The 144,179-nt window shown below is 45.0% G+C and overlaps 1 protein-coding gene across 1 annotated transcript; it reads right to left on the bottom strand.

The window, feature by feature from the left end:
* Positions 1-32,334: 32,334 nt before the first annotated feature.
* LOC143774732 (olfactory receptor 2D2-like) lies at positions 32,335-102,967 on the bottom strand. Its single transcript, XM_077262497.1, has 2 exons — positions 102,896-102,967; positions 32,335-33,288 (listed from the first exon to the last, which is right to left on the bottom strand). The coding sequence occupies exons 1-2, from the start codon at positions 102,965-102,967 to the stop codon at positions 32,335-32,337; spliced, it is 1,026 nt and encodes a 341-aa protein (XP_077118612.1).
* Positions 102,968-144,179: the final 41,212 nt, after the last annotated feature.

The following is a 144,179-nucleotide window of genomic DNA, read 5'->3' as shown; positions in this document are numbered from 1 at the left end:
CGTTCTGCCCCAGTGTGTCCAGCGTTCTGCCCCAGTGTGTCCAGCGTTCTGCCCCAGTGTGTCCAGTGTTCTGCCCCATTGTGTCCAGCATACTGCCCCTGTGTCCAGCATTCTGCCCCTGTGTCCAGCTTTCTGCCCCTGTGTCCAGCTTTCTGCCCCTGTGTCCAGTGTTCTGCCCCAGTGTGTCCAGCGTTCTGCCCCAGTGTGTCCAGCGTTCTGCCCTAGTGTGTCCAGCTTTCTGCCCCAGTGTGTCCAGCTTTCTGCCCCAGTGTGTCCAGCTTTCTGCCCCTGTGTCCAGCGTACTGCCCGTGTCCAGCGTTCTGCCCCAGTGTGTCCAGCGTTCTGCCCCAGCATGTCCAGCGTTCTGCCCCAATGTGTCCAGCGTTCTGCCCCAGTGTGTCCAGCATTCTGCCCCAGTGTGTCCAGTGTTCTGCCCCAGTGTGTCCAGCATACTGCCCCTGTGTCCAGCATTCTGCCCCTGTGTCCAGCTTTCTGCCCCTGTGTCCAGCTTTCTGCCCCTGTGTCCAGCGTTCTGCCCCAGTGTGTCCAGCGTTCTGCCCCAGTGTGTCCAGCGTTCTGCCCTAGTGTGTCCAGCTTTCTGCCCCAGTGTGTCCAGCTTTCTGCCCCAGTGTGTCCAGCTTTCTGCCCCTGTGTCCAGCGTACTGCCCGTGTCCAGCGTTCTGCCCCAGTGTGTCCAGCGTTCTGCCCCAGCATGTCCAGCGTTCTGCCCCAATGTGTCCAGCGTTCTGCCCCAGTGTGTCCAGCATTCTGCCCCAGTGTGTCCAGTGTTCTGCCCCAGTTTGTCCAGCATACTGCCCCTGTGTCTAGCATTCTGCCCCTGTGTCCAGCTTTCTGCCCCTGTGTCCAGCTTTCTGCCCCTGTGTCCAGCGTTCTGCCCCAGTGTGTCCAGCGTTCTGCCCCAGTTTGTCCAGCTTTCTGCCCCAGTGTGTCCAGCTTTCTGCCCCAGTGTGTCCAGCTTTCTGCCCCAGTGTTTCCAGCTTTCTGCAACTGTGTCAAGCGTACTGCCCGTGTCCAGCATTCTGCCCCAGTGTGTCCAGCGTTCTGCCCCAGTGTGTCCAGCTTTCTGCCCTGGGCCCCCCGGATCGCCGCTCAAAATAATAAAAAAAAAAAGTTCTGCTTACCTGCCGCGCTCCTGCTCTCTCCACGCAGCTGAAGCGTGCACTCGCAAGCGACTGACAATGACGTCAGACGTCGGCGACATGCACGCTGCGGCTGACATCAGCTGCCAGCCTCAGATTGGCTGGCGGCTGTTAACTATTGATGTGCTGGCACGGGCCCACACGTCAATTGCGTTAAACAGCTGCAGCGCCGGCCGCCGCTAAGGGCCCGGTTCAGCCTGCGGCTGCCGGTAGGGGCCCGGTGAGCAGATGAGACGGGGCCCGATGCGGGCCCCCTCTGCCCACCGGGCCCCATACGCCAGTCACGGCTGTAATGCCCTGATGGCGGCCCTGTCACCACACGCTGACTCTCATCCCCTGAAGATCGAGGTCTAAGAGAAAATAGTAATTTGCAACCCTCCCTGAACATATGGAACTTATCCTTCTTGCCACAGGTGTCAGGGAGTTTCACCGAAGGTTCAGGAGAGTGCAAAGACACATCAGTCACCTCACCAGACGTGCTGATGGAGGGAGTCACCCAGGATATCTTAATAGTCTCAGCCATCTCCCTCTGCACCTGCTTCTGGGAAGTAGCCAAAGCCCTGTATTCCACTAATTACTTCTGCATTATCTTTGTAAGATTATCCACTTGGTCCTCCAGAGTACAGAGCAGATTCATACCAGAGAAAGTAAACAAAAGTGCAAAATCCCATTTTAAATGCTTTGGGTCAGTGATAATGTAACACAACTGCAAGGCAGTTGCACGCAACCTCCACCAGGGAGCGCATGTAAGGGGAAAAAGGTAGCACTCACTGTGTACCACCACAGTGCAATACGAGGAGTGCCACAAGGAGGCGGCAGAGTAGTCAGACAGGCCGGTCAGCAACAAACAGGAAGACAAATTACCCGAGGTCACAGCAATGCATGAGGTCAGAGACAAGCCAGAAATCAGAACCAGACAGGAGGGCAGGATCCAAAACGTGAGACAAAATACGTAGTCGGGGTACGATCCAGAGTCAAAGCCAGACGGGAAATGTAGTAACAGAGATGGAAAGCAGGAGGCAGAGTTCAAAAGCCAAGTCATACACTGTAGGAAACCACCAAACACACAATAAGTCAGGGACAGGGAATGGGTCAGGCACAGGTACGGCTAATCAGAGGCAGAAGGATCATATGGGTCAGCTGCTCAAGCCAGGGACTGGAACTATCAATGACACATGCTACCATGAGTGGCATCAATAAATAGCCACTCATGAACCAAAGAGAGGCATACCCCACCATAACCAGGCAGGGGAAGGAAAAGCAAGAAGCAAACCCCGACCTGGATCATGACAGTGTAATAATGAGTACAAAAAATCCATCTGTTTCCAAAATCCAGAAAAATCCTTTCAACCACATATTTTATATAGAGAATATCATATTCTTGCTAAATATTCCTCTTTTATTAATCATTTCCAGTAGAGATTTTTTCATGTCCTTATTCCTCAGACTGTAGATAATGGGGTTGATCAACGGGGTGAATACAGTATATAGAAGAGATAAAAGTTTACTAAAGTTAAATGTCTCTTCTCCTTTAGGAAACATATAAACACTCAATAGAGTGAAGTAGAAGATGGAGACCACAGTGAGGTGGGAACTACAGGTGGAGAAGGCTTTCTGTCTACTGATTTTGGACTGGAACCGTACGATAGTGACAATTATATGAGTGTAAGATATTATAATCACTGTAAGAGGGATGAAGATGACCGGGAAACACATTATGAAGACCTCCAACTCAATAGCGGAAGTGCTAGAGCAGGCTCTTTCTAGTAAAGGAGTAAGATCGCAAAAAAAATGGTCAATGATATTCGGTCCACAAAACGTCAGCATCGATATTGTTATACAGGACATCATTGCAATAGAAAAACCGAGCACCCAACAGATGGTGGCTAATACCACACAGCGGTCACTTGTCATGATAGAGGTGTAACGGAGGGGATTACAGATGGCCACATATCTGTCATAAGACATCACTGTGAGGAGGAAACATTCAAAACCTTCTGCTGCACAGAAAAAATAAAATTGAGTGATACATCCATGAACAGTAATGGATACTCCATTATTCAGAAGGATGTGAAACATGTTGGGGACAATAACTGTGGTCAATATGATGTCACTGATGGACAGTTGTGAGATGAAGAAGTACATTGGAGTGTGGAGGTTCTTGCTGGTGGACACCAGGATGATGATCATGAGATTCCCACATAATGTTCCACAGTAAACCACCAGGAGAAGACAGAACAAGAAAATAGTTGAACGTTGGCCATTTTGAAATCCTAGGAGGAAAAAATCTGAATTCACAGTCAGATTAATCTCCTGAATAAATAGTAAAACAAAAAATGAAATTAGCTGTAATATCACACAGTGCAAAACCAGGAATACTGTAATGGTGACAGCATGATGCTATTGGTGGGCACAATACATACCGTGTTAGAGTAGAGATGTTATGTATAGAGGTATCCATATTACACAAAGTGTTTTTATTGTGCTAGAATATCTAATCTGATCACATAGATCCTGAGAATTAAGGAGTTGTAGTGTAGTTCATTGCACAGCAAGGATTGAATTACAAGGTTCCTAGTAGGGGTCTCATCTATATCTTACAACTGTCATCCGCTTCAATGGTCACAATCAGAAATAACTCTGGTAAAGCTTGTTAGACACCTTAGATGCCAATGTTCATAGTGATTATTGCATCTGGGTGTTTAGACTGAGTAAGGTGGATAAATCACCACGGTGTCCCACAATATAGAGAAATTGGTACTTCTCAATACATATAACACTGGAGTGACCACTGAATAAGTGGTCAACTCAATGAAGCTCACCAATCATAACTAGTGTTGAGCGATACCGTCCGATGCTTGAAAGTATCGGTATCGGATAGTATCGGCCGATACCCGAAAAGTATCGGATATCGCCGATACCGATACCTGATACCAATACAAGTCAATGGGACACCAAGTATCGGAAGGTATCATGGATGGTTCCCAGGGTCTGAGGGAGAGGAAACTCTCCTTCAGGCCCTGGGATCCATATTAATGTGTAAAATAAAGAATAAAAATAAAAAATATTGATATACTCACCTCTCCGACGGAGCCTGGACCTTACCGATGTAACCGGCAGCCTCCGTTCCTAAGAATGAGCGCGCGAAAGACCTTCGATTACGTCGCGGCTTGTGATTGGTCGCGTGACTGCTCATGTGACCACTCACGCGACCAATCACAAGCCGTGACGTCATCAAAGGTCCTTCAAGCGCTCATTCTTAGGAATGGAGGCTGCCGGTTACATCGGTAAGGTCCAGGGGCCGCCGGAGGGGTGAGTATATCAATATTTTTTATTTTTATTCTTTATTTTACACATTAATATGGATCCCGATACCAATTCCCGATATCACAAAAGTATCGGAACTTGGTATCGGAATTCCGATACTGCAAATATCCGCCGATACCCGATACTTGCGGTATCGGAATGCTCAACACTAATCATAACGTCATTTTAAAATATAACATTTATTTAGAAATATATAAAAGATCCAAATAACCACTTGCAAAATACTTAAACACAAACAATAGCCCCAAATCAGAGGGGAACACCCACCCACAGGCCAACAATTATGAATTAATCAGGCAATCTGTGAAATAAAGCAAATACTGGCAAAGAAAGCTGTATCATGAAATTTAGCCAAGACAGGGACACCCCAATCACGAAGGCACACCTATATAGTACCCATCAGATCTCTATATATAATAAGTGCAAAAACCGCATCCTAATAATAATGAACCGATGAGAATCACTACGAGTGCCACGGAAACGGCATAGTGACAGCCCTGGACGATGTATTAAACAGCCAACACCTTACCAGATGAGTGCCCGTATAGTGGATGTCCCCCTTCGGCGCCCCGACACGCGTTTCGCCCTCTGCTTCTTCCGGGGGCATTACTATAGAGGTGGGGAGGGTTCATTTAAACAAGGTCGTGACCAATGAGAGTGCCGATAGCATGAGGAAGGATTGTAAAACGGAAGTCCAATGAAGGTTCAATGGCGCATGCGTCTGTCACAAACCTCTGTGTGTGAAAGACAATTCCTGACTTACGCCAGAAGGACCGCATGTGGAATGCATGCAAGCCCATAATAGGCGCCGTCGGAAGTGTATGGGGTATGGACAAACGGCGCATGCGCACCACCTCCGTGGAGTACTAATAAAGAAATGAACGCGCCGTCCCAAGTCTGTACAAATCAGACAAATAGCGCATACATACCCATATCAGGAGTTAACATAGAAACTATTATTTCAGAATAGCCGATGGGGGGATTAAATTAAACGAATGAAATAAGAATAGAAAAATAAAAGAGTGCACCAATAATAACACAAGAAGTGCTGCAAAAATGCAGATCAGTGATACCGATGAATAAATAAATAAATAAATAAAACCGGTGCCAGTGATTATTACGCATGAAAGAGTGAAAGGAAAGATGACATGAAGTGCCTAAAATCAAAAATCTTTAATAGAATCCCACTTACTATTGAAACACTAGAACAAAGAACCACCCCATACTAGAAAAACCCTCACTAAACAGGAGAATTATAAAGGCCCCTAACAATTTATATATACATTAGTAAAATTAGGGGTGTCTAAACCAAAACGATGTGTCTATTAAATGAGCAAACAGTTACTACAAAATAACCCCCCACAATAATATATGGCTCATAGAACTAAAGCACAATAAGAATCTATATATTAAACCCCATGTACTTAATAATGAGCACAATAAATCTCACAATGTAAGATGCTAGAAAATAAGTAAAAACAACGCCCCATAGCAGCTATGCATCACATCCAGAATGTAGATACAATGAAAACAATAAAAATCCTTGTATCAAAATTGCATGTTATCTAAAGTCCATACAACAATTATAAGAGCTTCTTGAATACGAGGAAGACTCAAGGTCCCCATTTATATTCCTTGGCTCTTCTCCTTGATGGGATAAGAAAGTCCTCCACAGATATTTGGTCATGATGAAACGACAACCACCAGCACAAATGACTAGACCACGACCCCCTCAAAATAGTGCAAACTAATAAAGAAAAATATAATAATTAGTATAATAAAAAAACAAAACCAATAAGAACAATTAAGTTAAAAGAATAAAAAAACAAACAACCCGACCACCCCCTAAAAGGATAACCCCTTTCTATGTGATTGGGGTGTCCCTGTCTTGGCTAAATTTCATGATACTGCTTTCTTTGCCAGTATTTGTTTTATTTCACAGATTGCCTGATTAATTCATAATTGTTGGCCTGTGGGTGGGTGTTCCCCTCTGATTTGGGGCTATTGTTTGTGTTTAAGTATTTTGCAAGTGGTTATTTGGATCTTTTATATATTTCTAAATAAATGTTATATTTTAAAATGACGTTATGATTGGTGAGCTTCATTGAGTTGACCACTTATTCAGTGGTCACTCCAGTGTTTTATGAGTAAGGTGGATGATGGGGGATTCAGACTACTGTCCTACATCATATCCTGAAAATCAAAATTAACACATGTAGCCCATGAACGGCAGCGCTTCCCAGGACTCACATCCAAAGATGATATTCAGAATTTGTTCTTTATAGATAGAAGATACAACGCATTTTGGATACCGTGTATATCCTTCTTCAGGTATCATAAAAACATAATACAATCCCTGCTAGTAAAAATTCAAACACACATATATGGTGGCAAACCTTTTAACCCAGCCTCATGATGTACAATAACAAATTGTATTGTGGTACCGTGTTAGCCAGAAAAATCGATGTGAATACTTTTCTGCCCAATGATGACAGAAGTATTCTAGGAGTGATACCTTTATTGGCTAACCAGAAAATAATATGTTCGCAGCTTTCAGAGCACAGTGGCTCCTTCTTCAGGCAAGATTACAAATACAGTGGGGCAAAAAAGTATTTAGTCAGTCAGCAATAGTGCACGTTCCACCACTTAAAAAGATGAGAGGTGTCTGTAATTTACATCATAGGTAGACCTCAACTATGGGAGACAAACTGAGAAAAAAAAATCCAGAAAATCACATTGTCTGTTTTTTTAACATTTAATTTGCATATTATGGTGGAAAATAAGTATTTGGTCAGAAACAAACAATCAAGATTTCTGGCTCTCACAGACCTGTAACTTCTTCTTTAAGAGTCTCCTCTTTCCTCCACTCATTACCTGTAGTAATGGCACCTGTTTAAACTTGTTATCAGTATAAAAAGACACCTGTGCACACCCTCAAACAGTCTGACTCCAAACTCCACTATGGTGAAGACCAAAGAGCTGTCAAAGGACACCAGAAACAAAATTGTAGCCCTGCACCAGGCTGGGAAGACTGAATCTGCAATAGCCAACCAGCTTGGAGTGAAGAAATCAACAGTGGGAGCAATAATTAGAAAATGGAAGACATACAAGACCACTGATAATCTCCCTCGATCTGGGGCTCCACGCAAAATCCCACCCCGTGGGGTCAGAATGATCACAAGAACGGTGAGCAAAAATCCCAGAACCACGCGGGGGGACCTAGTGAATGAACTGCAGAGAGCTGGGACCAATGTAACAAGGCCTACCATAAGTAACACACTACGCCAACATGGACTCAGATCCTGCAGTGCCAGACGTGTCCCACTGCTTAAGCCAGTACATGTCCGGGCCCGTCTGAAGTTTGCTAGAGAGCATTTGGATGATCCAGAGGAGTTTTGGGAGAATGTCCTATGGTCTGATGAAACCAAACTGGAACTGTTTGGTAGAAACACAACTTGTCGTGTTTGGAGGAAAAAGAATACTGAGTTGCATCCATCAAACACCATACCTACTGTAAAGCATGGTGGTGGAAACATCATGCTTTGGGGCTGTTTCTCTGCAAAGGGGCCAGGACGACTGATCCGGGTACATGAAAGAATGAATGGGGCCATGTATTGTGAGATTTTGAGTGCAAACCTCCTTCCATCAGCAAGGGCATTGAAGATGAAACGTGGCTGGGTCTTTTAACATGACAATGATCCAAAGCACACCGCCAGGGCAACGAAGGAGTGGCTTCGTAAGAAGCATTTCAAGGTCCTGGAGTGGCCTAGCCAGGCTCCAGATCTCAACCCTATCGAAAACCTTTGGAGGGAGTTGAAAGTCCGTGTTGCCAAGCGAAAAGCCAAAAACATCACTGCTCTAGAGGAGATCTGCATGGAGGAATGGGCCAATATACCAACAACAGTGTGTGGCAACCTTGTGAACACTTACAGAAAACGTTTGACCTCTGTCATTGCCAACAAAGGATAGTTTACAAAGTATTGAGATGAAATTTTGTTTCTGACCAAATACTTATTTTCCAGCATAATATGCAAATAAAATGATAAAAAAACAGACGATGTGATTTTCTGGATTTTTTTTTCTCAGTTTGTCTCCCATAGTTGAGGTCTACCTATGATGTAAATTACAGACGCCTCTCATCTTTTTAAGTGGTGGAACTTGCACTATTGCTGACTGACTAAATACTTTTTTGCCCCTCTGTAGATTAATAAGAAACAAGCACAACATTTAAAGAATACTACAGGAGGACATTTGTTAGAGGGAGGGAGGTCCATAGATAAGCCAAGGTAATCAAATTAGGCATTTTCTTACAAATGGAGAGGCAGTGGGAATAATGTTCTTAGTTATCTGGAGTCCGTCTGGTGGTGTGAATTGTATCCATGAAGTGACTCATAAATCCAGGTGTTAAATTGAGTCCTAGTGTCAACAAATTATGCATCTTCATTAGTTTGTATTCCCAAATTTTTCTTTCCCTGTGGTCCTTAAAATTACCTTTTAGTATTAAGACTTTTAAGTCTGTCATTCTGTGTCCAGGTCCAGAGAAATGTTTTCCCACCGGTGTGTCCATTTCATTCCTGATTGTGTGTCTGTGTAGATTCATCCTAGTTTGTAGTCTTTGCACCCAGCCTCCGGAACTTCATTGGGGTGTGGACCAAGCTCAGGAGCACACCCACTAATTAGTCCAGTCTTTCAATCCACATCCTGATCATCATATCCTGGATATAAATGGACTATAACAAGCACTAGTCAATATACCTTAAATCATATAGAAATAGACACTAGTTATCATTAATATTGCTGCTCTCCCAATCTGTCATTGTTTCTCATTTGTTACTGTGATTCTCTGTTCCTGACATTTGGTTCTCTCTTCCCTGTGGATAAATCTGGTCTTTTTAGCCAAGTAAGAGCTGAATTTACCTCTTTTCTCTGGGAGTCTTCTTACAGACCACTTGGCTAAAGAGCCTAGATTTACAGTGTCTATCGGAAATTTGGGCACCACTGATCCTGCTATGGCTTTACGTGTTCTTATTGGAATGGGTACATTGAAGGCAGTGTTATTACAGTGCTGAGCCTCATTCCACTGCTGCTCTAAGCCAGAATATGAAGAAATGACAGTATGTCCATCAAAACTTTAAAATATGAAGGTCAGTCAACCAGGAAAATTGACAGAACCTTGAAGATACCCTTCAAATCATGAAAACCATCAATCACTATAATGAAACTAGCTTTTATGATGACCACCCAAATAAAGTAATACCAATAATAATCTCTGCTGAAATGGATAAGTGCATGAGATTTATCAGCATCAGAAACCAGAAATTGATAGCACCTCCGATAACAGCCCTCGTAAATGATCCACAGACATCAAGCCACTGATACATGTCAACATCAACTATTTAGAGGAGACTGCAAGAAGCACATCCACCTCCTGGGTCTACATTGTTACTATTTGTTTGATTAATTCTTTATTCTTTTAAATCAGTTCCAAAAAAACATTAAAAACACAAAACAACATGAACAAAACAAATAAAAAAAAGGAAAAAAAAGTGTTGGATTACTCCTCCATTGCCCATTTCACTTACATGGCCACATTTCCCCCCAGCTCCTCCTCCATTTCAGGGTCAAGCTTCTTATTTTTTTATTCTTTGTTATTTTAAGTCATTTCCTATCCACATTTGTTTTCATGGCATTTGTCCTGCTCTTACCCCCATTTTGCTTCCTTTTTCAGCCCCCTAACCCCTACTATGACCATTTTACAGCCATTTTGATCTATAGTTCTGCCGAACCTGATGAACCCGAACACACATGGTTCCGCTCATCTCTAATCAAGACCTGAAAATTGAAGCTAAAAGTTTGTTGCACAAACTAGACGCTGTGCTGCCATTGGTCATGGGTGTCCCAAAAAGCCATAGGAAGCACCTAAAACAAATCAATGTTCACAAAATCACCATCAATCAGCTGAAGAAAGTAGCTCTGCTTGGATCTATGCACATTGTACACTAATACTTTACAACATGCTAGATTTTTGCGAAGAACCCAATGATGGCCAACAGTCACTAGTGATCTGGTAGATGAAATGTACAATAACAACAACAATACTAATACTACTACTACTACTACTACTACTAATAATAATAATAATAATAATAAAGCAATGATTATATCCGAAAAAAACAACTATAACATTTTCTGACAAAGAAGTGTACTTACATCAGATTTCATAATTTTCCAATATATTCAAGCTTCTATTTTTTAGAATGATGCTTTAATCTCCTTTTTGCTTGAAAATCTTCCTGTGAACAAAGTTTTGTTAATCATGAGTAATCAAGCAGACTTGATATATGATAAAGTGATTTTCCTGGTGATCCTCCATGAGACACTCAGACTTAGGTCACAATCACACGGTCAGTATTTGGTTAGCATTTTACATCACTGTTTGTAGCCGAAACTAGGAGTGGGCGATAAATACAGAAGTGGTGACGCGATTCTATTATAGTTTTTCCTCTTCTGATTTTGATTTACAAATATTGATGTAAAACAACTGACCAAATACTGAACGTGAGAATGTGGCCTAAAGTAGTGAAGCCATCTGTCCTGTTCCTGTATCTTCCTTAGAGGGAATATAGAAGCTGCACTGTGTCTAGATTTCTATTCACTTCTACGGGAATTACAAATCAGATTATTGCATAATTCATCTCACTCCAATATTTCTATAGCCACAACCACTTCTAACTAGCCCAAGGATACAAAGGTTCCCACACCAACAATTAATGAGACTGATGTAACCCAACAGCAGAACCATAAATCCTGAGCCGGATCATATAAAGATGGGGACACCGGAAAGTTCTGGAAACATCCAAACATAAGAGGACAAGTAAATACAAAATTAGTATAAAAAACTCCTCTATCTACACAACAGATTGATTATCAACTAATGACATTATGAAAAAAACCCATAAAGATATAATAAATAAGCATGATAAAGGCGTAGGAGCAGAGGAAGACACAAAAAATGCAGAATACAGTCATATGTGCCACCACCGGGTTATAGACCCTCAAATATTATAACATAAGTACGTTGATATTATAGTTTCCAAATAATATTTTATCCCCTGACATACCTTGTGCCATTCATTACTGGTGTGTTGTTACAGGACTTTGGCCCCTCAGTCAGTAGGGCCAGGGTGTGACTGATATATCTGATGTCCTGCAATGATCATGGATCTTTCTACTTTCCGAGGGAACAGAACAATTTCCCCGTCTTTTTCTGTGTAAGACACAGACAAGACAATGTTATTATTCCAACTCCTCTTTATAAAGAAGAGCACAGCCGTACCATAGAGATTTCTGTACACATGGGAAAAATACAGAATTACGCAATTGACCGCTACAAATAAGGAGAAAAATAAGAAAAATGAAAAAGTAAATGATATAACTGGCACCATAACTAAATCAGCAAATGTTGGCACCTGATACAGTCTACAGAGTGAACTTTCATCCACATCAAAATTCTCCAAAAATGGTCAGAAGCAGGAAGTTTCTAAAACCCCAAAAACAGTCGTTTCTAATGGCGAGCAAACTTGTTCGAAAAACGATCACCAAACATAAATTCATCACGAATATGGCACATTCGGATCCGTGATCAGAAACAGAAGCAAAACTTTCTAAAATCGGGAAAATCAGCAATATTTGGTAAAGAGTGCGCTAAAATATTTGCCCTGAAACAAAACTATTTTAAGCAATTTGGCTACGATAATGGTGGTGTATAATGAGTTTTTGGCACATGTTTGATTAGGGGAGGGGGTTTACTGAGCTCAGAGGCGCGGCGTTCTTGCAAACAGTAATTTTTTTTCTAACTTTATATGTACACATTGCGGCTAGCCAATAAGGGTACAGGAAACATCCACAATGTCCTGACACAACGGCTTGTGTCATTGGCTGCTGAAATCACATGTCCTTCTCCATATAAAGAGCTGACATCTTGTTTTAGTGCCGTTTTGTATTACTTATGTAATACAGTAGGAGACATCTCACTTTGAAATTGTTTGGAGCCTGTAGTCAATGTTATACAGGCCTCATCCACAGGCCACAAAAAAATTCTTCTGTTACTAACTAGTAATGAGCAAATAGTAAAATATTTGGATTTGGGAAAATCGTCAAAAATTATTTCTAATATCTGTGTATTCATATTTCAAATTGCTAATGAATATGTTTTCTCTATCTAACTAACAATTTGAGAAGAGACATAAATGCTGACAAGGGACAAGTGAATGCTGTGCTGGGACAATGAGCTGTACGTGATTGCTGACTGTTTTGTCTGTGCAACTGCGGGTTTTGGGCAGGAGGCGTCGGCGCCATCTTCCTGGACAGTAGATTGGAAAGGAAGTAACATAGGGGAAGGGCCAGTGGTTTCACTTTGAGACACTGATTTTGAACTCAGGCATTCTGCCCACCTACTGGGGTGCTGCATATGTCAGCAGTATACGGTGCATGCTAGCAGAGGTGTTATGTTGAATTTCCCTTTATGAATGGATGTGTGGGTAAGATTTTCAAACTAGCAGCATATATATAGAGTATGTTTCGTTACTCATATTATTATTCTGTGGAAGGCTGAAACCTAAAGAAGTGTGTGGAGCATATTAATGCATTGATGTTCCACAATGTCCAAGTGCAGACACAATAATCAACATAATGCTCCCAGATACACGCTTAAAGAGACTGAGAGAAGGGCAAAAAAAATTATAACACTTGCAGCAGGGCATGGCAGCAACTCCCAGGTGAACAAGGAGAGGTCAGACCAAGTGTGCAGCTTTGACAACCAATAGTTAAATGGCGCTGAAGAATCAGGAAGGACACTGGTGTGGTCACTTAAGTTCTCCTTCACCATCTTGGTCAACTTCTCCATCCTCATCATAGTTACACCTACAGATAGCCCTTGCTGATGTAACAGTTTCATGAAAATAGCCCAGTTGGTGGACATTCCCTCTGAGTTGCACCTGGTGAGCGTATCCCTCCCCTGTAATCGTTGTGGGTGAAAAGAGTTGGTACCTCTTTTAATAGCGTTGTTTGAGGGAAATCTTTTCAGCAAGTCTTCGAGAACAGCCCTCTGGTATGCATGCACTAAAAAAAGGCACATCTACCTCTGACATGAGAGAAGGAAATTTCTCCTTGTACCATGGGTCAAGAAAGACACAGGGACAGTATTTCATGGTGGACAAAATGTCATTCACGTGAGGGCATTGGGAAAAGCATCTGGCCATGAACTGTGCCATGTGTGTCAGACAACAAAGGGTGAAATGTTCAGTGTCTTCAACAGCAAGAACACACACGATGCATCGCCTCCTCCTCCTCTTCAGGCCATCCATGTTGGACAGGCATGAAGCTGGGATTGGGAGTCCCCTATATAGCGCATACAAAAAAACTCCTGTTCCTACTCCTCTTCCTGCTCCTCAACATCACCCAATGTGGCCTGAGAATATTGTGTGAGGCTGGGCTGTGTGGTATCAGCCACTGTAAAATCTTGCTCCATAACCACCTGCTCTGCACTCAATGCTTCCTGTCTGAGATTCTGCAGTGAATTTTTAAGTAGACAGAGCAGCAGGATTGTTATGCTGATAATAGCATCTTTAGTGCTCACCTCTTGGTCCTGCACTCAATGTTTGGAAGAACATCCCATATGTCAGTGATCCACCCGCACTCGGCAGTTGTTATGTGTGGAGGCTTTGTGTTACTCTGATGGGCCTTGAGAAGATGGAATTCAGACACTGGCCCAGGGTCCTACTATCTCTGCCCCTGGTGAGTCTTGCCCCATTTTGTGACTAACTTTCGACTAATTTTATTGTTTGATACCTTCTCTGAGGGGTCCCCTTACCATTATAATTACTATTGCACTGGCACTTTACATAATAAAACATTCCATGCACATTTGGTCAGTTGCAATTGTTGGTACCCTGTTTTTTCTGCTTTCATTCTGCTGATGTCTCATACTGTACACCTCTGTTATGTTAGATATATACGCTTTTTACTGAACCATTAATAAAATATGTTTTTTACTAGTTACACTTGAGTGCTCCTTTTGATTTGAATCCTATTACATTATAGGATCCAATTCAAACTTCTTAACTTCTTGTTCTCACCCATAAATCTCTAAACAATGCTTCACCCCCTACATCTCCACCCTCATTTCTGTTTATCGGCCTACAAGCTTGTTACGCTCTGCAAGCGACTTTCGACTAACCTCTGCACTTATCCGTACCTCCTACTCCCGGCTCCAAGACTTCTCCTGGGTTGCACCAATCCTCTGGAATGCTCTACCCCAAGATATTAGGATCATCCACAATTTACAGTTTTAGGCGCTCCCTCAAAACACATCAGTTTAGGGTGGGCTATCATGTTCCCTAATCAACGTGTTTGTGTGTGTGTGTATAGCCCTTTCACTATCTGAGAATAACCCTCCATCAAACTCTGCCGCACCCAATCGAACAACTAATACTGGCTGGTGACTACCTCATGCAGCCTTTATCTATCCCCCACTCCCTCAAGATAGCTGGACAATTATTGTAAATAAGCCCCTGTATTTTGTCTCCTCCCCCACCTCATTGTAGATTGTACGCTCTCACGAGCAGGGTCGTTGTTATGACCCCAATGGCGAGGGTCTCAGAGAAACAAGTAAGTCTGCGACGTACAAAAATCCAGCTCATAGGGCAGTGGTAACTGGGTTGACCATATATCTACTCCTAACGCCAACACTAGCAGTAGCCGGGGAACATGCCTACGTTGGTCGCTAGATGTCTCGCGCCAGCCGGAGGACTAACTACCCCTAGGAGAGGAAAACAAAGACCTCTCTTGCCTCCAGAGAATAGACCCCAAAAGTAGGATAGTAGCCCCCCACAAATAATAACGGTGAGGTAAGAGGAAATGACAAACACAGAGATGAACTAGATTTTAGCAAAGAGAGGCCCACTTTACTAATAGCAGAATGTAGTAAGATAACTTATATGGTCAACAAAAACCCTATCAAAATCCACGCTGGAGATTCAAGAACCCCTGAACCGTCTAAAGGCCCGGGGGGAGAACACCAGCCACCCTAGAGCTTCCAGCAAGGTCAGGAAACAGATTATATACAAGCTGGACAAAAATGCTAACAAAAACAAATAGCAAAAAGCAAGAAAGCAGACTTAGCTTAATCAAGCAGGAACCAGGATCAGAAGACCAGAGCACTACAGATTAGCTCTGATATCAACGTTGCCAGGCATTGAACTGAAGGTCCAGGGAGCTTATATAGCAACACCCCTGACCTAACGACCCAGGTGAGCATACAAGGGATGAATGACATACCCAGAGTAAAATCACTAGTAGCCACTAGAGGGAGCCAAAAGGTAAATTCACAACAGTACCCCCCCCCTTAGTGAGGGGTCACCGAACCCTCACCAAGACCACCAGGGCGATCAGGATGAGCGGCGTGAAAGGCATGAACTAAATTGGCCGCATGCACATCAGAGGCGACCACCCAGGAATTATCCTCCTGACCATAGCCCTTCCACTTGACCAGGTACTGAAGCCTCCGCCTGGAGAGACGAGAATCTAAGATCTTCTCCACCACGTACTCCAACTCGCCCTCAACCAACACCGGAGCAGGAGGCTCAGCAGAAGGAACCACAGGCACAACGTACCGCCGCAACAAGGACCTATGAAATACGTTGTGGATGGCAAACGACACCGGAAGATCCAGGCGAAAGGATACAGGATTAATGATTTCCAATATCTTGTAAGGACCAATGAAGCGAGGCTTAAATTTGGGAGAGGAGACCTTCATAGGAACAAATCGAGAAGACAGCCATACCAAATCCCCAACGCGAAGTCGGGGACCCACACCGCGGCGGCGGTTGGCAAAACGCTGAGCCTTCTCCTGTGACAACTTCAAGTTGTCCACCACATGCCCCCAGATCCGCTGCAACCTATCCACCACAGAATCCACCCCAGGACAGTCAGAAGGCTCCACATGTCCCGAGGAAAAACGAGGATGGAAACCAGAGTTGCAGAAAAATGGCGAAACCAAGGTGGCGGAACTAGCCCGATTATTAAGGGCAAATTCAGCCAACGGCAAGAAGGTCACCCAATCATCCTGATCAGAAGAGACAAAACACCTCAAATAAGCCTCCAGAGTCTGATTAGTTCGCTCCGTTTGTCCGTTAGTCTGGGGATGGAAAGCGGATGAAAATGACAACTCAATGCCCATCCTACCACAAAAGGATCGCCAGAACCTGGAAACAAACTGGGATCCTCTGTCCGACACAATATTCTCAGGAATGCCGTGCAAACGAACCACGTTCTGGAAGAACACAGGAACCAGATCAGAAGAAGAGGGCAGCTTAGGCAAAGGAACCAAATGGACCATCTTGGAGAAACGATCACATATCACCCAGATGACAGACATGCCCTGAGACACCGGAAGATCAGAAATGAAATCCATAGAGATGTGTGTCCAAGGTCTCTTCGGGACAGGCAAGGGCAAGAGCAACCCGCTGGCACGAGAGCAGCAAGGCTTAGCTCGAGCACAAGTACCACAGGACTGTACAAATGACCGCACATCCCTTGACAAGGAAGGCCACCAAAAGGACCTGGCCACCAGATCTCTGGTGCCAAAAATTCCCGGGTGCCCTGCCAACACCGAGGAATGAACCTTGGAAATGACTCTGCTGGTCCATCTAGCAGGCACAAACAATCTGTCAGGTGGACAAGAGTCAGGCCTACCAGCCTGAAATCTCTGCAACACACGTCGCAGATCTGGAGAAATAGCAGACACGATAACTCCTTCCTTAAGAATACCCACAGGTTCAGCGACTCCAGGAGCATCAGGCACAAAGCTCCTAGACGGAGCGTCGGCCTTCACATTCTTAGACCCTGGTAAATACGAGACCACAAAGTCAAAACGGGAGAAAAACAATGACCAGCGGGCCTGTCTAGGATTCAGGCGTTTAGCAGACTCGAGATACATCAGATTTTTGTGATCAGTCAAGACCACCACACGATGCTTAGCACCCTCGAGCCAATGACGCCACTCCTCAAATGCCCACTTCATGGCCAACAACTCCCGATTGCCCACATCATAATTTCGCTCTGCCGGCGAAAACTTCCTAGAGAAAAAGGCACAAGGTCTCATAGTAGAGCAACCAGGGCCTCTCTGTGACAAAACGGCCCCTGCCCCAATCTCCGAAGCATCCACCTCAACCTGAAAAGGAAGTGAGATGTCAGGCTGGCACAAAACAGGCGCCGAAGTAAACCGGCGTTTTAACTCCTGGAAAGCCTCCACGGCAGCAGGAGCCCAGTTAGCTACATCAGAGCCTTTCTTGGTCATATCCGTCAGCGGTTTAACAACGCTAGAGAAATTTGCGATAAAACGACGGTAGAAGTTAGCAAAACCCAAGAACTTCTGAAGACTCTTAACTGACGAGGGTTGAGTCCAATCATGAATAGCTCGGACCTTGACTGGATCCATCTCCACAGCAGAAGGGGAAAAAATGAACCCCAAAAAGGGAACCTTCTGTACACCAAAGAGACACTTTGAGCCTTTTACAAACAAAGAATTTTCACGCAGAATCTCAAAAACCATCCTGACCTGCTCCACATGCGAGTCCCAATCATCAGAAAAAACCAGAATATCATCCAGATAAACAATCAAAAATTTATCCAGATACTTCCGGAAAATGTCATGCATGAAGGACTGAAAAACTGAAGGTGCATTAGAGAGACCGAATGGCATCACCAAGTACTCAAAATGACCTTCGGGCGTATTGAATGCGGTTTTCCATTTTTCCATTCATCGCCCTGCCTAATGCGCACAAGGTTGTACGCACCACGAAGGTCTATCTTGGTGAACCACTTGGCACCTTTAATCCGGGCAAACAAATCTGACAACAGCGGCAAAGGATACTGAAATTTAACAGTGATCTTATTTAAAAGCCGATAGTCAATACAAGGCCTCAAAGATCCGTCCTTTTTGGCCACAAAAAAGAATCCCGCACCAAGAGGGGAAGAAGAAGGACGGATATGCCCCTTCTCAAGAGACTCCTTGATATATGAACGCATCGCGGTATGTTCAGGTACCGACAGATTAAACAGTCTCCCCTTAGGAAACTTACTGCCAGGAATCAAATCTATAGCACAGTCACATTCCCTATGAGGAGGCAGTGCACTGGACTTAGACTCGCTGAAGACATCCTGATAATCAGACAAATACGCCGGAACTTCCGAAGGCGTAGAAGAAGCAGTAGACAAGGGCAGGGAATCTCCATGAATTCCATGGCAGCCCCAACTTGACACTGACATAGCCTTCCAGTCCAAGACTGGATTATGGGTCTGTAACCATGGCAAACCCAAAACAACCAGATCATGCATTTTATGCAGAACAAGAAAACGTATTACCTCCCGATGTTCGGGAGTCATGCACATGGTAACCTGTGTCCAAAACTGCGGTTTATTTTTTGCCAATGGCGTAGAATCAATACCCCTAAGAGGGATAGGATTTTCCAATGGCTCAAGAACAAATCCGCAGCGCTTGGCAAATGACAGATCCATAAGGCTCAGAGCAGCACCCGAGTCCACAAACGCCATGACAGGATACGATGACAGTGAGCAAATCAAAGTTACAGATAGAATAAATTTAGGTTGCAAATTACCAATGGTGACCGGACTAACAACCTTAGTAAGACGTTTAGAGCATGCTGAGATAACATGTGTAGAATCACCACAGTAGTTACACAAGCCATTCTGGCGTCTATGAATTTTCCGCTCATTTCTAGTCAGGATTCTATCACATTGCATTAAATCAGGTGTCTGTTCAGACAACACCATGAGGGAATTAGCGGTTTTGCGCTCCCGCAACCGCCGGTCGATTTGAATAGCCAGGGCCATAGAATCATTCAGACCTGTGGGAATGGGAAAACCCACCATCACATTCTTAATGGCTTCAGAAAGGCCATTTCTAAAATTAGCAGCCAATGCACACTCGTTCCACTGGGTCAGCACGGACCATTTCCGAAATTTTTGGCAATACACTTCAGCCTCGTCCTGGCCCTGAGACATAGCCAGCAAGGCCTTTTCTGCCTGAATCTCAAGATTGGGTTCCTCATAAAGCAAACCGAGCGCCAGAAAAAACGCATCAATGTCAGCCAATGCCGGATCTCCTGGCACCAGCGAGAAGGCCCAATCCTGAGGGTCGCCCCGTAAAAAAGAAATAACAATTTTTACTTGCTGAGCGGAGTCTCCAGATGAACAGGGTTTCAGGGACAAAAACAATTTACAATTATTCCTGAAATTTCTAAATTTAAATCGGTCTCCGGAAAACGGTTCAGGAATCGGTATCTTAGGTTCTGACATAGGACTTCTGATAACATAATCTTGTATGCCCTGCACACGAGCAGCAAGCTGGTCCACACTTGTAATCAAGGTCTGGACATTCATGTCTGCAGCAAACACATGCCACTCAGAGGTAAAGGGGAAAAGAAAAAAAAATGAGAGAGAGAAAAAAAAAACTCAGAACTTTCTTTCTTATAATCCCGCTTCTGCAATGCATTTAACATTTAATTCTGGCCTGGCAAACTGTTATGACCCCAATGGCGAGGGTCTCAGAGAAACAAGTAAGTCTGCGACGTACAAAAATCCAGCTCATAGGGCAGTGGTAACTGGGTTGACCATATATCTACTCCTAACGCCAACACTAGCAGTAGCCGGGGAACATGCCTACATTGGTCGCTAGATGTCTCGCGCCAGCCGGAGGACTAACTACCCCTAGAAGAGGAAAACAAAGACCTCTCTTGCCTCCAGAGAATAGACCCCAAAAGTAGGATAGTAGCCCCCCACAAATAATAACGGTGAGGTAAGAGGAAATGACAAACACAGAGATGAACTAGATTTTAGCAAAGAGAGGCCCACTTTACTAATAGCAGAATGTAGTAAGATAACTTATATGGTCAACAAAAACCCTATCAAAATCCACGCTGGAGATTCAAGAACCCCCGAACCGTCTAACGGCCCGGGGGGAGAACACCAGCCACCCTAGAGCTTCCAGCAAGGTCAGGAAACAGATTATATACAAGCTGGACAAAAATGCAAACAAAAACAAATAGCAAAAAGCAAGAAAGCAGACTTAGCTTAATCAAGCAGGAACCAGGATCAGAAGACCAGAGCACTACAGATTAGCTCTGATATCAACGTTGCCAGGCATTGAACTGAAGGTCCAGGGAGCTTATATAGCAACACCCCTGACCTAACGACCCAGGTGAGCATACAAGGGATGAATGACATACCCAGAGTAAAATCACTAGTAGCCACTAGAGGGAGCCAAAAGGTAAATTCACAACAGGTCGTCTTATTTTGCTTTAATTATTGTATTACTTTAAACGTTGTTAATTGTGACTTGTGTATGAACTGTTAAACTGTAAAGCGCTGCAGAATATGTTGCCTCTATATAAGAAAAGATTTTTATTAGTATTATTAGTATTATTATATCTCTTGCAATCCTATATAACTGAAATTGAATTTTTTTCTCACAAGTACTGGTCATAATTCGCATGAACCCATGAAAACTGTTTAATTCTGTTAGGACTTCTTCAGTAATAATAACAGATAATGATTGGTGACCATGTGTCTGTCCGCTGCCCAAGAATGGTTAGGTTAAGTTCCAATGATGAGCTTTTGGTGAGTTTTTGTACTTGCAGATTTTGTTCAAAATTTCTGGACCAATAAAGTAACATATGACATTTTCTATTATTTTTACCAGGACATTCAATTCAAGCCAAATGAATTTTTGTTAAAAAAAATTATGCAGTAGCCTACAAATTGAAATGTGTGTCACTTTTAGATGACCAAGTACTGTATCCATTCCCTGCCAAGCTCTTCAATGCAATCAGTCTAAGTAACATCAAACTGACCTGCTTAAAAGTGTGTGAATCCTTCAGAATTTTCCATATTTTTTTATAATTTGTACAAAGAAAGAAGAAAATGTGGCACTCACCAGCTTGTGCTGCGATACAAAAGTCCCTTATTTCGCCATAGCATGGACTGAGGATATCATAATAACAGCTGCAGGTATATGCGAGGGTGCAAAGTGACCGAGGACGACGGCCGTTTCGCGTGGACTGTGCTTCAATGGGTGATGGAATTTATAATTTGACCTAAAATTCCATCAGATTTTCATAAGAAGTAGCAGTAGATAAGGAGAACAAAATAAAAAACTGGTAATTGTAAATTGTAATTTTTAATTGATGAAAATAATCTAATATCACATGTCTATCAGTGGAAAAGTATGTGAGTATTTGCTTTCAGTAACTGGTGTGACTTCTATGTGCAACAATAACAGCATTTAAATGTTTTTGGTAATTGTCCACTAGTTGTACACGTAAGCTTGGAAGCTTTTACCATATTCTTCTCCATTATTCCATTATGTTGAACCTCTAAAAGATTAAGGTCAGGAGTTTGACTTGTCTGTTCCAAAATTGTAACTTTATTCTTCTTTAACTCTTCTTTGAAGAATGACTTCTGCGTTTTGTAGTCTTGCTGCATAACCCATGTTCTCTTGAGATTAAGCTCATGAACAGATGTCTTGACATTTTCCTTTAGAATTTGCTAGTAAAATTCAGAATTTATTGTTCTGTCACTGATGACATGCTGGCCTGGCTCACATGCAGCAAAGCAGGCCCAATGTATCAAACTATCGCTGCCATGTTTCAAATTTGGTCCAAGGCTTTTATGTCTTAATGCAGTTTTTCTTTCACCAAACATTATGCTTTTCAGTTAAACTAAAGAGCTCTGTTTTGGTTTCATCCATTTTAAAACCATTGTTCCAATAGCTTTTTGGTTTTTCTACATTATTGAAAGTAAATTGCTGATATGAAGCATAATCATATCATCATCATATCATTCAAGCTCTCAACTGAATTACCATTCATGTCTTTTCACTCCGTTCATTGTCAGCAAGCAACCTGAATGGTACCTAACTCATTCTATCTCCAGAATGACAGACACCACCGCTGCTGCTGCTCTTTCATATGGTGGACTACACTTTTTCATACCCCAAGATCAGACAACAGAGCAGGTGAAGGAGTTGGTCTGCTCCTATCAACCAAATGTACCTTCCATGCTATCCCCCAAGTACCCTCACTTGTCCTCCCTTCCATTGAAGTCCATGCTGTCAGACTCTACATCCCCTTCTCCATGCAAGTGGCGGTGGTGTATCGTCCTCCTGGCCCTTCTCATCAGTTCCTGGATCATTTTGCCACATGGCTTCCACACTTTCTCTCCTGTGAGATCCCCACCCTCATCATGGGTAATTTCAACATCCCCATTGATTTTCCCTTCTCCCCATCAGCTTGTCATCTTTTATCTCTAACATCCTCTATCGGCCTCTCGCAGCATACTAATTCTCCAATGCATGAAGACAGAAACTCCCTTGACTTGGTCTTCTCCCTGATTTGCTCAGTGGACGATTTCACAAACTCCCCTCTCCCGATCTCCGACCACAGCCTTCTTTCATTCTCTATCAAGAACTGCCATCCTGCTCAGGTCTTTCCACACGTATAGAAACATACAGGCCGTTAACACCCAAAAACTTATGAAGAACTTGCAGTCCTCATTGGCCCCTATCTCCTCCACCTCATGTCCTGATTCTGCACTGAAGTACTATAATGAAACACTGCAACGTACCCTGGATGAAATTGCTCCTCCTTCACATAGGACAACTCGGCACAGATGACGACAACTGTGGCACACGCTGCAAACACTTTTCATGCAGCGGTGCTCCAGGTCTGCCGAACGTCTGTGGAGAAAATCTAATCTACCTGAAGATTTCATCCATTATAAGTTCATGCTTAAAACATACAACTCTGCCTTTCACCTCTCCAAACAAACCTATTTTAACACCCTCATCACCTCACTGTCCAATAACCCTAAACGTCTCTTTGACACTTTCCATTCCCTACTCAACCCAAGAGTGCAGGCCCGAACCACGGATCTCCGAGCTGACGATCTGGCCAATCACTACAAAGAAAAAATTGACCACATCGGACAGGAAATTATCTCCCGATCCCCTCATACCATGAACTGTCCTCCCTCCCCCACTGCATCTAGCTCACTCTCTGACTTAGAACCAGTTACAGAAGAAGTAGTAATCAGGCTCCATGCATCTTCTCGCCCCACCACTTGCACCAGTGGCCCCATTCCGTCACATCTCCTCCAGTCCCTTTCCCCTGCTGTCACCTCTCACCTAACAAAAATATTCAACCTCTCTCTCTCTTCCGATATTTTTCCCTCCTCATTTAAGCATGCCATCATATATCCATTACTTAAAGAACCATCCCTCGATCAAAAATGTACCGCTAATTAAAGACCGGTCTCTTTTCTTCCCTTCATCTCTAAACTCCTCGAACGCCTGGTCCACTCCGGTCTCATCTGCTATCTGTCAGATAACTCTCTTCTTGACCCTCTTCAATCTGGTTTCCGCTCTTTACACTCTACTGAAACTGCCCTCACTAAAGTCTCTAATGATCTACTAACAGCTAAATCCAATAGTCACTACTCCATGCTTATTCTCTTGGATCTCTCTGCAGCATTCGATACTGTGGACCATCAGCTCCTCCTCACTATGCTCCGCTCCATCGGCCTCAAGGACACCATTCTTTCCTGGTTCTCCTCCTATCTCTCTGACTGCTCCTTCACTGTATCTTTTGCTAGTTCCTCCTCCTCTCACCTTCCCCTTACTGTTGGGGTTCCTCAAGGATCAGTCCTAGGCCCCCTCCTCTTCTGTTTGTATACCGCCCAATTGGACAAACAATCAGTAGATTTGGTTTCCAGTACCATCTCTATGCTGACGACACCCAATTATACACCTCTTCTCCTGTTATCACACCGACCTTTTTAGAAAACAGCAGTGATTGTCTCACCGCTGTCTCTAGCATCATGTCCTCCCTCTATCTGAAACTTAACCATCAGGTTCCTCGCATCATGTTCTCATACACTTTATGAAGTTAGTAGACCTCTGTGTCTGTACTGCTACATACTTAGGCTGTTAACTGGTTCATGCAGCTTTACATGAACACCCGATCCTTACACTATGGCTGGTCCGAACAACAAAAGCAATTGTTACCATCCACCTCTCGTGTCTCCCCTTTTCCTCATAGTTTGTAAGCTTGCGAGCAGGGTCCTCATCCCTATTGGTATCTATTTTGAACTGATTTTTGTTATGCTGTAATGTCTATTGTCTGTCCAAATCCCCTCTATAATTTGTAAAGCACTGCGGAGTATGTTGGCGCTATATAAATAAAATTATTATTATTATTATTATGGTCTTTGGAGAGCAGTGACTTTCTTTTTGCAATCTCCTGTTGGCTAACCCATGAATATTAATATTAGCTAAGTTGAGAGAGGCCTTTAGTTGCTTAGAAGTTACCTTTGGTTCAATTGTGTTCTTGTGGACTTTTATATCACTTGTTTTTGGAAAAAACTTTATTGGTCAACATCCCTTGGTGAGGTTAATACTAATCTGGAATTTGACATAATCTATCTCAATTGTTTAGGTCCAAACTTTTTAAGAATATTATTGCAACCTTTTCAGCCTGATGATCATGTATAATTCTTCTGAGCTCCTTAGAAATCTGCTTTGTTCATGCTATGAAACACTTCCACAAATTTACTTCCACGCAGGGCCGGCGACAGCAACCGGTGCACCCGGGTGAATTCCGGGGCCCTGAGCAGGCAGGGGGCCCACTCGCCTTCTGGGACACTGGCATGCTATGGAGCCGGCACCTGCGAGTGGACCCCCCGCCTGCTCCGGGCCCCGGCACTTGCGATACTTACCTCTCCCAGTTCCTGCGCTGCATCATCTTCCATCCTCTGACTGTGATGTTCAGGTCAGAGGGCACGATGACGTGACCAGTGCGCGCCCTCTGCCTGTGCAGTCGCAGCACAGAGCAGGAATACGCCGACGGTGAGGAGTCCAGAGCAGAGCAGCGACACGCAACGAGAGGTATTTCATTTTTTTTAATATTTGGAGCAATATATGGGGACCATCAGAAGGGGCCCATATATTGAGTATTATATGGGGCCAATTTAATGAAACCCGACCCGATCCTAGGGTGGGATCGGCCATGTGGTCGGCGATCTTCACGCCAAAGTCGCGTTTTGTATGGTTCAGTGCCATTTTTCAGCCAATGAAGGAGGATGCAGAGTGTGGGCAACGTGATGACATAGGTCTCGGTCCCCACCATCTTAGAGAAGGGCATGACAGTGATTGGCTTGCTTTCTGCGGCGTCACAGGGGCTATAAAGGGGCGTGCACTCTGACCGACATCTTACTTCTGCCGATGTTAGCATAGGGAGAGGTTGCTGCAGATTCATCAGAAGAAGGGATATAGTTAGGGAAGATTAACCCCGAAACTGCTTGTGCTGTTGCAATTGCCACTGTCCAACACCACCTTTGTTTTGCAGGGACAGTGGAGGGTATATTTTTGTGCATCAGCTCTGTAGCTTATAAGGCTCCCTGATAGCTGCATTGCTGTTTGCACGCTGCTGTGCAAACCAACTGCTTTTTTAAAAGCTAAAATCCTGTTGCTCCTTTCTGCACAGTTATCTTGTTTATTTGTCCACACTTTTGTGTGCAGGAGTCCTTTTTATTGCTGCCATATTTGTCCTGAGATCATTATAGGGAGATTGAAATTGTACTACAGTCCTTGTATTTTCTCTTATATCTTCCAGCCACTTGCTGCCACTTACATTGCATTGTTTTATACACTGTGCCTGAGTTTGGATTCAGTCTCCAACAAAAAAGTGAGATTCAAATTCTCACAAAGTGGATATACTTCAGTCCTGTTAGCTGGTCGAATATCAGCCAGCCACTTGCTGCCACTTACATTGTTGTTTTATACACTGGGCCTGAGTTTGGGTTCAGTCTCCCCCCAAAAAGAGGGAGATTCAAATTCTCACAAAGTGGATATATTTCAGTCTTGTTAGTTTGTCGTATATCAGCCAGCCACTTGCTGCCACTCACATTGCATTGTTTTATACACTGGGCCTGAGTTTGGGTTCAGTCCCCCCCTGACAAAAAAGGGAGATTTAAATTCTCAACAAGTTTATACACACCTTCTACCTTGTTTTACACTATCATATAACGGTTGTTATTTTGGTTCGATTTTCCAAAAAATGAGGAAGTCTGGTGGAAGTGGCCGTGGGCATAGGTTGCCAGCTGGTACTGATGGTGGTGGTGGTGGAGGTGCATCTGGTGGTAGTGGGAAAAGCACAATAGCACCTAAGGCTGGAGGTGTTGAGCCAGCGTCATTGTCTGGCTACACAAGGCCTCAAAGGCTCCCTTATCTGGGAGTAGGAAAACAGCTTTTAAAGTCGGAGCAGCAGGAAAAAGTTTTGGCTTTCCTTGCTGACTCAGCCTCTAGCTCTTTCGCCTCCTCTTCAGAAAGTTCCAAATATAAAAGCAGCGAGTCATCAGTGGATGCTCCCGGTCAGGAAGAAGACATTTCCTTGTGTCCTTCACCCAAACCAAAAGTGAAGGATGCATCAGGCGACACTACATGTTACTCCATGGAGCTCTTTACACATACCGTGCCTGGGTTTGAAAGGGAAATTGTTAACTGCCCATTACAAGATGAATCGGACATAGAGTGCACTGATGCACAGCCACAGCTAGATTATTATGCTGTTCCATTGACTCAGATCACTAGATTGCCCTCGCACTGTACTAAGCCAGAATCTGACCCTGATGAGACTATGGTGCCCTGTCCCGAACGCTATAGCACCTTACATGGTGACACAGAGGAAGGTGCACATGACATTGAAGAGGAGGTGATAGATGACCCAGTTGTTGACCCAGATTGGCAGCTATTGGGGAAAGAGGGTGCTGCTGCCAGTAGCTCAGAAGCAGAGGAGGATGATCTGCAGCAGCCATCTACATTGCAACAGCTGTCATCTGGCAGGCCCGTATCAAAAACGTTTGTCAAAAACAAAAACAGTTTTAGGACAGCGTGGCCATCTGGTGAAAGTAGCACAGCGTGCATTGCCTAAAATGGTATTCCATAGCAGGAAAAGTGTAGCGTGGTAATTTTTTAACCAAATCCGAATGATCAGTGCAAAGTTATCTGTAAGAAATGCTCAAAGACCTTTAGCAGAGGGAAGAATCTTCAAAAGTTAAATACAACGTGCATGCTTAGACAGTTAACCAGCATGCACTTGCAAGCCTGGACAAACTACCAAACGTCCCGTACCGTTGGTGCACCTGCTCAGAATGAAGGTAGTCAGCAACGCTACATTGCTTCCCTCACTGTAAGCCCACCGGTTAGGACACCACCAGCAGCAAATGTGGAGGTATCGTCGCAAGGCCAAAGCAGTCAAGGAATCACAAGGTTCTTGGTAGGAAACACTGTATGTAGGCCAACATCAAGAATACCATCACCAACCCTCTCTCAATCCACCATGTCCACCACCCCCACCGCTAGTTCCACCATATGCAGCTCTCCAGTCCATCTCACCCTACAAGAGACTCTCGTTAGGAAAAGAAAGTACTCATCCTCTCATCCGCGTACACAGGGTTTGAACGCCCACATTGCTACACTAATCTCGTTAGAGATGATGTCCTACCGGTTGGTTGAAAGCGAAGCTTTCAAAGACCTGAAGGCCTAACGCAGTACCACTCTATGACCTACCCAGTCATCACTTCTTTGCGAGAAAAGCAATCCCAGCCCTCCACCAGCATGTCAAAGACCGCATTGTCCATGCACTGAGGCAATCAGTCAGTGGAAATGTGCACCTCACAATAGATGCATGGACCAGTAGGCATGGCCAGGGACTTTACGTGTCCATCACGGCGCACTGGGTTAATGTGGTGGATGCAGGGTTCACAGGGGACAGCCATAGTGGGACAGTTCTGCCTAGTCCACAGTCTAGGAACCAGTTGGCTGTAGGCGTTTGCCACCACCCTCCTCCTCCTCCTCCAGAAACGAAAGCTCATCCACAGAGCACAGTCGCATGACCACTCCATCTGCAGCTGACAGTGTTGCACACGAGGTGTCCCATTATCGAACAGCTAGTGGTAAGCGTCAGCAGCCTGTGTTACAAATGAAGTGTTTGGGCGACAACAGACACACCGCGGAAGTACTGGCCAAGCACTTGCAGCAACAAACTCAGTCATGGCTGGGCAGTGTACATCTTGAGGCAGGCAAGGTAGTCGGTGATAACGGAAGGAATTTTATGGCTGCCATAGCCCTTTCAAAACTGAAACACATACCTTGCCTTGCTCACACCTTGAACCTGGTGATGCAGTGCTTCCTAAAAACTTATCCGGTGTTACCAACCCTGCTCCTGAAGGTGTGAATACTTTGCACGCACATCCGCCCGTTGACCGTACACTCCAGCCGTATGCTGAACCATCAGCGATTGCTAAATCTTCCCAAGCACTGCCTAATAATCGACGTTGCAACAAGGTGGAACTCCACACTGCACATGTTTCAGAGGCTGTGCGAACAGAGGCAAGTTGTAAATAATTTGTGGGAGGATACACATACATGGGCAGGCAGTTGGAGAGCAGATATGGAGTTGTCTGGTGTGCAGTGGTCAAAGCTACAAGACCTCTGTCAAGTCCTTCAGTGTTTTGAGGAATGCACACGGCTGGTAAGTGCAGAAGACACCATCATAAGCATGAGCATCCCACTAATGCGTCTGCTGATGCAAAGTTTGACGCACATTAAGGAGCAGGCGTCTGCAGCCGAGGAGGAGGGAAGCCTTGATTACAGTCAGCCATTGTCAGCTCAGGGAACTCTCCTGGACAAGGTAGTGGACGAATAGGAGGAGGAGGAGGATGATGGGGATGAATATATATGGGAGGAGGATGCTTCTCAGGGGGCAGTAGAAACTGTTGGCGTTGCAAGGTCAGGTGCAGGGTTTTTGCAGGACAAAAGTGATGTTGATTTGCAAGAAAGTGCTCCTCAACCCAGCACAAGCAGTGAATTGACACCTGGAACATTGGCCCACATGGCTGAGTATGCCTTGCGTATCCTAAAAAGGGAACCCTGCATTATCAAAATGATGAAAAAGAATCCAGCTCAACGAGGTGGTGAAAAGCAAAGTCTTGGTACTTATCAAAATGATGACCGATGACGATTACTTGCTGGCCTCCTCCTGGATCCACAATATAAAGGAAAATTACAAAATATCATCCTCCATGAGAACCTTCAGCAAATATTGGCTACCAAACAAGCAACTCTTGTAGACTGTTTGGTTCAGGCATTCCCAGCATACAGCGGCGGTGATGGTTCTCACACGAGCCGTAGGGGGCAACATGGCACAGGTGTTAGAGGTGCACAAATCCAAAGTGTTGTTGGACAGAGGGGTTTTATGAACAGGTTTTGGAGTGATTTCGCAATGACCGCTGACACGACAGGTACTGCTGCATCAATTCAAAGTGACAGGAGACAGCATTTGTCCAGTATGGTTAAGAACTACTTTTCCTCCCTTATCGATGTTCTCCCTCACAGGTCATTCCCCTTTGATTACTGGGTATCTAAAATAGACACCTGGCCTGAATTGGCAGAATATGCATTACAGAAGCTCGCTTGCCCTGCTTCTAGTGTGCTATCAGAAAGAGTCTTCAGTGCTGCTGGTTCAATACTGACCGAAAAAAGGACACGTCTGGCTACCCGAAATGTTGATGATCTAACCTTCATTAAAATGAACCAATCATGGATTTCAAATTATTTTGCCCCACCTTACCCTGCTGACACGTAGCTTGCCTGAAAAATGTCTTGCTTTTGGCCTCCTCTTACTGACTTGTCCAATTTCTCCATTTGCAGCTGCTGAATGTCCACCATAGGCCATTTTTATACCTCCAATGTCCACCATTGGCCACTTTTATAACTCCCTAAATGGGCTGACTCCCCCTTACAGGGCCGTGGTCACCACCTGGCACAAGCACCCGTGCGAGTGCCGTTTGCCTGGACACGTGGGTGTGCCCACTCTTGGGTGACAGCACTGGCACAGGGTCCCTCATAGTACAATGAAGTGTCTCTGACGGTGGTGATGCACCACCAACGTCAGACACACCGTCGTAATATGAGGGGCCCTGAGCCAGTACTGCCGCCCACGAGAGAGTGTTCCCCCCAGCTCGAACAGTGCTCTGCCACTTGCAATACTTACCTCTCCCTGCTCCACCACTGTGTAGTCTGTGCTGTTAAATCCTTCCTACAAATTTCTTGAAATGATAAATGATAGTTAAAATATACAGGGGCCCTGGCCTCCATTTAGACCAGTTAATACTTTGCGCCTACTACCACTGTCTGCTACTCAGCAGAGAAGCCCACCTCTGTACCTAGCTATGCCACCTGTTTATATATGAACAATTTTTTGGCAGACATTTTTGCCCACTTTATTATTTGGGCCTACTAACTGTGTGTGCCACACATTACAGTTTTCCTCCACTGAACAGAGCAATGCCGCCTGTTTAGTCCTGTTACCAATTTTGAACTGCATTTAGCCCACTTCATTATTTGGGCCTACTAACTGTGTCTGCCACTCCTTATAGTTGTCCTCCGCTGAACAAAGCAATGCTGCCTGTTTAGCCCTGTTACCAATTTTGAACTGCATTTAGGCTACTTTATTATTTGGGCCTACTAACTGTGTCTGCCACTCCTTACAGTTGTCCTCCGCTGAACAAAGCAATGCCGCCTGTTTAGTCCTGTTACCAATTTTGAACTGCATTTAGGCCACTTTATTATTTTGGCCTACTAACTGTGTCTGCCACTCCTTACAGTTGTCCTCCACTGAACAAAACAATGCCGCCTGTTTAGTCCTGTTACCACATTTGAACTGCACTTAGCCCACTTTATTATTTGGGCCTATATCTGTGTTTCTTCCTCATCCTGCCCATTGCCCAGCTACTGCTAGATAAGTCTGCTGGTACATTGACCCAGACCACTACATTCCCCTTGTACTCTACACAGCCAGAATCTGACCCTGCTGAAAGTCAGGTTCCCCTTCCCGTATACTATACCACCTTACACGGAGACAAAGAGGAAGGTGCAGATAAAACTGCAGGATCCTTCATCAGGTGGGGGGCATACTCGTTGGCGACATCACTGGCACAGGGTTCCTCATAGTATGCAAAAGTGTCTCTGCCAGTGGGAGGCGCCACCCGCTGTCAAACACACTGCCATACTATGAGGGGACCTGTGCCAGTGCCAATGCCAACGAGTGGGCCCCCCTGCTTGCTCAGGATAACAGCACTTGCAAAGCTGATTTACTTACCTCTCCCTGCTCCACCGCCGTGACGTATTCCGTGTTTCCTGGGCCCACGGAAATCTTGAGCCAGCCCTACCCCCCCACAACTTTAGCCAAATGACCCCCATTTTTCAATGCCTAACTATTATTATAAAGTAAATTAAGACTGACAAGCTTCAGTAATAAGAATTAATGTTTTTCGCATTAAAATGGGCACTGTAGTTGTTTTACTGTCCTCCACTCACTGCCGACTTTGATTCCCCATTGACTTGCACTGGGTTTCGTGTTTCATTCAGCCCCCGGCTTTTCACAATAATCGGCCGATTTCAACCGACCTGACTTTTCGCAAAGTCGGGTTTCGCGAAACCCGACTCGATCCTAAAAAAGTAAAAGTTGCTCAACTCTAATTGCTGCTGCTCATCCTGCTCTTTCACTTCATCAGCTGATTCTTGCTTTATATTGCTATATTATAAAAACATAGATATATAAAAAAAACTTTGTAAAAGCACACAGTGTAATTGAGGAGTACAAAAAAAATTGATGTTTCCAAAATCCAGAAAAATACTTTCCAACCACTTATTTTATCTAGAGAATATTATATTGTTGCTACATATTCCATTTTTATTGATCATTTCCTGTAGAGATTTTTTGATGTCCTTATTTCTCAGACTGTAGATAATGGGGTTGATCAATGGGGTGAATACAGTATATAGAAGTGATAGAAGTTTACTAAAGTTTAAGGTCTCTTCTCCTTTAGGAAATAGATAAACACTCAATAGAGTAAAGTAGAAGATGGAGACTACAATGAGGTGGGAGCTACAGGTGGAGAAGGCTTTCTGCCTACTGATATTGGACTGGAACCGTACGATAGTGACAATGATATTAATATAAGATATTATAATCACTGTGAGAGGGATGAAGAGGATTGGGAAACACATTATGAAGACCTCCAACTCAATAGCGTAAGTGCTAGAGCAGGCTCTTTCTAGTAAAGGAGCAAGATCGCAGAAAAAATGGTCAATGATATTTGGTCCACAAAATGTCAGCATCGATATTGTTATACAGTCCATCAGTGTAATAGAAAAACCCAGCACCCAACAGATGGTGACTAATATCACACAGCGGTCACTTGTCATGGTAGAAGTATAACGGAGAGGGTTACAAATGGCCACATATCTGTCGTAGGACATCACCGTGAGGAGGAAACATTCAAAAGCTTCTGCTGCACAGAAAAAATAAAATTGAGTGATACATCCATTAACAGTAATGGATCTCCCATTATTCAGAAGGATGTGAAACATGTTGGGGACAATATCTGTGGTCAACAAGATGTCACTGATGGAGAGGTGTGAGATGAAGAAGTACATTGGAGTGTGGAGGTTCTTGCTAGTGGACACCAGGATAATGATCAGGAGATTACCACATATTGTTCCACAGTAAACCACCAGGAGAAGACAGAACAAGAAAATAGTTGAACGTTGTCCATTTTGAAATCCTAACAGGAAAAATTCATAATTCACAGTCAGATTAATCTCCTGAATAAATAGTAAAAAAAAATGTCATTAGCTATAATATCACACAGTGCAAAACCAGGAATACCGTAATGGTGACAACATTAAACTATTGGTGGACACAATACATGCAGTATTAGGATAGTTATAGTAAGTCATAGTGATTATTGAATCTGGGTGTTTAGACTAAGTAAGGTGGATGATGGGAGATTCAGACTCCTGTACCTACATCATATCCTGGGTATAGATGGACCATAACAAGCACTAGTTAATATACCTTAAATTATATAGAAATAGACACTAATTATGATCAATATTGCATCAAAATAATAACGCTGCTGCTCTCCCAATCTCTCATTTTTTCTCATTTGTTACTGTGATATTCTGTTCCTGATATATGGTTTTCTCTTTCCTGTGGATAAATCTAGTCTGTTTAACCAAGAGCTGACCTTCTCTGGGAGTCTTCTTACAGACCACTTGGCTAAAGGCTAGATTTACGGTGTCTATCGAAAAGTTGGGCAGCAGTGATGATACTATGGCTTTACGTGTTCCTATTGGAATGGGTACATTGAAGGCAGTGTTGAATACATTGATGAGCCCTATTCCACTTCTGCTCTAAGCCAGAATATGGCAAGAACCATTGAGAAATTACAATATGTCCATCATAACTTTAAAATATGAAGGTCAATCAGGAAAATTGATAGAGCCTTGAAGGTTTTCTCAAGTATAGTCAAGAAAACCATCAATCACTATAGTAAAACTAGCTTTTATGACAACCACCCTAATAAAGTAATTCCAATATTAATCTATTCTGAGAAAGATAAGTGCATGGGATTTATCAGCCTCTCACACGACAAATTGATAGCACCTCCGATAACAGTCCTCATAAATGATCCACAGACTTCAAGCAACTGATTCTTGTCAATATCAACTATTTAGAGGAGATGGCGAGAAGCAAGAATTTTTCATTAAAATGTTGCAAAGAAGCCACTGCTGAGGTTCACAAACACAAGAACTGGACATTAGATCAGTGGAAATTGTTACTGTGGTCTGTTGGTTTAAAGTAAGAGCTTTTTGGTGCCAACAGCCATGTCTTTGTAAGATGCAGAAAAGGTGTGTAGATGGTTTCTACCCATGTCATGCCCATGGAGGGGAGATGTAAAGGGATGGTGTAGTAGGGATAGGGTGCATAGCTTTTGACAATATTGGTTGTTTATTACAAACTCAAGGCTTGTTTTACTAGCACGGCTACGACAGCATTCTGCAACAATATGCTATCCCATTTGGTTTGCGCTTAGTGTAACCATCCTGTGTGTTGTAACAGGGAAATGACCCAGAGAAAAAAATTTAGGCTATGTAAGAGCTACATGAACAAGAAGTAGAAGGATGGATTGATGCGATGGATGATGTGGCCTCCACAATGCCTGACCTCAACCCAATTGAGATGGTTACAAGGAAAGAGGATGGGATGGTTGGGACTGAACAATGAAGGGAAATCAGCCAACATTGCTAAGAATCTTTGTGAACTTCTTCAAAAACCTGTTTAAAAGCCATTCTAGATAACAGCATGATGAAACTACTTGGGAGAATGCCAAGGTTCATAAAGATATAAGAGTAAAAGAGGCTGTTTTGAGGCATCTGAGGTTTAGTGTATATTCTAGTTTGTTTCACACAAGTTTCTTCCCTTCTTTCTTATTTACCTTTGTTGTGTCACTGTCTTTAGCCTGAATTTACAATATGCTCATTCAATGAAAATAGGGAAAATCATTACATGAACAATTATGCCCAAACTTTAAGAAAAAAGGGACATAATTCAGGAATAGAAAGGAGCAGGAACAAAAAAGTAAGCAATAAATATGCAAATTTACATCAGGCAAAAAATTACATGCATATGGCAAATAACAGGTCATCTCTAAGGGATAATCGGCAGAGAATAATTTGTCATTAGTTGAGCATACACTCCCTGGAAGTACAGTTCCACCAGGAAAGACTACTTTTACATACGCAGATCATTTGAATTTTGAATGTACAACTTTGCAAAAATTCTTCCCAAAATTTGATTTTCTGTGAATAAACTCATTGTGAATTTCAATACTGAAAAAGGTGTGCCTAACATTTGGAGGTCCATTAGGGCTGCATTGAACCCATTTTGAAATCTTTAATGCAAATAAAACCTTACGATTACGAATGTCCAGGGCTCAGCATATCTGCCTAAGTAAGGACACGGTTAAATAAGACAGATCCTGACTTTTCAGCTGGTGCATCTGTGTTTTGCTGAAGTGCATCAGGTTGTCGGAATGGCAAATAAAATATCTGATCAATCATGTCAAATATATTGCTTTAACTTCCTCAGCTACTTCCATTGAAGCTTGTGCTCCTGTGGCTCATATTGACCAAACAGATAACAATAGTCAGCATAGAGGATTCTAGAGAAGAACAGGTCAGTCCACTAGGGATCGAGCTTAATGTAATATTCAACCAGTTTAAAATTAAATTTGTGGTTTTCAAAAAAAAGGTTGCATTGCATGTTCAGTAGAGTTGAGCGACTTTCATTTTTTTAAGATCGAGTCGGGTTTTGTGAAACCCGATTTTGTCCAGAGTCGAGTCGAGTGCAGTCGGCCGATTATCGCTAAAAGTCGGGGATCGACCGAAACACGAAACCCAATGCAAGTCAATGGGGAAGCATAGTCGGCAGTGAGTGGAGGCCAGGAAAACACCTACAGTGCCCATTTTAATGCCAAAAACATCCATTCTTGTTTCTGAAGCTTGTCAATCTTAATTAACTTTATAATAATAGTTGGGCATAGGGAATTGGGGGTCATTTGGCAAAAGTTGTGGGGGGAGTAGGGCCGGCTCAAGTTTTTCGTGGGCCCAGGAAATGCGAACTACGTCACGGCGGTGTTGCAGGGAAAGGTAAGTATTTCAACGTTGCAAGTGCTGTGATCCTGAGCAAGCAGGGGGGGCCCACTCGTTCGCATTGGCACTGGCACAGGGCCCCTCAAAGTACAGCGATGTGTGTTTGCATGGCGGGGGCGCCTCCCACCAGCAGCGACACTTTTGCGTACTCTGAGGGGCCCTGTGCCAGTGACGTCGCCAACGAGTATGCCCCCCCACCTGATGAAGGAACCTGCACTTTCATCTGCACCTTCCTCTCTGTCCCTGTGTAAGGTGGTATAACATGCGGGAAGGGGAACCTTACTTTCAGCAGGGTCAGATTCTGGCTGTGTAGAGTATAAGGGGAATGTAGTGGTCTAGGTCAATGTACCAGCAGACTCATCTAGCAGTGGCTGGGCAATGGGCAGGATGAGGAGGAAACAGATATAGGGCCAAAGAATAAAGTAGGCTAAATGCAGTTCAAAATTGGTAACAGGACTAAACAGGCGGCATTGCTTTGTTCAGTGGAGTAGCAAACCCAAGAGCAGCAGACACTGTTTCAAGGGCATAACCACACTAGTAGGCCAAATGCAGTTTAATATCTGATAGTATAGGGCGAAAGCCAGAATGTGGAAGCTCAGCTTTGTTCAGTTGAGGACAACACCAGGCAGGGGCAGACAGACACCTTTAGTAGGCCGGAACAGCCAATTTTTTAAAAAAACAGCAGTTAGTAAGAGGCAGAAGGTAGAAGCTCAGCTTTATTCAGTTGAGGACAACACCAGGCAGGGGCAGACATTCACCTTTAGTAGGCCGGAACAGCCAATTGCATTTTTAAAAATGGTAATTTGGAACTGAAGGTTGAAGCTCAGCTTTATTCAGTTGAGGACAACACCAGGCAGGGGCAGACATTCACCTTTAGTAGGCCGGAACAGCCAATTGCATTTTTAAAAATGGTAATTTGGAACAGAAGGTTGAAGCTCAGCTTTATTCAGTTGAGGACAACACCAGGCAGGGGCAGACAGACACCTTTAGTAGGCCGGAACAGCCAATTTTTTAAAAAAACAGCAGTTAGTAAGAGGCAGAAGGTAGAAGCTCAGCTTTATTCAGTTGAGGACAACACCAGGCAGGGGCAGACAGACACCTTTAGTAGGCCGGAACAGCCAATTGCATTTTTAAAAATGGTAATTTGGAACAGAAGGTGGAAGCTCAGCTTTATTCAGTTGAGGACAACACCAGGCAGGGGCAGACAGACACCTTTAGTAGGCCGGAACAGCCAATTGCATTTTTAAAAATGGTAATTTGGAACTGAAGGTTGAAGCTCAGCTTTATTCAGTTGAGGACAACACCAGGCAGGGGCAGACATTCACCTTTAGTAGGCCGGAACAGCCAATTGCATTTTTAAAAATGGTAATTTGGAACAGAAGGTTGAAGCTCAGCTTTATTCAGTTGAGGACAACACCAGGCAGGGGCAGACAGACACCTTTAGTAGGCCGGAACAGCCAATTTTTTAAAAAAACAGCAGTTAGTAAGAGGCAGAAGGTAGAAGCTCAGCTTTATTCAGTTGAGGACAACACCAGGCAGGGGCAGACATTCACCTTTAGTAGGCCGGAACAGCCAATTGCATTTTTAAAAATGGTAATTTGGAACAGAAGGTAGAAGCTCAGCTTTATTCAGTTGAGGACAACACCAGGCAGGGGCAGACATTCACCTTTAGTAGGCCGGAACAGCCAATTGCATTTTTAAAAATGGTAATTTGGAACAGAAGGTTGAAGCTCAGCTTTATTCAGTTGAGGACAACACCAGGCAGGGGCAGACATTCACCTTTAGTAGGCCGGAACAGCCAATTGCATTTTTAAAAATGGTAATTTGGAACAGAAGGTTGAAGCTCAGCTTTATTCAGTTGAGGACAACACCAGGCAGGGGAAGACATTCACCTTTAGTAGGCCGGAACAGCCAATTGCATTTTTAAAAATGGTAATTTGGAACAGAAGGTTGAAGCTCAGCTTTATTAAGTTGAGGACAACACCAGGCAGGGGCAGACAGACACCTTTAGTAGGCCGGAACAGCCAATTGCATTTTTAAAAATGGTAATTTGGAACAGAAGGTTGAAGCTCAGCTTTATTCAGTTGAGGACAACACCAGGCAGGGGCAGACAGACACCTTTAGTAGGCCGGAACAGCCAATTTTTTAAAAAAACAGCAGTTAGTAAGAGGCAGAAGGTAGAAGCTCAGCTTTATTCAGTTGAGGACAACACCAGGCAGGGGCAGACAGACACCTTTAGTAGGCCGGAACAGCCAATTGCATTTTTAAAAATGGTAATTTGGAACAGAAGGTTGAAGCTCAGCTTTATTCAGTTGAGGACAACACCAGGCAGGGGCAGACAGACACCTTTAGTAGGCCGGAACAGCCAATTGCATTTTTAAAAATGGTAATTTGGAACTGAAGGTTGAAGCTCAGCTTTATTCAGTTGAGGACAACACCAGGCAGGGGCAGACATTCACCTTTAGTAGGCCGGAACAGCCAATTGCATTTTTAAAAATGGTAATTTGGAACTGAAGGTTGAAGCTCAGCTTTATTCAGTTGAGGACAACACCAGGCAGGGGCAGACAGACACCTTTAGTAGGCCGGAACAGCCAATTGCATTTTTAAAAATGGTAATTTGGAACAGAAGGTTGAAGCTCAGCTTTATTCAGTTGAGGACAACACCAGGCAGGGGCAGACAGACACCTTTAGTAGGCCGGAACAGCCAATTTTTTAAAAAAACAGCAGTTAGTAAGAGGCAGAAGGTAGAAGCTCAGCTTTATTCAGTTGAGGACAACACCAGGCAGGGGCAGACAGACACCTTTAGTAGGCCGGAACAGCCAATTGCATTTTTAAAAATGGTAATTTGGAACAGAAGGTTGAAGCTCAGCTTTATTCAGTTGAGGACAACACCAGGCAGGGGCAGACAGACACCTTTAGTAGGCCGGAACAGCCAATTGCATTTTTAAAAATGGTAATTTGGAACTGAAGGTTGAAGCTCAGCTTTATTCAGTTGAGGACAACACCAGGCAGGGGCAGACATTCACCTTTAGTAGGCCGGAACAGCCAATTGCATTTTTAAAAATGGTAATTTGGAACAGAAGGTTGAAGCTCAGCTTTATTCAGTTGAGGACAACACCAGGCAGGGGCAGACAGACACCTTTAGTAGGCCGGAACAGCCAATTTTTAAAAAAAACAGCAGTTAGTAAGAGGCAGAAGGTAGAAGCTCAGCTTTATTCAGTTGAGGACAACACCAGGCAGGGGCAGACAGACACCTTTAGTAGGCCGGAACAGCCAATTGCATTTTTAAAAATGGTAATTTGGAACAGAAGGTTGAAGCTCAGCTTTATTCAGTTGAGGACAACACCAGGCAGGGGCAGACAGACACCTTTAGTAGGCCGGAACAGCCAATTGCATTTTTAAAAATGGTAATTTGGAACTGAAGGTTGAAGCTCAGCTTTATTCAGTTGAGGACAACACCAGGCAGGGGCAGACATTCACCTTTAGTAGGCCGGAACAGCCAATTGCATTTTTAAAAATGGTAATTTGGAACAGAAGGTTGAAGCTCAGCTTTATTCAGTTGAGGACAACACCAGGCAGGGGCAGACAGACACCTTTAGTAGGCCGGAACAGCCAATTTTTTAAAAAAACAGCAGTTAGTAAGAGGCAGAAGGTAGAAGCTCAGCTTTATTCAGTTGAGGACAACACCAGGCAGGGGCAGACAGACACCTTTAGTAGGCCGGAACAGCCAATTGCATTTTTAAAAATGGTAATTTGGAACAGAAGGTTGAAGCTCAGCTTTATTCAGTTGAGGACAACACCAGGCAGGGGCAGACAGACACCTTTAGTAGGCCGGAACAGCCAATTGCATTTTTAAAAATGGTAATTTGGAACTGAAGGTAGAAGCTCAGCTTTATTCAGTTGAGGACAACACCAGGCAGGGGCAGACATTCACCTTTAGTAGGCCGGAACAGCCAATTGCATTTTTAAAAATGGTAATTTGGAACAGAAGGTTGAAGCTCAGCTTTATTCAGTTGAGGACAACACCAGGCAGGGGCAGACATTCACCTTTAGTAGGCCGGAACAGCCAATTGCATTTTTAAAAATGGTAATTTGGAACAGAAGGTTGAAGCTCAGCTTTATTCAGTTGAGGACAACACCAGGCAGGGGCAGACAGACACCTTTAGTAGGCCGGAACAGCCAATTTTTTAAAAAAACAGCAGTTAGTAAGAGGCAGAAGGTAGAAGCTCAGCTTTATTCAGTTGAGGACAACACCAGGCAGGGGCAGACAGACACCTTTAGTAGGCCGGAACAGCCAATTGCATTTTTAAAAATGGTAATTTGGAACAGAAGGTTGACGCTCAGCTTTATTCAGTTGAGGACAACACCAGGCAGGGGCAGACAGACACCTTTAGTAGGCCGGAACAGCCAATTGCATTTTTAAAAATGGTTATTTGGAACTGAAGGTTGAAGCTCAGCTTTATTCAGTTGAGGACAACACCAGGCAGGGGCAGACATTCACCTTTAGTAGGCCGGAACAGCCAATTGCATTTTTAAAAATGGTAATTTGGAACTGAAGGTTGAAGCTCAGCTTTATTCAGTTGAGGACAACACCAGGCAGGGGCAGACAGACACCTTTAGTAGGCCGGAACAGCCAATGGCATTTTTAAAAATGGTAATTTGGAACAGAAGGTTGAAGCTCAGCTTTATTCAGTTGAGGACAACACCAGGCAGGGGCAGACAGACACCTTTAGTAGGCCGGAACAGCCAATTTTTTAAAAAAACAGCAGTTAGTAAGAGGCAGAAGGTAGAAGCTCAGCTTTATTCAGTTGAGGACAACACCAGGCAGGGGCAGACAGACACCTTTAGTAGGCCGGAACAGCCAATTGCATTTTTAAAAATGGTAATTTGGAACAGAAGGTTGAAGCTCAGCTTTATTCAGTTGAGGACAACACCAGGCAGGGGCAGACAGACACCTTTAGTAGGCCGGAACAGCCAATTTTTTAAAAAAACAGCAGTTAGTAAGAGGCAGAAGGTAGAAGCTCAGCTTTATTCAGTTGAGGACAACACCAGGCAGGGGCAGACAGACACCTTTAGTAGGCCGGAACAGCCAATTGCATTTTTAAAAATGGTAATTTGGAACTGAAGGTTGAAGCTCAGCTTTATTCAGTTGAGGACAACACCAGGCAGGGGCAGACATTCACCTTTAGTAGGCCGGAACAGCCAATTGCATTTTTAAAAATGGTAATTTGGAACAGAAGGTTGAAGCTCAGCTTTATTCAGTTGAGGACAACACCAGGCAGGGGCAGACATTCACCTTTAGTAGGCCGGAACAGCCAATTGCATTTTTAAAAATGGTAATTTGGAACAGAAGGTTGAAGCTCAGCTTTATTCAGTTGAGGACAACACCAGGCAGGGGCAGACATTCACCTTTAGTAGGCCGGAACAGCCAATTGCATTTTTAAAAATGGTAATTTGGAACAGAAGGTTGAAGCTCAGCTTTATTCAGTTGAGGACAACACCAGGCAGGGGCAGACATTCACCTTTAGTAGGCCGGAACAGCCAATTGCATTTTTAAAAATGGTAATTTGGAACAGAAGGTAGAAGCTCAGCTTTATTCAGTTGAGGACAACACCAGGCAGGGGCAGACATTCACCTTTAGTAGGCCGGAACAGCCAATTGCATTTTTAAAAATGGTAATTTGGAACAGAAGGTTGAAGCTCAGCTTTATTCAGTTGAGAACAACACCAGGCAGGGGCAGACAGACATCTTTAGTAGGCCGGAACAGCCAATTTTATAAAAAAAAAGCAGTTAATAAGAGGCAGAAGGTAGAAGCTCAGCTTTATTCAGTTGCAGCTTCTTGGCAATAATATAAAGAAGACGCGACAGGACAACACTCGGTGGATGCCATATCTGTGTTTTCAATGGAAAAAAACCTTTCAGTTAACTACTTGCAGGAGCAAGTTTTTGTAGCTGGTGGACAATTTTTTTTTAAAAAAGCAGTTAATAAGAGGCAGAAGGTAGAAGCTCAGCTTTATTCAGTTGCAGCTTCTTGGCAATAATATAAAGAAGACGCGACAGGACAACACTCGGTGGATGCCATATCTGTGTTTTCAATGGAAAAAAACCTTTCAGTTAACTACTTGCAGGAGAAAGTTTTTGTAGCTGGTGGCCAATTTTTGTACTGTACCAGTTTTTTGTTGTATGTGTTTTTGTTTTTAATGTTAAAATGTCTGCATTTGATATCTCTCCAGTATTTTCTTTTTTATAAGCAAAATACTGCAGTTTTACATCGGTTACATGGATACACAGGCAGCTTGGTGGTGAGTGGAGGAGTATTTAAAGTAGGGACCGCAGACAGGCTATCAAAGGCCTAAAATAACAAACAATAGGCTCATGGCAGCATTACAGCGTTTACATGGATACACAGGCAGCTTGGTGGTGAGTGGAGGAGTATTTAAAGTAGGGACCGCAGACAGGCTATCAAAGGCCTAAAATAACAAACAATAGGCTTATGGCAGTTTTACAGCGGTTACATGGATACACGGGCAGGCAGCTTGGTGGTCAGTGGAGGAGTATTTAAAGTAGGGACCACAGACAGGCTATCAAAGGCCTAAAATAACAAACAATAGGCTCATGGCAGCTTTACAGCGGTTACATGGATACACGGGCAGGCAGCTGGTGATGAGTGGAGGAGTATTTAAAGTAGGGACCGCAGACAGGCTATCAAAGGCCTAAAATAACAAACAATAGGCTCATGGCAGTTTTACAGCGGTTACATGGATACACGGGCAGGCAGCTGGTGATGAGTGGAGGAGTATTTAAAGTAGGGACCGCAGACAGGCTATCAAAGGCCTAAAATAAAAAACAATAGGCTTATGGCAGTTTTACAGCGGTTACATGGATACACGGGCAGGCAGCTGGTGATGAGTGGAGGAGTATTTAAAGTAGGGACCGCAGACAGGCTATCAAAGGCCTAAAATAACAAACAATAGGCTCATGGCAGCTTTACAGCGGTTACATGGATACACAGGCAGCTTGGTGGTCAGTGGAGGAGTATTTAAAGTAGGGACCGCAGACAGGCTATCAAAGGCCTAAAATAACAAACAATAGGCTCATGGCAGTTTTACAGCGGTTACATGGATACACGGGCAGGCAGCTGGTGATGAGTGGAGGAGTATTTAAAGTAGGGACCGCAGACAGGCTATCAAAGGCCTAAAATAAAAAACAATAGGCTTATGGCAGTTTTACAGCGGTTACATGGATACACGGGCAGGCAGCTGGTGATGAGTGGAGGAGTATTTAAAGTAGGGACCGCAGACAGGCTATCAAAGGCCTAAAATAACAAACAATAGGCTCATGGCAGCTTTACAGCGGTTACATGGATACACAGGCAGCTTGGTGGTCAGTGGAGGAGTATTTAAAGTAGGGACCGCAGACAGGCTATCAAAGGCCTAAAATAACAAACAATAGGCTCATGGCAGCTTTACATCGGTTACATGGATACACAGGCAGCTTGGTGGTCAGTGGAGGAGTATTTAAAGTAGGGACCGCAGACAGGCTATCAAAGGCCTAAAATAACAAACAATAGGCTCATGGCAGTTTTACAGCGGTTACATGGATACACGGGCAGGCAGCTTGGTGGTCAGTGGAGGAGTATTTAAAGTAGGGACCGCAGACAGGCTATCAAAGGCCTAAAATAACAAACAATAGGCTCATGGCAGCTTTACAGCGGTTACATGGATACACGGGCAGGCAGCTGGTGATGAGTGGAGGAGTATTTAAAGTAGGGACCGCAGACAGGCTATCAAAGGCCTAAAATAACAAACAATAGGCTCATGGCAGCTTTACAGCGGTTACATGGATACACGGGCAGGCAGCTGGTGAAGAGTGGAGGAGTATTTAAAGTAGGGACCGCAGACAGGCTATCAAAGGCCTAAAATAACAAACAATAGGCTCATGGCAGCTTTACAGCGATTACATGGATACACGGGCAGGCAGCTGGTGATGAGTGGAGGAGTATTTAAAGTAGGGACCGCAGACAGGCTATCAAAGGCCTAAAATAACAAACAATAGGCTCATGGCAGCTTTACAGCGATTACATGGATACACGGGCAGGCAGCTGGTGATGAGTGGAGGAGTATTTAAAGTAGGGACCGCAGACAGGCTATCAAAGGCCTAAAATAACAAACAATAGGCTCATGGCAGTTTTACATCGGTTACATGGATACACAGGCAGCTTGGTGGTCAGTGGAGGAGTATTTAAAGTAGGGACCGCAGACAGGCTATCAAAGGCCTAAAATAACAAACAATAGGCTCATGGCAGTTTTACATCGGTTACATGGATACACGGGCAGGCAGCTTGGTGGTCAGTGGAGGAGTATTTAAAGTAGGGACCGCAGACAGGCTATCAAAGGCCTAAAATAACAAACAATAGGCTCATGGCAGCTTTACAGCGGTTACATGGATACACAGGCAGCTTGGTGGTGAGTGGAGGAGTAGTGCAAGGAGTGTCTGTCCCAGTACTCCCAAAATATAAATAGATGTTAATGTCTCGCAAAACAACCAAAACAAAAAAAAAGGTGGCATACTTAGGTACAGGGGTGGGCTCATCTGCTGAGTTTCTGACCTAGTAATTTGGCAGTAACTATTTAATGGTGCCAATATAGGACACAGACACAGACTACTTTAAGTTGCATCATAGATGTCTACAAATTTGTATTGTCAGTGCCAGACATTGAATGATGTCAGCGAATAGACTAAAGATTGGTGGAGCTGTGCGACATAATTTTGCACGTGGTAGAGCACATTTTGAGCTGGGGTAGGGGGGAACTCTCTTGAGGCCGGCGGGACCGCCCCAGGGCCCCTCATGTTACAACGGTGTGTCTGACGTTGGGTGCGCACCACCACCGCCAGAGACACTACATTGTACTATGAGGGACCCAGTAGCAATGCCGTCAACCAAAAGCGAGCACACCCACCTCTTCAGACAAACAGCAGTCTCACGGGTGCTTGCGCCAAGTCGCGATACCACGGCCCCGTGTGGGGAGTTTTGCCATTTAGGGAGGTGTAAACATGTCGTATGCTGTACAATCAGCTGCAGCAAATTAGACATTAGAAAAGTAATTCACAGGCAAGAGCTTTTCATAGGAAAGCTAGGTGTCGGCCGGGCAAGGTGGGGCAAAAGATTTCGAAATCCAGTTGTGGTTCATTTTAATGAATGTTAGATCGTCAACATTTTGGGTAGCCAGACGAGTCCTTTTTTCGGTTAATATTGAACCTGCAGCACTGAATACTCTTTCTGATAGGACACTTGCTGCCGGGCAAGCAAGCTCCTGCAATGCATATTCTGCCAATTCTGGCCAGGTGTCTAATTTGGAGGCCCAGTAATCAAATGGGAATGACGGTTGAGGGAGAACATCGATAAGGGATGAAAAATAGTTAGTAACCATACTGGACAAATGTTGTCTCCTGTCACTTTCAATTGATGCAGCAGTACCTGTCCTGTCTGCGGTCATAGCAAAATCACTCCACAACCTGGTCAGAAAACCCCTCTGTCCAACGCCACTTCTGATGTGTGCACCCCTAACACTCCTAGTCTGCTGCCCCCTGGAGCTCGTGTGAGAACGATCACGTGCGCTGTGTGCTGGGAATGCCTGAAGCAAACGGTCAACAAGAGTTGATTGTTTGGTTGCTAATATTAGTTCCAAGTTCTCATGTGGCATAATATTTTGCAATTTGCCTTTATAGCGTGGATCAAGGAGGCAGGCCAACCAGTAATCGTCATCGTTCATCATTTTCGTAATGCGTGTGTCCCTTTTTAGGATACGTAAGGCATAATCCGCCATGTGGGCCAAAGTTCCAGTTGTCAAATCTCCGGTTGTGATTGGTTGAGGGGCAGTTGCAGGCAAATCTACGTCACTTGTGTCCCTCAAAAAACCAGAACCCGGCCGTGACACGCAACCAATTTCCTGTGCCCCCGGGAAAGGTTCGGCATTAAAAATATACTCATCCCCATCATCCTCCTCGTCCTCCACCTCCTCTTCGCCCGCTACCTCGTCCTGTACACTGCCCTGACCAGACAATGGCTGACTGTCATCAAGGCTTTCCTCTTCCTCTGGTGCAGACGCCTGCTCCTTTATGTGCGTCAAACTTTGCATCAGCAGACGCATTAGGGGGATGCTCATGCTTATTACGGCGTTGTCTGCACTAACCAGCCGTGTGCATTCCTCAAAACACTGAAGGACTTGACACATGTCTTGTATCTTAGACCACTGCACACCTGACAACTCCATGTCTGCCATCCTACTGCCTGCTCGTGTATCATCCCACAAATAAATAACAGCACGCCTCTGTTCGCACAGTCTCTGAAGCATGTGCAGTGTTGAGTTCCACCTTGTTGCAACGTCTATGATTAGGCGATGCTGGGGAAGGTTCAAAGACCGCTGATAGGTCTGCATACGGCTGGCGTGTACAGGCGAACGTCGGATATGTGAGCAAAGTGCACGCACTTTGAGGAGCAGGTCGGAGAACCCAGGATAAGTTTTCAATAAGCACTGCACCACCAGGTTTAAGGTGTGAGCCAGGCAAGGAATGTGTTTCAGTTGGGAAAGGGAGATGGCAGCCATGAAATTCCTTCCGTTATCACTCACTACCTTGCCTGCCTCAAGATCTACTGTGCCCAGCCACGACTGCGTTTCTTGTTGCAAGAACTCGGATAAAACTTCCGCGGTGTGTCTGTTGTCGCCCAAACACTTCATAGCCAATACAGCCTGCTGACGCTTGGCAGTAGCTGGCCCATAATGGGACAACTGGTTGCAACAGTGTCATCTGCCGATGGAGTGGTTGGCAGACTGCGTTCTGTGGAAGAGCTGTAGCTTCTGCAGGAGGACGAGGAGGAGGAGGAGGAGGGGGTGCGAACGCCTACAGCCAACTGTTTCCTAGACCGTGGGCTAGGCACAACTGTCCCTAAATTGATGTCGCCTGTGGACCCTGCATCCACCACATTCACCCAGTGTGCCGTGATGGACACATAACGTCCCTGGCCATGCCTACTGGTCCATGCATCTGTAGTCAGGTGCACCTTTGTACTCACAGATTGCCTGAGTGCATGGACGATGCGCTGTTTAACATGCTGGTGCAGGGCTGGGATGGCTTTTCTGGAAAAAAAGTGTCGACTGGGTAGCTCGTATCGTGGTTCAGCGTACTCCATCAGGGCTTTGAAAGATTCGCTTTCAACTAACCGGTAGGGCATCATCTCTAATGAGATTAGTCTAGCTATGTGGGCGTTAAAACCCTGTGTACGCGGATGCGAGGATAAGTACTTCCTTTTTCTAACCAGAGTCTCATGTAGGGTGAGCTGGACTGGAGAGCTGGAGATCGTGGAACTTTCGGGTGTGCCGGTGTACATGGCAGACTGAGAGACGGTTGGAGACGGTATTGTTTCCGCCGGTGCCCTAGATGCAATATTTCCTCCTACAAAACTGGTGGTTCCCTGACCCTGACTGCTTTTGGCTGGCAAAGAAACCTGCACAGATACTGCCGGTGGTGCGGAAAATGGTGGCCTTACAGTGACGGAAGGGATGTTGCGTTGCTGACTAGCTTCATTGGCCGAGGGTGCTACAACCTTAAGGGACGTTTGGTAGTTAGTCCAGGCTTGAAAATGCATGGTGGTTAAGTGTCTATGCATGCAACTAGTATTTAGACTTTTCAGATTCTGACCTCTGCTTAAGCTAGTTGAACATTTTTGACAGATGACTTTGCGCTGATCAGTTGGATGTTGTTTAAAAAAATGCCAGACTGCACTCTTCCTAGACTCGGATCCCTTTTCAGGGATTGCAGACTGAGCTTTAACCGGATGGCCACGCTGTCCTCCAACAGGTTTTGGCTTTGACACGCGTTTTGGGCCAGATACGGGCCCGGCAGATGGAACCTGTTGCGATGTTGATGCCTGCTGCGGCCCCTCCTCCACCTCCGCTTCTGAACTACTGCCGCCTGCACCCTGTTCCCCCAATAGCTGCCAATCGGGGTCAATAACTGGGTCATCTATTACCTCCTCTTCGAGCTCGTGTGCAACTTCGTCTGTGTCACTGTGTCGGTCGGTGGTATAGCGTTCGTGGCGGGGCAACATAGTCTCATCAGGGTCTGATTGTGGATCTGTACCCTGAGAGGGCAATGTGGTGGTCTGAGTCAAAGGAGCAGCATAGTACTCTGGCTGTGGCTGTGCATCAGTGCACTCCATGTCAGAATATACTTGTAATGGGCATGGCCTGTTAAATGTTTCACTTTCTAAGCCAGGGACGGTGTGTGTAAAGAGCTCCATGGAGTGACCCGTTGTGTCGCCTGCTGCATCCTTCTCTCTTGTTGTAGTTTTTGCTGAGGAGGACAAGGAAGCGACTTGTCCCTGACCGTGAACATCCACAAGCGACGCGCTGCTTTTACATTTACCAGTTTCGGAAGAGGAGGCAAAAGAGCTAGAGGCTGAGTCTGCAATGTAAGCCAAAACTTGCTGTTGCTGCTCCGCCTTTAAAAGCGGTTTTCGTACTCCCAGAAAAGAGAGCGTTCGAGGCCTTGTGTAGCCTGACGACGACACTGGCTCCACAGCTCCAGACTTAGGTGGAATATTTTTATCCCCACGACCACCTGATGCTCCACTACCACTACCATCATTACCAGCTGACAATGAACGCCCACGACGACCTCTTGCACCAGACTTCCTCATTGTTTTAAAATCTTAACCAAAGTAACTTTATTTGTTGCTGTCAAACAACTTACACGGTGAGCTATAACTTCAGTATGATTTCAATATCCCTTAACAGGTTGGTGAGAAGACAAGGAAAATCAGGCACAATGTTACACACTCTGTTTTCTGTGGCACAAAATCACAGAGATGACACACACGCAGGACTGTCACTCAAGCACTAATGTCAATATTAATCTCCCACCTAATTTATTTTTTTTTTTTTCTCAGGGAGACTTTAGAAACCAAATAATATTAAAAACAAAACAAAAAAAAAACAAAAAAAAAAAGGCTTTCTATGGCCCACAATTAGAGAGAGAGAGGTGGCACACCCAGGAGTCAAGACTGGCGCACAAGCTGAAAGGGCAATATTACTCTCCCACTGTTTTTTTATGTATTTTTTGTTTTTTAAGGGAGACTTTAGAAACCCAATAATATTTAAAAAAAAAAAAAAAAAAAAAGGCTTTCTATGGCCCACTGAATGAGAGAGAGAGGTGGCACACCCAGGAGTCAAGACTGGCACACAAGCTGAAAGGGCAATATTACTCTCCCACTGTTTTTTTATTTTTATTTTTTTTTCAGGGAGACTTTAGAAACCAAATAATAAGAAAAAAAATAAATAAATAAATAGGCTTTCTATAGCCCACTGAATGAGAGATAGCACACACAGCAGTGGCACACAAGCCCTGACTGAGGCCAATATTTTTCTCCCACTGATTGATGTAGTGTTTTTGTGTTGAGGTAGATTTTAGAACACAAATCAAGGAAAAAAAAAATGCTTTCTATGGCTCACTGAATGAGAGAGGTGGCACACCCAGGAGTCAAGACTGGCACACAAGCTGAAAGGGCAATATTACTCTCCCACTGTTTTTTTATGTATTTTTTGTTTTTTAAGGGAGACTTTAGAAACCCATTAATATTTAAAAAAAAATAAATAGGCTTTCTATGGCCCACTGAATGAGAGAGAGAGGTGGCACACCCAGGAGTCAAGACTGGCTGAAAGGGCAATATTACTCTCCCACTGTTTTTTTATGTTTTTTTTTTTTCAGGGAGACTTTAGAAACCAAATAATATTAAAAAAAACCAAAAAATAAATAGGCTTTCTATGGCCCACTGAATGAGAGAGAGGTGGCACACCCAGGAGTCAAGACTGGCACACAAGCTGAAAGGGCAATATTACTCTCCCTGTTATGGTTACCCCAATGACCATGGGAAACAAAAATACAAAACGGACTAGCTCTCGGGTGATGGAAACTAAGGTCGGCCGTGACCTGAACCTGACCCAACACTTACAGTAGCCGGGGGATGTACCTACGATGCCCTAGACACCACGCGCCAGCCGGAGATCTAACTACCCCTATAAGAGGAATATACAGGCCTGCCTTACCTCCAGTGAGGAACCCCAAAAGATGATAGTAGGCCCCCACAGATATTGACGGTGAGTTCAGAGGAAATGACATACGTAGGATGAACAGCAGATTTAGCACAGTGGGGTCCGCTTACTAGATAGCAGAAGGACAGGAAAGAGTTACTTCACGGTCGACCTAAAAATCACTATTCAAAAACACCATCCAGAAATTACTTTAAACTCCAGTGACAACTCATGCCACTGGAGTAGTAATTTTCTGTCCACAAGAGCTTCCAGCACTGAAGAGTCACATTGCAGATAGCTGGACAAAAATAGCAAAACAAGAAACTAAATTCAACTTAGCTGAACTGGAACTTGAGGCAGGTGAATGCAACAGAATGCTACTAGCACATTGTTGGCCGGCATATGACTAACAGCCAAGCAGCCTTAAATAGGAAACTCCCCTAGAGGGTGGCGACAGGTAATCAGAGATGGAGGAAGGCACATAAGAGACACTACCATAACAGACCACCGGGGGAGCCCACAAACAGAATTCACAACAGTACCCCCCCCCTTAAGGAGGGGGCACCGAACCCTCACCAGAACCACCAGGGCGACCTGGATGAGCACTATGAAATGCACGAACCAAATCGGGAGCATGAACATCGGATGCTGTCACCCAAGAATTATCCTCCTGGCCATAACCTTTCCACTTAACCAGATACTGAAGTTTCCGTCTGGAAACACGGGAGTCCAAGATCTTTTCCACCACATACTCCAATTCACCCTCAACCAACACAGGAGCAGGTGGATCAGCAGAAGGAACAACCGGTACCTCATACCTCCGCAATAATGACCGATGGAAAACATTATGGATATTAAAAGATGCTGGGAGGTCCAAACGAAAGGATACAGGATTAAGAACCTCCAGAATCCTATAAGGGCCGATAAACCGAGGCTTAAACTTAGGAGACGAGACCTTCATAGGAACAAATCGAGAAGACAGCCACACCAGGTCCCCAACACAAAGACGAGGACCAATACGCCGATGACGATTAGTGAACTGTTGAGTCTTCTCCTGGGACAACTTCAGATTGTCCACAACCTGTCCCCAAATCTGATGCATCCTATCAACCACAGCATCCACTCCAGGACAATCCGAAGACTCCAATTGACCGGACGAAAACCGAGGGTGAAACCCTGAATTACAAAAAAATGGAGAAACCAAAGTGGCAGAACTAGCCCGATTGTTAAGGGCAAACTCTGCCAATGGCAAAAAGTCAAGCCAATCATCCTGATCAGCGGACACAAAACACCTCAAGTAAGTCTCCAAGGTCTGATTAGTACGCTCAGTCTGGCCATTAGTCTGAGGATGGAATGCAGACGAAAAAGACAAATCGATACCCATCCTGGCACAGAACGTCCGCCAAAATCTAGACACAAACTGAGTACCCCTGTCAGACACTATATTCTCAGGAATACCATGCAAACGCACCACATTCTGAAAAAATAGAGGAACCAACTCAGAGGAGGAGGGCAATTTGGGTAAAGGTACCAAATGAACCATCTTGGAAAAACGGTCACAAATCACCCAGATGACAGACATCCTACGAGAAACCGGAAGGTCAGAAATAAAGTCCATAGAGATGTGCGTCCAAGGCCTCTTAGGAATAGGCAAGGGCAACAACAACCCACTGGCCCTAGAACAGCAGGGCTTGGCCCGAGCACAAACATCACAAGACTGCACAAACATGCGCACATCTCGAGACAAAGAAGGCCACCAGAAGGACCTAGACACCAAATCCCTGGTGCCAAAAATTCCAGGATGACCTGTCAACGCGGAAGAATGAACCTCCGAGATAACTCTACTGGTCCAATCATCAGGGACAAACAGTCTACCAGGCGGACAGCGATCAGGCCTATCCACCTGAAACTCCTGCAAAGAACGCCGCAGGTCTGGGGAGACAGCTGACAATATCACCCCATCCTTCAGGATGCCGGTAGGTTCGGAATCACCAGGCGAGTCAGGCTCAAAACTCCTAGAGAGGGCATCCGCCTTCACATTCTTGGACCCAGGCAGATATGACACCACAAAGTTAAATCGGGAGAAAAACAACGACCAGCGCGCCTGTCTAGGATTCAGACGCCTGGCCGACTCAAGATAAATTAGATTCTTGTGGTCAGTGAGGACCACCACCTGGTGTCTAGCACCCTCAAGCCAATGACGCCACTCCTCAAACGCCCACTTCATGGCCAGAAGTTCCCGATTTCCCACATCATAATTTCGCTCAGCGGGCGAAAACTTTCGGGAGAAAAACGCACATGGTCTCATTACTGAGCAGTCAGGATCTTTCTGCGACAAAACTGCACCTGCTCCGATCTCCGAAGCATCCACCTCAACCTGGAACGGAAGTAACACATCAGGTTGGCGCAACACAGGAGCGGAAGAAAAGCGGCGCTTAAGCTCTTGAAAGGCCTCCACAGCCGCAGAGGACCAATTAGCAACATCAGCACCCTTTTTGGTCAAATCAGTCAAAGGTTTAGCAATGGCAGAAAAACCCGCTATAAATCGGCGATAGAAATTAGCAAAACCCAAGAACTTTTGCAGACTCTTCAAAGAAGTAGGTTGCATCCAATCACAAATAGCCTGGACCTTGACAGGGTCCATCTCCATAGATGAAGGGGAAAAAATATATCCCAAAAAGGAAATTCTCTGAACTCCAAAACTACACTTTGAGCCCTTTACAAAAAGAGAATTAGCTCGCAAAACCTGAAAAACTCTCCTGACCTGTTGAACGTGAGATTCCCAGTCCTCCGAAAAAACAAGAATATCATCCAAATACACAATCATAAACTTATCCAGATATTCACGGAAAATATCGTGCATAAAGGATTGAAAAACGGAAGGGGCATTTGCAAGACCGAAAGGCATTACCAAATACTCAAAATGGCCTTCAGGCGTATTAAATGCGGTCTTCCACTCATCCCCCTGCTTAATCCGCACCAAATTATACGCACCACGTAGATCGATCTTAGTGAACCACTTCGCCCCCTTTATGCGAGCAAAAAGATCAGTCAGTAAAGGTAACGGGTACTGGTATTTAACTGTAATCTTATTCAAAAGTCGGTAGTCGATACAAGGTCTCAATGAACCATCCTTTTTACCTACAAAGAAAAATCCTGCCCCTAGTGGAGACAACGAGGGGCGAATATGACCCTTTTCCAAGGATTCTCTGATATACTCCCGCATAGCAGTATGTTCAGGTACAGACAAATTAAACAAGCGACCCTTAGGAAACTTACTACCGGGGATCAATTCAATAGCGCAGTCACACTCTCTGTGGGGAGGGAGAGAATCAACTTTAGGCTCTTGAAAGACATCATAAAAATCTGACAGAAATGCTGGGATCTCAGAGGGAGTAGATGAAGAAATAGGAACCAAAGGTGCATCCCCATGAATACCCCGACATCCCCAGCTCAACACAGACATAGATTTCCAGTCCAAGACGGGATTATGAATCTGTAACCATGGTAATCCAAGCACTAAGACATCATGTAGGTTATATAATACAAGGAAACGAATAATCTCCTGATGGTCTGGGGTAAGACGCATAGTCACTTGTGTCCAATATTGTGGTTTATTGCTAGCCAAAGGTGTAGAATCAATACCCTTCAGGGGAATAGAAACTTCCAACGGCTCCAAATCAAACCCACAACGCTTGGCAAAGGACCAATCCATGAGACTCAGAGCGGCGCCAGAATCCACATAAGCATTCACAGTCACAGATGATAAGGTACAAATCAATGTCACGGACAAAAGAAATTTAGACTGCAAGGTACCTGTAGAAAAAGATTTATCAACCTTTTTATCAACCTTATTTATACGTTTAGAGCATGCTGATATAACATGAGCTGGATCTCCACAGTAGAAGCACAATCCATTTTTGCGCCTGTAATTTTGACGTTCGCCTCTAGACAAAACACGATCGCATTGCATATGCTCCAATGCCTTTTCAGAGGTCACCGCCAAATGGTGCACAGGTCTTTGCTCAGAAGACACCGCCATATGGTGCACAGGTTTTTGCTCAGAAGATACCGCCATATGGTGCACAGATTTTTCCTCAGAAGGCCCCGCCATATGGTGCACAGATTTGCGCTCCCGCAAACGCCGATCAATCTGGATAGCCAATTTCATGGCATAATTCAGACCTGTAGGCACAGGGAACCCCACCATGACATCCTTCACGGCATCAGAGAGACCTTCTCTGAAATTAGCTGCTAAAGCGCACTCATTCCATTTAGTAAGCACCGACCATTTACGGAATTTCTGGCAGTATATCTCAGCTTCATCTTGCCCTTGGGAAAGAGCTATCAAGGCTTTCTCAGCCAAAATCTCCAAATTAGGTTCTTCATAAAGCAACCCCAAAGCCTGAAAAAACGCATCTACATTTAACAACGCAGGATCCCCTGGCGATAATGCAAATGCCCAACTTTGTGGGTCGCCGCGCAGTAGAGAGATAACAATTTTAACTTGTTGAGTCTGATCACCAGCAGAGTGAGATCTCAGAGACAAAAACAATTTGCAATTTTCTCTGAAACTCAAAAACCGGGATCTGTCTCCGGTAAAGTATTCAGGCAGAGGAATCTTAGGTTCAGACATTGGAGCACGTATAACAAAATCTTGTAGGTTCTGTACTTTTGTCGCAAGGTTATTCAAACCTGCAACTAAACTCTGTGGATCCATGTTTCAAATGGGTGTAACCCAAGCATTCAGATGTTAAGAGGCGAGGAGAAAAAAAAAAGGCTGAAGACTGCAGTTTAAGCAAGAAATACAAATGATCAAACTAAGGTGCACTTTCAAACACAGAAAAAAAAACCTTTTCTTCTCCTTCCTACTTTAGTGCATATTTTAACACATAGATTTTTTACTGGCCGGCCAAACTGTTATGGTTACCCCAATGACCATGGGAAACAAAAATACAAAACGGACTAGCTCTCGGGTGATGGAAACTAAGGTCGACCGTGACCTGAACCTGACCCAACACTTACAGTAGCCGGGGGATGTACCTACGATGCCCTAGACACCACGCGCCAGCCGGAGATCTAACTACCCCTATAAGAGGAATATACAGGCCTGCCTTACCTCCAGTGAGGAACCCCAAAAGATGATAGTAGGCCCCCACAGATATTGACGGTGAGTTCAGAGGAAATGACATACGTAGGATGAACAGCAGATTTAGCACAGTGAGGTCCGCTTACTAGATAGCAGAAGGACAGGAAAGAGTTACTTCACGGTCGACCTAAAAATCACTATTCAAAAACACCATCCAGAAATTACTTTAAACTCCAGTGACAACTCATGCCACTGGAGTAGTAATTTTCTGTCCACAAGAGCTTCCAGCACTGAAGAGTCACATTGCAGATAGCTGGACAAAAATAGCAAAACAAGAAACTAAATTCAACTTAGCTGAACTGGAACTTGAGGCAGGTGAATGCAACAGAATGCTACTAGCACATTGTTGGCCGGCATATGACTAACAGCCAAGCAGCCTTAAATAGGAAACTCCCCTAGAGGGTGGCGACAGGTAATCAGAGATGGAGGAAGGCACATAAGAGACACTACCATAACAGACCACCGGGGGAGCCCACAAACAGAATTCACAACATCTCCCACTGTTTTTTTATGTATTTTTTGTTTTTTAAGGGAGACTTTAGAAACCCAATAATATTTTTTAAAAAAAATAAATAGGCTTTCTATGGCCCACTGAATGAGAGAGAGAGGTGGCACACCCAGGAGTCAAGACTGGCACACAAGCTGAAAGGGCAATATTACTCTCCCACTGTTTTTTTATGTTTTTTTTTTTTCAGGGAGACTTTAGAAACCAAATAATATTAAAAAAACCAAAAAAATAAATAGGCTTTCTATGGCCCACTGAATGAGAGAGAGGTGGCACACCCAGGAGTCAAGACTGGCACACAAGCTGAAAGGGCAATATTACTCTCCCACTGTTTTTTTATGTTTTTTTTTTTTTTTCAGGGAGACTTTAGAAACCAAATAATATTAAAAAAACCAAAAAAATAAATAGGCTTTCTATGGCCCACTGAATGAGAGAGAGGTGGCACACCCAGGAGTCAAGACTGGCACACAAGCTGAAAGGGCAATATTACTCTCCCACTGTTTTTTTATGTATTTTTTTTTTTAAGGGAGACTTTAGAAACCCAATAATATTTAAAAAAAAAAAAAAAAGGCTTTCTATGGCCCACTGAATGAGAGAGAGAGGTGGCACACCCAGGAGTCAAGACTGGCACACAAGCTGAAAGGGCAATATTACTCTCCCACTGTTTTTTTATGTATTTTTTGTTTTTTAAGGGAGACTTTAGAAACCCAATAATATTTAAAAAAATAAATAAATAGGCTTTCTATGGCCCACTGAATGAGAGAGAGAGGTGGCACACCCAGGAGTCAAGACTGGCACACAAGCTGAAAGGGCAATATTACTCTCCCACTGTTTTTTTTATTTCTTTTTTTTTTTCAAGGAGACTTTAGAAACCAAATAATAAGAAAAAAAAATAAATAAATAAATAGGCTTTCTATAGCCCACTGAATGAGAGATAGCACACACAGCAGTGGCACACAAGCCCTGACTGAGGCCAATATTTTTCTACCACTGATTGATGTAGTGTTTTTGTGTTGAGGTAGAATTTAGAACACAAATCACGGAAAAAATAAATAGGCTTTCTATGGCCCACTCAGTGAGAGATGGCACACACAGGGATGGCACTGTAGCAGAAATGCCAATCTTAATCTCCCACAAAAAAAAAAAAAAAAAAAAAAAAACAGGGACTGTCCTACAATTACTATCTCCCTGCAGTAATCTAAGCCAGGTATGGCAGGCAGCAATAGGAGTGGACTGATGCACAAATTAAATAAAAAGTGTGGACAAACAAAAAAGATAGCTGTGCAGAAAGGAACAAGAGGATATGTGCTTTGAAAAAAGCAGTTGGTTTGCACAGTGGCGTACACACAGCAATACAGCTATCACGGAGCCTTCTAGGGCAGCCCAATGAGCTACAGCGCTGAGGAAAAAAAAAAAAAATAGCTTCCACTGTTCCTGCACACCGAAGGTGGTGTTGGACAGTGGAAATCGCTACAGCACAAGCGGTTTGGTGGTTAGTGGACCCTGCCTAACGCTATCCCTGCTTCTGACGAAGCGGCAGCAACCTCTCCCTAAGCTCAGATCAGCAGCAGTAAGATGGCGGTCGGCGGGAACGCCCCTTTATAGCCCCTGTGACGCCGCAGACAGCAAGCCAATCACTGCAATGCCCTTCTCTAAGATGGTGGGGACCAGGATCTATGTCATCACGCTGCCCACACTCTGCGTTCACCTTCATTGGCTGAGAAATGGCGCTTTTCGCGTCATTGAAACGCGACTTTGGCGCGAAAGTCGAGTACCGCATGGCCGACAAGCACAGGGGTCGGATCGGGTTTCATGAGACGCCGACTTAGCCAAAAGTCGGCGACTTTTGAAAATGATCGACCCGTTTCGCTCAACCCTAATGTTCAGGCCTCCATATAATGACCTGCATAGCTATCACACCTAATGTATTATACCTTATACAATAGGGCTCAGTACTTGGGCTATTTCCTCTAAGGATTTTTTAGCCACATGTCATCTGTGCTTGTTATGGCTAAAGCCAAAACTCTTTCTCTGAAAATGACTTAACCTCCTCGTTATCAATGTCTGTTTTCAAGGTCTTATAAACCGCGGAAACATCATCATTCCTGATTCAGCAGAGCGTTGCGATTTTGTAGGAAATGACCTGAAATTCTTTACCCCACTTCCCTCTATATGAATTCCATCTCAAAGTTTGCTGTTTTAAAAAAATTTACAACTACTATTGCCAGTGCTTCTACTACTACAACAGGTAGAGCCAACAGCAAAGCCTGGTGTCATTTCCTTTGTTGTCCCCATTGACCAATGCCATCTGAATACAATGGCTAACTGTACATTTCTTTCAGTAAATCAACAGGAAGGAGTTATTCTGATGAAGTCTCTTCCTTAGCCTCCAGGGTGGAATGAACTAGGAAACTTAGTGATAGAACAGACACACTTGTCATTAAATGAAAATTCTACTATAAACATAATAAAATAGACTGCAGAGAACTGAATCCAGCTGATGGTGTTGCTGTCAGAGGCTACATCATCCTCTGTGACTGAGACGTGTGATGTGACATATATTTCATGATGGCCAATGCTTCTACTCCATTCATATTTTTGCCAAAGGCAAACTAGGTAAAGCCTGAAGTGCTTATAATTCTACTATCCCATACTGGGATGCTTGTTAAAAGCATTGCCAGCAGTATTCCTGCTTCTGGCTCCTAATTTTTTTTTCTGAGGTATGGCTACATTAGACTTCCATGAATATTGCCAGTGCAACTTTTTGTTTTAACATACATTTTGGATACAGGTGTATTGTTTAAGTTATTTTTAACACTTAGCAAATCTAGGAAAAATATGTAATTAACCATAAATACTTACCAGGGTTCATGTGATAGACAAAATGAGCGTAATTATGGTGTGGTGTGTATATGCCTCCTATGTGACAATTTAAACAGGCGTGACAAAACAGATCTGGACATTTAAATGCTTTTCTTTACTATAATTATTATTTTTGCAAATTTTGCTTAAAGCGGATTAATGTCCCTTGTCCAAAAGGGATGATATAACAATAATTGCTGGGTGGCAGAACAAGCCTATAAATGCAGCAACAGGTCACAGTATAAATTTGAAGCATACAGCTGCCAAATTTAAATATTAAAAAAAGTATTGAAAAAGTTAAATGGGTGTATATTGCTTTATTGATTTATTACCTTTATATTTTTTGCAAAACTTAAAATCTCCTCCAACTACAGTAGGATTTTTGATAGAATGTTTGGCGAAATGCCAAGAAAATAAAAGTAAAATAAATTTAATGTGATTTTATTGGTATAACAAAATGGTAATTGATTTATTAATTTATAGTAAATGAAAAACAAAGTAAAAAAGGCAAATTGGACACAATTTAACGCAAAATTCAAAAAATGAGCCATACAAAATTGTTGGCATCCTCAATTTAACATTTGTTTGCAATGCACACCCTTTTCAATAAATAACTGCAATTAATTGATTCTTATTAGGGATGAGAGGACCTGTGGGTGTTTTGGTCAGTCAAGTTCAACCAAATTGCTTATTATTAATAATAATAATAATAATAATAATTATTAATATTATTATTATTATATTTCTATAGCTCCAACATATTCCACAGCACTTTACATTATAGAGGGGACTTGTACAGACAATAGACATTACAGCATAACAATAATCACAGATCAAAACAGATACCAAAAGGAGTGAGGGCCCTGCTGCTAGCAAGCTTACAAACTATGAGGAAAAGGGGAGACACGAGAGGCGGATGGTAACAATTGCTTTCGTTGTTCGGACCAGCCATAGTGTAAGGCTCGGGTGTTCATGTAAAGCTGCATGAACCAGTTAACAGCCTAAGTATGTAACAGTACAGACACAGAGGGCTATTAACTGCATAAAGTGTATGAGAACATGATGCGAGGAACCTGGTTATGGTTTAAGCTTTTTGAATGGGCCACACAGGGATAATTAGGTTAATGCGTTGAAGCGGTAGGCCAATCTGAACAAATGTGTTTTTAGGGCACGCTAAAAACTGTGGGGATTTGGGATTAATCGTATTAACCTGGGTAGTGCATTCCAAAGAATTAGCGCAGCACGTGAAACATCTTGGAGACGGGAGTGCGAGGTTCTGATTATTGAGGATGATAACCTGAGGTCATTAGCGGAGCAGAGGGCACGGGTAGGGTGGTAGACTGAGACCAGAGAGGAGATGTAGGGTGGTGCTGAGCCATGGAGTGCTTTGTGGATGAGGGTAGTAGTTTTGTACTGGATTCTGGAGTGGATGGGTAGCCAGTGTAATGACTGGCTGCAGCATTCAGGACAGATTGGAGCGGGGAGAGTTTGGTAAGAGGGAGGCCAATTAGTAGAGAGTTACAATAGTCCAGATGAGAATGAATATGAGAAACAGTAAGAGTTTTTGCAGAGTCAAAAGCAAGAAAAGGTTGAATTCTAGATATGTTTTTGAGGTGCAGATAAGAGCGAGCCAGTGATCGGATGTGGGGGGTGAATGAAAGCTCAGAATTAAGTATCACCTCAAGGCAGCGGGCATGTTGCTTTGGAGTAATGGTGGAACCACACATGGAGATAGCAATGTCAGGAAAAGGTAGGTTAGTAGAGGGAGAAAGCACTAGAAGTTCAGCTTTTGACAGGTTCTGTTTTAGATAGAGGGAGGACATGATGTTAGAGTAGTCGGTAAGACAATCACTGGTGTTTTCTAAAAAGGCAGGCATGATGTCAGGAGAAGAAGTGTATAATTGGGTGTCATCAGCATAGAGATGGTACTGGAGACCAAATCTACTGATTGTTGGTCCAATAGGGGCAGTATACAAAGAGAAGAGGAGGGGGCCTAGGACTGATCCTTGAGGAACCCCAACAGTAAGGGGAAGGTGAGAGGAGGAGGAACCAGCAAAAGATACAGTGAAAGAGCGGTTAGAGAGATAGGAGGAGGACCAGGAGAGAATGGTGTCCTTGAGGCCAATGGAGTGTAACATAGTGAGGAGAAGCTGATGATCCACAGTGTCGAATGCTGCGGAGAGATCCAAGAGAATTAGCATGGATTAGTAGTGACCATTAGATTTAGCTGTTAGTAGATCATTAGAGACTTTAGTGAGGGAGTTTCAGTAGAGTATATAGAGCGGAAATCAGATTGAAGAGGGTCGAGGAGAGAGTTACCTGAGAGATAGCAGATAAGACGGGAGTGGAGCAGGCGTTTGAGGAGTTTAGAGATGAAGGGAAGATTAGAGACAGTTGTTCAAAGTTCAAATCAGCATCCAAGCTGGACTCCGAACCCAATAATAGTTGATGGAAACACAAACTTTGTTGCTTTAAAATGGCTGTAAATAAATCATAGTATGGGCGATGGAAGCTGCAAAATGAATTTGAATAAATAAGAAATAATTAAAAAAATGAAAATCATAGAATCATAGAATTTTAAAGGTGGAAGGGACCTCAAAGGTCCTAGTGTCCAAACCCCAACTCAAAGCAGGATTCACTAAACCATCTGAGACAGAAGTCTATCCAGCCTCTGTTTGAAGACTTCCATTGAAGAAGAGCTCATAACCTCTCGTGGCAGCCCATTCCTCGTATGCCATACTTTGCAGTCCACTCACCATCCTGGTAGCTCTTCTCTGAACTTGCTCCAGTTTTTCAATGTCTTTTTTAAAATCTGGTGCCCAAAACTGGACACAGTATTCCAGATGAGACCTCACCAAGGAGGAGTAGATTAGGATTATTATTTTACCTGAACATTTTAGAACTGTGTTGTGACTCATGTGCAGTCTGTGATCTATTAGAATACCCAAGTCTTTTTCAAAAGTGCTACTGCTTAGTTTTATTCCTCCTATTCTGTTGAAATAATTTTAGTTTTTCTTGCCCAGGTATAGAATCTTGCATTTCTCCCTGTTATATACCATTCTATTGGTCGCTGCCCATTGTTCAAGCTTATCTAAGTCCTTCTGAATCCTTCCTGGGTCTTCACTGGTGTTAGCCATGCCTCCCAGCTTTGCATCATCTGCCAATTTGATCAGTTTACCTTCAGTAATGAAGCACCCTGGGCCAGGACATAGCCTTGTGGTACCCCACTTGAAACATTATTCCAATTGGATGTGCAACTGATTTTTACCATTCTTTGATTACGATAATTGTGTTACGGAACTGCAACACAGTACTAGGATAGAAGGGGGAAACCTGACTCTGCACTGAGACTAGGCTGATACCCTATGATGGAGTGGGTGACCCATTCCTTGCGAATAGACCCACCGACGATCCTAGGTTAATCTCAGCGGAGACCTATAGATTGGGGGACGGAGGTCTCTAAAAGATCTAAGGACTGGGTATAAAAAACAGGTCACCTCTTAATAGAAAACTCCAAGAAGGCTGCAGAAACCAACTGAAAACAGAAACTAAGGATAGCAGAACCAGAGGTCCCAGAACTGCTAAAAATCCAACACAGAAAGCTATCAAAGCACCTAGCCAGAACTCTAGCACATTAACACTGTTGTCCAGCAAGGAATGGAAGGCAGGTGCTTGGTAATAAAGGGTGATACAATCACCTAAGACAACCCAGCACCAGGGGAAAAAGACAAGCAGCCAGAAAACCACAAGATGGCAGATGGTCAAAAACAAAACAGATTCTAACACATTGAGCCAGTTATGACTCCACCTAACCATAGTCTTGTCCATTCGATACGTGGTAATTTTTTCAATACAGATAGTACAATTTATTTGGTCAAATGCTTTGCTAAAGTCAAGATTTACTATTTTACCGCATTTCCCTGATCCATCCAATCAGTGATTCCATCATAGAAGGAAATTAGATTAGTCTGATATGACTTGTTTGCTAGAAACTCATGCTGGCTCTTGTTAATTATTGTATTCTTATCCAAGTACGGACACACATGCTGTTTAATCATTTGTTTAAAGATCTTTTCCTGGTATAGAAGTAAGACTCACTGGCCTGTAATTTCCTGGCTCTGTCTTCTCTTCTTTTTTGAAGATAGAGACAACATTTGCCCTTGTCTAAATAATATTGAACCAGGCTGTAGAGGTCAAAATGGATGAGGAGTTGGAGTACATGGAAAAGGCAATACTATTTTTATTTAATTTTGGAGGGTTCTCTGAAAACAGGCAGTGTAATGATCTGCTGGCAATTCTCTCCCTGTATAAAGGCCATGTAATACTCTGCACTTTTTGGGGTAAAACAAATGAGGAGAGCATCAAATAGGGGATATGGCCATGTTCCTGGTGGTGGTGTAGTTGCTACAGGAAGATAGAGGACGAGGTCAATCTGTGTCTGCTTCTCACCCAAACTAAAAACATTCCTTCGGTGCACACAGGAAACAGGATGTTCTGTATAATTTTATAGACCCGAGTACCACTGGATGAATGGTGATGCCAAAACATGTACAGATGTTTTTAGATTGGTAAAACATTGCTTAAAAACAGGCAGTGAATTGTTTTGCCTCACAAGTCAAATTATTTGTGGTATAATGTCTGTAAACTCTTGTTTGCCTCCTCCTCTGCCCAGGAGATGTAGAATGATAAGACCATGCTCTGTGTATGGACAGCCAATACACAGTACACAGATGGGGCAGATTTTTAAGATTATCTTAGCTCAAGAACATTTTTTAAACACAAAAATTGTAGAATTTCTTTTTATTTCAAGATCTATTAATTAAACAATGTGTTGTTTTTGGGAAAACCCCTTTAAGTCAGTTACATTAAATTAAAACATTAATACAATTAAAAACAAACAAAACAAAACCAGTATTGGAGTACTACTCTCTTTGCTCTCCCACCTACACCTCCATGTCCACCTCTTCCTCCTCTTTCTCCTGGGTCTACATTATAATTTGCAATTCAGATAATACTATGTTCTTTTAAGTCAGTTCCATAAAATAAAAAATGAAAACAATTTGAAGAAAACATAATAAAAAAAAAAACAGTGTTGGACAACTCCATCCTTGCCTCTTCCACCTTCACCGCCACATCCACCTCCCGGATCTACATTGTCATTCTTGGTTTGGTTAGTACTATGTCTTTGAAATCAGTTTAATCAAAAAATAAAAAGAAAGAGAAAAAACAAAAACCATGTTGGATCGTTCCTCCTTTGACTCTTTCACTTACATCACCACATTTACTCCCACCTCCATCTTCTCCACTTCTGGGTCAAGCTTCTTATTTTGTATTTATCTTTTGTTCTATGTTATTTTAAGCCATTTCCCTATCCACTTTTGTTTGCAGGGCACTTGTTCAGCTTTTACATCGATATTGCTTCCTTTTTCAGCCCCCTCCTAGTCCTTACTATGACCAATTTACAGCCATTTTAAAGCACCAAACTATTGACTTCTATTGGGTTAGAGTACAAGTTCAGTGTCAAGTTTGAATATCAAACCGAACTTTGAATTACAGTTCAGCCCAACCTGACAAACCCGAACATCCACTGTTCCGCTCATCTCTAATCAAGACATGAAAATTGAGGTTAAAAGTTTATGGCACAAACCAGATGCTGTGCTGCCATTGGTCATGGCTGTCCCCAAAAGCCATAGGAAGTACTTACAACAATTCAGTGTTCGCAAAATCACCATCAATCAACTGAAGAAAGCAGCTCTGCCTGGATCTGCGCACATCCTACACCAGTGTTCCCCATCCCCAACTCCAGTCCTCAAAACCCACCAACAGGTCATGTCTTCACAATTACCTTAGCATTGCCCAGGTGATAATTGCAGCACCTGGACAGGCAATAATTCCATTACTTGTGCAATACTATGGAAATCCTGAAAACATGACCTGTTGGTGGTTCTTAAGGACTGGAGTTGGGGAACACTGGTGTAGGATGTGTGTAGATCCTACACTAATACTTTACAACATTCTGGATTTTTGTGAAGAACCCAATGATGGCCAACAGTCACTAGTGATTTGGCAGAGGAAGTGTACAATAACAACGATACTACTACTACTAATAATATAGCAAAGAATATATCAGTAAAAAAAACTATCATAAAATCATTGCGTTTTCTCACAAAGAAGTGTACTTACATCAGATTTCATCATTTTCCAATATATTCAAGCCTCTATTATTTTGAATCATGCTGTAATCTCCTGTTTGCTTGAAAATATTCCTATGAATAAAGTTTTGTAATCATGAGTAATCAAGGAGACTTGAAATAAGATAAAGTGATTTTCCTGCTGATCCTCCATGAGACAATTAGACATAGGCCACAATCACACGTTCAGTGTTTGGGCAGTATTTGACATCAGTATTTGTAGCCAAAACCAGGAGTGGGCGATAAATACAGAAGTAGTGACGTGCTTCTATTATACATTTCCTCTGATTATCCCACTTCTGATATTGGCTTACAAATACTGATGTAAAATACTGAACGTGTGAATGTGGCCTTAAAGTAGTGCAGCCATCTGTCCTGTTCCTGTATCTTCCTTAGAAGGAATATAGAAGCGGCACTGTTTCTAGATTTCTATTCACTTCTACGGGAATTACAAATCAGATTATTGCATAATTCATCTCACTACAATATTTCTATAGCCACAACCACTTTCCTCTGGATCAACATGTTAGGTTAGGCTATGGGGTGAACTAGATGGACTTAAAGTCTTCCTTCAACCTTAATAACTATGTTACTATGTTACACTTCTAACTAGCCCACTGATACAAAGGTTCTCACACCAACAATTAATGAGACTGATGTAACACAACAGCAGAACCATAAATCCTGAGCCATTTCCTATAATGATGGGACACCTGAAGGAACTGGACATGTCCAAGAATAAGAGGACAAGTAAATACAAAATCTGTATAAAAAAACTCCTCTCTCTATGCAACAGATTAGATATCAACCAATGACATTATGCCTAAATACATAAAGATATAATAAAAAAGCATGATAAAGACAGAGGAGCAGAGGAAGACACAAAAAATGCAGAATACAGTCATATGTGCCTCCATCGGGTTATAAACCATCAAATATTATAACATAAGTAAGTTGATATTATAGTTTCCAAATAATATTTTATCCCCTGACATACCTTGTGCCATTCATTACTGGTGTGTTCTTATAGGACTTTGGGCTCCTCAGTCAGTAGGGCCAGGGTGTGACTGATATATCTGATGTCCTGCAATGATCATGGATCTTTCTACTTTCCGAGGGAACAGAACAATTTCCCCGTCTTTTTCTGTGTAAGATACAGACAAGACAATGTTATTATTCCATCTCCTCTTTATAAAGAAGAGCACAGCCGTACCATAGAGATTTCTGTACACATGGGAAAAATACAGAATTGTAATTGACCTTTACAAATAAGGACAAGAATTAAAAAAAATGAAAAAGTAAATGATATAACTGGCACCATAACTAAATCAGCAAGTGTTGGCACATGATACAGTCTACAGAGTGAACTTTCATCCAAATCAAAATCCCCCCAAAATGTAACCAGGAAGTGTCTTCAGACGAGAGCTGTGCCCCAAAACATTGAAATTGATTAATATAATACTAAGTCGTAACTAGTGATAAGCAAATTTTTCACAAAACGATCGCCAAACAGAAATTCAACTCAAATATGGCACATTTGGCTTCGTGATCGGATACAGGAGCAACATTTTATAAAATCGGTAAAAATCAGTACTATTCGGAAAAAAGTGCGTGTGTTGCAAGAAAAGTATTTTCAGCACTTTGGCTACGATAATGGTGGTGTATCATGAGCGTGGAGCACGTGTTTGATGAGGAGAGGGCGTTTGCAGAGCTCAGAGGTGCGGGGTTCTTGCAAACAGTATTTGTTTTCTAAATTTAGGTGTGCCGATTGTGGTTAGCCAATCAGGGAGCAGAAAACACCCACAATGTCCTGACACAATGGTCAAATTCTGACAAATTCTTCTGAGAGATGCGACTTTTCTCAGGCGACTGCGAGCTACTATTTTTAGGCTTGGGTGGCAATATCCATGGCACCTTACCAGCTTGAAGAGGCTGAAGTTGGTTTCATATTTGTCAGTCTCTTACTCAACAATTTTTTCTTTTCTGTTTTTTATAGGTTTAACAACAAAAAATAATCATCACAATAATAAAACACAATGCAGCGAGGTGCCCTGATGTGAATATGCAGCGCCCCAGATACCTGGTCGTTGCAGTAACATCGCTCCACCGCTAAGGGGAGTGATGGTACGTCTGATGGCACTGAAGGAGTTCATCTGACCAGGTATCACAGACACCAATACACTTCATAGTCTGGCCTCCAGGGGGAGCTAAGGGCACTATGCAGTAGGCCACTCCTCACAATCTGGTAAAACCGGGGGTTGGACCGAAAGTTAGTCAGAAGCTGACTGGGGATCGAATAGGCAACATCCTGTGGCAGGGGGTGTTGCGGGGAGAGACTCAGGGGGGCCCCTGTCAGTGGTGGGATCCTGGCAGAGACCTAGCGAACTAGGAAGAACGTTACAGATCCGCGCCTGCACGACTTTGCGGCGGTATCTCAAGGAAGGACAAGAAGCGAGGTTTATTGTGAAGAGTGAGAAATTAGATCAAAGCAACAAGGAGATAAAGCCAGTAGGAGTCGTGCTGTAAGACCGAGGCAACATCCTACTGAGGCGCGTAGCCGGTGGCCGGAACGCCGAGGAAGTATTGGGCTCCAAGCATTACTTCAAACAGCGGCAGGACAGTTATTTATAGGCGGGCTGTCTCACCTAAATCACCTAAGCAGACATAGGGGGCAACAGTGGGAGAGGGGCGACTCTAGGGTCCCGGAAGAACTCCAGGCCTACCCATCATATGGGTTCATCCTAGCCATATCATCTGGGGGACGGAGAAGAACATCAGAATCAGATGTGAGGGAACATCAGAAACAGACACAACAGTTGTGAGTACTATCCCGTGGTGCTCAGCAGGGAAGGACTACAACACACAGCGCTAGTTGGTAGGCACCGATTTTTCACCTGCAAAGGGAACTCTGGATGTGCCATTGGACCGGCCGGTCTCAGCCAGCTCGGTTAGCAGTGCTCTGGATTGAGGATCCTGAAGCCTTCAGTAAAGAGGTAAAGAGACTGCAACCCTGTGTCCTCGTTATCCATCGCCACCTGCACCACGCACCACCACCTACATATTTCATTAGAAGCCTCCCAGCAAGGTTACACACTGGGGTCTAGCCAACGTGACAACGCCAGAACCGCAGAAGAGAGACCCGGTATCGCGTGCTCCGTGGCCCTGGGTCTGGGGGCGCTCCAAACTTGGCGTCACGAACAGGATCTACTTAAGCCTGAAGAATCAGGTCATGGTTGCCTTGGAACTGTGATGTATTGTGCTTGGACTGTGACTTATTGCAAAGACTGTGTATTGCCACTTGCCGCCAAAAGCTCCCGCCAAAACCGTCGCCATTGCAGCACCACGGGGAGCGCAGAGGAAGAAGAAGGGCGTGCCATGGGAGGAGACTACCGAAGCAGCGCCAAAAGTGGCGACCGCCCCCTCCGACTACTGCTGCGAGATGACGACCTGCCCAGAAGCAGAGGAGAACCACCCCCTGATTTGCAACGGCGGGAACGAGGTGAAGAGGGAGCTCCACCCCGGAGACATGGCGGAGCCAGGTGCATGTGCAGCCATTGATTGCGGGACAATGAAGATGATCAGCAAGTGCCCGAGCGACGGCGAAGTGATCCCGGCCTGTCCCCGTCCACTGGAGACAGCCACGAGTCCACTGCAGCTGGAGGATCCGGACCTCTCGGCGCCGCAGGCGGCGGAGCCGAGCCAGTCCATCCCAAACATGGAGCCAGCCGATGCGAAGCAATGGAGATCGGAGCTGCATCAGGAGACTGCCCTGGAGGAACCGCAGTCCGGGCTGCAGTCGATTCCAGTGTCCTTGTCAATGGAACAGATCGGCACGGGTGGAATCACATCAGACGCAGGTATGGAAAGCGTCCCTGCTCCCCTGACCGATCCAGCTCTCCTGACCGACCCTGCTCCCGTGACCGCTCCCCAGCCCAGCAATAACCGAGTTTTCACCGCTGAGCTAGTGATACTGACCCCAGGCACCATGGAGAAGCTGGTGCCACCGCTACCAACAACGATGGGGGAACCACTAGATGTGAGCTCAGAGGGGGTGACATTCCAACGGGACACCCCGCGGATCGGGCCAGACGGGGCCAGGCAGGAGGGCCTCAGCATTGCTGCGCTCACCTGGGAACAGTATAAACAATGCTTAATTCGACAATGGCAAAACCGAGGGGAGACAGAACCAAATGACCCACCGAGAGTACAGAGATCAAAGACTGAACATAACAGGAAGAACCCGGTCAGGCAGGGGACTGTACTAGCCTTCCACCCGAAGCGGGGTTGGGGCTCTATACAGGAACCGGGACTACCGACTGACATCTTCTTTACCAGCTACTATGTGAAAACTCCATCCCGCAATCGATATGACACACAGCTACCATGTAAAGGGGACCTACACCCGCCACTGAAGCACGCAGGGGTGGTGCGCTCGAGATGTCCGATGGTGTGAGCCGGTGGTAGCACCACCTGCTGTCCCGCTGATGACCAACCCTGATTTGACCAACACCACTACTGTTGCTACGGTGTGTATTTTTGCTGCCACTGAACTTGCAACCACAGCCGATATTCGAATCCAGACACCGGGTGATCTGGCCGTGTCTGGGAGACCAACTAATCATACTGATACCGCATCCGCCGAGGACGGCAGACCACAACCTCCCCGGCCGGCGAGTGTCCGCCACCAATTGATGCAGTGTAACCTTCTATGAGGATAAACCTCAGAACCACGAGAATGTATATAGTTAACTGTCTGTGTTTCCATGTGTTTCTGCTGCTACAGCCCAACTAGGGTTAACTCTTAAAGGGATCCCTTAGTTTACCCGGGATCCCTATCTTTGCCTTCTGTTTTGTTTCCTGTTTATCACTATTGAAAACTTATTGTAAATAGTTTGCACCTTCTTAAAGTTGCCCCCTACTGGTTTTACAACAAAGAGAACTCTTTGCGAAGAAACTGTTCCTGGGAACAGCATTGGAGTTCCTGTTTACACGAATTGGCAGCATGAGTAGCTGCATTACCTCAAAGAGACTTGGCTCCCTCTTAAAGGGAATGTTCGTTAGTTGTATTTAAGATACAATGTTGCCTTGCAAGAGAATGAATAGAAATAATGTTTTACATAGAAAAGTTATATGTAGTTAGTTAGTTGATTATAGGAAATGTTTAATAATGTGTTAGATAATGAGGACAGGAAAGTGAACCTGTAGGGGTTAGTGAGTGAGTCCTCCTAGGAGCCATAGAGAGATGGCTCAGTGATACTGTATTAGGAAAAGAGGCAGTAGGCCTGGGCAGATAGACAGGCGGTCCTGCATGAGACAGTCAGAGAGTAAAAAGAAAATATTGCACTTAGGAAAGAAAGATTAAGAAAAGTTAATTTATATTTTAGAAGTTTTATCATAGGCCTTTAGTGGATCCAGCTTATATGTCCTTAAAGGCAATAATAGATTATTGTTCAGAATTTGCACTCCGTAGAATACCCGGCTGGGTAACAAAAGTTATTTATAGTCTGTTATTTAAAATATTTAACCATGTTTGTAACGTTTAAGAGTCCTCACCTCCCATAAAGGGAAGCACTGTTCTTATTACTTATTACTTGTTATTGCACTTCAAAATTGTTTGTCTTTTTGCTGACATGTATTGCTGTTTTCTTCCCAGTCCGGGAGTACTGGATTTAACCGGGGGGGAGTGCAGCGCCCCAGAGACCTGGTCATTGCAGTAACATCGCTCCACCGCTAAGGGGCAGTGAACGAGTTCATCTGACCAGGTATCACAGACACCAATACACTTCACAGTCAGGCCTCCAGGGGGATCTAGGGACACTATGCAGTAGGCCACTCCTCACAATCTGTTAAAACTGGGGGTTGGACCGAAAGTTAGTCAGAAGCTGACTGGGGATCGAACAGGCAAGATCCTGTGGCAGGAGGTGTTGCTGGGAGAGACTCAGGGGGGTCCCTGTCAGGGGTGGGATCCTGGCAGAGACCTAGCGAACTAGGAAGTACGTTACGGAACCGCGCCTGCACGACTTTGCGGCGGTATCTCAAGGAAGGACAAGAAGCGAGGTTTATTGTGAAGAGTGAGAAATTAGATCAAAGCAACAAGGAGATAAAGCCAGTAGGAGTCGTGCTGTAAGACCGAGGCAACATCCTACTGAGGCGCGTAGCCGGTGGCCGGAACGCCGAGGAAGTATTGGGCTCCAAGCATTACTTCAAACAGCGGCAGGACAGTTATTTATAGGCGGGCTGTCTCACCTAAATCACCTAAGCAGACATAGGGGGCAACAGTGGGAGAGGGGCGACTCTAGGGTCCCGGAAGAACTCCAGGCCTACCCGTCATACGGGTGCGTCCTAGCCATATCATCTGGGAGACGGAGAAGAACATCAGAATCAGTTGTGAGGGAACATCAGAAACAGACACAACAGTTGTGAGGACTATCCCGTGGTGCTCAGCAGGGAAGGACTACAACACACAGCGCTAGTTGGAAGGCACCAATTTCCACCTGCAAAGGGAACTCTGGATGTGCCATTGGACCGGCCGGTCTCAGCCAGCTCGGTTTGCAGTGCCCTGGATTGAGGATCCTGAAGCCTTCAGTAAAAAGGTAAAGAGACTGCAACCCTGTGTCCTCGTTATTCATCGCCATCTGCACCACGCACCACCACCTACATCTTTCATTGGACGCCTCCCAGCAGGGTTACACACCGGGGTCTAGCCACCGTGACATCACCAGAACCGCAGAAGAGAGACCCGGTTTCACGTGCTCCGTGGCCCTGGGTCTGGGGGCGCTCCAAATACACTTAAAAACAGCTACAAAAACATTAAAACTGGCACAAAAATGGGCATCAAAGAGCATTGATGAAAGGGTTAAATGACTTTGGGCCACTTCAGCCAGGCCCAAATGGGTTCTGGGCATCAGAACTGGCATCAAAGTGAGCAATTAGCTCATTTTCACTGATTTGAATAAGTAATTTATGTTTTTAAGGGGTTAAATGACTTTGAGCCACTGATACCATACTGCATACATATAAAACAGGGAGCACCACATCAAAACCAGGCCTCTTCAGCCTGGCCCAAATGGGTTCTGGGCACCAGAATTGACATCAAATAGGGCAAACAGTCCATTTTCACTGATTTGAATAAGTATCTGATGTTTTTAAGGAGTTAAATGCCTTTGGGACACTAATACCACAGTGCATACAAATAGAACAGGGAGCCCCACCTCAAAATCAAGTCTCTTCAGCCTGGCCCAAATGGGTTCTGGGCATCAGAACTGGCATCAAAGTGGGCAAACAGCCCATTTTCACAGATTTCAATAAGTAACTGATGTTTTTAATGGGTTAAATGCATTTGGGGAACTGATACCACAGTGCAAACATATAGAACAGGGATCCCCACATCAAAACCAAGTCCCTCCAGCCTGGCCCAAATGTGTTCTGGGCACCAGAACTGGCATCAAAGTGGGCAAACAGCCCATTTTCACAGATTTGAATAAGTAACTGATGTTTTTAACGGGTTAAATGACTTTGGGACACTGATACCACTGTGAACACATATAGAACAGGGATCCCCACATCAAACCCAGTTCCCTCCAGCCTGGGCTAAATGGGTTCTGGGCATCAGAACTGGCATCAAAATATGCAAACAGCCCATTTTCACAGATTTGAATAAGTAACTGATGTTTTTAAGGGATTAAATGCCTTTGGGCCACTGATAACACAGTGCACACATTTAGAACAGGGATCCCCACATCAAACCCAGTTCCCTCCAGCCTGGCCCAAATGGGTTCTGGGCATCAGAACTGGCAACAAAGTGGGCAAACAGCCAATTTTCACAGATTTGAATAAGTGATGTTTTTAAGGGGTTAAATGACTTTGGGCCACTGATACCGAACTGCACACATATAGAATATGGGCCCCACATCAAACCCAGGTCTCTTCAGCCTGGCCCTAATGGGTTCTGGCACCAGAATTGGCATCAAATTGGGCAAACAGCCCATTTTCACATATTTGAATAAGTATCTGATGTTTTTAAGGGGTTAAATTACTTTTGGCCACTGATACCACAGTGCATTCATATAGAACAGGGAGCCCTACATCAAAATCAGGTCTCTTCAGCCTGGCCCAAATGGGTTCTGGGCATCAGAACTGGCATCAAAATGGGCAAACAGCACATTTTCACATATTTCAATAAGTAACTGATGTTTTTAATGGGTTAAATGCCTTTGGGGAACTGTTACCACAGTGCAAACATATAGAAGAGGGCGCCCCACATCAAAACCAAGTCCCTCCACCCTGGCCTAAATGGGTTCTGGGCACCAGAACTGGCATCAAAGTGGGCTAACAGCCCATTTTCACAGATTTGAATAAGTGATGTTTTTAACGGGTTAATTGACTTTGGGACACTGATACCACTGTGAACATATAGAACAGGGATCCCCACATCAAACCCAGTTCCCTCCAGCCTGGGCCAAATGGGTTCTGGGCATCAGAACTGGCATCAAAATATGCAAACAGCCCATTTTCACAGATTTGAATAAGTAACTGATGTTTTTAAGGGGTTAAATGCTTTTGAACCACTGAAACCACACTGCATACATATAGAACAGGGAGCCCCACATCAAAACCAGGTCCCTCCAGCCTGGCCTAAATGGGTTGTGGGCACCAGAATTGGCATCAAATTGGGCAAACAGCCCATTTTCACAGATTTGAATAAGTATCTGATGTTTTTAAAAGGTTAAATGCTTTTGAACCACTGAAACCACAGATCATACATATAGAACAGGGAGCCCCACATCAAAACCAGGTCCCTCCAGCCTGGCCTAAATGGGTTGTGGGCACCAGAATTGTCATCAAAATGGGCAAACGGCCCATTTTTGCAGATTTGATTAATTAACTGATCTTTTTAAGGGGTTAAATGCCTTTGGGCCACTGATCTGAGACTTAAAATACACAGATAGTGATGCCCTGCATCAAACCCAGGTCCCTCCAGCCTGGCCCAAAGGGGTCCTGGCCCAAAGGGGTCCTGGCCATGAGAATTGGCAAAAAAATTGGCATTGATTTTGATGGTTTTTTTAAGGGGTTAAATGACCTTGGGCCCCTGATCTCACACCGCCATTACTTACACAGGCTGGAGACACACTAGCGATTTAAAAATCGGTCTGATTTTGATGCAGGAGAGTCAGACGAGTGTAATACAATTGTCATGTGAGTGTCATGCGTTTTTTTTATGCGAGTACAATATGACTTTTCACACCCAGCACCCAATCTACATCCGAATTTTCCAATCCAGAGAGGGAAAGCCAGCGACTGGGGGCCAATGTTTATAGCCTAGGAAGGGGTTAATACCAACGATCTCCCCAGGCTATGAATATGAGCCTGCAGCTGTATATTTAGCGTTTACTGGCTATTAAAAAAGGGTGGCCCCCCAAAAAAATGACATCGGGTACCCTTATATTTAGTATCCAGAAAAGGCTATGCAGACAGCTGTGGACTGATATTCATAGCCTAGGAAGGTGCCATGGATATTGCCCCCCTGGCTACAAACACCAGCTCTCAGCCACCCCAGAAATGGCGCATCTTTAAGATTTGCCAATTCCGGCACTTAGCCTCTTTCTTCCCACTGCCCTGTATCGGTGGCATATGAGGTAATAGTTTGGGGGTTGATGTGACCTTTATATTGAAAGATCACATCCCTATCCCAGTCAATAAGACTCCTATCCATTGCTAATCTTATAGTTGTTACTAGGGTTGAGCGACTTTCATTTTTTTAAGATCGAGTCGGGTTTTGTGAAACCCGACTTTGTCCAGAATCGAGTCGAGTGCAGTCGGCCGATTATCGCTAAAAGTCGGGGATCGACCGAAACACGAAACCCAATGCAAGTCAATGGGGAAGCATAGTCGGCAGTGAGTGGAGGCCAGGAAAACACCTACAGTGCCCATTTTAATGCCAAAAACATCGATTCTTGTTTCTGAAGCTTGTCAATCTTAATTAACTTTATAATAATAGTTGGGCATAGGAAATTGGGGGTCATTTGGCAAAAGTTGTGGGGGGTAGGGCTGGTTCAAGCCTTTAGTGGGCCCAGGAAACGTGGACTACGTCACGGCGGTGGAGCAGGGAGAGGTAAGTATTTCAAAGTTGCAAGTGCTGTGATCCTGAGCAAGCAGGGGGGGCCCACTCGTTCGCATTGGCACTGGCACAGGGCCCCTCAAAGTACGGCGGTGTGTTTGCATGGCGGGGCGCCTCCCACCAGCAGCGACACTTTTGCGTACTCTGAGGTGCCCTGTGCCAGTGACGTCGCCAACGAGTATGCCCCCCCCACCTGATGAAGGAACCTGCACTTTCATCTGCACCTTCCTCTTTATCCCTGTGTAAGGTGGTATAACATGCGGGAAGGGGAACCTTACTTTCAGCAGGGTCAGATTCTGGCTGTGTAGAGTGCAAGGGGAATGTAGTGGTCTAGGTCAATGTACCAGCAGACTCATCTAGCAGTGGCTGGGCAATGGGCAGGATGAGGAGGAAACAGATATAGGGCCAAATCATAAAGTAGGCTAAATGCAGTTCAAAATTGGTAACAGGACTAAACAGGCGGCATTGCTTTGTTCAGTGGAGTAGCAAACCCAAGAGCAGCAGACACTGTTTTAAGGGCCCAACCACACTAGTAGGCCAAATGCAGTTTAATATCTGCTACTGTAGGCCAAAAGCCAGAAGGTTGAAGCTCAGCTGTATTCAGTTGAGGTCAACACCAGGGAGGGGCAGACACCGTTAGTAGGCCCTAACCACCAATTTTTAAAAACACAGCACTTAATGAGAGCCAGAAGGTTGAAGCTCAGCTGTATTCAGTTGAGGGCAACACCAGGGAGGGGCAGATACCGTTAATAGGCCCTAACCACCAATTTTTAAAAACACAGCACTTAATGAGAGCCAGAAGTTTGAAGCTCAGCTGTATTCAGTTGAGGACAAACACCAGGCAGGGGCAGACACCGTTAGTAGGCCCTAAACACCATTTTTTTTTTAAACAGCACTTAATGAGAGCCAGAAGGTAGAAGCTCAGCTTTATTCAGTTGAGGACAACTTGAATTAGGGACTGCAGACAGACTTAGCAGGCTGTCCCCTGTGTGGACCATGCATCCAAGACATTAACCCATTGCGCCATAAAGGACACGTAACCTTCCGTGGTCATGCCTACAGGTCCATGTGTCTGTTGTCAGGTGTACCTTTGGACTCACAGATTGACAGAGTGCATGGACAATGCGGTCTTTTACATGCTGGTGGAGGGGTGGGATGGCTTTTCTCGCAAAATAATTGTCAACTGGGTAGCTCATAGCGTGGTACAGCGTAGTCCATCATGGCTTTATTAATATTAAATAAAATAAAAAAATAGGCTCTATGCACTGTAAAATAGGTTCCAGGGGTAAACGGGCAGCATTGTTGTGGTCAGTGGAGGAGGATTGCAAGGAGGCACCGCAGACAGGCTTACTAGGCCTAAAATACCTAAAAATAGGCTCAAGGCAGTTTAAAATAGGTTACATGGATACACAGGCAGCTTTGTGGTCAGCGGAGGAGGAGTATTGCAAGTAGGGACCGCAGACAGGCTATCAAAGGCCTAAAATAACAAACAATAGGCTCATGGCAGTTTTACATCGGTTACGTGGATACACAGGCAGGCAGCATTGTGGTCAGTGGAGGAGTAATGCAAGTAGCGACCGCAGACAGGCTATCAAAGGCCTAAAATAACAAACAATAGGCTCATGGTAGTTTTACATCGGTTACATGGATACACAGGCAGGCAGCATTGTGGTCAGTGGAGGAGTATTGCAAGGAGTGTCTGACCCAGTACTCCCAAAATATAAATAGATGTTAATGTCTCGCAAAACAAACAAAAAAAAATAAAAAGGGTGGCATACTTAGGTACAGGGGTGGGCTCATCTGCTGAGTTTCTGACATAGTAATTTGGCAGTAAATATTTAATGGTGCCAATATAGGACACTTACCCAGACTACTTTAAGTAGCATCATAGATGTCTACAAATTGGTATTGTCAGTTGCAGACATTGAATGATGTCAGCGAATAGACTAAACATTGGTGGAGCTGTGCGAGATAATTTTGCACGTGGTAGAGCACAGTTTAAGCTGGGGGGGAACTCTCTTGTGGCCGGCGGTACCGCCCCAGGGCCCCTCATGTTATAACGGTGTGTCTGATGTTGGGTGCGCACCATCACTGCCAGAGACACTACATTGTACTATGAGGGACCCAGTGGCAGTGCCGTCGACCAAAAGCGGGCACACCCACCTCTTCAGACAAACAGCACTGTAACGGGTGCTTGAGCCAAGTGGCGAGACCATGGCCCCGTGGGGGGAGTTTTCACATTGCGGGAGGTGTAAACCTGTCGTATGCTGGACAAACAGCTGCTGCAAATTAACAGATTGGAACACTCAGTAAGACCAGTCCACAAGCAAGCACTTTTTAAAGGAAAGCTAGGTGTCAGCCGGGAAAGGTGGGGCAAAATAATTTGAAATCCAGGAGTGGTTCATTTTAATGAAGGTGAGATCATCCACATTTTGGGTAGCCAGACGAGTCCTTTTTTCGGTTAATATTGAACCAGCAGCACTGAATACTCTTTCTGATAGCACACTAGCTGCTGGGCAAGCAAGCTCCTGCAATGCATATTCTGCCAATTCAGGCCAGGTGTCTAATTTGGATGCCCAGTAATCAAATGGGAATGATGCTTGAGGGAGAACATCGATAAGGGCTGAAAAATAGTTCGTAACCATACTGGACAAATGTTGTCTCCTGTCACTTTGAATGGATGCTGCAGTACCTGTCCTGTCTGCGGTCATTGCGAAATCACTCCACAACCTGGTCAGAAAACCCCTCTGTCCAACGCCACTTCTGATCTGTGCACCTCGAACACCTCTGCCATGTAGCCCCCTGCAGCTTGTGTGAGACTGAGAACCATCACCGGCGCTGTGTGCTGGGAATGCCTGAATCAAACGGTCTACAAGAGTAGCTTGTTTGGTTGCTAATATTTGTTAGAGATTCTCATGTGGCATAATATTTTGCAATTTGCCTTTATAGCGAGGGTCAAGGATGCAGGCCAACCAGTAATCATCATCGCTCATCATTTTAATAATGCGTGTGTCCCTTTTGAGGATACGTAAGGCATAATCCGCCATGTGGGCCAAAGTTCCAGTTGTCAAATCTGCGGTTGTGCTGGTTGGAGGGGCAGTTACAGGCAAATCTACGTCACTTGTCTCCCTTAAAAAAACAGAACCCGGCCTTGCAACACCACTGATTTCTGATGGCCCAGGAGAAGCTTCCTCATTCAAAAAGTACTCATCCCCATCATCCTCCTCGTCCTCCTCCACCTCTTCGCCCGCTACCATGTCCTCAACACGGCCCTGACCAGACAATGGCTGACTGTCATCAAGGCTTTCCTCTTCCTCGGCTGCAGACGCCTGCTCTTTTATGTGCGTCAAACTTTGCATCAGCAGATGCATTAGGGGGATGCTCATGCTTATTATAGCGTTGTCTGCACTAACCAGCCGAGTGCATTCCTCAAAACACTGAAGGACTTGACACAGGTCTTGGAGCTTCGACCACTGCACAGCTGACAACTCCATGTCTGCCATCCAACTGCCTGCCTGTGTATGTGTATCCTCCCACAAAAACATAACAGCACGCCTCTGTTCGCACAGTCTCTGAAGCATGTGCAGTGTGGAGTTCCACCTTGTTGCAATGTCGATGATTAGGCGATGCTGGGGAAGGTTCAAAGACCGCTGATAGTTCTGCATACGGCTGGAGTGTATGGGCGAACGGCGGATATGCGAGCAAAGTCTGCGCACTTTGAGGAGCAGGTCGGGTAACCCTGGGTAACTTTTCAGGAAGCACTGCACCACCAGGTTTAAGGTGTGAGCCAGGCAAGGAATGTGTTTCAGTTGGGAAAGGGCTATGGCAGCCATGGAATTCCTTCCGTTATCACTCACAACCTTGCCTGCCTCAAGATGTACAGTGCCCAGCCATGACTGAGTTTCATTCTGCAAGAACTCGGACAGAACTTCCGCGGTGTGTCTGTTGTCGCCCAAACACTTCATTGCCAATACAGCCTGCTGACGCTTGCCACTAGCTGTCCCATAATGGCACACCTGGTGTGCAACAGTGGCAGCTGCGGATGGAGTGGATGTGCGACTGCGGTGTGTGGATGAGCTCTCGCTTCTGCATGAGGAGGAGGAAGAGGAGGAGGGGGGGGCGAACGCCTACAGCCAACTCTTTCCTTGACCGTGGGCTAGGCAAAACTGTCCCAATATTGCTGTCCCCTGTGGACCCTGCATCCACCACATTCACCCAGTGTGCCGTGATGGACACGTAACGTCCCTGGCCATGCCTACTGGTCCATGCATCTGTTGTCAGGTGCACCTTTGCAGTCACAGACTGCCTGAGTGCATGGACGATGCGGTCTTTAACATGCTGTTGGAGTGCTGGGATGGCTTTTCTAGAAAAGAAGTGCCGACTGGGTAGCTCATAGCGTGGTACAGCTTAGTCCATCAGCGCTTTGAAAGCTTCGCTTTCAACTAACCGGTAGGGCATCATCTCTAATGAGATTAGTCTAGCAATGTGTGCGTTCAAACCCTGTGTACGCGGATGCGAGGATGAGTACTTCCTTTTCCTAACAAGAGTCTCATGTAGGGTGAGTTGGACTGGAGAGCTGGAGATCGTGGAACTAGCGGTGGTGCCGGTGGACATGGGTGAGTGAGAGAGGGTTGGAGATGGTATTCTTGCCGGTGCCCTACATGCAGTGTTTCTTACTGCAAACCTGGCGATTCCCTGACTTCTTTGGCCTGGCGACGAAAGCTGCACAGATACTGCAATTGGTGCGGGAAATGGTGGGTTTACAGTGAGGGAAGGGATGTAGCGTTGCTGACTAGCTTCATTGGCCGAGGGTGCTGCAACCTTTAGGGACGTTTGGTAGTTAGTCCAGGCTTGCAAATGCATGGTGGATAAATGTCTATGCATGCAACTTGTATTTAGACTTTTAAGATTCTGACCTCTGCTTAAGGTAGTTGAACATTTTTGACAGATGACTTTGCGCTGATCATTTGGATGTTGTTTAAAAAAATGCCAGACTGCACTCTTTGTACTATCGGATACCTTTTCAGGCATTGCAGACTGAGCTTCTTTAACCGGATGGCCACGCTGTCCTCCAACTGGTTTTGGTTTTGCCACGCGTTTTTGGCCAGATACGGGCCCGGAAGATGGAACCTGTTGTGATGTTGATGCCTGCTGCGGCTCCTCCTCCTCCGCTTCTGAACTACTGCCACCTGCACCCTGTTCCCCCAATGGCTGCCAATCGGGGTCAACAACTGGGTCATCTATGACCTCCTCTTCTATGTCGTGTGCAACTTCGTCTGTGTCACCGTGTAAGCCGGTGGTATAGCGTTCGTGACGGGGCACCATAGTCTCCGCTGGGTTTGATTCTGCCTCAGTACACTGCGAGGGCAATGTTCTGGTCTGAGTCAAAGGAACAGCATAGTAATCTGGCTGTGGCTGTGCATCTGTGCACTCCATGTCTGATTCAACTTCTAATGGGCATGGCCTGTTAACTGTTTCACTGTCTAACCCAGGAACGGTATGTGTAAAGAGCTCCATGGAGTAACCTGTTGTGTCGACTGACGCATCCTTCACTGTTGTTCTGGGTGAAGGACACAAGGAAGCGACTTGTTCCTGACTGGGAGCATCCACTGATGATGCACTGCTCTGACATTTTGCACTTTCCGAGGAGGAGGCGAAAGAGCTAGAGGCAGAGTGAGCAATGAAAGCCAATACTTGTTCCTCCTGCTCCGGCTTCAAAAGTGGTTTTCCTACTCCCAGAAAAGAGAGCGTTCGAGGCCTTGTGTAGGCAGATGTTTTTGGCTCAACAACTCGAGACTTAGGTGCTGTACTGCTTTTACCACGACCACCTGATGCTCCACCACCACTACCATCATTACCAGCTGACAATGACCGCCCACGGCCACGACCTCTTCCACTAGACTTCCTCATTGTTTGCAAAACGTAACCAAAGTAACACTATTTGTTAACGTAAAACAACTTATAAGTTGAACTCAAACTTCTGTAGGATTTATATATACCTTTATAGGTGCCTGACACTGAAAGGAAAATCAGGCCCAATGTTACACACTAGGTTTTCTGTGCCCCAATAATTTGAGACAGATGGCACACACAGGAGCAGCACTCAAGCAGACTTGCCAATATTTATCTCCCACTAACTATTTTTTTTGAAAAGGGAGAATTTACCCCAAAAAAACAAAAAGGTCCAGTATTACACAGTGCTTTTCGGTGGCACACAATGAGAGAGAGATGCCACCCACAGCAATGGCACGGAGGCAGACTTGCCAATATTTATCTCCCACTAACCATTTTTTTTAGAAAAGGGAGAATTTACCCAAAAAAAACAAAAAGGTCAAGTATTACACAGTGCTTTTCGGTGGCACACAATGAGAGACAGATGCCACACACAGGACTGGCACGGAGGCAAACTTGCCAATATTTATCTCCCACTAACTTTTATTTTTTGAAATGGGAGAATTTACCCCAAAAAAACAAAAAGGCCCAGTATTACACAGTGCTTTTCGGTGGCACACAATGAGAGACAGATGCCACACACAGGACTGGCACGGAGGCAAACTTGCCAATATTTATCTCCCACTAACTATTTTTTTTTGAAAAGGGAGAATTTCCCAAAAAAAACAAAAAGCCCAGTATTACACAGTGCTTTTCGGTGGCACACAATGAGAGAGAGATGCCACCAACAGCAATGGCACGGAGGCAGACTTGCCAATATTTATCTCCCACTAACTATTTTTTTTTTAAAAGGGAGAATTTACCCCAAAAAAACAAAAAGGCCCAGTATTACACAGTGCTTTTCGGTGGCACACAATGAGAGACAGATGCCACACACAGGACTGGCACGGAGGCAAACTTGCCAATATTTATCTCCCACTAACTATTTTTTTTGAAAAGGGAGAATTTACCCCAAAAAAACAAAAAGGCCCAGTATTACACAGTGCTTTTCGGTGGCACACAATGAGAGAGAGATGCCACCCACAGCAATGGCACGGAGGCAGACTTGCCAATATTTATCTCCCACTAATTTTAATTTTTTTTGAAAAGGGAGAATTTAGCCAAAAAAAAAAATATCCAAGTATCACACAGTGGTTTTTTCGGTGCCACACAATGAGAGAGAGATGCCACCCACAGCAAAGGCACGGAGGCAGACTTGCCAATATTTATCTCCCTGCAGTTATCTCAGAAAAGTATGGCAGGCAGCTATAAAAAGGACTGCTGCACACAAAAGTGTGGACAAACACACAAGATAGCTGTGCAGAAAGGAAGGAAATATAGGATTTGTGCTTTGAAAAAAGCAGTTGGTTTGCACAGCGGCGTACACACACAGCAACGCAGCTATCAGGGTCAGGGAGCCTTCTAAGGCAGCCCAATCAGCCACAGCGCTGAGGTAAAAAAAATGTAGCTTCCACTGTCCCTGCCAACAAAAGGTGGTGTTGGACAGTGGAAATTGCTACAGCACAAGCGGTTTGTAGCTTTATGTACCCTGCCTATCACTATCCCTGCTTCTGAAGAAGCGGCAGCAACCTCTCCCTACGCTCACATCAGCAGCAGTAAGATGGCGGTCGGCGGGAACGCCCCTTTATAGCCCCTATGACATGGCAGAAAGCAAGCCAATCACTGCAATGCACTTCTCTAAGATGGTGGGGACTGAGATCTATGTCATCACGCTGCCCACACTCTGCGTCCACCTTCATTGGCTGAGAAATGGCGCTTTTAGCGTCATCGATACGCGACTTTGGCGCGAAAGTCGCGTACCGCATGGCCGATGCAATGCTGGGATCGGCTCGGTTTCATGAGACGCCGACTTTGCCAAAAGTCGACGACTTATGAAAATGAACGATCCGTTTCGCTCAACCCTAGTTGTTACATGTTCAATAAAGACACAGCTAGAATAAAGTCTTTTAATGAAATAAAACACTAAACACAGTTTTTCATCTTTATTATCCAGCTAATCCATACGACACCCTCGTTCTCCTGTAATAAATATATTAAAAAAACAACAATATACCATACCTGTCCGTTGTTCTATCCCACGTAGTACTCCATATCTTATTGACACTCCTCCATCACTAAGACATTCTTGATGTGACCTTACAATACAAAGGTCACATGAACCACCCAACTATTACCTCATATGCCACCACTACAGGGCAGTGGGAAGAGAGAGGCTAAATGCCATAATTGGCACATCTTAAAGATGCACCTGTAACGAACACAGTAACAAACTTACCCCTGGGTCTGTACAAGTGTCTGGGGATGTGCAGGGAAATCCAGGAACTCCTGCTGCGACGTGTGATGCTGTTGTGAGCACACCTGCAGGTGAACAGGATCTGCAGTATGTGACCACCGTGGGAGTGGTTGGAGGTGGGGATAGGTCCTGAACTCCCAGGGATGATGACAGCAGCCGAGGAAGCTGAGAAAAGTGTCAGGCGAGCCAAGGTCAGACCAGAGAACAGCGATGTAGCCAAGGGGAGAGACTAATAGCGTGGTAAGAGACAAGCCGGGGTCAGAAGCCAGAGAGAGACCTGAGGTACCAGAAGGACTAACGAGCAGGAAGTCAGGGGACAAAGCAGAGATCAAAATCAGGAGTATCATGTGAAGTACCGAATCAGGAGACTAATGCGAAAACAGAGAACAGACCGGGTCATACACAAGCACGCAAACAGGAATAAGCAATACTCACAGGTATTCACAGGGTCATCTGCTCAGCCGAGATCATATGTATAACTGACAATGGGCACAGCACAGGGGAGGGTAAATATAGCCCTCTCCAACCCAAAGAGAGGCCACATAAATTAACTCTAGAAGTACTGCCGAAGAAATCCCAAACAAACCGTGACAGTACCCCCTCTCAACAGGAGCCACTGGACCCCCAGGCTTCTCAGGTTGCCTGGCATTAAATGCGCAGATAAGATGGCCAGCATGTACAGAATGGGCCAGTACCCAATCCGATCCTCCGGACCATACCCCCTCTGGTGTACTAAATGCTGCAAAGCACGGTGCACCGGCCGGGAATCTATGATGCGACCCACCTCGTTCTCCATGTGACCCCCCTCCAATACCGGGGGAACAGTGGACAAAGAACTCTCCTCAACAGTTCCCAAAGGTTTCAACAGGGACTTGTGGAACACATTGGAAATTTCTAACGAACCGGGGAGATGCAACCTACAGGCCACCGAGTTAATAATCTCCACAACCTCACATGGACCAATGAATTTCGGAATCAACTTGACAGAGGGAACTTTGAGCCTTATATTACGAGTGCAAAACCACACCTTCTCTCCAACCTGGATCGAAGAACCCGACACCCTTTTCTTGTCAGTAAAAAATTTGTATCTCCCCTGAGCCTTGGAGATGTTACGACGAACACCAGCCCACAGGACCTTCAAACGCTGAACAGTACCCTCAGCCCCAGGACAACCAGTGGATTAAACCCATAGTTAACAAGGAAGGGGGACAAACCAGTGGACTGACTCAAACAACTGTTGAAAGCAAACTCAGCCAAAGGCAAAACATCACACCAATCATCCTGCCTGGTAGAGGCCAAACACCGCAGAATTTGCTCCAGGGACTGATTAGTGCGTTCGGTCTACCCATTACTCTCAGCGTGATAGGCAGAAGAAATGAACAATGCAATGCCCAATTTTTTACAAAATACCCTCCAGAACTTGGCTACAAACTGCACACCTGTCAGACACAACATTCATTGGCACAAAATGCAGAGGGACCACATGTTGCACATAGAGCCTGGACAAGGTTTCTCCTGAAGGCAACACCGATAAGAGTACAAAATGGGCTTGTTTCGAAAATCTGTCCACCACCACCCACACAACGGTGTTACCCCTGGAAGAAGGGAGATTGGTGATAAAATCCATGGACAGATGAGTCCATGGTCTATCAGGAACTGGTAGAAGCACCAATTTCCTGGCCGGCCGGCTATGAAAGCTCTTAGAACGGGCACAAACCCCACATGCCGACACACGAGGGCCACCAAAAAAAACCCTTGTCATAGCCTTCCGGGTGGACAAAATCCCCGGATGGGCACTTAACACGGACTCATGGAACTTTCGAAGGAGCCTGAGATGAAATTGCTCAAGGACAAACAATCTCCCAACTGGCTTGGAACTGGGAGAAAGAGACTGGGCCTCAAAAATCTCTCCAACTCAGATGAGGTATTGGCCACAACCACCCCAGGTTGAAGAATGGAGGATGGAGGTTCGGGAGGAGACACTGGATCAAAGCTACGGGATAATGCATCAGCCTTAACATTTTTTGATCCCAGGCAAAAAGTAATGGAAAATTAAACAAAAAAAAAGCGACCACCGGGCCTGCCTGGCAGTCAATCTTTTGGCAGACTCAATGTAAGCTAGGTTTTTATGATCAGTGATCAGTGACCACAGTAATAGGATGAACCGCCCCATTCATCAAAAGCCAACTTGACCACAAGAAGTTCTCTGTTCCCCACATCATAATTTCTCTCTGCTGAAAAGAGCTTTTTTGAAAAGAAGGCACACGGTTTGAGGTTAGTCAGAGTGGCGGGTCCTTGAGGCAACACTGCCCCCACCCAAAGCATCAACCTCCAACACAAAGGGTTCAGACAGATTCGATTCAACCAATACCAGGGCCGTCTTAAAACAATTTTTCAATGGCAAAAACAACGATGACTAGTTCTTTACATCTGCACCCTTAAACATGAGATCAGTAAGAGGCTTTACTGTTATGACCCCAGTGGACAGGGTCTCAGAGGAACGTGTAAGTCTGCGAGATTCAAAAATCCAGCTCATAGGGCTGTGGTAACTGGGTTGACCAAATAGCTACTCCTAACGCCAACACTAGAAGTAGCCGGGGATCATGCCTACGGTGATCGCTAGATGACTCGCACCAGCCGGAGAATCTAACTACCCCTAGGAGAAGAAAACAAAGACCTCTCTTGCCTCCAGAGAAAGGGACCCCAAAGCAAGATACAAGCCCCCCACAAATAATAACGGTGAGGTAAGAGGAAATGACAAACACAGAAATGAACCAGGTTCAGCAAAGAGAGGCCAGCTTACTAATAGCAGAATATAGCAAGATAACTTATCTGGTCAACAAAACCCTATAAAAATCCACGCTGGAGATTCAAGAACCCCCGAACCGTCTAACGGTCCGGGGGGAGAACACCAGCCCCCTAGAGCTTCCAGCAAAGGTCAGGATACAGATTGGAACAAGCTGGACAAAAATACCAAACAAAACAAAAGCAAAAAGCAAGGAAGCAGACTTAGCTTGAAATACAGGAACCAGGATCATAGGACAAGAGCACAACAGATTAGCTCTGATTTCAACGATGCCAGGCATTGAACTGAAGGTCCAGGGAGCTTATATAGCAACGCCCCTGAACTAACGGCCCAGGTGAGGATATAGGAAAAGACAGAAGCTCCAGAGTCAAATCACTAATGACCACTAGAGGGAGCAAAAAACAAAATCACAACAGTACCCCCCCCTTAGTGAGGGGTCACCGAACCCTCACCACGACCACCAGGGCGATCAGGATGAGCGGCGTGAAAGGCACGAACTAAATCGGCCACATGAACATCAGAGGCGACCACCCAGGAATTATCTTCCTGACCATAGCCCTTCCACTTGACCAGGTACTGAAGCCTCCGCCTGGAGAGATGAGAATCCAAGATCTTCTCCACCACGTACTCCAACTCGCCCTCGACCAACATCGGAGCAGGAGGCTCAGCAGAAGGAACCACAGGCACAACGTACCGCCGCAACAAGGACCTATGAAACACGTTGTGGATAGCAAACGACACAGGAAGATCCAGGCGAAAGGATACAGGACTAAGGATTTCCAATATCTTGTAAGGACCAATAAAACGAGGTTTAAATTTGGGAGAGGAAACCTTCATAGGAACAAAGCGGGAAGAAAGCCACACCAAATCCCCAACAAGTAGTCGGGGACCCACACCGCGGCGGCGGTTTGCAAAGCGCTGAGCCCTCTCCTGTGACAACTTCAAGTTGTCCACCACAAGATTCCAGATCCACTGCAACCTATCCACCACAGAATCCACCCCAGGGCAGTCAGAAGGTTCCACATGACCCGAAGAAAAACGAGGGTGGAAACCAGAGTTGCAGAAAAACGGCGAAACCAAGGTGGCGGAACTAGCCCGATTATTAAGGGCAAACTCAGCCAATGGCAAGAAGGTCACCCAATCGTCCTGATCAGCAGAGACAAAACACCTCAAATAAGCCTCCAAAGTCTGATTAGTTCGCTCCGTCTGTCCATTAGTCTGAGGATGGAAAGCAGACGAAAACGACAAGTCAATGCCCATCCTACTACAAAAGGATCGCCAGAATCTGGAAACGAACTGGGATCCTCTGTCTGACACAATATTCTCAGGGATGCCGTGCAAACGAACCACGTTCTGGAAAAACACAGGAACCAGATCGGAAGAGGAAGGCAGCTTAGGCAAAGGAACCAAATGGACCATCTTGGAGAAGCGATCACATATCACCCAGATAACAGACATGCCTTGAGACACCGGAAGATCAGAAATGAAATCCATGGAGATATGTGTCCAAGGTCTCTTAGGGACAGGCAAGGGCAAGAGCAACCCGCTGGCACGAGAACAGCAAGGCTTAGCTCGAGCACAAGTCCCACATGACTGTACAAATGACCGCACATCCCTAGACAAGGAAGGCCACCAAAAGGATCTGGCCACCAGATCTCTGGTGCCAAAAATTCCTGGGTGACCTGCCAACACCGAGGAATGAACCTCGGAAATGACTCTGCTGGTCCACTTATCAGGCACAAACAGTCTGTCAGGTGGACAAGAATCAGGCCTATCAGCCTGAAATCTCTGCAACACACGTCGCAGATCTGGAGAAATAGCTGACAAGATAATACCATCCTTAAGAATACCAACAGGTTCAGCGACTCCAGGAGCATCAGGCACAAAGCTCCTGGAAAGAGCATCGGCCTTCACATTTTTTGAACCTGGTAAATACGAGACAACAAAGTCAAAACGGGAGAAAAACAATGACCAGCGGGCCTGTCTAGGATTCAGGCGTTTAGCAGACTCGAGATGCATCAGATTTTTGTGATCAGTCAAGACCACCACACGATGCTTAGCACCCTCGAGCCAATGACGCCACTCCTCAAATGCCCATTTCATGGCCAACAACTCCCGATTGCCCACATCATAATTTCGCTCCGCAGGCGAAAACTTCCTAGAGAAAAAGGCGCAAGGTCTCATAACAGAGCAACCAGGGCCTCTCTGCGACAAAACGGCCCCTGCTCCAATCTCTGAAGCATCCACCTCAACCTGAAAGGGAAGCGAGACATCAGGCTGGCACAAAACAGGCGCCGAAGTAAACCGACGTTTCAACTCCTGGAAAGCCTCCACGGCAGCAGGAGCCCAATTAACCACATCGGAGCCCTTCTTGGTCATATCCGTCAAAGGTTTCACAATGCTAGAAAAGTTAGCGATAAAACGACGGTAGAAGTTAGCGAAACCCAAGAACTTCTGAAGACTCTTAACTGACGAGGGCTGAGTCCAATCAAGAATAGCTCGGACCTTGACTGGGTCCATCTCCACAGCAGAAGGGGAAAAAATGAACCCCAAAAAGGGAACCTTCTGTACACCAAAAAGACACTTTGAGCCCTTGACAAACAAAGAATTTTCACGCAAAATTTTAAAGACCATCCTGACCTGCTCCACATGCGATTCCCAATTATCAGAAAAAAACAGAATATCATCCAGATAAACGATCAAAAATTTATCCAGATAGTTCCGGAAAATGTCATGCATAAAGGACTGAAAAACTGAAGGGGCATTAGAGAGCCCAAAAGGCATCACCAAGTACTCAAAATGACCTTCGGGCGTATTGAATGCGGTTTTCCATTCATCCCCTTGCTTAATGCGCACAAGGATGTACGCACCACGAAGGTCTATCTTGGTAAACCACTTGGCACCTTTAATCCAGGCAAACAAGTCAGACAACAGCGGCAAAGGATACTGAAATTTGACAGTGATCTTATTTAAAAGCCGATAGTCAATACAAGGCCTCAAAGATCCGTCCTTTTTAGCCACAAAAAAGAATCCCGCACCAAGAGGGGAAGAAGACGGACGGATGTGTCCTTTCTCCAGAGACTCCTTGATATATGAACGCATAGCGGTATGTTCAGGTATCGACAGATTAAACAGTCTTCCCTTAGGAAATTTACTGCCTGGAATCAAATCTATTGCACAGTCACATTCCCTATGAGGAGGCAATGCACTGGACCTGGACTCGCTAAAGACATCCTGATAGTCAGACAAATACTCCGGAACTTCCGAAGGTGTAGAAGAAGCAATAGACACAGGCAGGGAATCCTCATGAATACCACGACAGCCCCAACTAGACACTGACATAGCCTTCCAGTCAAGGACTGGATTATGGGTCTGTAACCATGGCAGCCCCAAAACAACCAAATCATGCATTTTATGTAGAACGAGAAAACGTATCACCTCGCGGTGTTCAGGAGTCATGCACATGGTAACCTGTGTCCAATACTGTGGTTTATTTTCTGCTAATGGCGTAGCATCAATACCCCTAAGAGGGATAGGATTTTCTAATGGTTCAAGAATAAAACCACAGCGCTTAGCAAATGAGAGATCCATAAGACTCAGGGCAGCACCTGAATCTACAAACGCCATGACAGGATAAGATGACAGTGAGCAAATCAAAGTTACAGACAGAATAAACTTAGGATGCAAATTACCAACGGTGACAGGACTAACAACCTTAGATATACGTTTAGAGCATGCTGAGATAACATGTGTAGAATCACCACAGTAGTAGCACAAGCCATTCCGGCGTCTATGAATTTTCCTCTCATTTCTAGTCAGGATTCTATCACATTGCATCAAATCAGGTGTCCGTTCAGACAACACCATGAGGGAATTTGCGGTTTTTCTATCACATTGCATCACATCAGGTGTCTGTTCAGACAACAACATGAGGGAATTTGCGGTTTTGCGCTCCCGCAACCGCCGGTCAATTTGAATAGCCAGGGACATGGTATCATTCAGACCTGTGGGAATGGGAAAACCCACCATAACATTCTTAATGGCCTCAGAAAGGCCATTTCTAAAATTAGCGGCCAGTGCCCACTCGTTCCAATGTGTCAGCACGGACCATTTCCGAAATTTTTGGCAATACACCTCAGCCTCGTCCTGGCCCTGAGACATAGCCAGCAAGGCTTTCTCTGCCTGAATCTCAAGATTGGGTTCCTCATAAAGTAAACCGAGCGCCAGAAAAAACGCATCAATATCAGCCAATGCCGGATCTCCTGGCGCCAACGAAAAAGCCCAATCTTGAGGGTCACCCCGTAAGAATGAAATAACAATTTTTACTTGTTGAGCAGAGTCTCCAGACGAACAAGGTTTCAGGGACAAAAACAATTTACAATTATTCCTGAAATTCCTAAACTTAAATCGGTCTCCTGAAAACAGTTCAGGAATCGGAATCTTGGGTTCAGACCTAGGATTTCTGGTAACATAATCTTGTATACCCTGCACACGAGCGGCAAGCTGGTCCACACTTGTAATCAAGGTCTGGACATTCATGTCTGCAGCAAGCTTAAGCCACTCTGAGGTAAAGGGGAAAAGAAAAAAAAAAAAAAATGAGAGAGGGAAAAAAAAACCTCAAAATTTTCATTCTTATAATCCCACTTCTGCAATGCATTAAACATTTAATACTGGCCTGGCATACTGTTATGACCCCAGTGGACAGGGTCTCAGAGGAACGTGTAAGTCTGCGAGATTCAAAAATCCAGCTCATAGGGCTGTGGTAACTGGGTTGACCAAATAGCTACTCCTAACGCCAACACTAGAAGTAGCCGGGGATCATGCCTACGGTGATCGCTAGATGACTCGCGCCAGCCGGAGAATCTAACTACCCCTAGGAGAAGAAAACAAAGACCTCTCTTGCCTCCAGAGAAAGGGACCCCAAAGCAAGATACAAGCCCCCCACAAATAATAACGGAGAGGTAAGAGGAAATGACAAACACAGAAATGAACCAGGTTCAGCAAAGAGAGGCCAGCTTACTAATAGCAGAATATAGCAAGATAACTTATCTGGTCAACAAAACCCTATAAAAATCCACGCTGGAGATTCAAGAACCCCCGAACCGTCTAACGGTCCGGGGGGAGAACACCAGCCCCCTAGAGCTTCCAGCAAAGGTCAGGATACAGATTGGAACAAGCTGGACAAAAATACCAAACAAAACAAAAGCAAAAAGCAAGGAAGCAGACTTAGCTTGAAATACAGGAACCAGGATCATAGGACAAGAGCACAACAGATTAGCTCTGATTTCAACGATGCCAGGCATTGAACTGAAGGTCCAGGGAGCTTATATAGCAACGCCCCTGAACTAACGGCCCAGGTGAGGATATAGGAAAAGACAGAAGCTCCAGAGTCAAATCACTAATGACCACTAGAGGGAGCAAAAAGCAAAATCACAACACTTTACTACCTGAAAAAAAAACCTTGATGAACTTTCGATAGCAGTTTGCAAACCCCAAGGAGTGTTGCAAATAGTGATGAGCGAGTATACTCGTTGCTCGGGTTTTCCCGAGCGTGTTTGAGTGGTCTCCGAGTATTTGTGACTGCTTGGAGATTTAGTTTTTCTTGATGCAGCTATATGATTTAAAACTGCTGGCCAGCCTTAGATATGGGGGTTGCCTGGTGGCTAGGGAAGCCCCACATGTAATCAAGCTGCCTAGTAGCTTCAAATCATGCAGCTGCAGCAAGGAAAACTAAATTGAGTAGTCACAAATACTCGGAGACCACCCGAGCATGCTCGGGAAAACCTGAGCAACGAGTAGTACTCGTTCATCACTAGTTGCATACCTTTCAAGTCATGGGGCTGAACCAAATTAGTAATAGCCTGCACCTTCTTGGGATCCATGCAAAACCCATCATTGGAAACAATCAAGCCCAAAAATGATAACTCCTGTACAAAAAATTAACATTTTTCAAAATTTGTAAAAAGTTGGTTTTCCATGAGTCTCTGAAGGACAGTACGCAAATAGTGTAAATGGGTTTCACTGTCAGGGGAGTAAACCAAGATGTCATCAAGGAAAATAACCAAAATTGACTGATCAGATCAGCAAACACAACATTAATAAAATTTTGAAAAATGGCAGAGACGTTTGTTAGCCCGAAGGGCATAAACAGATTCTCAAAAAGAACTTCTCACATGAGAAATGCCATCTTCCACTTGTCTCTCTCTTCAACCTTTATCAAATTATAGGCTCCATGCAAATCCAACTTAGAAAACCATTTGGCTCCAGACAATTGGTTATACAAGTCAGGAATGAGACGAAGTGGGTAGGTGTTTCTCACAGTGATTTTGTTGAGTTCCCGAAAGTCGAGGCAAGGACGCAAACCACTAATCTTTTTTCTTTACAAAGAAAAAGCCAGCTGCCACAGGAGAAACAGAAGGGCGGATATGCTCCTTACGAAGACTCTCGGCAATAAATTCCTTCATGGCTAGCCGCTCAGGACCAGAAAGATTAAACAAACGGCCCTTGGGTAATTTAGCCCCAGGAATTAAATTGATGGACAATCAAAAGATGGATGTGGCGGTAGAACCTCAGGCCCGCTTTCAGAGAACATGTCTTCAAAGTCCTTCAGGTACTCTGGAATACCTTCCATACTGACAGACGACACAAAAACAGACTTAAAGGACTTAGATAAGGACACATATTTACAACATTGGTTAACACAATTTTCTCAGTAACCTGGTTAATAACAAGGTTATGATGCTGTAACCAAGGCATTCCCAAAACCAACCCAGTATTTGCCCAATTTGATGCCAATTCTGGTGCCCAGAACATATTTGGGCCAGGCTGAAGAGACTTGGTTTTGATGTGGGGCTCCCTGTTCTATATGTATGCACTGTGGTGTCAGTGGCCCAAAGGCATTTAACCCCTTAAAAACATCAGTTACTTATTCAAATCTGTGAAAATGGGCTGTTTGCCCACTTTGATGCCAATTCTGGTGCCCCAAACTCATTTTGGCCAGGCTGGAGGGATCTGGGATTCATGCAGGGCATCACTATCTGTGTACTTGAAGTGTCAGAGCAGTGGTCCAAATTCATTTAAGCCCTTAAAAACATCAGATGCTTATTCAAATATGTGAAAATGGGTTGTTTGCCCTCTTTGATGCCAATTCTGGAGCCCAGAACCCATTTGGGCCAGGCTGGAGGCACCTGGTTTTGATGTGGGGCTCCCTGTTCTATATGTCTGCAGTGTGAGATCAGTGGAATAAAGGCATTTAACCCTTTCTTCAACACTCTTTGGTGCCAACTTTGATGCCCATTTTTGTGCCACTTTTATTGTTTTTTGTAGCTGTTTTTAAGTGTATTCACATCAGGGCACCTCATTGCATTGTGTGTTATTATTGTGATGATTATTTTTTGTTGTTAAACCTATAAAAAACAGAAAAGAAAAAATTGTTGAATAAGAAACTGACGAATAAGAAGCCAACTTCAGCTCCGAATAAGAAACTGAAGGACTAAGAAACCAACTTCAGCCTCCTCAGGGCTGCAGACAATATTGTGCCCCTGGTCTGACCTCTGCTAAGCCCCCTCACTATCAACTGCTAACCTGACTCTGCAGGAGAGAGAGAGAGGGGATTGGAGGAGGTTTGGGATCGAGGACTACCAAGGATGCACAGCGTTATTCACTGTAAGTAATTCTGTAAATCCTCTGGGCACTTCATAAAGCGGCTGCAGACACAGGATTTCCCAGGCAAATGTCTTGTCTGCCTGCCCCAAACGCAGCACCCTGGTCTAAGATACTGGGTAAATATGCTTCACAAACCTATTCAGGCCACAGCTTTACACATATTGGTCTTTGCCATGCTAAGGCCTTTACCTGACCTCAGTAGAACTGCCTGGCAACCAAGTAATACACTCCACAGAGCTTGGCACTCTCTGGGACATATTCTGTAAATACCCTATTCTTTCTCAAAACCATGCAAAAGATACATTCTGCCTAGTTGGGTAGTTTCCAGATGATGTGCGTAGGCTTGTGCAGATTGTTCAATGGCTCTCCGGTCTCTTTCCCTTGAGGAGGCTGCTTCCAAGTAAAATGAGTCTTGTACATGTTCCTGACATGGGTTTCAGGCCTGACATTCTGACCATAACACAGGCCCTCGCTTGTTACACTGTATTCAGAATTTAATTCTAATGCTTTTAGTGTCTAATAGAATCCAATTTACATTGATCATACAGATCCCCCAACTCCTGTATTATATTCATCGTACAGCGACTTCACCAGCAATGACAGTGGCTCCATTGTTCCATTGGGATCCGGTGGCCAAAATTAACTGTGGAGCTCACAAAACTCAGGTTTCACTGCACCTGCTGGCCCTCTGAAAATGTGAAGCAAGGGCCACATAATGATATGGCGGTGGACATAGTGGTGGTGGTGGAGGGCAAAGCCTAGCTTTCAAATGGGCATGCTTTATCTGGCAATGTAAAGGGATCAGAAATATGTATTCCACTAGCTAGCTACAATTTTGAATGAGGGCGTGACCTCCCAAATGTAGGAGTGAGAGCCGTAATAAATGTTAAAGGAAAAACTAAAGCCAAAACGCTATGTGTGAACATATGCTAAAGGGGATATATATATATATATATATATATATATATATATATATATATATATATATATATATATATATATATATAGTACAGACCAAAAGTTTTGACACACCTTCTCATTTAAAGATTTTTCTGTATTTTCATGAGATTATATCTTGTATTCTAGGATCTTCAAAGTAGCCACCTTTTGCTTTGATGACTGCTTTGCACACTCTTGGCATTCTCTTGACGAGCTTCAAGTGGTAGTCTTCCAACAATCTTGAAGGAGTTCCCAGAGAGGCTTAGCACTTGTTGGCCCTTTTGCCTTCACTCTGCCATCCAGCTCACCCCAAACCATCTCGATTGGGTTCAGGTCTGGTGACTGTGGAGGCAGGTCATCTGGTGTAGTATCCCATCACTCTCCTTCATGGTAAAATAGCCCTTACACAATCTGGAGGTGTGTTTGGGGTCATTGCCATGTTGAAAAATAAATGATGGTCCAACTAAACGCAAACCGGATGGAATAACAAGCCGCTGCAAGATGCTGTGGTAGCCATGCTGGTTCAGTATGCCTTCAATTTTGAATAAATCCCCAACAATGTCACCAGCAAAGCACCCCCACACCATCACACCTCCTCCTCCATGCTTCAATTACGCATGTAGAGTCCATCCGTTCACCTTTTCTGCGTCGCACAAAGACACAGTGGTTGGAACCAAAGATCTCAAATTTGGACTCATCAGACCAAAACACAGATTTCCACTGGTCTAATGTCCATTCCTTGTATTCTTTAGCCCAAACAAGTCTCTTCTACTTGTTGCCTGTCCTTAGCAGTGGTTTCCTAGCAGCTATTTTATCATGAAGGCCTGCTGCACAAAGTCTCCTCTTAACAGTTGTTGTAGAGATGTGTCTGCTGCTAGAACTCTGTGTGGCAATGACCTGGTCTCTAATCTGAACTGCTGTTAGCCTGCGATTTCTGAGACTGGTGACTCGGATAAACTTATCCTCAGAAGCAGAGGTGACTCTTGGTCTTCCTTTCCTGGAGTTGTCCTCATATGAGCCAGTTTCTTCGTAGTGCTTGATGGCTTTTGCCACTGCACTTGGGGACACTTTCAAAGTTTTCCCAATTTGTCTGACTGACTGACCTTCATTTATTAAAGTAATGATGGCCACTCATTTTTCTTTACTTAGCTGCTTTTTTCTTGCCATAATACAAATTCTAACAGTCTATTCAGTAGGACTTTCTGCTGTGTATCCACCAGACTTCTGCCCAACACAACTGGTGGTCCCAACCCCATTTATAAGGCAAGAAATCCCACTTATTAAACCTGACAGGGCACACCTGTGAAGTGAAAACCATTTCCGGTGACTACCTCTTGAAGCTCATCAAGAGAATGCCAAGAGTGTGCAAAGCAGTCATCAAAGCAAAAGGTGGCTACTTTGAAGAACCTAGAATATAAGACATAATTTCAGTTGTTTCACACTTTTTTGTTAATTATATAATTCCACATGTGATGAGTTAATTCATAGTTTCGATGCCTTCAGTGTGAATGTACAATTTTCATAGTCATGAAAGAAAGAAAAATCTTTAAAAGAGAAGGTGTGTCCAAACTTTTGGTCTGTACTGTATATACATATATATACATTAAATACATGTAATTCTGAAGAAAATAATGTTTCTTAGAATTTTTCCCTTAAAAAATGTAGGTTTGGTTTGGTAAGTCTTCCTATAAATCCATAAAACTAGCACAATAGTCTGACAACATTATTCCCAGATGCCAAATGTAAGTCAGAAAGGCATGCAGCCATCTTCTCCATGCTGTTCCCAATCAGTTTTAGCTCTTTCCCATCCATTTCAGCTTTTTTCTCAGGTGCCAGACCTGTTTGTTAGGTCCAGCAGAAAAATATTCGGCTTTCCCATTCACTTGCATTGGATTAGTTATTCGGTATGAATACACGGATATTAGCAATTATTTTTGCCGATTTTCCCAAATCCAAATATTTTACTATTTGCTCATTACTAGTTAGTAACATAATTGTTTTTGGCCTGTGGATGAGGCCTGTATAACATTGACTACAGGCTCCAAACAATTTCAAAGTGAGATGTCTCCTGCTGTATTATGTTAGTAATACACAATGGTGCTAAAACTAGATGTCAGCTCTTTATATGGAGAAGGACATGTGATTTCAGCAGCCAATGACACAAGCCGTTGTGTCAGGACATTATGGATGTTTTCTGCGCCCTGATTGGCTAGCCGCAATGTGTACATATAAAGTTAGAAAAAAAATTACTGTTTGCAAGAACGCCGCGCCTCTGAGCTCAGTAAACCCCCTCCCCTAATCAAACACGTGCTCCACGCTCATGATACGCTACCATTATCGTAGCCAAAGTGCTTAAAATAGATTTCCGCAAATATTTTATCAAATGTTGACGACTTTTCCCAATTTTATAAAGTTTTGCTTGTGTTTCTGATCACGAATCCGAATGTGCCATATTTGTGCTGAATTTATGTTTGGAGATTGTTTTTGAACAAATTTGCTCACCATTAGAAACGACTGTTTTGGGGCTCTCGTCTGAAGAAACTTCCTGCTTCTGACCATTTTGGGGGGATTTTGATTTGGATTAAAGTTCACTCTGTAGACTTTATCATGTGCCAACACTTGCTGATTTAGTTATGGTGCCAGTTATATAGTTTACTTTTTCAACTTTCTTATTCGTAAAGTTCAATTACGTAATTCTGTATTTTTCCCATATGTACAGAAATCTCTATGGTACGGCTGTGGCTGGTGATGTAAAATCTTTATAAAAAGCAGTTGGAAAAATAACATTGTCTTGTCTGTGTGTTACACAGAAAAAGATGGGCAAATTGTTCTGTTCCCTCAGAAAGTAGGAAGATCCATGGTCATTGCAGGACATCAGGTATGTCAGTCACACCCTGGCCCTACTGACTGAGGGGCCCAAAGTCCTGTAACAACACCCCAGTAATGAATGGCACAAGGTATGTCAGGGGATAAAATATTATTTGGAAACTATAATATCAACGTACTTACAGTATGTTATTACATTTGATGGTCTATAACCCGGTGGTGGCACATATGACTGTATTCTGCATTTTTTGTGTCTTCCTCTTCTCCCCGCCTTTATCATGCTTTTTTTATTATATCTTTATGCTTTTTTCATAATGTCATTAGTTGACAATAAATCTGTTGTGTAGATAGAGGAGTTTTTTATACAGATTTTGAATTTACTTGTCCTCTTATCCATGGACATGTCCAGTACCTTCCGGTGTCCCCATCTTTATATGATCCGGCTCAGGATTTATGGTTCTGCTGTTGTGTTTGATCAGTCTCATTAATTGTTGGTGTGGGAACCTTTGTATCACTGGGCTAGTTAGAAGTGGTTGTGGCTATAGAAATATTGGAGTGAGATGAATTCGGCAATAATCTGATTTGTAATTCCCGTAGAAGTGAATAGAAATCTAGACACAGTGCAGCTTCCATATTCCCTCTAAGGAAGATACAGGAACAGGACAGATGGCTTCACTACTTTAGGCCACATTCTCACGTTCAGTATTTGGTCAGTTGTTTTACATCAATATTTGTAAGTCAAAATCAGAAGAGGAAAAACTATAATAGAAGCACGTCACCACTTCTGTATTTATCGCCCACTCCTGGTTTTGGCTACAAACACTGATATAAAATGCTGACCAAATACTGACCGTGTGATTGTGACCTAAGTCTAAGTGTCTCATGGAGGATCAACAGGAAAATCACTTTGTCATATTTCAAGTCTGCTTGATTACTCATGATTACAAAACTTTGTTCACAGGAAGATTTTCAAGCAAACAGGAGATTGCAGCATCATTCTAAAAAATAGAGGCTTGAATATATTGGAAAATTATGAAATCTGATGTAAGTACACTTCTTTGTCAGAAAATTCATCGATTTTATATTATTTTTTTACTGATATAATCATTGCTATCTTACTATTATTAGTATTGTTGCCATTGTACATTTCATCTGCCAGATCACTAGTGACTGTTGGCCATCATTGGGTTCTTCACAAAACTCCAAGATGTTGTAAAGTATTAAGGTAGGAAGTGTGGAGATCTAGGCAGAGCTGCTTTCTTCAGTTGATTGATGGTGATTTTGTTAACATTGATTTGTTGTAAGTGCTTCCTATGGCTTTTGGGGACAGCCATGACTAACGGCACTACAGCGTCTGGTTTGTGCCATAAACTTTTAACTTCAATCTTCAGGTCTTGATTAGGGATTAGCGGAATCATGTGTGTTTGGGTTCATCAGGTTCCGTCGAACTCTAGTTCAAAGTTCGGATTGATATTGAAATGTGACCCTGAGCTTGGACATACTCTCCTTTCTTCATATTCTGTCTTTGAACAGCAGTGGAATGAGGCTCAACTCTGCCTTCTGTAACAACTCTGCTGGCATCACAGCATGACCTCTCATCTCTCACACTATCTTACCCACTGCTCCAGGTCATGTTGTGGTTTCTGTTGCCAGCTCCATATTCTGTGCCTCTGCTCTCTGCATGCTTCCTAGCTGTGTGCATTGGGGGGCGTCACCAGAACTCTCTGGTTCTTATGGAATCAGGGGGCACCTGTCTAATCTGTTCCTGACCAATTACCAAGAGGCCTCCAGTATTAAGGACCGCTCCGCCCTGTAGACTGGGTCTGTGCAATGTGTTAACTCAGTTTGTGTTTTGCTTCTGAGCTGACAGGCCTTGCTCTATGTCTTGCCTTCTTTGAAGGCTGTTCTCCTTGCTTTGGCTGTATAGCCTGGTCCCTGTGTCTTTGTTCTTATTCCATGTGTTGTCCCATTACCTTGTCTGAACTTTGTCCTACCTCTGTCTCCTTGTCTGTGGTTTCTTTCCCAGCAGTGCCTCTCTGCTCTGCTCTCAGCTCCACACTCTGCCACCTAGCTTTGCTTCTTACTCTGCAACCTGTGACTTTGCTCTGCACTCTGGGGCTTGCTCTGCTCTTGTTTCTGCACTCTGTGCCTTTGCTTTGATCTTGGCTCTTGTCTCTGCACTCTGTGCCTTTGCTTTGCCCTTGGCTCTGCACTCTGTGCCTTTGCTTTGCTCTTGGCTCTTGTCTCTGAAATCTGTGCCTTTGCTTTGCTCTTGGCTCTTGTCTCTGAAATCTGTGCCTTTGCTTTGCTCTTGGCTCTTGTCTCTGGACTCTGTGCCTTTGCTTTGCTCTTGGCTCTGCACTGTGTGCCTTCTCTCTGCTCTTGGATCTGCACTCTGTGCCTTCACTACGCTCTTGGCTCTGCACTTTGTGATTCTACCTTTGTCTCTCTGCGGATTTGCCTCTGTTCCGCACTCCTGCGGTTCTGCTCCGTTCTACTCTGCTCCACTCCTGCTGCAGAAATCTCTTGCTGCAGCTCCTCTCCGCATTCCTTGCGGTTCTGCTCTGCTTAGCTTCTGCTTCTGCAGAAATCTAACTGCAGCTCCTCTCTGTATTCCTTGCGGTTCCGCACTGCCTAGCTTCTGTTGCTGCTCTATCTCTTGCTGCTCTACCACTCCTATCTGCAGCCTTGCGGTTCTCTTCCTGTGTGAACAGGTCCCAGCCTGTTCCTTCATACTCCTTTCCTTCTGGCATCTCCTGTGTGATCAGGTCCCAACCTGTTCCATCATACTTCATATCCATACCTGCACCTCCTGTGTGAACAGGTCCATACACCACACCAACCTGCCCTATGTCTCTGCAATTCCTGCCAGCCCTGTGTCTCTGCCGTTCCTGCCAGCCCTGTGTCTCTGCCGTTTCTGCCTGCCTTGTGTCTCTGCTGTTCCTGCCAGCCCTGTGTCTCTGCCATTCCTGCCAGCCCTGTGTCTCTGCAATTCCTGCCAGCCCTGTGTCTCTGCCGTTCCTGCCAGCCCTGTGTCTCTGCCGTTTCTGCCTGCCTTGTGTCTCTGCCATTCCTTCCAGCCCTGTGTCTCTGTTGTACCTGCCAGCCCTGTGTCTCTGCCGTTCCTACCAGCCCTGTGTCTCTGCTGTTCCTGCTAGCTCTGTATCTCTGCCATTCCTGCCAGCCCTGTGTTTCTGCCGTTCCTGGCCAACCCTGTTTCTCTGCCGTGCCTGCCAGCTCTGTGTCTCCACCGTGCCTGCCAGCCCTGTGTCTCTGCCATTCCTGCCAGCCCTGTCTCTGCCATGCCTGCCAGCCCTGTGTCTCTGCCGTTCCTGCCTGCTCTGTGTCTCTGCCGTTCCTGCCAGCCCTGTGTCTCTGCCGTTCCTGACAACCCTGTGTCTCTGCCGTTCCTGCCAGCTCTGTATCTCTGCCATTCCTGCCACCCCTTTGTCTCTGCCGTTCTTGCCAGCCCTGTGTCTCTGCCGTGCCTGCCAGCCCTGTCTCAGCTGTGCCTGCCAGCCCTGTGTCTCTGCCATGCCTGCCAGCCCTGTATCTCTGCCGTTCCTGCTAGCCCTGTGTCTCTGCCATTCCTGCCAGCCCTGTGTCTCTGCACTTCTTGCCAACCCTGTGTCTCTGCCATTCCTGCCAGCCCTGTGTCCCTGCCAGCCTTGTGTCTCAGCTGTGCCAGCCTACTTGTCTGAGTTTCAGCCGTGCTCATCTGCCAGTCCTGCCTGATGCCCGCACCTGTCCTAATGTTCCTGTTCTCCAAGTGGGATCAGCATCCACACCCAGACACCACCCTGGAGTAGCACGTGGCAGCTGCCTGCTGTACAAGCCTGACCACACCATCAGAGGCTCTAGAGAAGACCAAGGCAGCTGTCATAGTCACGCCCCTTCCAGGGTAGTCTGGTTCGTGGCACAGTGGGGCCACAAACCCCCCGAACTCATGCCCACCAGTCAGGGCGTGAGCATGACACCTTCAATGTACCCATTCCAATAAGAACACATAAAGCCATAGTAGGATCAGTGGTGACCAATAGACACTGTAAATCTAGTCTCTTTAGCCAAGTGGTCTGTAAGAAAACTCCCGGAGAAAAGAGGTAAAGTCATCTCATACTTGGCTAAAAAGACCAGGTTTATCCACAGGGAAGAGAGAACCAAATGTCAGGAACAGAGAATCACAGTAACAAATGAGAAACAATGACAGATTGGGAGAGCAGCAATATTAATGATAATTAGTGTCTATTTCTATATGGATTTAAGGTATATTAACTAGTGCTTGTTATGGTTAATCTATATCCAGGTAGGTACAGTAGTCTGAATCCCCCATCATCCACCTCACTCAGTCTAAACACTCAGATGCAATAATCACTATGAACGTTGGCATCTAAGGTGTCTAACAAGCTTTACCAGAGTTATTTCTGATTGTGACCACTGAAGCGGATGACAGTTGTAAGATATAGATGAAACCCCTACTATGAACCTTGTCATTCAATCCTTGCTGTGCAATGAACTACAATACAACTCCTTAATACTCAGGATTACTGTTGAGCGATACCGTCCGATACTTGAAAGTATCGGTATCGGATAGTATCGTCCGATACCCGAAAAGTATCGGATATCGCCGATACCGATACCTGATACCAATACAAGTCAATGGGACACCAAGTATCGGAAGGTATCCTGATGGTTCCCTGATGGTGGCGGTCACGTGACCGCTCACGCGACCAATCACAAGCCGCAACGTCATCTAAGGTCTTTCAAGCGCTCATTCTTAGGAACGGAAGCTGCCGGTTACAACCAGGGTGCGTCAGAGGGTGAGTATATCCCTATTTTTTATTTTAATTCTTTAATGTACACATTAATATGGTTCCGATTCCGATTCCCGATACCACAAAAGTATCGGAACTGGGTATCGGAATTCCGATACCGCAAGTATCGGCCGATACCCTATCCTTGCGGTATCGGAATGTTCAACACTACTCTAGATCTATGTGATCAGATTAGATATTCTAGCACAATACAAACACTTTGTGTAATATGGATACCTCTATACATAACAGGTCTACCCTAATACCGCAAGTATTGTGCCCACCAATAGTTTCATGATGTCACCATTACGGTATTGCTGGTTTTGCACTGTGTGATATTATAGATGATGACATTTTATTTTACTATTTATTCAGGAGATCAATCTGACCATGAATTCAGAATTTTTCCTATTAGGATTTCAAAGTGACCAACGTTCAACTATTTTCTTGTTCTGTCTTCTCCTGGTGGTTTATGGTGGAACAATATGTGGGAATCTCCTGATCATCACCCTGGTGTCCACCAGCAAGAACCTCCACACTCCAATGTACTTCTTCATCTCACAACTGTCCATCTGTGACATTTTGTTACCTACATATATTGTCCCCAACATGTTTCACATCCTACTGAATAATGGGGGGTCCATTACTGTTAATGGATGTATCGCTCAGTTTTTTTTTTTCTGTGCAGCAGAAGGTTTTGAATGCTCCCTCCTCACGTTGATGTCCTATGACAGATATGTGGCCATCTGTAATCCCCTCCGCTACACGTCTACCATGACAAGTGACCGCTGTGTGATGTTGGCTGCCATCTGTTGGGCGCTGGGTGTGTTTACTGCACTGATGTACTGTATAACAATATCGATGCTGACATTTTGTGGATCGAATATCATTGACCACTTTTTCTGTGATCTTGCTCCTTTACTTGAAAGAGCCTGCTCTAGCACTTACATTGTTGAGTTGGAGGTTTTGGTAATGTGTATCACACTCCTCTTCATCCCTCTCACAGTGATTATAATATCTTACATTAATATAATTGTCACTGTCTTACGGTTCCAGTCCAAAATCAGTAGACAGAAAGCCTTCTCCACCTGTAGTTCCCACCTCATTGTAGTCTCCATCTACTATTTTACTCTATTAATTGTTTATATGTTTCCTAAAGGAGAAGACACCTTAACCCCTTCACCCCCAAGGGTGGTTTGCACGTTAATGACCGGGCCAATTTTTACAATTCTGACCACTGTCCCTTTATGAGGCTATAACTCTGGAACGCTTTGACGGATCTTGGCGATTCTGACATTGTTTTCTCGTGACATATTGTACTTCATGATAGTGGTAAAATTTATTCGATATAACTTGCGTTTATTTGTGAAAAAAATGGAAATTTGGCGAAAATTTTGAAAATTTTGCAATTTTCCAACTTTGAATTTTTATGCCCTTAAATCACAGACATATGTCACGCAAAATACTTAATAAGTAACATTTCCCACATGTCTACTTTACATCAGTACAATTTTGGAACCAAAATTTTTTTTTGTGACGGAGTTATAAGGGTTAAAAGTTGACCAGCAATTTCTCATTTTTACAACACCATTTTTTTTTAGGGACCACATCTCATTTGAAGTCATTTTGAGGGGTCTATATGATAGAAAATACCCAAGTGTGACACCATTCTAAAAACTGCACCCCTCAAGGTGCTCAAAACCACATTCAAGAAGTTTATTAACCCTTCAGGTGTTTCACAGGAATTTTTGGAATGTTTAAATAAAAATGAACATTTAACTTTTTTTCACACAAAATTTATTTCAGCTCCAATTTGTTTTATTTTACCAAGGGTAACAGGAGAAAATGGACCCCCAAAGTTGTTGTACAATTTGTCCTGAGTACGCTGATACCCCATATGTGGGGGTAAACCACTGTTTGGGCGTATGGCAGAGCTCGGAAGGAAAGGAGCGCCATTTGACTTTTCAATGCAAAATTGACTGGAATTGAGATGGGACGCCATGTTGCGTTTGGAGAGCCCCTGATGTGCCTAAACACTGAAACCCCCTACAAGTGACACCATTTTGGAAAGTAGACCCCCTAAGGAACTTATCTTGATGTGTGGTGAGCACTTTGACCCACCAAGTGCTTCACAGAAGTTTATAATGCAGAGCCGTAAAAATAAAAAATCATATTGTTTCACAAAAATGATCTTTTCGCCCCCAATTTTTTATTTTCCCAAGGGTAAGAGAAGAAATTGGACCCCAAAAAATGTTGTGCAATTTGTCCTGAGTACGATGATACCCCATATGTGGGTGTAAACCATTGTTTGGGCGCATGGCAGAGCTTGGAAGGGAAGGAGCGCCATTTGACTTTTCAATGCAAAATTGACTGGAATTGAGATGGGACGCCATGTTGCGTTTGGAGAGCCCCTGATGTGCCTAAACATTGAAACTCCCTACAAGTGACACCATTTTGGAAAGTAGACCCCCTAAGGAACTTATCTAGATGTGTGGTGAGCACTTTGACTCACCAAGTGCTTCACAGAAGTTTATAATGCAGAGCCGTAAAAATAAAAAATCATATTTTTTCACAAAAATGATTTTTCGCCCCCAATTTTTTATTTTCCCAAGGGTAAGAGAAGAAATTGGACCCCAAAAAATGTTGGCCAATTTGTCCTGAGTACGATGATACCCCATATGTGGGTGTAAACCATTGTTTGGGCGCATGGCAGAGCTTGGAAGGGAAGGAGCGCCATTTGACTTTTCAATGCAAAATTGACTGGAATTGAGATGGGACGCCATGTTGCGTTTGGAGAGCCCCTGATGTGCCTAAACATTGAAACTCCCTACAAGTGACACCATTTTGGAAAGTAGACCCCCTAAGGAACTTATCTAGATGTGTGGTGAGCACTTTGACCCACCAAGTGCTTCACAGAAGTTTATAATGCAGAGCCGTAAAAATAAAAAATCATATTTTTTCACAAAAATGATCTTTTCGCCCCCAATTTTTTATTTTCCCAAGGGTAAGAGAAGAAATTGGACCCCAAAAAATGTTGGCCAATTTGTCCTGAGTACGCTGATACCCCATATGTGGGTGTAAACCATTGTTTGGGCGCATGGCAGAGCTTGGAAGGGAAGGAGCGCCATTTGACTTTTCAATGCAAAATTGACTGGAATTGAGATGGGACGCCATGTTGCGTTTGGAGAGCCCCTGATGTGCCTAAACATTGAAACTCCCTACAAGTGACACCATTTTGGAAAGTAGACCCCCTAAGGATCTTATCTAGATGTGTTTTGAGAGCTTTGAACCCCCAAGTGTTTCACTACAGATTATAACGCAGAGCCGTGAAAATAATTTTTATTTTTTTTCTCAAAAATGATTTTTTAGCACCCAGCTTTGTATTTTTACAAGGGTAACAGAATAAATTGGACCCCAAAATTTGTTTTCCAATTTGTCCTGAGTACGCTGATACCCCATATGTGGGGGGGAACCACTGTTTGGGCGCATGACAGAGCTCGGAAGGGAAGGAGCGCCATTTGGAATGCAGACTTAAATGGATTGGTCAGCAGCCGTCACGTTGCATTTGCAGAGCCCCTGATGTACCCAAACAGTACAAACCCCCCACAAGTGACCCCATATTGGAAACTAGACCTCCCAAGGAACTTATCTAGATGTGTTTTGAGAACTTTGAACCCCCAAGTGTTTCACTAAAGTTTATAGCGCAAAGCCGTGAAAATAAAAATTCTTTTTTTTTTTCACAAAAATGATTTTTTAGCCCCCAGTTTTGTATTTTTACAAGGGTAACAGGATAAATTAGACCCCAAAAGTTGTTGTCCAATTTGTCCTGAGTACGCTGATACCCCATATGTGGGGGGGAACCACTGTTTGGGTGCATGACAGAGCTCGGAAGGGAAGGAGCGCCATTTGGAATGCAGCCTTAAATGGATTGGTCTGCAGGCGTCACGTTGCATTTGCAGAGCCCCTGATGTACCCAAACAGTACAAACCCCCCACAAGTGACCCCATATTGGAAACTAGACCTCCCAAGGAACTTATCTAGATGTGTTGTGAGAACTTTGAACCCCCAAGTGTTTCACTACAGTTTATAACGCAGAGCCGTGAAAATAAAACATCTTTTTTTTCCCACAAAAATGATTTTTAGCCCCCCAAATTTTTATTTTCCTAAGGATAACAAGAGAACTTGGACCCCAGAAGTTGTTGTTCAATTTGTCCCGAGTACGCTGATAACACATATGTTGGGGTAAACCCCTTTTTGGGCGCACGGGAGAGCTCGGAAGGGAAGGAGCACTGTTTTACTTTTTCAACGCAGAATTGGCTGGAATTGAGATTGGACGCCATGTCGCGCTTGGAGAGCCCCTGATGTGCCTGGACAGTGGAAACTCCCCAATTCTACCTGAAACCCTAACCCAAACACACCCCTAACCCTAATCCCAACGGTAACCCTAACCACACCCCTAGCCCTGACACACCCATAATTCTAATCCCAACCCTAATCCAAACGTAAATGTAATCCAAACCCTAACCCTAACTTTACCTCCAACCCTAGCCCTAACCCTAACCCTACCCCTCACCCTAACCCTAAACGTGACTGAAATACGTGTCACTAAAATACGTGTCACTAAAATACGTGGCACTGAAATACGTGGCACTGAAATACGTGGCACTGAAATACGTGGCACTGAAATACGTGGCACTGAAATACGTGATACGTGGCACTTAAATACGTGGCACTGAAACACGTGGCACTGAAATACGTGATACGTGGCACTGAAATACGTGGCACTGAAATACGTGGCACTGAAATACGTGGCACTTAAATACGTGGCACTTAAATACGTGGCACTGAAACACGTGGCACTGAAACACGTGGCACTGAAACACGTGGCACTGAAATACGTGGCACTGAAATACGTGGCCCTAAAATACGTGGCACTGAAATACGTGGCACTGAAATATGTGGCACTGAAATACGTGGCACTGAAATACGTGGCACTGAAACACGTGGCACTGAAATACGTGATACGTGGCACTGAAATATGTGGCACTGAAATACGTGGCACTTAAATACGTGGCACTGAAATATGTGATACGTGGCACTGAAATACGTGGCACTGAAATATGTGGCACTGAAATACGTGGCACTGAAATACGTGGCACTGAAATACATGGCACTGAAATACGTGGCACTGAAATATGTGATACGTGGCACTTAAATACGTGGCACTGAAACACGTGGCACTGAAACACGTGGCACTGAAATACGTGGCACTGAAATACGTGGCACTGAAATACGTGGCACTGAAATACGTGGCACTGAAATACGTGGTACTAAAATATGTGGCACTGAAATACGTGATACGTGGCACTGAAATACGTGGCACTGAAACACGTGGCACTGAAATACGTGATACGTGGCACAGAAATACGTGGCACAGAAATACGTGGCACTGAAATACGTGGCACTGAAATACGTGGCACTGAAATACGTGGCACTGAAATACGTGGCACTATGACTGTCAGAAAATGTTCATTAAACGGTTAGGGGTGAGGTTAGGGGTAGAGTTAGGGTTAGGGTTTGGATCCCTTTATCACCTTGATGGTGGTGGGTGGCTTTTCAGTGTGTTTTCTGTTTTTTTTCGATAAAAATGCATGCGTTTTTAACGCAAACAAATGCATGTGCTTAAAAACGCAAGAAAATACTGCAGGTTGTATTTCTGAAAATGAACGCATGCAGAAAAAAACCGCATGCGTTTGAAAACGCGACCAAACGCGTACAAAAAAACCGCATGCGTTTTCAATGTCAAATATAGGGAAAAAACGCATGCGTTTTTTTGTGCAAAAAACGCTGCAGACAAAAACGCAAGTGTGAAACCAGCGACGCTTTTTATAGCAAAAAAGTTTTTGCGTCTCCACATTTTGAGACCTATAATTTTTCCACATTTTGCTCCACAGAGTCATGTGAGGTCTTGTTTTTTGCGGGACGAGTTGACGTTTTTATTGGTAACATTTTCGGACACGTGACCATTTTTGATCGCTTTTTATTCTGATTTTTGTGAGGCAGAATGACCAAAAACCTGCTATTCATGAATTTCTTTTGGGAGAGGCGTTTATACCGTTCCGCGTTTGGTAAAATTGATAAAGCAGTTTTATTCGTCGGGTCAGTACGATTACAGCGATATCTCATTTATATCATTTTTTTATGTTTTGGCGCTTTTATACGATAAAAACTAAAATATAGAAAAAATAATTATTTTGGTATCGCTTTATTCTCAGGACTATAACTTTTTTATTTTTTTGCTGATGATGCTGTATGGCGGCTTTTTTTTTGCGGGACAAGATGACGTTTTCAGCGGTACCATGGATATTTATATCAGTCTTTTTGATCGTGTGTTATTCCACTTTTTGTTCGGCGGTATGGTAATAAAGCGTTGTTTTTTGCCTCGTTTTTTTTTTTTTTTTCTTACGGTGTTTACTGAAGGGGTTAACTAGTGGGGCAGTTTTATAGGTTGGGTCGTTACGGACGCGGCGATACTAAATATGTGTACTTTTATTGTTTTGTTTTTTTTATTTAGATAAAGAAATGTATTTATGGGAATAATATATTTTTTTTATTATTATTTATTTAGGAATTTTTTTTTTATTTTTTTTTACACATGTGGAAAAATTTTTTTTTTACTTTTTTACTTTGTCCCAGGGGGGGACATTACAGATCATTGATCTGGCAGTGTGCACAGCACTCTGCCAGATCGACGATCTGCTGTGCAGGGCTGCAGGCTTTCCAAGTGTCTGCTCTGAGCAGACACTCGGTAAGCCACCTCCCTCCCTGCAGGACCCGGATGCCGCGGCCATCTTGGATCCGGGACCTGCGGCGAGGAGGGAGGTAGGAGACCCTCAGAGCAACGCGATCACATCGCGTTGCTCCGGGGGTCTCAGGGAAGCCCGCAGGGAGCCCCCTCCCTGCGCGATGCTTCCCTATACCGCCGGTACACTGCGATCATGTTTGATCGCGGTGTGCCGGGGGTTAATGTGCCGGGGGCGGTCCGTGACCGCTCCTGGCACATAGTGCCGGATGTCAGCTGCGATATGCAGCTGACACCCGGCCGCGATCGGCCGCGCTCCCCCCGTGAGCGCCGCTGATCGATGATGACGTACTATCCCGTCGGCGGTCATACGGGCCCACCCCACCTCGACGGGATAGTACGTCAAATGTCGGGAAGGGGTTAAATCACAGAAATATGTCACACAAAATACTTAATAAGTAACATTTCCCACATGTCTACTTTACATCAGCACAATTTTGGAACCAATTTTGTTTTTGTTAGGGAGTTATAATGGTTAAAAGTTGACCAGTAATTTCTAATTTTTGCAACGTCTTTTTTTTATGGAACACATCACATTTGAAGTCATTTTGAGGGGTCTGTATGATAGAAAATACAAAAGTGTGACAACATTCTAAAAACAGCACCCCTCAAGTTCCTCAAAACCACATTTAAGAAGTTTATTAACCCTTCAGGTGTTTCACAGGAATTTACTTCAGCTCCAATTTGTTTTATTTTCCCAAGGGTAACAGGAGAAATTAGACCCCAAAAGTTGTTGTACAATTTGTTCTGAGTACACTGATACCCCATATGTGGGGGTAAACCACTGTTTGGGCGCATGGCAGAGCTCGGAAAGGAAGGAGCGCGTTTGACTTTTTAATGCAAAATTTACTGGAATTGAGATCAGAAGCCATGTTGCGTTTGGAGAGCCTGTGATGTGCCTAAACATTGAAACCCCCACTAGTGGCACCATTTTCAAAAGTAGACCACTTAAGGAACTTATCTTGATGTGTGGTGAGCACTTTAACCCACTGAGTGCTTCACAGAAGTTTATAATGCAAAGCCATAAAAAAAATCATATTTTTTCACAAAAATTATATTTCACCCCAATTTTTTATTTTCCCAAGGGTAACAGAAGAAATTGGACCCCAAAAGTTGTTGAGCATTTTGTCCTGAGTAGGCTGATACCCCATATGTGGGGAAGGAGCGCCGTTTGACTTTTCAATGCAAAATTGACTGGAATTGAGATAGGACACCATGTTACGTTTGGAGAGCCCCTGATGTGCTTAAACATTGAAACCCCCCATAATTGACACCATTTTGGAAAGAATATCCCCTAAGGAACTTATCTAGATGTGTTGTGAGAACTTTGAACCTCCAAGTGTTTCACTACAGTTTATAATGCAGAGCTGTGAAAATCAAAAAAATATTTTATTTCCCCAAAAAATATTTTTTAGCCCCAGTTTTGTATTTTCCCAAGGGTAACAGGAGAAATTGGGCCCCAAAAGTTGTTGTCCAATTTGTCCTGAGTATGCTGATACCCCATATGTTGGGGGGAAAACCACCGTTTGGGTGCATGGCAGAGATCAGAAGGGAAGGAGCCCCTTTTGGAATGCAGACTTAGATGGATTGGTCTGCAGGCGTCACATTGTATTTGCAGAGCCCATGATGTACCTAAACAGTAGAAACCCCCACAAGTGACCCCATATTGGAAACTAGACCCCCCAAGGAACTTACCTAGATGTGTTGTGAGAACTTTGAACCCCGAGTGTTTCACTACAGTTTATAACACAGAGCCGTGAAAATAAAAAATCTTGGACCCCAAAAGTTGTTGTCCTGAGTACGCCGATACCCCATATGTTGGGGTAAACCCCTGTTTTGGAGCATGGGAGAGCTCGGAAGGGAAGGTGCACTGTTCAACTTTTTCAACACAGAAATGGCTGGAATTGAGATCGGACGCCATGTCGCGTATGGAGAGCCCCTGATGTGCCTAAACAGTGGAAACCCCCCTATTCTAACTGAAATCCTAACCAAAACACACCCCTAACCCTAATCCCAACCCTAACCATAATCCTAACCACACCCCTAACCCGAACATGCCCCTAACCATAATCCCAACCACACCCCTAACCACAACACACCCCTAACCTCAATCCCAACCCTAACCAAACCCCTATAACTAATCCCAACCATAATCCTACCCACACTCCTAACCCTAATCTTAACCCTAATCCCAAATGTAAATGTAATCCAAACCCTAACTTTAGCCTCAACTCTAACCCTAATTTAAGCCCAACCCAAACCCTAACTTTAGCCCCTACCCTAACCCTAACTTTAGCCCCAACCCTAATTGTAGCCCCAACCCTAACCCTAACTTTGGCCCCAACCTTAACTTTAGCCCCAACTAATGATGAGCGAAGATACTAGTTACTTGAGATTTCCAGAGCACGCTCAGGTGTCCTCAGAGTATTTTTTAGTGCTTGGAAATTTAGTTTTCAGTGCTGCAGCTGAAAGATCAAACATGATCGCTACATTCCGGAGGCATAGGGAAGCATCGCGCTGGGAGGGGGCTTCCTGCATGCTTCCCTGAGACCCTCAGAACAATGTAATGTGTTTGCATTGTTCAGAGGGTCTTCTACGTCCTCCTCCCTGCAGGCCCCGGATCCAAAATGGCCGTGGGGCTCCTGTCGGGTCCTGCAGGGAGGTGGCTTGCAAGCGCTTGCTCAGAGCAGGCGCTAGCAAGCCTCCCTGCAGTGCCTGTCAGATCGCTGATCTGACACAGTGCTCTGCAAAGTGTCAGATCAGCGATCTGACACTATACTGTGATGTCCCCCCTAGGGCAATGTTATAAAGTAAAATAAGAAATATTTACATGTATAAAAAAAAAAATACTAAATAAAGAAAAAAAATATTGGTCCAATGAATACATTTCTTTATCTAATTAAAAAAAAACAATAAAAGTACACATATTTAGTGTACCAGTATCAGAACTGGCATCAAATTGGGCAAACAGCCCATTTTTGCAGATTTGATTAAATAACTGATGTTTTTAAGGGGTTAAATGCCTTTGGGCCACTGATCTGAGACTGAAAATACACAGATAGTGATGCCCTGCATCAAACCCAGGTCCCTCCAGCCTGGCCAAAAGGGGTCCTGGCCATGAGAATTGGCAAAAAATTTGGCATTGATTTTGATGTTTTTTTTAAGGGGTTAAATGACCTTGGGCCCCTGATCTCACACCGCCATTACATACACAGGCTTGAGACACACTAGCGATTTAAAAATCGGTCTGATTTTGATGCAGGAGAGTCGGACGAGTGTAATGCAACTGTCATGTGAGTGTCATGCGTTTTTTTATGCGAGTACAATATGACTTTTCACACCCAGCACCCAATCTACATCTGAATGTAGTGCGATTTTAGCATGAGATTCTACATAGAGAAATGTTCTAAATCATTTATACATAGTTTTAAAACAAAATATTCTTCAATATATACATATATATATATAACTATGTGTAACCTTCTCATTTAAAGATTTTTCTGTATTTTCAGGACTATGAAAATTGTAATTGTACATTCACACTGAAGGCATCAAAACTATGAATTAGCACATGTGGAATTATAGACTTCACAAAAAAAGTGTGAAACAACTGAAATTATGTCTCATATTCTAGGTTCTTCTAAGTAGCCACCTTTTGCTTTCATGACTGCTTTGCACATTCTTGGCATTCTGTTGATGAGCTTCAAGAGGTAGTCACCGGGAATGGTTTTCACTTCACAGGTGTGCCCTGTCAGGGTTAGCCATGCTATATTCACTGTCCCCATTCCATCGCCGCTCTCTGTCTTCCGCGTCCTCTGGCTGTGACGTTCAGGTCAGAGGGTGCGATTACGTGGTTAGTGCGCGCCCTCTAACTGAACAGTCACAGCCAGAGGACGCAGAAGACAGAGCAGCGTGGCGGTCTAATGGGGACAGGTGAATATCGCAAGTGTTGGGGGCCTGAGCCAGCGGCGACTCCGGCACGTGACCCAAATAGCGCGCCAGTGTCCCCGCCTGCTCAGACCCCCGGCACTCGGCGCCCAGCGACGAGAGGTGAGTATGTATTTTTTTTTTACTGGAAGGGGGCACACGATGAGAGCAGAATGTGACAAGGTTAGGGTGCAGGATGGAAGCAGCACATATCAATGTCCCAATGTAATGCAGAATAGTGAGATATGTATATGTCTGTGATCAATACAATTAGTATAGTGTGTGTGTAAATTACGGGACATGTAAGTGATTAATAAAATATTATTTTGGGCGTTAAAATATTGTGGGCTCCAGCGTAATTTTCCAATCCAGAGAGGGAAAGCCAGCGACTGGGGGCCAATGTTTATAGCCTAGGAAGGGGTTAATACCAAGGATCTCCCCAGGCTATGAATATGAGCCTGCGGCTGTATATTTAGCATTTTGTTGTGAATTCCGTTCTTGGGCTCCCTCCGGTGGTTGCAAATGGCACTTTTGTGAATTCTGCCCTTGGGCTCCCTCCGGTGGTTTTAAGTGGAACTGCTGCTCCTTGGATTTAGTTAGCAGCTGCTTCCACTGATCGTCTTTGCTCTGCTATTTAGCCTGGCTCTGATCTTCAGCCAGTGCCAGCTGTCAATGTTTCTTGGTTGGATTCAGATCTCTCCTTGGATTTCCTTGATAGTCGGTCCAGTTCAGCAAAGATAAGTCCTTGCATGTTAATTTGTTGTCCACTTGCTGTGGACTTAATCGTTCAGCTCATTTTATGTTTGCTCTAGTCCAGCTTGTCAGTATTCTATATTCAGTTAAGCTGGAAGCTCTGGGGAAGCAGATTTGCCCTCCACACCGTTTGTCAGGTGTCGACATTTTTTGTAAACTCTGTGATGGATTTTTCTAGCTTTTAATACTGACTGCACAGTATCCTTTCCTACTCTGTCTATCTAGTTAGAAGTGGCCTCCTTTGCTAAATCCTGGTTTCATTCTGTGTATGTCATTTCCTCTCCACTCACAGTCCATATTTGTGGGGGGCTGTCTGTCCTTTGGGAATTTTCTCTGAGGCAAGATAGCTTTCCTGTTTCCATCTTTAGGGGTAGTTAGTTCTCCGGCACTGACGAGATGTCTAGGGAGTGACAGGAACATTCCATGGCTACTTCTAGTGTTGTGTTAGGTTCAGGAACTGCGGTCAGTAAATATACCATCTCCTCAGAGCTCGTCCCATGTTGCTCCTTAGCCACCAGGTCATAACAGCATTTACTGGCTATTAAAAAAGGGTGGCCCCCCAAAAAAATGACATGGGATACCCTTATATTTAGTATCCAGAAAAGGCTTTGCAGACAGCTGCGGATTGATATTCATAGCCTAGGAAGGTGCCATGGATATTGCTCCCCTGGCTACAAACACCAGCTCTCAGCCACCCCAGAAATGGTGCATCTTTAAGATTTGCCAATTCCGGCACTTAGCCTCGCTCTTCCCACTGCCCTGTATCGGTGGCATATGAGGTAATAGTTTGGGGGTTGATGTGACCTTTATATTGAAAGATCACATCCCAATCCCAGTCAATAAGACACCTATCCATTGCTAATCCTATAGTTGTTACATGTTCAATAAAGACGCAGCTAGAATAAAGTCTTTTAATGAAATACAACACTAAACACAGTTTTTCATCTTTATTATCCAGCTAATCCAGACAATGCCCTCGTTCTCCTGTAATAAATAAATTAAAAAAACAACAATATACCATACCTGTCCGTTGTTCTGTCCCACGGAGTACTCCATATCTTATTGACACTTCTCCATCACTAAGACATTCTTGATGTGACCTTACAACACAAAGGTCACATGAACCACCCAACTATTACCTCATATGTCACTGCTACTGGGCATAATTGGCACATCTTAAAGATGCGCCTGTAATGAACACAGTAACAGACTTACCCCTGGGTCTGTACAAGTGTCTGGGGACGTGCTGGGAAATCCAGGAACTCCTGCTGCGATGTGAGATGCTGTTGTGAGCACACCTGCAGGTGAACAGGATCTGCAGTATGTGACCACCGTGGGAGTGGTTGGAGGCAGGGATAGGTCCTGAACTCCCAGGGATGATGACAGGAGCCGACGAAGCTGAGAGAAGTGTCAGGCGAGTCAAGGTCAGACCAGAGAACAGCGATGTAGCCAAGGGGAGAGACTAATAGCGTGGTAAGAAACAAGCCGGGGTCAGAAGCCAGAGAGAGACATGAGGTATTAGAAGGACTAATGAGCAGGAAGTCAGGGGACAAAGCAGAGATCAAAATCAGGAGTATCACGTGAAGTACCGAATCAGGAGACAAATGCGAAAACGGGGAACAGACCAGGGTCATACACAAGCACGCAAACAGGAATAAACAATACTCACAGGTATTCACAGGGTCATCTGCTCAGCCGAGATCATATGTATAACTGACAATGGGCACAGCACAGGGGAGGGTAAATATAGCCCTCACCAACCCAAAGGGAGGCCATATAAATTAACCCTAGAAGTACTGCCGAAGAAATCCTGAACAAACCGTGACAGTACCCCCCTCTCAACAGGAGCCACTGGACCCCCAGGCTTCTCAGGATGCCTGGTATGAAATGCACAGATAAGATGGTCAGCATATACAGAATGGGCCAGTACCCATGACCAATCCTCCGGACCATACCCCCTCTGGTGTACTAAATGCTGCAAAGTACGGGGCACAGACCGGGAATCTATGATGCGTCCCACCTCGTTCTCCACGTGACCCTCCTCCAATATTGGGGGAACAGTGGGCAAAGAACTCTCCTCAACAGTTCCCAAAGGTTTCCACAGCGACTTGTGGAACACATTTTAAATTTCTAACGAACCGGGGAGATGCAACCTACAGGCCACCGAGTTAATAATCTCCACAACCTCATATGGACCAATGAATTTCGGAATCAACTTGGCAGAGGGAACTTTGAGCCTTATATTATGAGTGCACAACCACACCTTCTCTCCAACCTGGAACGAAGAACCCGACACCCTTTTCTTGTCAGTAAAAAACTTGTACCCCCCCTGAGCCTTGGAGATGTTATGACGAACACCTGCCCACAGGACCTTCAAACGCTGAACAGTACCCTCAGCCCCAGGACGACCAGTGGATTAAACCCATAGTTAACAAGGAAGGGGGACAAACCAGTGGACTGACTCACACAACTGTTGAAAGCAAACTCAGCCAAAGGCAAAACATCACACCAATCATCCTGCCTGGTAGAGGCCAAACACCGCAGAATTTGCTCCAGGGACTGATTAGTGCATTCGGTCTGCCCATTAATCTCAGTGTGATAGGAAGAAGAAATGGACAATGCATTGCCCAATTTTTTACAAAATACCCTCCAGAACTTCGCTACAAACTGCACACCTCTGTCAGACACAACATTCATTGGCACACCATGCAGAGGGACTACATGTTGCACATAGAGCCTGGACAAGGTTTCTCCTGAAGGCAACGCAGATAAGAGTAGAAAATGGGCTTGTTTCGAAAATCTGTCCACCACCACCCACACAACGGTGTTACCCCTGGAAGAAGGGAGATTGGTGATAAAATCCATGGACAGATGAGTCCATGGTCTATCAGGAACTGGTAGAGGCACCAATTTCCTGGCCAGCCGGCTATGAGAGCTCTTAGAACGGGCACAAACCCAACATGCCGACACACAAGGGCCACCAAAAAAACCCTTGTCACAGCCTTCCGGGTGGACAAAATCCCCGGATGGGCACTTAACACGGACTCATGGAACTTTCGAAGTAGCCTGAGATGAAATTGCTCAAGGACAAATAATCTCCCAACTGGCTTGGAACTGGGAGCAAGAGACTGGGCCTCAAAACTCTCTCTCTCCAACTCAGATGAGGTATTGGCCACAACCACCCCAGGTTGAAGAATGGAGGATGGAGGTTCGGGAGGAGACACTGGATCAAAGCTACGGGATAATGCATCGGCCTTAACATTTTTTGATCCCAGGCAAAAAGTAATGGGAATTTGAAACAAAAAAAAAGCGTCCACCGGGTCTGCCTGGCGGTCAATCTTTTGGCAGACTCAATGTAAGCTAGGTTTTTATGATCAGTTACCACAGTAATAGGATGAACCGCCCCATTCATCAAAAGCCAACTTGACCGCAAGAAGTTCTCTGTTGCCCACATCATAATTTCTCTCTGCTGAAAAGAGCTTTTTTGAAAAGAAGGCACACGGTTTGAGGTTAGTCAGAGTGGCGGGTCCTTGAGGCAACACTGCCCCCACCCGAAGTGTCAACCTCCAACACAAAGGGTTCAGACAGATTTGGTTCAACCAATACCAGGGCCATCATAAAACAATTTTTCAATGGCAAAGAAGATTCTACGGCGGACGTCGACTAGTTCTTTACATCCGCACCCTTTAACATGAGATCAGTAAGAGGCTTTACTACCTGAAAAAAAAACCTTGATGAACTTTCGATAGCAGTTTGCAAACCCCAAGAATAGTGTTGAGCATTCCGATACCGCAAGTATCGGGTATCGGCCGATACTTGCGGGTATCGGAATTTCGATACCGAGATCCGATACTTTTGTGGTATCGGTTATCGGTATCGAAACAACATTAATGTGTAAAATACAACATTAATGTGTAAAATAAAGAATTAAAATAAAAAATATTGCTATACTCACCTCTCCGACGCAGCCTGGACCTCACCGAGGGAACCGGCAGCGTTGTTTGCTTAAAATCCGCACGTTTCCTGCCTCCCGCGACGTCACGGCTTCTGATTGGTCGCGTGTCGCCCATGTGGCCGCGACGCGACCAATCACAGCAAGCCGTGACGTAATTTTAAGGTCCTGGATGCCTAATTCTAGGCATTCAGGATTTTAAAATTACGTTCCGGCTTGTGATTGGTCGCGTCGCTGTCACATGGGCGACACGACCAATCACAAGCCGTGACGTCACGGGAGGCAGGACACGCGCGCATTTTAAAATTACGTCACGGCTTGTTATTGGTTGTGTGCCGCCCATGTGGCCGCGACGCGACCAATCACAGCAAGCCGTGACGTAATTTCAGGTCCTGAAAGCAGAAATAGGCATTCAGGACCTGAAATTACGTCACGGCTTGCTGTGATTGGTTGCGTCGCGGCCACATGGGCGGCACGCAACCAATCACAAGCCGTGACGTAATTTTAAAAATGCGCGCGTGTCCTGCCTCCCGTGACGTCACGGCTTGTGATTGGTCGCGTCGCCCATGTGACCGCGACGCGACCAATCACAAGCCGGAACGTAATTTTAAAATCCTGAATGCCTGGAATTAGGCATCCAGGACCTTAAAATTACGTCACGGCTTGCTGTGATTGGTTGCGTCGCGGCCACATGGGCGGTACGCGACCAATCAGAAGCCGTGACGTCGCGGGAAGCAGGAAACGCGCGCATTTTAAGCAAACAACGCTGCCGGTTCCCTTGGTGAGGTCCAGTGTTATGGTTCTCAATGGCAAGAGAACATAGCCCAGCAAACATGAGTACTAGCTCTTGGAAGGATGGAAACTAAACTGACCATGAACTAAACCTGCCGCACAACTAACAGTAGCCGGGTAGCGTTGCCTACGTTTTTATCCCTAGACGCCCAGCGCCGGCCGGAGGACTAACTAATCCTGGCAGAGGAAAATATAGTCCTGGCTCACCTCTAGAGAAATTTCCCCGATAGGCAGACAGAGGCCCCCACATATATTGGCGGTGATTTTAGATGAAATGACAAACGTAGTATGAAAATAGGTTTAGCAAAATTGAGGTCCGCTTACTAGATAGCAGGAAGACAGAAAGGGCACTTTCATGGTCAGCTGAAAACCCTATCAAAATACCATCCTGAAATTACTTTAAGACTCTAGTATTAACTCATAACATCAGAGTGGCAATTTCAGATCACAAGAGCTTTCCAGACACAGAAACGAAACTACAGCTGTGAACTGGAACAAAATGCAAAAACAAACGAGGACTAAAGTCCAACTTAGCTGGGAGTTGTCTAGCAGCAGGAACATGCACAGAAAGGCTTCTGATTACAATGTTGACCGGCATGGAAGTGACAGAGGAGCAAGGTTAAATAGCGACTCCCACATCCTGATGGAAAACAGGTGAACAGAGGGGATGATGCACACCAGTTCAATTCCACCAGTGGCCACCGGGGGAGCCCAAAATCCAATTTCAGAACAGTACCCCCCCCTCAAGGAGGGGGCACCGAACCCTCACCAGAACCACCAGGGCGATCAGGATGAGCCCTATGAAAGGCACGGACCAGATCGGAGGCATGAACATCAGAGGCAGTCACCCAAGAATTATCCTCCTGACCGTATCCCTTCCATTTGACCAGATACTGGAGTTTCCGTCTGGAAACACGGGAGTCCAAGATTTTTTCCACAACGTACTCCAACTCGCCCTCAACCAACACCGGAGCAGGAGGCTCAACGGAAGGCACAACCGGTACCTCATACCTGCGCAACAATGACCGATGAAAAACATTATGAATAGAAAAAGATGCAGGGAGGTCCAAACGGAAGGACACAGGGTTAAGAATCTCCAATATCTTGTACGGGCCGATGAACCGAGGCTTAAACTTAGGAGAAGAAACCCTCATAGGGACAAAACGAGAAGACAACCACACCAAGTCCCCAACACAAAGCCGAGGACCAACCCGACGCCGGCGGTTGGCAAAAAGCTGAGTCTTCTCCTGGGACAACTTCAAATTGTCCACTACCTGCCCCCAAATCTGATGCAACCTCTCCACCACAGCATCCACTCCAGGACAATCCGAAGATTCCACCTGACCAGAAGAAAATCGAGGATGAAACCCCGAATTACAGAAAAAAGGAGACACCAAGGTGGCAGAGCTGGCCCGATTATTGAGGGCAAACTCCGCCAAAGGCAAAAAAGCAACCCAATCATCCTGATCTGCAGACACAAAACACCTCAAATATGTCTCCAAGGTCTGATTCGTCCGCTCGGTCTGGCCATTTGTCTGAGGATGGAAAGCAGACGAGAAAGACAAATCTATGCCCATCCTAGCACAGAATGCTCGCCAAAATCTAGACACGAATTGGGTTCCTCTGTCAGAAACGATATTCTCCGGAATACCATGCAAACGGACCACATTTTGAAAAAACAGAGGAACCAACTCGGAAGAAGAAGGCAACTTAGGCAGGGGAACCAAATGGACCATCTTAGAGAAACGGTCACACACCACCCAGATGACAGACATCTTCTGAGAAACAGGAAGATCCGAAATAAAATCCATCGAGATGTGCGTCCAGGGCCTCTTCGGGATAGGCAAGGGCAACAACAATCCACTAGCCCGAGAACAACAAGGCTTGGCCCGAGCACAAACGTCACAAGACTGCACAAAGCCTCGCACATCTCGAGACAGGGAAGGCCACCAGAAGGACCTTGCCACCAAATCCCTGGTACCAAAGATTCCAGGATGACCTGTCAACGCAGAAGAATGAACCTCAGAAATGACTTTACTGGTCCAATCATCAGGAACAAACAGTCTACCAGGTGGGCAACGATCAGGTCTATCCGCCTGAAACTCCTGCAAGGCCCGCCGCAGGTCTGGACAAACGGCAGACAATATCACTCCATCCTTAAGGATACCTGTAGGTTCAGAGTTACCAGGGGAGTCAGGCTCAAAACTCCTAGAAAGGGCATCCGCCTTAACATTCTTAGAACCCGGCAGGTAGGACACCACAAAATTAAACCGAGAGAAAAACAACGACCAGCGCGCCTGTCTAGGATTCAGGCGTCTGGCGGACTCAAGATAAATTAGATTTTTGTGGTCAGTCAATACCACCACCTGATGTCTAGCCCCCTCAAGCCAATGGCGCCACTCCTCAAAAGCCCACTTCATGGCCAAAAGCTCCCGATTCCCAACATCATAATTCCGCTCGGCGGGCGAAAATTTACGCGAGAAAAAGGCACAAGGTCTCATCACGGAACAATCGGAACTTCTCTGCGACAAAACTGCCCCAGCTCCGATTTCAGAAGCGTCGACCTCAACCTGAAAAGGAAGAGCAACATCAGGCTGACGCAACACAGGGGCGGAAGAAAAGCGGCGCTTAAGCTCCCGAAAGGCCTCCACAGCAGCAGGGGACCAATCAGCAACATCAGCACCCTTCTTAGTCAAATCAGTCAATGGTCTAACAACATCAGAAAAACCAGCAATAAATCGACGATAAAAGTTAGCAAAGCCCAAAAATTTCTGAAGACTCTTAAGAGAAGAGGGTTGCGTCCAATCACAAATAGCCTGAACCTTGACAGGATCCATCTCGATGGAAGAGGGGGAAAAAATATATCCCAAAAAGGAAATCTTTTGAACCCCAAAAACGCACTTAGAACCCTTCACACACAAGGAATTAGACCGCAAAACCTGAAAAACCCTCCTGACCTGCTGGACATGAGAGTCCCAGTCATCCGAAAAAATCAAAATATCATCCAGATACACAATCACAAATTTATCCAAATAATCACGGAAAATGTCATGCACAAAGGACTGAAAGACTGAAGGGGCATTTGAAAGACCAAAAGGCATCACCAAATACTCAAAGTGGCCCTCGGGCGTATTAAATGCGGTCTTCCACTCATCCCCCTGCTTAATTCGCACCAAATTATACGCCCCACGGAGATCTATCTTAGAGAACCACTTGGCCCCCTTTATGCGAGCAAACAAATCAGTCAGCAGTGGCAACGGATATTGATATTTAACCGTGATTTTATTCAAAAGCCGATAATCAATACACGGTCTCAAAGAGCCATCTTTCTTAGCCACAAAGAAAAAACCGGCTCCTAAGGGAGATGACGAAGGACGAATATGTCCCTTTTCCAAGGACTCCTTTATATATTCTCGCATAGCAGCATGTTCAGGCACAGACAGATTAAATAAACGACCCTTAGGGTATTTACTACCCGGAATCAAATCTATGGCACAATCGCACTCCCGGTGCGGAGGTAATGAACCAAGCTTAGGCTCCTCAAAAACGTCACGATATTCAGTCAAGAATTCAGGAATCTCAGAGGGAATAGATGATGAAATGGAAACCACAGGTACGTCCCCATGCGTCCACCTACATCCCCAGCTTAACACAGACATAGCTTTCCAGTCAAGGACTGGGTTATGAGATTGCAGCCATGGCAATCCAAGCACCAACACATCATGTAGGTTATACAGCACAAGAAAGCGAATAATCTCCTGATGATCCGGACTAATCCGCATAGTTACTTGTGTCCAGTATTGTGGTTTATTACTAGCCAATGGGGTGGAGTCAATCCCCTTCAGGGGTATAGGAGTTTCAAGAGGCTCCAAATCATACCCACAGCATTTGGCAAAGGACCAATCCATAAGACTCAAAGCGGCGCCAGAGTCGACATAGGCATCCGCGGTAATAGATAATAAAGAACAAATCAGGGTCACAGATAGAATAAACTTAGACTGTAAAGTGCCAATTGGAACAGACTTATCAAGCTTCTTAGTACGCTTAGAGCATGCTGATATAACATGAGTTGAATCACCGCAATAGAAGCACAACCCATTTTTTCGTCTTAAATTCTGCCGTTCACTTCTGGACAGAATTCTATCACATTGCATATTCTCTGGCGTCTTCTCAGTAGACACCGCCAAATGGTGCACAGGTTTGCGCTCCCGCAGACGCCTATCGATCTGGATAGCCATTGTCATGGACTCATTCAGACCCGCAGGCACAGGGAACCCCACCATAACATCCTTAATGGCATCAGAGAGACCCTCTCTGAAATTCGCCGCCAGGGCGCACTCATTCCACTGAGTAAGCACAGCCCATTTACGGAATTTCTGGCAGTATATTTCAGCTTCGTCTTGCCCATGAGATAGGGACATCAAGGCCTTTTCAGCCTGAAGCTCTAACTGAGGTTCCTCATAAAGCAACCCCAAGGCCAGAAAAAACGCATCCACATTGAGCAACGCAGGATCCCCTGGAGCCAATGCAAAAGCCCAATCCTGAGGGTCGCCCCGGAGCAAGGAAATCACAATCCTGACCTGCTGAGCAGGATCTCCAGCAGAGCGAGATTTCAGGGACAAAAACAACTTGCAATTATTTTTGAAATTTTGAAAGCAAGATCTATTCCCCGAGAAAAATTCAGGTAAAGGAATTCTAGGTTCAGATATAGGAACATGAACAACAAAATCTTGTAAATTTTGAACTTTCGTGGTGAGATTATTCAAACCTGCAGCTAAACTCTGAATATCCATTTTAAACAGGTGAACACAGAGCCATTCCAGGATTAGAAGGAGAGAGAGAGAGAGAAAGGCTGCAATATAGGCAGACTTGCAAGAGATTAAATTACAAGCACACTCAGAACTGAAGGGAAGGGAAAAAAAAAAAATCTTCAGCAGACTTCTCTTTTCTCTCCTTTCTCTGTCAATTAATTTAACCCTTTTTGGGCCGGTCAAACTGTTATGGTTCTCAATGGCAAGAGAACATAGCCCAGCAAACATGAGTACTAGCTCTTGGAAGGATGGAAACTAAACTGACCATGAACTAAACCTGCCGCACAACTAACAGTAGCCGGGTAGCGTTGCCTACGTTTTTATCCCTAGACGCCCAGCGCCGGCCGGAGGACTAACTAATCCTGGCAGAGGAAAATATAGTCCTGGCTCACCTCTAGAGAAATTTCCCCGATAGGCAGACAGAGGCCCCCACATATATTGGCGGTGATTTTAGATGAAATGACAAACGTAGTATGAAAATAGGTTTAGCAAAATTGAGGTCCGCTTACTAGATAGCAGGAAGACAGAAAGGGCACTTTCATGGTCAGCTGAAAACCCTATCAAAATACCATCCTGAAATTACTTTAAGACTCTAGTATTAACTCATAACATCAGAGTGGCAATTTCAGATCACAAGAGCTTTCCAGACACAGAAACGAAACTACAGCTGTGAACTGGAACAAAATGCAAAAACAAACGAGGACTAAAGTCCAACTTAGCTGGGAGTTGTCTAGCAGCAGGAACATGCACAGAAAGGCTTCTGATTACAATGTTGACCGGCATGGAAGTGACAGAGGAGCAAGGTTAAATAGCGACTCCCACATCCTGATGGAAAACAGGTGAACAGAGGGGATGATGCACACCAGTTCAATTCCACCAGTGGCCACCGGGGGAGCCCAAAATCCAATTTCACAACAGTCCAGGCTGCGTCGGAGAGGTGAGTATAGCAATATTTTTTATTTTAATTCTTTATTTTACACATTAATATGGATCCCAGGGCCTGAAGGAGAGTTTCCTCTCCTTCAGACCCTGGGAACCATCAGGAATACCGTCCGATACTTGAGTCCCATTGACTTGTATTGGTATCGGGTATCGGTATCGGATTAGATCCGATACTTTGCCGGTATCGGCCGATACCTTCCGATACCGATACTTTCAAGTATCAGACGGTATCGCTCAACACTACCCAAGAAGCGTTGCAAACAGTGATGAGCGAGTATACTCGTTGCTCGGGTTTTCCCGAGCGTGTTTGAGTGGTCTCCGAGTATTTGTGACTGCTCGGAGATTTAGTTTTTGTTGATACAGCTATATGATTTTAAGCTACTAGCCAGCCTGAGTAGATATGGGGGTTGCCTGGTGGCTAGGGAAGCCCCACATGTAATCAAGCTGCCTAGTAGCTTCAAATCATGCAGCTGCAGCAAGGAAGACTAAATAGAGTAGTCACAAATACTCGTAGACCACCCGAGCATGCTCGGGAAAACCTGAGCAACAAGTATACTCGTTCATTACTAGTTGAATACCTTTCAAGTCATGGGGCTGAACCTAATTACTAATAGCCTGCACCTTCTTGGGATCCATGCAAAACCCATCATTGGAAACAATCAAGCCCAAAAATGATAACTCCTGTACAAAAAAATTAACATCTTTCAAATTTTGCAAAAAGTTGGTTTTCCATGAGTCTCTGTCGGACAGTATGCAAATAGTGTAAATGGGTTTTACTGTCAGGGGAGTAAACCAAGATGTCGTCAAGGTAAATAACCACAATTGACCGATCAGATCAGCAAACACAACGTTAATAAAATTTAGAAAAAAGGCTGAGGCGTTTGTTAGCCCGAAGGGCATAAACAGATTCTCAAAAAGAACTTCTCACGTGAGAAATGCCGTCTTCCACTTGTCTCTCTCTTCAAAATTTATCCAATTATAGGCTCCATGCAAATCCAACTTAGAAAACCATTTGGCCCCAGACAATTGGTTATACAAGTCAGGAATGAGACGAAGTGGGTAAGTGTTTCTCACAGTGATTTTGTTGAGTTCCCGAAAGTCGAGGCAAGGACGCAAACCACCATCTTTTTTCTTTACAAAGAAAAAGCCAGCTGCCACAGGAGAAACAGAAGGGCGGATATGCTCCTTTACGAAGACTCTCGGCAATATATTCCTTCATGGCCAGCCGCTCAGGACCAGAAAGATTAAACAAACGGGCCTTGGGTAATTTAGCCCCAGGAATTAAATTGATGGACAATCAAAAGATGGATATGGCGGTAGAACCTCAGGCTCGCTTTCAGAGAACATGTCTTCAAAGTCCTTCAGGTACTTCGGAATACCTTCCAGACTGACAGACGACACAAAAACAGACTTAAAGGACTTAGATAAGTACACATATTTACAACATTGGTTAACACAATTTTCCCAGTAACCCAGTTAATAACAGGGTTATGATGCTGTAACCAAGGCATTCCGAAAACCAACCCAGAATTTACCCAATTTGATGCCAATTCTGGTGCCCAGAACATATTTGGGCCAGGGTGAAGAGACTTGGTTTTGATGTGGGGCTCCCTGTTCTATATGTATGCACTGTGGTGTCAGTGGCCCAAAGGCATTTAACCCCTTAAAAACATCAGTTACTTATTCAAATCTGTGAAAATTGGCTGTTTGCCCACTTTGATGCCAATTCTGGTGCCCCAAACTCATTTTGGCCAGGCTGGAGGGATCTGGGTTTCATGCAGGGCATCACTATCTGTGTACTTGAAGTGTCAGAGCAGTGGTCCAAAGTCATTTAAGCCCTTTAAGAGCATCAGTTACTTATTCAAATCTGTGAAAATGGGCTGTTTGCTCACTTTGATGCCAATTCTGGTGCCCAGAACTCATTTGGGCCTGGCTGTAGGGACCTGGGTTTGATGCAGGGCATCTCTATCTGTGTATTTTATTTGTCAGATCAGTGACCTAAAGTCATTTAACCCCTTAAAAACACCAGTTACTTATTCAAACAGCCAAAATTGACTGTTTGCCGCTTTGATGCCAGTTCTGATGCCCAGAACCCATTCGGACCAGGCTGGAGGGACATGGGTTTGATGCAGGGCATCACTATCTGTGTATTTGAAGTGTCAGAGCAGTGGTCCAAAGTCATTTAATCCCTTAAAAACATCAGTTACTTATTCAAATCTGTGAAAATGGGCTGTTTGCCCACTTTGATGCCAGTTCTGATGCCCAGAACCCATTTGGGCCAGGCTGGAGGGTCCTGGGTTTGATGTGGGGCTCCCTGTTCAGTGTGAGATCAGTGGCCCAAAGGCATTTAACCCTTTCTTCAACACTCTTTGGTGCCAACTTTGATGCCCATTTTTGTGCCAGTTTTATTGTTTTTGTAGCTGTTTTTAAGTGTATTCACATCAGGGCACCTCATTGCATTGTGTGTTATTATTGTGATGATTATTTTTTGTTGTTAAACCAATAAAAAACAGAAAAGAAAAAATTGTTGAATAAGAAACCAACTTCAGCTCCGAATAAGAAACTGAAGGAATACGAAACCAACTTCAGCCTCCTCAGGGATGCAGACAATATTGTGCCCCTGGTCTGACCTCTGCTGAGACCCCTCACTATCAACTTCTAACCTGACTCTGCAGGAGAGAGAGAGGGGGGATTGGAGGAGGTTTGGGATCGAGGACTACCAAGGATGCACAGCGTTATTCACTGTAAGTAATGATGTAAACCCTCTGGGCACTTCATAAAGGGGCTGCAGACACAGGGCCCCCAGGCAAATGCTTTGTCTGTCTGTCCCAAACGTAGCACCCTGGTCTAAGATACTGGGTAAATATGCTTCACAAACCTATTCAGGCCACAGCTTTACACATATTGGTCTTTGCCATGCTAAGGCCTTTACCTGACCTCAGTAGAACTGCCTGGCAACCAAGTAATACACTCCACAGAGCTTGGCACTCTCTGGGACATATTCTGTAAATACCCTATTCTTTCTCAAAACCATGCAAAAGATACATTCTGCCTGGTTGGGTAGTTTCCAGATGATGTGCGTAGGCTTGTGCAGATTGTTCAATGGCACTCTCTTTCCCTTGAGGAGGCTGCTTCCAAGTAAAATGAGTCTTGTACATGTTCCTGACATGGATTTCAGGCCTGACATTCTGATCATAACACAGGCCCTTGCTTGTTACACTGTATTCAGAATTTTATTCTAATGCTTTTAGTGTCAATTAGAATCCAATTTACATTGATCATACAGCTCCCCCAACTCCTGTATTATATTCATCGTACAGCGACTTCACCAGCAATGACAGTGGCTCCATTGTTCCATTGGGATCCGGTGGCCAAAATGAACTGTGGAGCTCACAAAACTCAGGTTTCACTGCACCTGCTGGCCCTCTGAAAATGTGAAGCAAGGGCCACATAATGATATGGCGGTGGACATAGTGGTGGTGGTGGAGGGCAAAGCCTAGCTTTCAAATGGGCATGCTTTATCTGACATTGTAAAGGGATCAGAAATATGTATTCCACTAACTAGCTACAATTTTGAATGAGGGCGTGACCTCCCAAATGTAGGAGTGAGAGCCGTAATAAATGTTAAAGGAAAAACTAAAGCCAAAACGCTCTGTGTGAACATATGCTAAAGGGGATATATATATATATATATATATATATATATATATATATATATATATATATATATTGTAGGGGTTGTACTCGCTCAGATGCGTAGGAGGAAACAGGAGACACGTTCTCTTCAGCGTTCAAGTGGCTTTATTGCTCCATAAACCACATAACAGCATGAACAATGGGTAAGCAGTCTTACATCAGACAGGTGCCAACCTTAAGTTCCTTAGTAGAGTCCCGCCCTCTCTCTGTCCTGTAGGCATACAGGCTGTGCCTTGTCCAGCACACAGGCTCTCCAGCCTGAAATGGTCTCTGTGTGCTGTTCAGGATGTCCCCACTTGGAACCGTCCAACACACAGACCACTCTGCAGTGTCCAGCCGGGACACATGGATGTGTGTCCACCCTGACAGACTCCCAAGCACTCACAGCCATGTGCCAAACACACCTCCATTATGTAGCCTGAAACCACACCCATTGGTGAGGTAACATCACATGATTAGACATGTGGTTATGACATCACCACAGGTCCTGATACAAACATAGATAGGCATGGTTATGCCCCTTACCCAGGGGTGAGGTATATGCGTAGCCAGACCCTTCCATCTCTCATAGCTACTCGTAACCCGGACCCAAACATACTAAACAATTCCTTATTGCTTTATTTGTATTAAAGAAAACACTCCGGGTTACATCACAGCGACAAGCCTTCTCTGTGACACATACCTCCCGTCGACTATACAACCTTTACCCACGCTACATACCTCCCCCTCTGCCTAAAGCCATGGGGCTTGGCACCTGTCCTAAACCGACTAGAGACCCCTCTCAGTCGTCCCTGACAGTCAAACCATCTGTCTAAGTCAGGGCCTGTTATTGAACCCTTTCGTCGGCATTCGTCATCTCTTTCCGTCACATCCTTTGATAACAATGACCCCTTGTCATCTCGTCTGCTACAGGATCTCCCGCTTAGGTCACTGAGCCCTGAGTTAACTGAGGCATCACTGCTTCTACCTATTTCATCAGGCCACCTTCTCCTATGGTCTTTATTGCCTGGAGAGCAATCCATCCACTTTTCTCTATGTCCTCTGTTAGCTTCAGCTTGAGGACTTCCGGTCTTACGCAAACTTTTTCGCCTCTCTGGCAGTTGTTTATTAACTTGCAGTCTCTCAAGTCTCAGCTGTTCTACCTCCCTTAGGTATGCCATGCGATATTCCAGGAGCATGCAGATATTCCTAAGACTTTGTTGGCCCTGTTTCAGGGTCAAGAAGCTGCAGAATTGTATTGTCAGAAATTTAGAAAATGGTCTGTGCTGACTAAATGGAATGAAGATGCTTTGGCGGCCATTTTCAGAAAGCGTCTCTCTGAATCTGTTAAAGATGTTATGGTGGGGTTTCCCACGCCTATTGGTCTGAGTGATTCTATGTCTCGGGCCATTCAGATTGATCGGCGCTTGCCTGAGCGCAGAACTGTGCACACCGTGGCGTTGTCCTCAGAGCAGATACCTGAGCCTATGCAGTGTGATAGGATTCTGTCTAGAGCGGAACAACGAGGATTCAGACGTCAGAATAGGTTGTGTTTTTACTGTGGCGATGCTTCTCATGTCATTTCGGTCTGCCCTAAGCGTACCAAGAGAATCGCTAGTTCAGTTACCATCAGTACTGTACAACCTAAATTTCTGTTATCTGTGACCTTGATCTGCTCACTGTCATCATTCTCTGTCATGGCGTTTGTGGATTCAGGCGCCACTTTGAACTTAATGGACTTTGAATTTGCTAGACGTTGTGGTTTTCCCTTGCAGTCTTTGCAGAATCCTATTCCGTTAAGGGCCATTGACGTTACACCTTTGGCTAAAAATAAACCCCAGTTTTGGACACAGGTGACCATGTGCATGGCGCCAGCCCATCAGGAAGATTGTCGTTTTCTGGTGTTGCATAATTCGCATGATGCTATTGTGCTGGGTTTTCCATGGTTGCAGGTACATAATCTGGTGTTGGATTGGAAATCTATGTCTGTGACTAGTTGGGGTTGTCAGGGGGTTCATAATGATGTCAATCTCCTCTTTCTACTCTTTTGAAATTCCAGAGATTTTGTCTGATTTTCAGGATGTATTCGATGAGCCCAAGTCCAATTCCCTTCCACCGCATAGGGACTGTGATTGTGCTATTGACTTGATTCCAGGCTGTAAGTTTCCTAAGGGCCGGCTTTTCAACCTGTCTGTGCCTGAACATACCGCCATGCGGAGTTATGTTAAGGAGTCTTTGGAGAAAGGGCATATTCGGCCATCTTCTTCACCATTGGGAGCGGAATTTTTTTTGTTGCCAAGAAGGATGGCTCCTTGAGACCCTGTATTGATTATCGCCTCTTGAATAAGATCACGGTCAAATTTCAATACCCTTTGCCTTTGCTTTCTGATTTGTTTGCTAGGATTAAGGGGGCTACTTGGTTTACTAAGATTGACCTTCGAGGGGCATATAATCTTGTTCGTATTAAGCAGGGTGACGAATGGAAAACTGCGTTTAATACGCCCGAAGGTCATTTTGAATACCTTGTGATGCCATTCGGGCTCTCTAATCCTCCATCTGTTTTTCAGTCCTTCATGCATGATATCTTCCGGAATTATCTTGATAAATTCATGATTGTATATTTGGATGACATTTTGATTTTTTCCGATGATTGGGAGTCTCATGTGAAACAGGTCAGGATGGTATTTCAGATCCTTCGTGATAATGCTTTATTTGTGAAGGGGTCTAAGTGTCTCTTTGGAGTGCAGAAGGTTTCTTTTTTGGGCTTCATGTTTTCTCCCTCATCTATAGAGATGGATCCGGTTAAGGTTCAGGCCATTCATGATTGGATTCAGCACACATCCATGAAGGGCCTTCAGAAATTTTGGGGCTTTGCTAATTTTTATCGCCGTTTCATTGCTAACTTTTCCAGTGTGGTTAAACCCCTGGCCGATTTGACGAAAAAAGGCGCTGATGTGACAAATTGGTCCTCTGCGGCTGTCGCTGCCTTTCAGGAGCTTAAACGCCGATTCACTTCTGCCCCGGTGTTGCGTCAGCCGGATGTTTCTCTTCTATTTCAGGTTGAGGTTGACGCTTCTGAGATTGGGGCAGGGCCATTTTATCTCAGAGGAATTCTGACAGTTCCTTGATGAAACCATGTGCCTTCTTTTCCCGAAAGTTTTCGCCTGCTGAACGCAGTTATGATGTCGGCAATCGGGAGTTGTTGGCTATGAAGTGGGCGTTCGAGGAATGGTGACATTGGCTTGAGGGAGCCAAGCACTGTATTGTGGTCTTGACCGATCATAAAAATCTGATTTACCTCGAGTCTGCCAAACGGCTGCATCCTAGACAGGCTCGATGGTCCCTGTTTTTCTCCCGTTTTGATTTCGTGGTCTCGTATCTTCCGGGTTCTAAGAATATTAAGGCTGATGCCCTCTCTAGGAGCTTTTTGCCTGATTCTCCTGAGGTCCTTGAACCGGTCGGCATTCAGAAGGAAGGGGTGGTCCTTTCTGCCATCTCCCCTGATTTACGACGGGTTCTTCAGGAATTTCAGGCTAACAAACCTGACCGCTGTCCAGTGGAGAAACTGTTTGTTCCTGATAGATGGACTAGTAGAGTGATTTCTGAGGTTCATTGTTCTGTGTTGGCTGGCCATCCAGGTATTTTTGGTACCAGAGATTTGGTTGGTAGGTCTTTTTGGTGGCCTTCTTTGTCGCGGGATGTGCGTTCTTTTGTGCAGTCCTGTGGGACTTGTGCGCGGGCCAAGCCTTGTTGTTCCCGCGCTATTGGGTTGCTTTTGCCTTTGCCTGTCCGTGAGAGGCCCTGGATGCATATTTCTATGGATTTTATTTCAGATCTTCCGGTTTCCCAGAGGATGTCGGTTATCTGGGTGGTTTGTGAACAGTTTTCTAAGATGGTTCATTTGGTGCCTTTGCCTAAGTTGCCTTCCTCTTCTGATTTGGTTCCATTGTTTTTTCAGCATGTGGTTCGTTTGCATGGTATTCCGGAGAATATTGTGTCCGACAAAGGTTCCCAGTTTGTTTCTAGGTTTTGGCGGGCCTTTTGTGCTAGGCTGGGCATTGATTTGTCTTTTTCTTCCACATTTCATCCTCAGACAAATGGCCAAACCGAGCGAACTAATCAGACTTTGGAAACTTATTTGAGATGCTTTGTGTATGCGGGTCTGTATGATTGGGTGGCTTTCTTGCCATTGGCTGAGTTTGCCCTTAATAATCGGGCTAGTTCGGCTATCTTGGTTTCGCCCTTCTTTTGTAATTTTGGTTTTCATCCTCGTTTTTCTTCTGGGCAGGTTAAGACTTCTGATTTTCCTGGTGTGGATTCTGTGGTTGACAGGTTGCAGCAAATTTGGGCTCATGTGGTGGACAATTTGGTGTTGTCTCAGGAGGAGGCTCAGCGTTTTGCTAACCGTCGTCGGTGTGTTGGTTCCCGGCTTCGGGTTGGGGATTTGGTCTGGTTGTCTTCCCGTCATGTTTCTATGAAGGTTTCTTACCCTAAGTTAAAGCCTTGGTTTATTGGTCCTTATAGGATTTCTGAGATTATCAATCCGGTGTCTTTTCGTTTGGCCCTTCCGGCCTCTTTTGCCATCCATAATGTTTTCCATAGATCTTTATTGCGGAAATATGTGGTGCCTGTTCTTCCCTCTGTTGATCCTCCTGCCCCTGTGTTGATTGATGGGGAGTTGGAGTATGTGTTTGAGAAGATTTTGGATTCTCATTTTTCGAGATGGAAGCTTCAGTACCTTGTCAAATGGAAGGATTATGGCCAGGAGGATAATTCTTGGGTTTTTGCCTCTGATGTCCATGCTGCTGATTTGGTCCGTGCCTTTCATCTGGCTCGTCCTGATCGGCCTGGGGGCTCAGGTGAGGGTTCGGTGACCCCGCTTCAAGGGGGGGGGGGGTACTGTTGTGAATTCTGCTCTTGGGCTCCCTCCGGTGGTTGTTAGCGGTAGTGCAGTTGTCTCTGGAATGTAATCCAGGACAGGTGTTTCTGCTGATTGCAGCCCTATTAGGTATTTAGATGTGTAGGATCCAGCATTTCATGCCAGTTGTCCATTGTTCATGGAGGGATTGCATCTCTGTCTTGCTCCTCATGCCCTGCTGTCAATTCAGCTAAGATAAGTGCCTGGTTTTTGTTCTCTGTAGCACGCATGCTGTGTGCTTTTCTGTTCAGTGCAATTTATTGTGTTTTTGTCCAGCTTAGACTTTGTTTGGATTTTTCTGTCATGCTGGATTCTCTGGACATGCAGATATACTGTACATTCTATGTCTTTAGTTAGATGTAGAATTCTAGTATTACCTGCTGTGGATATTTTTAGGGTTTTAATACTGACCTCTTAGAACTCTGTCCTATCCTTTTCTATTTAGCTAGAAGTGCCTCTTTTGCTAAATCCTGTTTTTCTGTCTGCGTACGTATTTCCTCTTAAACTCACAGTCAATATTTGTGGGGGGCTGCCTTTCCTTTGGGGTTCTGCTCTGAGGCAAGATAGAATTCCCATTTCGAACTTTAGGGGTATTTAATCCTCTGGCTGTGTCGAGGTGTCTAGGCCGTGTTAGGAACACCCCACGGCTACTTCTAGTTGCGGTGTCAGTTTAGGATTGCGGTCAGTACAGGTACCACCTACTCCAGAGATAGTCTCATGCGGCTCCAGGGTCACCGATTCATAACATGACACTTCTTGGAGGGGTCGGTACATCAGGTAACTGTTATTACTGATCATAAGAATCTGCTGTATTTGGAGTCTGCCAAGCATCTGTCCCCAGGCAGGCTCGCTGGGCATTGTTTTTCACGTGGTTCAATTTTGTGGTCACTTACAGACCAGGGTCTAAAAAGGCTAAGACTCTGGCACAAGTATTTGTGCATGAGGTGGTCAGACTTCATAGGGTTCCGTCTGACATCATGTCTGATAGGGGGTCTCAGTTTGTGGCAAAATTTTGGAGAGTGTTTTCCTCACGGCTGGGAATCAAGCTATCTCATTCTTCGGCGTTTCATCCTCAGTCAAATGGTCAGACTGAGCATATGAACCAAAATTTGGAACAGTACTTACGCTGCTTTGTCTCTGATAACCAGGAGGAGTGGTCTACCTTTCTTCCTTTGGCTGAGTTTGCCATCAATTATCACCGCCAGGAGTCGTCTGGGGAGTCTCCTTTTTTTGTGTTTACGGGCTTCATCCTCAATTTTGTACCTTGAGTCAGGTGGGCTCTTCCGGCGTCCCGGAGGAAGACCAGTTAGGAGCACAATTATCATCAGTCTGGAGGAGAGTTAAACAGCGCCTGTTGAGTGTGGATGCCAGGTACAAACGTGTGGCTGACAGTAGGCGTGTGCCAGGTCCGGACCTGAGTGTGGATGACTAGGTGTGGTTATCCACAAAAAACATAAGACTCAAAATACCATCTCTTAAACTGGGTCCATGGTTTATTGGTCCATTTGGGGTCACCGCCATCATTAACCCAGTAGTGTACCGATTCGAGCTCCCTACGGTGTATAAGATACACAACGTGTTCCACAGGTCTCTTCTAAAGAAGGTGGTGGGTTCTGTGGACGCGGCGCCTATGCCACCTCCAGTCTTGGTGGATGGTAATTTGGAGTTTGAAGTCTCCAAGGTGGTTGACTCTCGTGTAGTGCATCGTACTTTACAGTACTTGGTACATTGGCGTGGTTATGGGCCTGAGGAGATGTCCTGGGTACCAGCCTCGGACGTTCATGCTGACCGGCTGGTCAGGTTGTTTCACCACCGTCATCCGGACAAGCTGGGTCTTATTAGCCGTGAGGGCCCTGGGGTCCCTCGTAGAAGGCGGGGTACTGTCATGTCGGACGCTGTTCGGACCAGGTCATCCGACAAACAGCGGTAGTTCCGCTTTTGACCACTATTTGCTCATTGGCGTCGGCTAGATTTTGTCTAGCTGTTCCAGGGTTAATTTACCTGACCCTCGGATGGGAAGCTGGGCCATGCCCATTGCCTTTAAATAGCTCTCCTGATCATTGGGCGTCGCCAATTATAGCTTCTGTCTTGCGTTGTTATCTCGGTCTGGTGAGGAGAGCTGGTGGTTGGAGATTCGTTGCTGGTGGTGTATTTTCCTTTGTCTTATTTACTCCTTCCTATATTTGTATTTATTTTGCCCTGCACATTTATAGTGTATTCCTGAGTGACTGTGGCGTGGTGTATATTTTCCTTTATTCTTGTCTGTGCTAACTGTGGGTATTGGGGAATAACATCTTCACTGGGTGGTGTGCGGAGGTTTCAGCCTAGGGCTGAGCTCAGGAGACAGGGTGAGGTTCGAGGCCTGGACATGCACCCCTTCAGTGTAAACTTCAGGTAGAGGGTCAGTCAGGATTTCCCTAGTCTGAGGGAAATTGCAGGGGCCCAAGTTATTAGCTCTGGCTCACCTAGTCTCTCCCTGACACCAGGTTTCCTTGTCTGAGCTTCAACCTTCAGGCTCTCATAAAGTAGTTGTTTATATAAGACTGCAGTTGCCCTACTACTTTGGTTGGGGCCTAGTAAAGGTGTCTGCCGCTCCTTGGTGTTCTCCTCCAGGTTTCCTTGTCTGAGCTTGAACCTCAGGCTCTCATTAAGTAGTTGTTTATATAAGACTGCAGTTGCCCTACTACTTTGGTTTGGGCCTAGTAACGGTGTCTGCCACTCCTTTACGTTCTCCTCCTCCTTGGTGTTCTCCAGGTTTCCTTGTCTGAGCTTCAACCTTCAGGTTCTCATTAAGTAGTTGTTAATGTAACACTGCAGTTGCCCTACTACTTTGTTTGGGGCCTAGTAACGGTGTCTGCCGCTGCTTGGTGTTCTCCTCCACTGAACAAAGCAGTGCCGCCTGTTTCCTACTGTTACCAATTTAGAACTGCATTTAGCCTAGTTACTTATTTGGCCCTACTCACTGTGTCAACCTCTCATTACAGTTGTCCTCCACTGAACAAAGCAATGCTGCCTGGTTAGTCCTGTTACCAATTTTGAACTGCATTTAGCCCACTTTATTATTTGGGCCTAGATCTGTGTTTCCTCCTCATCCAGCCACTGCTAGATGAGTCCGCTGATACATTGACCCAGACCACTACATTCCCCTTGCACTCTACACAGCCAGAATCTGACCCTGCTGAAAGTCAGGTTCCTCTTCCCGCATACTATACCACCTTACACGGGGACAAAGAGGAAGGTGCAGGTGAAATGCAGGTTCCTTCATCAGGTGGGGGCATACTCGTTGGCGACATCACTGGCACAGGGTCCCTCATAGTATGCAAAAGTGTCGCTGCCGGTGGGAGGCGCCCCCGCTGTGCAAACACACCGCTGTATTGTGAGGGGACCTGTGCCAGTGCTAATGCGAACAAGTGGGCCCCCCTGCTTGCTGAGGATCACAGCACTTGCAACGTTGAAATACTTACCTCTCCCTGCTCCACTGCCGTGACATAGTCCACGTTTCCTGGGCCCACTAAAAACTGTAACCAGCCCTACCCCCCACAACTTTAGCCAAATGACCCCCAATTTCCAATGCCTAACTATTATTATAAAGTAAATTAATATTGACAAGCTTCAGTAACAAGAATGGATGTTTTTGCCATTAAAATGGGCACTGTAGGTGTTTTCCTGGCCTCCACTCACTGCCGACTATGCTTCCCCATTGACTTGCATTGGGTTTCGTGTTTCGGTCGATTTCACTCGACTCGACTTTTGACAAAGTCGGGTTTCGCAAAACCCGACTCGACCTCAAAAAAGTAAAAGTTGCTCAACCCTAATGCCCAGTAATCAAATGGGAATGACCTGTGACGGAGAACATCGATGAGGGAGGAAAAGTAGTTCGTAACCATACTGGAAAAATGCTGTCTCCTGTCACTTTGAATCGATGCAGCAGTACCATCACCGCTGCTGTGTGCTGGGAATGCCTGAACCAAATGGTCTACAAGAGTTGCTTATTTGGTAGCCAATATTTGCTCAAGGTTCTCATGTGGCATGATATTTTGTAATTTTCCTTTATGTCGTGGATCCAGGAGGCAGGCCAACCAGTAATCGTCATCGGTCATCATTTTGATAATGCGGGGGTCCCTTTTTAGGATACGCAAGGCATACTCAGCCATGTGGGCCAATGTTCCAGGTGTCAATTCACTGCTTGTGCTGGGTTGAGGAGCACTTTCTTGCAAATCAACATCACTTGTGTCCCGCAAAAACCCTGTACCTGACCTTGCAATGCCACCAGTTTTTATTGCCCCCTGAGAAGCATACTCCTCCCATAAATATTCATCCCCATCATCCTCCTCCTCCTCTTCATCCACCACCTCGTCCAGGAGAGTTCCCTGAGCAGACAATGGCTGACTGTTATTGTTACACTAGGGGCAAAAGACAAGAGTGGACCCACTGGACCGTAATACCGAACCTCCTTCCAGCGAGCAAACCAGATAGGACAACCCCTATACAGGGATAGTTAGGGAGCAAGCTTGAAGGTAACTAGTACTATGGATGCCAGGACCAGGGATTGGCTCTAGAGGAGAAGATAGGAAATAACGAGGAAGAAAACACAGGGAGACGTGGGGAGGAACCACGGAAACACTAGCAGCAGGAAAGGGAGCTCCTAGGATAAGGAGAAACTGAACACAGGGCAGGAAGACAGGGAACCAGGACTAGACGGAGTAAGAGATGGACCTGAGTGCAGAGCCAAACACAGAGGAACTCTGATAAGATTAACTTAACAATCAGGTGCCTTCACAAAGGAAGGGCGGCCTGAAATACTAAGTGGCTGCTTCCTATTGGCCCAGCAATGCTGCCGGGTCAGGTCGTAGCCAGGGATGAAGTGGAGGATTGTGCGCATGCCCGGTCCCTAAGGAGAAGATGGGAGGAGACCGGGCGCGTGACAGGCAGCAGAGGTGAGGCGCGCCGACACGCACGCAGAGACACACACCGGGACCTGGACCAGGAAGGAGCCGGGAGTGATGCAGGAGCGCCGGCCGAAGAGGAGGGGGAAGCGGTGACCGTGGCGCCGACAGGGGTGAGTATAAGTGTAACATTTCCACCTCTCTTAGACCCTCCCCTACCCCTCTTGGACAAAAATCTCTTAAGAATATGAGGTGCATTAATGTTCTCCTGAGGTTCCCAAGATCTCTCCTCAGGCCCAAACCCCTTCCAATCAATTAAGAAGAAGGTTTTGTCCCTGACCTTTTTGGAAGCTAAAATATCTTTTACCTCAAAAATATTATCTGCACTGACCGGGAGAGGAGAAGAGTCGGAAGTAGTATGAAAACGATTAAGAATGACAGGTTTTAGGAGAGAAACGTGGAAAGCGTTGGGAATGCGGAGTGAAGCAGGCAACCTCAACTTGTAGGACACATCGTTGATGCGGCGGACTTCAAAAGGACCAATATAATGAGGGCCCAACTTGTAGGAAGGTATCTTCAGTCTGATATATTTAGAAGAAAGCCAAACCCTCTCGCCCGGAAGAAAAGTTGGAGCATCAAGGCGCCTCTTGTTGGCATGTCTTTTCATGCGTTCACGGGCTCTTCCAAGTGAATCTTTAGTCTCAAGCCAGACTCTGGAAAATTCTATGACCTCGGAATCAGCTGCCGGGACTCCAGAAGAGACAGAAATCGGTAAAGGAATGTTGGGATGCATGCCGAAAAGAACAAAGAATGGAGATTTGCCAGAAGATTCGTTGGGATGGTTATTATAGGTGAACTCAGCCCACGGAAGAAGTCCAGACCAGTTATCTTGATGAGAGTTAGTGAAGTGACGCAGATAAGAAGACAGCACTTGATTTACTCGTTCTTCTTGGCAGTTGGTTTGTGGATGGTATGCAGAGGAGAAGTCTAACTTTACCTCCAAGAGACCACACAAAGCCCTCCAGAATCGAGATGTAAATTGGACTCCGCGATCAGAAACTATATGTAGGGGAAAACCGTGAAGTCGAAACGTGCTGAACAAAGAGCTTAGCTAATTCGGGAGCAGAAGGTAGTCCTAGCAGTGGAACAAAGTGCGCCATTTTTGAAAAGCGGTCCACTACCACCAGAATGGTATAATACCCGGAGGAGCGAGGCAGATCCGTGATAAAATCCAAAGCGACATGTTGCCATGGGAATGACAGAACCGGCAATGGAAGTAGAAGTCCCGAAGATAAACGTCTGGGAACTTTGATCTTAGCACAAGAAGAACACAAGGCAGTGAAATCGATCACATCCTGATGGAGAGAAGGCCACCAATAGAACCGAGAAATGAGATCCAGAGTCTTCTTATTGCCCACATGACCAGAGATCTTGGAGGAATGTCCCCAACGTAGAATCGTCCTTCTATGAACCTCAGGAACGAAGGTTTTGCCTGGAGGTGGAATGATCAGATCTACGGGAGCCACAGTAACAACTTTGGATGGATCAATTATGTGCGAAGGTTTCTCCTCGAAATCGGAAGGTTGAAGAGACCGAGAAATGCATCGGTTTTGAAAGTGCAACTTGAAATCGAAACAAGCAAAGAACAGAGACCACCTGGCCTGCCGGGGATTTAGCCTCTGAGCGGACTAAAGGTAGGAAAGATTCTTATGGTCCATGAAGATAGTAAAAGGATAGACAGCCCCCTCCAGTAAGTAGCGCCACTCCTCCAAGGCCATTTTAATGGCTAGCAGTTCCCGGTCTCCGATGAAATAGTTACACTCCGCAGACGAAAAGGCCTTAGAAAAGAATCCGCAGGTAACCAATCGCCCAGTACAGGATCTTTGGGACAGAACCGCGCCAGCACCAATAGAAGAACAAATGGTTTATTTGCCTCGGGTCGATATAAAACAGGCATGGCCGCAAAAGACCATTTAAGACTTAGGAAAGCATCCTCAGCCTCCGGAGACCAGGTTGCAGAACTGAGTCCTCTCTGTGTAAGGCACAAGATAGGCTTGGACACAGATGAAAAATGCGGAATAAACTGACGATAGTAGTTGGCAAACCCGAGGAAGCGTTGGATCGCCTTTGCTCCAATTGGCCGAGGCCACTGGAGAATTGCCGAAAGTTTTTCAGGAACCATTTCCAGGCCAGCTTCAGAGACAATACACCCTAGGAAGGGCAAAGAGGCTCGCTCAAAGATGCACTTCTCCATCTTAGCGTAAAGCCGGTTCTCCCGTAGTCGTTACAGCACCAGACAAACACTTCTCCGGTGGGAGGATAAATCAGGAGAGAAAACGAGGATATCGTCCAGGTAGACCACAACGCAGGAGTAGAGCATGTCCCGGAAGATGTTATTGACAAATTCTTGAAAAACCGCAGGTGCGTTACACAAACCAAACGGCATGACGAGGTACTCGTAATGACCATCCCGGGTATTGAATGCGGTCTTCCACTCGTCACCAGGTGGAATTCGATTGAGGTTATAGGCTCCACGTAATTCTAATTTAGAAAATACACATGCCCCGCATAGATGGTCGAAGAGCTCAGGAATGAGCGGTAGAGGATACTTATTCTTAATAGTAATCTCATTCAGACCCCGGAAATCTATGCACGGCCGGAGGGAACCATCTTTCTTTTTTACGAACAAGAAGCTGGCACCTGCGGGTGAAGAGGATTTACGTATAAACCCCTTATGGATATATTCTGATATGGCAGACGTCTGAGCCGGAGAGAGTGGGTAGATTCGACCTCTTGGCGGGATGGACCCCGGTCGTAGTTCTACTGGGCAGTCATAGGGACGGTGAGGTGGTAAGGACTCAGCCTCCTTTTTATCAAATACATCTGCAAAAGACCAATAGACGGAAGGCATACCAGCCAGACCAGAAGAAGGTTGAGAAGAAATGACCAGATGAACGGAACCTAAGCATCTCTCTTGACATGGATGTCCCCATCGGAGAACCTCGCCGGTGCGCCAGTCCAAAACGGGTTCATGTGTCCGAAGCCATGGAAGACCGAGGAGTAAGGCATGGGACAAGTTGGGCAAGACATAAAAGGCAATTTTCTCTTGATGTAAGGCCCCTACTTGAAGAACAAGTTCCTCAGTGACCATGACGACAGTCTCTTGCAAAAGTCTTCCATCTACGGAGGCAATCATACGAGGATGTTCAAGGGAGATCACGGGAATCCGATAATTCTTCACCTCCTTTAGCCGCATGAAATTGCCTGCCGCACCCGAATCCACATACGCTACCTTTGAACCACATCTCTGACCTTGGATAATCAAAACAGAAAGGGTAAGGGGTGGAGAGGAAACAGATACACCTAAGGAGGCCTCTCCTACTTGACCTAGGTGGAGGAGTTTCCCGGCCTCTCAAGACAAGAACGGAGAAAATGCGACGCTCCCCCACAGTATAAGCACAAGCCCTGTGCCAACCTCTCTCTACGACGGCGTTCAGCCAACTTCACCCGGTCAACTTGCATAGGCTCCGGGATGGCACCAGAGGCAGAACTAGAGGGCCGAGGACTAGGTGGTCTAGAGACAGAAGAAGATGATGGCCTAATAGGTCTCCTCTCCCTAGCAGCCTCTTGAGAGCGCTCCTGAAAGCGCAAATCTATACGCATAGCAAGAGAAATGAGATCCTCCAACGTGGTCGGAGTATCTCGGCCAGCAAGTTCATCCTTAATCTTGCCGGACAATCCTCTCCAAAAGGCCCCAACCAACGCCTCATTGTTTCACCCTAGTTCAGACGACAATGTGCGGAACCGGATTGCGTATTGCCCGACAGTGAGGGAAACCTGCTTTAAATTAAATAGCGATTCAGTAGTTGAAGCGAGGCAGCCAGGTTCATCAAAGACCCTCCGGAAGGTGTCAAAAAAGATGGCAATACTAGACACCACCGGATCGTCTCATTCCCAAAGAGGATTTACCCAAGATAGGGCCTCTCCCTCTAAGTGGGACACGATAAAAGCCACCTTGGACCGATCGGTAGGGTACTGCTGAGGCAGCAGCTCAAAATGTGGACGACATTGATTGAGGAAACCTCGACAAAGCTTGGGATCTCCGCCATATCGAGGAGGTTTGGCTAAACGAGGAGAAGGAACTGGCAGAGGATCAGGGGTGCATGAGGAGGTTTGCAAAGCGAGCAAACAGTCATCTACTGAGGCAATATAAGACAAAATGTGAGCTTGGGTATCCCGTTGCTGGACCAACTCTTGCTGGAGACCTGCTAACTGAGTGGCGTTACTAGGACCTGCAGCCTGTAAGGGGGACAAACGGGAGTCCATTGTCTTCATAAAAGTCATAATGCGGGTCTGGTTTTCTCGTAGAAAAACCAACTCCTTCTGAGCTGAGGCCCCGGCGGGATCCATGGCCTGATTGTACTGTTACGCTAGGGGGCAAAAGACAAGAGTAGATCCACTGGTCCGTAATACCGAACCTCCCTCGAGCGAGTGAACCAGATAGGACAACCCCTATACAGGGATAGTTTGGGAGCAAGCTCGAAGGTAACTAGTACTACGGATGCCAGGACCAGGGATCGGCTCCAGAGGAGAAGATAGGAAATAACGAGGAAGAAAACACAGGGAGACGTGGGGAGGAACCACGGAAACGGTAGCAGCAGGAAAGGGAGCTCCTAGGATGAGGAGAAACTGAACACAGGGCAGGAAGGCAGGGAACCAGGACTAGACGGAGTAAGAGATGGACCTGAGTGCAGAGCCAAACACAGAGGAACTCTGATAAGATTAACTTAAAAATCAGGCGCCTTCACAAAAGAAGGGCAGCCTGAAATACTAAGTGGCTGCTTCCTATTGGCCCAGCAATGCTGCCGGGTCAGGTCGTAGCCAGGGATGAAGTGGAGGATTGTGCGCATGCCCGGTCCCTAAGGAGAAGATGGGAGGAGACCAAGCGCGTGACAGGCAGCAGAGGGGAGGCGCGCCGACGCGCACGCAGAGACACATGCCGGGACCCGGACCAGGAAGGAGCCGGGAGTGACGTGGGAGCGCCGGCCGAAGAGGAGGGAGAAGCGGTGACCGTGGCGCCGACAGGGGTGAGTATAGATGTAACAGTTATCAAGGCTTCCCTCCTCCTTGGCTGCAGACGCCTGCTCCTTAATGTGTGTCAAACTTTGCATCAGCAGATGCATTAGTGGGATGCTCATGCTTATGATGGTGTCATCTGCACTTACCAGCAGTTTGCATTCCTCAAAACACTGAAGGACTTGACACAGGTCTTGGAGCTTCGACCACTGCACACCAGACAACTCCATGTCTGCCATCCAAGTGCCTGCCCATGTATGTGTATCCTCCCACAAATAAATTACAGCACGCCTCTGTTCGCACAGCCTCTGAAGCATGTGCAGTGTGGAGTTCCACCTTGTTGCAACGTCGATTATTAGGCAGTGCTGGGGAAGATTCAGCAATCGCTGATGGTTCAGCATATGGCTGGAGTGTACGGATGACCGGTGGATGTGCGAGCAAAGTCTTTGCACCTTCATGAGCAGGGCTGGTAACTAGTGTTGAGCGATACCGTCCGATACTTGAAAGTATCGGTATCGGAAAGTATCGGCCAATACCGGCAAAGTATCGGATCTAATCCGATACCGATACCCGATACCAATACAAGTCAATGGGACTCAAGTATCGGACGGTATCCCTGATGGTTCCCAGGGTCTGAAGGAGAGGAAACTCTCCTTCAGGCCCTGGGAACCATATTAATGTGTAAAATAAATAATTAAAATAAAAAATATTGCTATACTCACCTCTCAGACGCAGCCTGGACTTTACCGCCGTAACCGGGAGCCTTCTTTGCTTAAAATGCGCGCGTTTAATGGTTTCCGTGACGTCACGGCTTCTGATTGGTCGCGTGCCACCCATGTGACCGTGACGCGACCAATCACAACAAGCCGTGATGTAATTTTCAGGTCCTTTCAGGCATTCAGGATTTGAAAATTACGTCACGGCTTGTGATTGGTCGCGTCGCGGTCACATGGGCGACGCGACCAATCACAAGCCGTGACGTCACGGGAGGCAGTAAACGCGCGCATTTTAAAATTACGTCACGGCTTCTGATTGGTCGCGTGCCGCCCATGTGACCGCGATGCGACTAATCACAAGCCGTGACGTAATTTTCAAATCCTGAATGCCTGAAAGGACCTGAAAATTACGTCACGGCTCGTTGTGATTGGTCGCGTCGCGGTCACATGGGCGGCACGCGACCAATCAGAAGCCGTGACGTC

This window comes from Ranitomeya variabilis, chromosome 5 (genome assembly GCF_051348905.1).
Source record: "Ranitomeya variabilis isolate aRanVar5 chromosome 5, aRanVar5.hap1, whole genome shotgun sequence".
NCBI lineage: Eukaryota > Metazoa > Chordata > Amphibia > Anura > Dendrobatidae > Ranitomeya > Ranitomeya variabilis.
This window is presented reverse-complemented; position numbering and strand designations above follow the sequence as displayed.

Bases quoted from the DNA above. Each gene is read 5' to 3' on its own strand.
- LOC143774732 (XM_077262497.1), bottom strand. From the start codon at position 102,967: ATGTCACAGATGGACAGTTGTGAGATGAAGAAGTACATTGGAGTGTGG. The intron at 33,289-102,895 runs GTGATGATCAGG...CTATTTATTCAG, and splicing joins TCTTGCTGGTGGACACCAGG to GAGATTAATCTGACTGTGAA.